Genomic DNA, 136,017 nt, shown 5'->3' with positions numbered 1-136,017 from the left:
CTTTAACTCTGTTTCTTTCCTCTCCAAAATTCTCTCTCTCATTTTTCACCTCTCCCATATTGTCTCTTTTTAATCACAAATAAGTCATTGATTTTGTGTGGGTGGTTGTGTGTGCATGTGCGTGTGTAATCTCTGTGTGACTGGCTGTGTTTATCTGTGCTGTCCACACCATGGGGCTGCTTCCTTTCAATCCTCTCCCCTTTTATGTTCCTGTTCCTCTCATCTCCCCTATCCCGTTCCCCCATCCTCTCAATTCCTATCTCCTTTCTTCTCTTGTCCCCCCATCCTCATCTATTGTCTTCTCTTCTAACATCCTTTCTCACCTTTCGCGGTATCCTCTCTTCTCGACCCTCCTCTTCTTCTCTAAATCCCTCACTCTTCCACCCCATCTCCTTCCTATCTCCCCTCTCCTCTCGTCCCCTCGCTACCCCATGTCCCCCTTTCCACCCTCCCTCCTTTGCCCCCTCCCTCCCCAGTCTGCAGTGTGTCTCAGTGTTTGGGGGATTGTAGTCTCAGAGGCTGTCCGTGTGGAGCCTGTCCTCAGAGATAAGGCTGGCAGAGAAGAGGACTGGAGAGGAGAGGAGAGAAGAGGAGAGGAGAGGAGAGGAGGAGAGGGGGAGGAGGGGAGTGGATGAGTGGTTTTGAGAAAAGAGTCGATGCAGGAATGTTTTGCTAAATTCCTTGTGATTTTACTGTCTTTAAAAAAAATCAATGTGGGTGACCCAAATGTTAAAGGTTTAGTGCAAGGGGCGGCAAAATTTGTTCTACCCGGTCGGAAAACAGTGTTGAACATAACATGCAGCACTCCTTCTATGGGCATGTGGGGGAGGGTTCTTGAAATGTAACAAGAATTACAAATTTAGCTGCTGGAAGCCAGCGGATCATTCCAGTCGCTTCAGCTAATACATCATTCTCCAGACCTCCAAAGAAGGTGTGACAACAACGTGTTTTCAAGGTATGGCTACGCAAGACTACGTGCTGACTAACTGTGGCCTACCACACTTACCTACCTACTGGTCTTAGGCCTGCTGTGGTCTGACAGTGCATTGACATCTTGATGAAGCTAGAAACAAACCCCCCCCCCCCCCCCCCCCCCCCCCCCCCCACCACTGAAGTCTCCATCAGCTACTGTCTCACAGAGATGACATCAGAGATATATTTGGCCCCTGCCGCTGCCTGCACCAAGGAAAAGTGGCAGCCATTTTGATTTGATGCCATCTTGGCCATGTGTCCTATGTGATGTGTGCCAAACGGCATTGGGGTTCTGGTGTCTTGGTGTCTCTGTCTGTTTTTCGGTCTGTCCGTTCGTCTGTCTGTCTGTCTGCATGTCTGAGAATCTGGTTTAGGTTGGCTGTGCTGTAACTTCAACTAAATTCACATTGCAGTTTATCTTTGTTCAAGATGTTGAAGCCAAAGAGCCGGAGAAAATGTTTATATTTTAGGGAAATGTAACCCGCAATCATGTTTCCTTTTCGATATTGACTTTAAGTATATGTGAAAGTGAGAAATATTTAACGTTGGAGATAATATTGAAGATAAGAGTACTTCCTAACGCTGATAGATGATGCTTTGATGCAACTATTAACTCAGAAGCTGTTTTTGACCTTTACTTTCTAGGTTTGAAATGCCGTGCTATGAGCGCAGTTCCATGTTTTTCTACCCATGGTAGGTAGGCTAGTTGAGAACAAGTTCTCATTTGCAACTGCAACATACAACCACACAGAGTTACACATGGAATAAACAAAACATAGTCAATAATACAGTAGAACAAAAGAAAACAAAAAGTCTATACACAGTGTGTGCAAATGAGGTAAGATAAGGGAGTTAAGGCAATAAATAGACCATGGTGGCGAAGTAATTACAATATGGTCACGAATCCCGCCGAAGATGGTGCCTCTTCCTGTTCGGGCGGCGCTCGGCGGTCGTCGTCGCCGGCCTACTAGCTGCCACCGATCCCCTTTTCTGTTTAATTTAGTTTTGTCTGATTAGTTGCACCTGTTTCTTGTTTAGGTTTTGGTTTTGGGCTATTTAAACCCGGTAGGCCCGCCGGCTTTTGTGCGGGCTTGTTTTATGTTATTTGATGTGTGTGATTTCTGTGGAAGTATTTTGTTCTCGAACCGTTTCGTCCTGTTGTTTTGGACTGGGTCTTATTGCTCCAGTGTGTGTGGCGTTGACCGACACTGTGGTTTTGGGAATAAACATTCCACATATCAACTTCACTGCTCTCTGTGCCTGACTCCTCCACCCACTACTTCTAGAAGTACATGACAAATATAGCAATTAAACACTGGAATGGTAGATGTGCAGAAGATGAATGTGCAAGTAGAGATACTGGGGTGCAAAGGAACAAGATAAAGAAATAAATTCTGAATGGGGATGAGGTAGGTAGTGTTACAGGAATTATATTCCTCTATGCTTTAATACCCAATTAAAATTAAACACTGTCAATTCCTAAGAATTTGTAAGACTCTTATTTGCATAAAATGGACAGAGACCAGTCTCAAAAATCAACCAGCAGCGTTTATTCTCGAGAGTACTGAACATGATACAGTTTACCACAGATTATAAACTGAAAATGACGTCATTAGTTTTCGTACTATCCCGTCTCATCAACCAGCAGTACAATGGCTGTATAGTTCTCAAGCCTTCCCACATCGTCTCTCCCTACTAAGATAATTTACGACCCAAGCCAAGGTCTGCCTGTGTAGATTAGCATTCTAGCCAGTCTGGCTATAAGTTCATTCATTTCTACCAAGGAACAGACAGTCATTGTTCTAATTCTTAATTATATTTACACACATTATATTCAGTACTAAGGTTAAAAGAAAATTCATACATCTATACAGTAACATAATAGTTTTCTGATTAGTCAGTCCTGATTGAAATGTATAAATAATTAGTCATTATTGATAAAAAAAATCCCTTAACAGGTAGATAGATGGGCTGTTTACAGATGGGCTATGTACAGGTGCAGTGATCTGTGAGCTGCTCTGACAGCTGGTGCTTAAAGCTAGTGAGGGAGATATGAGTCTCCAGCTTCAGAGATTTTTGCAGTTCGTTCCATTGGCAGCAGAGAACTGGAAGGAAAGACGACCAAAGGAGGAATTGGCTTTGGGGGTGACCAATGAGATATACCTGCTGGAGCACGTGCTACGAGTGGGTGCTGCTATTGTGACCAGTGAGCTGAGATAAGGCGGGGCTTTACCTAGCAGAGACTTGTAGATAACCTGTAGCCAGTGGGTTTGGCGACGAGTATGAAGCGAGGGCCAACCAACGAGAGCGTACAGGTCGCAATGGTGGGTAGTGTATGGAGCTTTGGTGACAAAACGGATGGCACTGTGATAGACTGCATCCAGTTTGTTGAGTAGATTGTTGCAGGCTATTTTATAGATGACATCACCGAAGTCGAGGATCGGTAGGATGGTCAGTTTTACGAGGGTATGTTTGGCAGCATGAGTGAAGGATGCTTTTTTGTGATATAGGAAGCCGATTCTAGATTTAATTTTGGATTGGAGATGCTTAATGTGAGTCTGGAAGGAGAGTTTACAGTCTAACCAGACACCTAGGTATTTGTAGTTGTCCACGTATTCTAAGCTCTCAGAAGGTGTGTACATTTGTCTTGTGTGTGAGTTGCTCTTAGTGCCACCCAGAACCACTGAACTCTGAGATTGGGCTCAGAAGGGGAGACAATCTTTTGTTTGGTGTCTTAGTGAATGCCTCAGTTATTCTTCCCCAGTCGGAACAATAACATCAGGGTAGACTCTCTACAGCGAGGCAGACAGGACAAGGCTGAACATACTGTTAGTGCTGTTGTAGGTTAGTTCTAATTCAGACACACACACGCACACACACAAACAGACAGACAGGCACACACACACACACACACCCACACTCATAAACTTGATTTCTATTACAGGATGTGAGCAAAAGTCAACTCAGCACCGCTTCACACGGATACAAATGATATAGATACATTTCCATGTCCTGCAAATTGGAGACACAGTGCTGCTGTTTAAAAACAAAAGTACACTGTGATAGCGGCAACCAGTCCGTGTTAGCCTGGCCATCCGCAACTCTCCATTGCTTTTCACCTGTAAGACCTTGACATTTAATTTCCCTGTGAATGGAGAAACTCTGCCAGCGAGCTGGCATGAGGAATTAGACCGCAGGCGGCCGCAGACAGACCAGTTGCAGTATAGCTCTGAAACAAGTCAACTGTATTAAAAGGAGAGGGGAAAATAAGTTTGTTCACACAGACCAGCGACTAGAAGTGTGACTGTGGGTTGACATTACAGTGGGTGGCCTTCTTAACCTATCAGTCTCTGTCTCTTCTCAGAAGATGGAAATAGGCTCTATACAGGGCCGACGCAGCACACACTTTGCACCTTAAATAATTCCAATAATTATTTTCTCTGAAATGTGTCTAGGACATTCATATCTTATGTTCTGAGAACATGGCAACCATGTCCTGTGTATGTCTGGTGGGACGTTGATGGAATAGTCTCCTAACCCTCAGAAAAATGGACACATGAATGTTCTTGCAATGTACCATGAAATGTGTTTAGAAAATGAATATTGTATATTATGAGAACATGTTAAGCATGCTCTGGGTATGCTCTGTTTGACATTGAGGTAACTCTAACACCAAAACATGCTAAAAAGGTTTTCAGAAGGTTTTTGCTAACATAGATAGATGCTCCCCTAACTAATAGAAAACTGTTCACAAACATTAGGGGAACATTACATTTAACATTACAAAAACGTTCTCTCTCCCTAGAATTGTTAGCTGGGCTGCTGCTGTTGGTTGTTATGGTGATGGCGGGATTGGCTAGTGGCGAAGTGGCGAGGAGTGTTGTAACGGCAAGGCCTCTCGGTGAGTTGATTACACCCCATTATGTCATTTCACTCCCGCTTTGTTTTTAATCGTCCTGTCCCCGTTACCATGGTCACCGATGGAGCACTGCTAGCTGCTCTTTTCAGACTGCCTGTGTTGGCTAACAGCCGTGCTCTTGACTGACAGACAGGTAGTCTCGGTGTGTGTTTTTAGGTCATCTCTTGTGTCAGTCATAAAGTGGGTAACAGTTTCTTAGTTTACAAATGGCCTTTAACTCCGAGTGAAAACAATGTTTCCTTCACCTTGTATTAGCTTAAGGCCGGTCAGGAGTTTTGTTAGTTATAGATTGTGGCCTTGTTATAGACCATAACTACTAGGACATAATATATTTCCTGGTCAGGTCACATGGTCAAGACAAACTTCTGGGTTTAAACTATAAAGTTACCCCTCTGTATCGGTTTCTCCCTTTTTATTCAGAGGGTAGAAGCTGAAAGAAACTGGCGTCCATCTTGTTTCCTAGCCCGTAGAACAGAACCAGGGGCAGGTTGGTTCCTAGTCTCCTCACCTCCTCACCGTGACAGTTGAGTTTCTATCCCAGAGAGTTTGCCTGAGGGGGACAGAAGAGTGAAAGGACTTTTGTTTACATTTAACATAATCTCCTTGTGTGAGCGAGAGCTGGAGAATGCTGGCACTGTGCCTCTCTATCCCTTTCTCTCTCTCTCTCTCTCTCTCTCTCTCTCTCTCTCTCTCTCTCTCTCTCTCTCTCTCTCTCTCTCTCTCTCTCTCTTTCTCTCTCTCTCTCTCTCCATTTCTCTCTCTGTCCATTCCTCAATCCCGCTCTGTCTCTCTCTCTTCTTTTGGCAGCCTGTAATTTTTTTCTCTTTCAATCACGTCGGCTTCCATGGTAACTATCTGCTGAGAGGCCAGAGAGAGTCTGTGAAATGGTTCCAGGGCCCAGCTGTAATTGGTAGCAGGTTAGATGGAGAGAAAAATACCCTGCGCTCCATCTGTGTTCCCATGCATTATCACAATACAGAGACCTTTGTGTACATGAGCAGGTGTTATTGGCTGTGTGATGCAGCTAGGCCTAGCTGCATATACTGGTGGGAAAAATATGTAATGACGCATGTATTACTAGGCTTCTGCTACAAACTATGCATATCACTAAGCAACATGGCTTCAATTGATCAAAGTTAGGTATTTTATCTATAGCTACAAATCCGATGATCCCACCTGCATTGGAAAACGAATGAAAATAGCTTGGCGATAGATATTTCAGTTGTTGTTCGTCTTCTGTTAGATAATTGTTTGCCAGTAGTTATGCCCAGCTAAAGCCCTGGTAATTCCGGGATGCCTTTATCTGTGTAGTGTATACTGTGAGTGACTTGACCAGCTTGCTGTTGTGTTATAAATGGTGTAATCCCAGCTCTGAAGGAAGCCTGTGGTCCATGCTAAATCAACAGTAATCAACTCCCAGGTACCTGGAAGGCGTTGCAGTGCAATAGTGACACCTGTAGGCCAGAGGCGGCAGCGCAGTGGTGCTCTATAACAGCAGGTGCATCTGGTAGTCGTGTATACTTTAGGTTAGAGAGAATAGAATGGCTATATCTTTAGAGGTGTTGATCACATGTTCTTTAACGGTATGGGTAAGATTTAACATGGTTGAAAGTGTATTTACATTTAAAAACTGCTCTTCATCCATCTTTTCATAGTGGTAGTATTAAGCGACGGACGAGTGCATCTGGCTAAACGAAATGGGAGCGTAGTGCCCTGAGGAGGATTATAGAGCAGGCCCAGTCACGTCTAGGTCTTGGAAGGTGATACCAGTACACACACAAAGGAATACTCTGTGTACAGGCTAGGCTGCCTCTGGCTGTCATACTCTGAGGAATGGAATCTGTGAGTGGATTCTTGTGACTGAGAGTGATGCCAGAGAAAAGCAATGAGTAGTAGCATATATGGCCCACCGGGGGATGACCACTATGAAAACAAATACTGTATGAGGACACGTATCAAGTGTTTATTTTTGACTTATTCGTCAAATAGAGTCATCCATTTATTTTCCCTAATGCGTTTGTCCATCACCATCACAAGTCACATTTTTTTTGAGAAACTGCATAACCTTTATAAGGACTTCGGACATTCATACACACATAGGCTACTTTACACATTACACAGACATGCAGGTAGTCTAGCGGTTAGAGAGGCGACTGGTTGCCAGTTTGAATCCCGGGACTGACTGGAAAAATCTGTTGGGAAGTGAGCTGGCTCAAATGTCAAAAATAATTAAAACAAAAACACTACAGTACTACAGTAATGTCTGCAAAAACAACACAGAATTTATACCATATACTATTTATATCATATACTATGATGTTTTTTAATGTGGATGAAACCGGAGAGTTGCTGGTATCAAATCCTAGATGCCATTTCCTGTCGTTGTGCCCTTGAGCAAAGCACTTTACCCTACACAATAACTGCTCCATGGGTGCCCAGTGTGGCAGCCCCCTGCTCCAACCTACCCAACCTGTATGGGTGTCTTTTGGAGGGGTTGGGATAAAGCGGAAGTCAAATTTCAGTTGGACTTTGTGTACAATTGACGAATAAAGTGTTTTTTTTATTTTACCCCCTTTTCATGGTATCCAATTGTTTGTAGTTACTATCTTGTCTCATCTCTACAACTCCCGTACGGGCTCGGGAGAGACGAAGGTCGAAAGCCATGCGTCCTCCAAAACACAACCCATCCAAGCCGCACTGCTTCTTAACACAGCGCACATCCAATCCGGAAGCACCAATGTATCGGAGGAAACACCGTGCACCTGGGTGCACTGCACACTGTGCCCAGACTGCCACAGGAGTCACTAGAGCACGATGAGACAAGGATATCCCTATCGGCCAAACCCTCCCTAACCCAGATGATGCTAGGCCAATTGTGCGTCGCCCCATGGACCTCCCGGTTGCGGCAGAGCCTGGTGTCTCTGGTGGCACAGCTAGCACTTCGATGCATTGCCATAGACCACTGCGCCAAAGTGATTTTAATCTTAATATATATGTTCACATTTATTATACCAAAAGAGCAAATTGTTTTAGAGCTGATAGTTTATAAGTCAATAGTCAATCACGTGCATGAATGCATTCAGTTGTGCAACTTTCCCTTTCCCTTTTGTTTGGTAGCGGTGCCATTGTTTTTCCCTTGGCTAAGAACATTGCATAGAAAACGGCATGATTCCCACTGTGATATAAAAGCTAGGGATTGTGTAGTCGAACCCCCCATCTACGGGCTGTGATAGGCTGTTTTCTGGGGGCACTCCCCTCTTCTTCTCTCCTGTCTGTTCCGGGTGGTGAGAGTTACCCCTTGCAGTGTAATGGGTTTTCCTGAGCCTGGCTGCCTTGAAATGTAGGAGTCCTTTTGTGGTGCCATGTGCAATGCCTCAGAGAAGAGCAGGAGGGGGAGAGGGGAGGTGCAGGGGGAGAGATAAGGAGAGGGCTGCGTGTGCGGAATGCTCATCCTCCCTCTGTCTCTCTCTTTCATGCTCTTTCTCTCTCTCTCCCCCCTCTCTCTCTTTCTCTCCCTCACATGTCTACCCACTCTGTCTCACCACATCCAACTGTTTATCTACTACTACAGGGCTTTTCTCTCTCTCACTCTCACTCTCTCTCTCTCTCTCTCTCTCTCTCTCTCTCTCTCTCTCTCTCTCTCTTTCTCTCTCTCTCTCTCTCAATCTCTTTCTTTCTTTCTCTCTCTCTCTCTCTCTCTCTCTCTCTCTCTCTCTCTCTCTCTCTCTCTCTCTCTCTCTCTCTCTCTCTCTCTTCACACACATCTGTCAATCGCGTGGGCAGTAATGGAAACCTAAAAAAGATTACATCTGATAATGAAGGCTACTGGGGGGACAACTCTGAGTTCTTGGTTGATGGTTTCAGATGCCAATAAATCCATAGGTATAAGAAACCCTAACCCGTACCACCTACTCCGCTCACAGCATAAGTGTTGGGGTGTACTTTAAGCACTAACCAGCAGTGTAGGTGTTGGGTTGTGAGGTGTGGTGGTGGTGGTGGGGAGAGGCAAAGGCGTCATTGGATGAGTTATTGAGCTATTACAGTACCGCCAGACCGCTAACTGGGGTGATGAACCTCTCAGACTGACCACAGGTAGCTGGTGTCTGGTCACACGTGACAAGAGACATGGGGCAAGGGAAGATTAACACACCTGTTCAGTGTAATGTATCAGTGTGTGTACCACAGCAGCCATCGACACTGCAGAAAAAAACGTAAGACAAAAAATGGCTACCGTATCGCTCTGTCTCTCACTTCGCTAAATATTGTTATGTTACTTCCTCTATCTTTCTTTCTTTCTCTCTCTCTCTCTCTCTATATATATATATATCTCTTTATTGCTCTCTTTTTCTCTCCCTCTTTCTCCTTCCCTCCGTCTCTCTCTGCCAGCGGCTAACAGGAATCCAGGCAGGGGAGGAGAGAGAAACAGATTTGGTTCCCTCCCTTCCTCTCTCTCTCTCTCCCCTCCCCCTCTCACCAAACCTGTTTTATTCCCATCATCTCCTCGCCTCTTATCGGCCTCTTCCAGGCGCATGGCGGGCGAGAGCCTCCATAATGAGGTGGCGAGATCTCAGACTCCGATCACTTTGCCGCCTTATCGGCGCTGACACCAATCTCCTTGAATGACATTCCGCCCAAACCGTTATATAAACCAGCAGAGCCCAGATCAGTGGAGGAAAGTCAATGCTGCAAAGGAGAGCGAGAAGGAGAAGAAGGATGGAAAAAAGGGAGAAGATTTAGAGCTGCCGTTGCGAATGATAAGGGGCAACTGTTTTTTTCCTTTTTTCCTTTCCCTTTCTTTCTCTTTTTGTGTGTGTTTTTACTATCACTTATTTAATTAAAATCGGAGTTGCTTTGCTAAGAAAAGAAGAAGGGAGATAAAGGGGATTGTTTTTGAAATGGCGTGGCTTAAGATCGTTAGCCTGTCTGGATGCTGAAGTGGGATGGGAATCATGTGACGCAGTCAAGTAATAGCACAGATCTGGGTATGCTCTAAAGGCGCATTTTCCTTATCTTTGATCTGGGTTTGAATTGACCCCTGAGCATAAGCAAATATTAACATAGTAATCCCCATCATCAAAATGTTAACCTTGGTTCTGCCCACCATTTCAGAGCATCCCCTAGAGTAAATCTGTGTATACATGCGTGCATGTGTGTGTCTATGTTTGTGTGTGCGTATGTGCGTGTGTGTGTGTGTGTGTGTGTGTGTGTGTGTGTGTGTGTGTGTGTGTGTGTGTGTGTGTGTGTGGGTGTGTGTGTGTGTGTGTGTGTGTGTGTGTGTGTGTGTGTGTGTGTGTGGATGAAGGTTCTACCCTGTCTTTGATGGAGAAGGGAGGGGAAGTGGGGGGCGCTATCTCCACTCTAATAGCAGTGCTCACAAGTAGGAAGTAAACACCACACTTATAGATCTATAGAACATTGTTACCCATGATAGCGTTAGCTAACCTACAGTAAGCCTTGATATTAGATATAAACCACAATATGCTGTGGTTGCCCTGCCAGGAGATATGGTGCATAGTACATTAACGCAGCGATAGATATGCTATTCTAGGGAGCAGTGGCCTGGAATAGAAACCATTAAGAGCCCAAATAGGAAAGAAAAAATGGCAGCAATCATTTAACACATGGAAAGTAAAACACGGGTCCTTATCTTTCCTGAACAGGAGTGTGTTGTTTTCTCCTCATGTGCCTCAGTCCAGCAAGCTCACCATGACAATGAGAACAATTTCATTAAAAATACAGGCCTGAGGGGGGAAGTGTGTGTGTGTGTGTGTGTGTGTGTGTGTGTGTGTGTGTGTGTGTGTGTGTGTGTGTGTGTGTGTGTGTGTGTGTGTGTGTGTGTGTGTGTGTGTGTGTGTGTGTGTAGGGGGGGGCACATTTCAAAGGCAAATCTATGCATAGTAGTTTGACCGTGGGTCACCCTATATGATGTGAAATAGGAATTAGAGGTCAGTGTGTGTGATATTCTATCATCCTCTAACATGGGGTATTGTCAGTCTCTCTGAAACAGTATGAGAGAGACAGTAGGAGAGAGAGAGAGAGAGAGAGAGAGAGAGAGAGAGAGAGAGAGAGAGAGAGAGAGAGACGTGAGGAAGCCTCTCCATATAGATGATGTTAGAGAGACACCATCAGGCATACAGTGCTCACTTCACCTTATGGCTGGGTATGTTTGAAATCACAAAATAATTAGAATATTGCTCTAATTGAGCCTAGGTTATGATAACGTATACTGTCCCTATACCTTGCAGACAGTTCAACCAAAGTACAGGAAATGAAGAGTAAACTCGATCTATGGGGAAAAAGGTAGGTTCAAGAATGCTGTTTCTTTATAAACTACCTCAGTATGAGTCATAGTACCCATAAAACCTAGCGGTCAAACAAGGAAATGGTTCAAATCATCATTTTTCCCGTAAGGGGTTTTAGAAAATGTTTAATAAGGGCTATGTTTTGTGTAAAACACATGATGTTTTGATAACTGTGGAAATCTGCCGAGGACAAGGTGACTTTTATATTTATCACAATACCTGTGTCACACTCTGACCAGAGTTTGCGTTGTTTGTTTCTATGTTTTGTTTGGTCAGGGTGTGATATGAGTGGGCATTCTATGTTGTATGTCTAGTTTGTCTGTTTCGATGTGTTTGGCCTGATATGGTTCTCAATCAGAGGCAGGTGTTAGTCGTTGTCTCTGATTGGGAACCATATTTAGGTAGCCTGTTTTGTATTGTGGGGTGTGGGTGATTGTTCCTGTTTGCAGTGTTTGTGTTCACGTTATGGGACTGTTTTGTCTTTGTTCATTTTGTCGGTTTGTTGTTTTTGTTTGTTGTTAAAGTATTCTATTAAAATGGATAATCATCACGCTGCATTTTGGTCCTCCTCTCTTTCGCCCGACGAAGATCGTTACAACCTGTTAGCAAAGGCGTCAGCTAGAGATGACGTGCAGGAGCTTGCAGGGATTTGTAGTCTTGCATGATGTCTACTTTGATGCTAATTAGCATTTTCAAATCTGAGAGTAAATAGAGAGGAATATCTTGATAAAAGTCACCTTGTCCGAGACAGCTTTATATTGTTATAAAAACGTATAAAAAATGAATGGTGGAAAAACTATTTGAACCATTTCCTTGTTTGACCGCAAGGTTTTATGGGTATTATGACACCTCCACTGTGGGGCTCTGTAGTTATGAAATGCTCTAAGGAATGCATGGCACTCTGCCAGAATGAATGTTATTCAAAGTACGCATCTAGGCCTACATTTTCCCACGAGATAAGTGTTTCCATCCAATTGACTTGTTTTGGATAAAAGGCTGTGCGTGATGACGTAGTGCACATAAAAATTACTTTTACATTTAAATGCCCATGTACCGAATATTTTTTTTTACAAATAAATGGGTTTGCATAGCATTTTCAACTCTACTGATGGTTTTGTCACAAACATTTTTGTGTTGTATAGCGAATTGTGTCTACTCTGGTATTGGCACATGCGCTCTCGCCAACAGCTCGCAGATACAGTGCATAAAAAGGCTGGATGAAAACTTGATCCTATTTTGGCAGTTACCTGTATAGACGTGTGTGTGTGTGTGTGTGTGTGTGTGTGTGTGTGTGTGTGTGTGTGTGTGTGTGTGTGTGTGTGTGTGTGTGTGTGTGTGTGTGTGTGTGTGTGTGTGTGTGTGTGTGTGTGTGTGTGTGTGTGTGTGTGTGTGTGTGTGTGTGTGTGTGTGTTGTGTGTGCGTGTGTATCTGTGTCCTCCCCAAAGGTCAGCACTCCTCACAGGCCTCCTAGTGGAGGATGCGGTTGGCATTGCTCTCACAGCTGCTGTGGATGAAGGGTCTGCAGGCCTGGACATGGCTGTTAAAATACCAGTGCAGAATAAACTTCCCACAGCTGCCCTCCTCCCGGGACAACACACACGGTTCTACTGGAGCTGGAATACATCACACACAGTGAGTGAGTGAGTGAGTGAGTGAGTGAGGCCAAAAATCTGGAATCAGAACAGAGGTAAAGCCACAGTGAGCCGTTAAAGCTCCGAAATTTTGTGACGTTAGTATTCATTTTACTGTACAGGAGCTTAACATTTTGTGATGATCATTAAATAAGTGATCATACAATTGAAGAGTTTATTTGTTTCACATTTGTGTTTTTTCTTCAGAAAATAATGCAATACCTTTATGTGTCTGTGAAATATTACTGTCCTCAGATTTTCAATTCATATTTTTTACAATTGGTTTTGTTGCAAAACACTATATATCCATTGTTTAGCTTGAATTGAATTTTTGTATCCTGCATTTAAAAAATACAAATAAAAACCTGGTCCAACCTTTTTATGCAAGTACAGTACATGTTGGATAAAAAAAATGTCATGCTCAGGCCTGATGAAAACATCACATTTGTAAACTTTGCAAATATCGAACAAAATATAATGTGTTAGACAAGGTGGGATCTTTTTGTGTCTGTAAAATGAATTATGTGAGAAATGGTGGTGGAAACTCCTTTATGCGCAAATATTGATAAAATAACCATCATATTGAAGTAAACTTGGAGTCAAGCGATGGTAGGTTGGGTGGTCCTCCCGCCTACGACTTCTCAGGAGACTTCTCAGGAGAGCACGCAGTTTATTAGGCTACAGATTAAATACATTATGATGAACGTCACAGGGTGGTGAAAGTGCAAGGTGATGAGCTTGATACTCCTTTCCAATACATAGAGGGTCTTATTATGGTGACAAGATGATGGATGCTTGGCAGCCATTTAACAAATACAAATAATATTGCTCTTATCCATAATGAAAATGTTGGTAGCCTACCCGCACTGTATCTGCAAGCTGTTTGCTAGAGCACATCTGCCAAGACCAGAGTATTTGTATTTGTTAGGGATCTCCATTAGCTGCTGCCAAGAGAGGGCACATTCGCTATATAACGCAACATTTGTCGTGACAAAACCATCAGTAGAGTTGAAAATGAAATGGAAACCCATTTAACTTGTATTTTTATTGGGTACATCAGAATTTAACAGCAAATGTCAGTTATGCGCACTAAGTCATTACGCACAATTTTTTTATCCGCAACAAGTCAATTTGATGGAAACATATATCTCTGGTGGGAAAATGCGCATATTGTTTTTATGCGGCTTGAAGAATATTTGCATGATAATCTGTCGCCAATAGGATGGAAACCTAACTATTGACACCCACTATGTTAACAATTATGTTTAGTGTGTCATCAATTTGCAAAGCAACCACTCAGAATTTGACAAGAATATCTGATTTCAAGCTCTTGGTCAATTTCAAATTGCGGGTAACACGTAATTTAGCACACCGTGGGAACAGGTGAGACCTATGTCACATGTCAGAGAGCCCAAACAGTAGAGGCTACTACAGTTCATTTCCACTACAGAGGACCACTCCCTTTTCTTATCTGAAGGCTCGTAAACCGCACCCATTCCTGAATGCCGCAATACCATAGGCTGACGCTAGTTGCTAGGGGCGTTTATTTCCGGTATTGCAGCGGCTGGAATTTCAGGGGTTGCATTCAGTTCATCTCAACGATTGCTACGTTGCGTGATGGTTTATACTGAACAAGACGTTTCCCCAAAACGGTGCGTACCGTCCTTCAACATCATTTGAGGTACGTCTGCTACTCTTTGGTGGGTGTGGCCTGATCAATACGGGGGATACCATTTGAAATCGCAAAACTCGTTCAGCAAGTTACAGTTATAGCCGTTATGTTGAATCAAAGGTTGAACATCGTGCTGTCTTACTGAACACACCCCTTGTGTCCGCGTTGTGGATTTTTGGGTGGGTTTGCGAGCGCACAACCCGGACAAGCACCAAAAACGAGTTCCCCATTCTGTGCTAGCCAGATACATGCAAGTTACTGTAGCCTCCACAATCATAGGCAAGGATGACCGAAAGCTCCGCGAACAAGCCGGCCAATGGACAAGTTTGTCACCGAGTAAAGAACGGAGTTAAACCGGGCAGAAACGGTTTCATAAAAAACCATCACCATTACCATCATCAGCAGCCGATGTACTGCTATCCCGAGGACAAGGTGAGGCCCAAGCGCACTGTATGGATGGAGAATGGATGGATGGTGTGGAAGTGGTGAGGCTTATCTGAATAACCGAAAACACCAAGCTGAAAATCAGTATTGTTAGCAATGTAGCTAGCTAACGTTATGTATATTTAGCTTGATGTGTTTTGAAATGTAGCTAAACGATTTTGTTAGCTGTAACGTTACTGACACCTATTTGAATTTGCTAAACAACTGCCCGCAAGCTGAAGCCAACGTTGCTGAGTCTACTAGCTCAGTAAGTTGGACATATGACAGTTGTTGCCAACTATTTCAGTTGGTTTATTAACTAACGTTATCTATTCATCAAAGTAGATTTGTAATAATGGAACGTTAGCATTATGTAACGTTCAGTGGAGGCTGGTGGGAGGCGCTATAGGAGGACGGGCTCATTCTAATGCTGGAATGGAATTAATGGAATCAAACATGGGGTCTCCATGTGTGTGATGTCTTTGATATCGCTCCATTCATTCCAATCCAGCCATTGCAATGAGCCCGTCCTCCTATAGCTCCTCCCATCAGCCTTCATTGGTAACGTTAGTGTTAGCTAATTATATCTGCAGTGTAGCCAGTTAGCTAGCTACAATGTCAACAATCATTTAATTAATCACTGATGCCATTAGCCCAAAGGCCAGCAGATGGCGCAATTCAGTTGTTTCATTTACCGTCCAAAGGGAATCACAGCTATACACTCGTATCCGCTGTGAACCGGTTCGTACATAACACTTTCCATTCAGGCTGCAAAATCATTGATTTCCTCCTTAACTCCATTTAATGGTGAGAAAGCAAAAAAATATGCATACTTTCTTTATGAAACACCATTTTCCACCACCATGCTAGAGTAATTAATACTAGTCCCGGATGTTGCGTAACTAATTCACTTTTTGGTCCACCAGCTACGATTTAAAAATATTTTTTTAAATCTACCAGCCACTCAGATCTTTTACCAGCCAAAATAAAATAAAAATGTTGCCATAATTACACACACACACAAAGAACGAAAATGCTTTCTGTTTTTCTAAAACAAAACATGTATTACTTGTAAGAAGTAATGGGGTATATTGCATAATTTCATTTTTATGACCTGTCTTTCAACCAATGTTTGTTAAAATAAATCATTTAGATACAATAGTAAAAAGAGATGAACAGGTATAGAACTGAATCAACGAAGGCTGAGTATGGCTTATTTAGTTCATTTAGTTATTTAGTATTATAGTTCAATACTTTATTTTGACATTTTTTACAAGCAGTTCATGATTTGCTCCTAAGAAGAAATGTAACACACAAATACATCTAAGAGAATACATATGAGTGTTTTAATAATAAGAAATTACTAAAAGTTCATTAATAAAATATTTTAGGATGGATCCATGCTCAATCAAGCACAATCATTAGACAAATGTTCAGCTGTCCCTTTAAGGGATGGCTCATTACCATAGCAACTTAGGCACTTGCTTGTCTGTGCTGGAAAAAAATCTTACCGCAAATGTCTTCCTAGCAGCAGACTGTTGCAGCAAACTGAAAGTAACATTGAAAAACAACCTAGTGTGTGTGAACAAAATTATATAACGGGCCAAGAAACACAAGGACAAAGTCACAGTCAGTGGTGTAAAATATCTAAGTAAATACTTTATAATACTACTTAAGCCATTTTTTGGTGGTATCTGTACATTACTTTACTATTTATATATTTTTGAAAACTTTTACTTCACTACATTACTATAGAAAATAATTTACTTTACTCCATACTTTCCCTGACACACACAAGTACTCATTACATTTTGAATGCTTAGCAGGACAGAAAAATGATCAAATTCATGCACTTAGCAAGAAAACATCCCTTGTCATCCCTACTGCCTCTGATCTGGCAGACTTACTAAACACAAATGCTTCAATTGTAAATGAAGTCTGAGTGTTGGAGTGTGCCCCTGGCTAGCCATAAATAAATAAAAACACATTGTACCCTCTGGTTTGCTTAATATAAGGAATTTTACATTATTTTTTACTTTTGATACTTAAGCATATTTGAGAAATTCCATTTACTTTTAATACTTAAGTATATTTAAAACCAAATACTTTTAGACTTTTACTCAAGTAGTATTTTACTGGGTAACTTAACTTGAGTAAATTCTATTAAGGTACAATATCTATACTTTTACTCAAGAATGACAATTGGGTACATACATGTTAGCATTGGCGAATGGGAATATGATGCTCAAAGTGGCTCAGACTCATTGTGATGAATCTATAAAACGGAACTAGCTAGCTACATAAACGTATTTTTGGGAATTCGAAAATGTATTGGAATAAATAACCAAACTATAAAGCTAGCTAGCCAGCTATGGTGCGGGAGGTAGCCTAGCGGTTAAGGGCATTAGGCCAGTAACCAAAAGGTAGCTGGTTCGAATCCCAGAGACAGCTCGGTGAAAAATCTATCTATGGCTTTAAGCAAGGCACTTAACCCTAAATGTTCCTCTACGTCGCTCTGGAATAGAGCATCTACTAAATGAATAAAATGTAAATGTCTGTAGCTAGCTACCTGACAAGAGTGCTATGTTAGCTTGCTAGGTAGATAAATAGCTTTAGGTCGGTTGCTTTCCACCAAGGACGTTGCCTATCCCTCACTTGGCCATGGGAATTTGAAGGTAAACTTGGATGTGACTATGTAAAACTTAATTTATGGGTTGAGGGGTGAGGGCTGTCTACTTCGCATTTGTCCGCAGCCCTGAACTGAAAGTTTCTAAATAAAAGAATGCTGAAACCTGATTGGCTGAATGTGATACGCTAATTTCGGGACGAGCATTAACTGCTCTAGCATGGTGGTGGAAAATGGTGTTTCATAAAGAAAGTACGCATATTTTCCCTGTTTTCTTTCACGCCTTCTCATCATAAAATAGAATTAAGTAGGAAATTGATGCCTTTGCAGCCTTAATGGAGAATGTTTTATGTACAAACTGGCCCACGGGGGATACGAGTGAATAGCAAGCTGCATACATTCCCTTTGGACGGTAAGATGAAACGACTCAATATTGCCATCTGCTGGCCTTTGGGGTATGACGTCATCAGTGTTCTCTCTAGAAGATGTTGAGTGTAATCTTAAATAATCTTAACTGGGTGTAGCCCTGCTGCTGCCTGATGGTGCTGCTATTCCTCACGTCTTTTGTCATTTGTCATTGGTGTCCTGCATTAAGCTGCACAGACCGGCGACAAACCGGCGACAAACTTGTATATCCTCCATTCAGGCTCCAAAGGCATCTGAAAAAAAAATGGGGAAAATATGCGTACTATCTTTAAAAAAAAAATGTTTTCCACCACTAGTTTTGGATTTTCTGACAACTTCCAGATGTTGCACACCACATTCAGCCAATCAGGTTGCAGCAGTCTGTTGCTTACCCCTGGCTGAATGCGATGCACAACGACAGGAAGTAGCATTATCCACTCTAACATGGTTTGTTGGAAGTTGTGTTTTATTAAGACGGTACGCATATTTTCCCAGTTTGTTTTTTGGGGCGGCATGCCATTAAAGCTAGTTAAGGAGGAAACCGATGCATCTACAGCCTAAATGGCGGATGTTTTATAGACCAGCTGGTTACTAGGGGACAGGAGTGTACAGTGCCTTCAGAAAGTATTCAGACCCCTTGACTTTTTTCACATTTTGTTACGTTACACCATTCTAAAAATGTACCTCATCAATCTACACACTATACCCCATAATGATAAAGCAAAACCAGGTTTTTAGAAATGTTTGCAAATGGTGCCAGGTTTCCTTTAGACGTGACGCTTGGCATTCAGGCCAAAGAATTCAATCATGGTTTTGGTGCCCTTCCCCAAATCTGTGCCTCGACACAATCCTGTCTCGGCGCTCTATGTACAATTCCTTTGGTTTAATGGCTAGGTTTTTGCTCTGACATGCACTGTCAACTGTGTGGGCTTTTATAGACAGGTGTGTGCCTTCCCAAATCATGTCCAATCAATTGAATTTACCACAGGTGGACTCCAATCAAGTTGTAGAAACATCTCAAGCATGGTCAATGGAAACAGGATGCGCCTGGGCTCAATTTCGAGTCTCATAGCAAAGGGTCTGAATAGTTATGTACTTATGTTTTTAATTTTTAATACGTTTGCAAAGATGTCTAAACCTGTTTTCCCTTTTTCATTATGGGGTATTGTGTGTAGATTGATGAGGGAAAACATGCATTTATTCCATTTTAGAATAAGGCTGTGACGTAACAAAACGTGGAAAAAGTCAAAGGGTCTGAATACCAAATCCACTATACTGAACAAAAATATATATGCAATAATTTCAAAGATTTGACTGAGATACAGTTCATATTAGGAAATCAGTCAATTGAAATACATTCATTAGGCCCTAATCTATGGATTTCACATGACTGGGAATACGCAGATATGCATCTGTTAGTCACAGATACAGTGCCTTGCGAAAGTATTCGGCCCCCTTGAACTTTGCGACCTTTTGCCACATTTCAGGCTTCAAACATAAAGATATAAAACTGTATTTTTTTGTGAAGAATCAACAACAAGTGGGACACAATCATGAAGTGGAACGACATTTATTGGATATTTCAAACTTTTTTAACAAATCAAAAACTGAAAAATTGGGCGTGCAAAATTATTCAGCCCCCTTAAGTTAATACTTTGTAGCGCCACCTTTTGCTGCGATTACAGCTGTAAGTCGCTTGGGGTATGTTTTGCACATCGAGACTGACATTTTTTCCCATTCCTCCTTGCAAAACAGCTCGAGCTCAGTGAGGTTGGATGGAGAGCATTTGTGAACAGCAGTTTTCAGTTCTTTCCACAGATTCTCGATTGGATTCAGGTCTGGACTTTGACTTGGCCATTCTAACACCTGGATATGTTTATTTTTGAACCATTCCATTGTAGATTTTGCTTTATGTTTTGGATCATTGTCTTGTTGGAAGACAAATCTCCGTCCCAGTCTCAGGTCTTTTGCAGACTCCATCAGGTTTTCTTCCAGAATGGTTCTGTATTTGGCTCCATCTATCTTCCCATCAATTTTAACCATCTTCCCTGTCCCTGCTGAAGAAAAGCAGGCCCAAACCATGATGCTGCCACCACCATGTTTGACAGTGGGGATGGTGTGTTCAGCTGTGTTGCTTTTACGCCAAACATAACGTTTTGCATTGTTGCCAAAAAGTTCAATTTTGGTTTCATCTGACCAGAGCACCTTCTTCCACATGTTTGGTGTGTCTCCCAGGTGGCTTGTGGCAAACTTTAAACAACACTTTTTATGGATATCTTTAAGAAATGGCTTTCTTCTTGCCACTCTTCCATAAAGGCCAGACTTGTGCAATATACGACTGATTGTTGTCCTATGGACAGAGTCTCCCACCTCAGCTGTAGATCTCTGCAGTTCATCCAGAGTGATCATGGGCCTCTTGGTTGCATCTCTGATCAGTCTTCTCCTTGTATGAGCTGAAAGTTTAGAGGGACGGCCAGGTCTTGGTAGATTTGCAGTGGTCTGATACTCCTTCCATTTCAATATTATCGCTTGCACAGTGCTCCTTGGGATGTTTAAAGCTTGGGAAATCTTTTTGTATCCAAATCCGGCTTTAAACTTCTTCACAACAGTATCTCGGACCTGCCTGGTGTGTTCCTTGTTCTTCATGATGCTCTCTGCGCTTTTAACGGACCTCTGAGACTATCACAGTGCAGGTGCATTTATACGGAGACTTGATTACATGTATTTATCATCATTAGTCATTTAGGTCAACATTGGATCATTCAGAGATCCTCACTGAACTTCTGGAGAGAGTTTGCTGCACTGAAAGTAAAGGGGCTGAATAATTTTGCACGCCCAATTTTTCAGTTTTTGATTTGTTAAAAAAGTTTGAAATATCCAATAAATGTCGTTCCACTTCATGATTGTGTCCCACTTGTTGTTGATTCTTCACAAAAAAATACAGTTTTATATCTTCATGTTTGAAGTCTGAAATGTGGCAAAAGGTCGCAAAGTTCAAGGGGGCCGAATACTTTCGCAAGGCACTGTACCTTAATAAAAACAAAGGTAGGGGTGTGGATCAGAAAACCCGTCAGTATCTGTTCGGACCTCCATTTGTCTCATGCAGCGAATGACGTTCCTGCATTCAGCATGTCAATTGCTCGCTCCCTCAACTTGAGACATCTGTGGCATCGTGTTGTGACACAACTGCACATTTTAGTGGCCTTTTTATTTTCCCCAGCACAAGGTGCACCCGTGTAATGATCATGCTGTTTAATCAGCTTCTTGATATGCCACACCTGTTAGGTGGATGGATTATCTTGGCAAAAGAGAAATGCACACTAACAGGGATGTAAACATTTGTGGCAAAACTCTTTGAGATATAAGCTCTTTGTGCATATGGAACATTTCTGGTATCTTTTATTTCAGCTCATGAAACATGGGACCAACACTTGACATGTTGCACTTTATTATTTTTTTCAGTGTAGATTTAAGACTCAGGTCACAAAAAAATGAAATGAAATTGAGCAATATACCACATTACTTCTTACTAATACATTTCTTGTTTTAGAAACATTACAAAGCACGGTCATCCGTTTTGTGTTTTTTTAAATGTAATTATGTCAAAAATATTTTAACAAAATTATTGTTCAATTAACCTTAACCCCTTTCCTAACCTTAAACTAATTATCTTAACCTGTTATGATAATTCTCCTAACCTACTGCGTAAATTCTCCTAACCTGATATGAAATGTCAAATCTGACATTAATTAGTCAAAAGCTGGATTCCTTCTAGTGAAATTCTCACAGGCATATGTGATGACCTGAGTGGCCCCGTTACCAAGGTAACCTTAAAGGGGCAGCTGAAAAATGTTTGTCACGGAATATTAAATTTAAGTCTTACTAGTAATACATTATTTATTTTTTTAACATTACTGAACATGCTCATCTGTTTTTGTGTGTGTAATTATAGTGGGGAAAACATTTGGCTGGGAAAAGATCAGAGTGGCTGGTAGATATTTAAAAAAAAAAAAAAAAGAGAGAGAGATTCTACCTGCCACAGTGTCTGGTATACAAAAAAGTTAGTTTTAGTCCCTGGTCACAACCCTATACCTGTACTCCCCGACTCCCTAACTCCCCATCTATAGAGGAAACGCAGAGGAACAGGGCGCTGTTCATTAATTTTCCACCCCTTGATCCAGGCTTAATTTTAATTAGTCTAGTGTATTGCAAATTCGATAACATCTCTTTCATGAGTCAACAACATATCTTTAAGATGGCTCTAAATTAAAATTCTCAGAGACAATTCTATCAAGTTGGCTATATCAATGTCTTGCCCTATATAGCCACTTTTATCCAAAGCGATTTAGTCATGCGTGCATACATTGGCTCCAGCGGGAATCAAACTCACGACCTTTGGCGTTACAAGCGCCATGCTCAACCGACTGTGTGATCTTCTAGGTAGAGCATTTTTAGTTTAGTTTATTAATTCGACCACTTAAGCACACATAAAACTTAAAAGCCATATATGCACATGAATAAAATCATCAAGGATAACACACAATAAAGTCTGGGACTTATTTCCATTTTGGTCCTCTTGAGACAAGATGGCTAGACAAGATCGAACACAGTGTGGCAGTGAAATAATAAAACCTAAACATAAAAGAAGAACATCGATCTCATCATTCCAGTTACATCATTGCATTGGAAGTCAAACACTGGGGCCCAGATACTGATGTCTTGTCAACTAGGGTATGACAATTCAATAAGGCATTGCCGAGACATCACAAACAGATCTTAGATACAAGGAAATGAATCAAGGATTTAGCCTAGGCCTACTTGTTGTAGCTACACTAGCTCCTTTTCCCAGGCGTAAGGCGGAGAGTGGGAGGGACGGGAATGCATGGTCTGGTAATTGACTCCAAGCTGATTTTTTAAAAATGTATTTCACCTTTATTTAACTAGGTAGGCTAGTTGAGAACAAGTTCTCATTTGCAACTGCGACCTGGCCAAGATAAAGCATAGCAGTGTGAACAGACAACAACACAGAGTTACACATGGAGTAAACAAACAATAAACAAGTCAATAACATAGTAGAAAAAAAAATCTATATACATTGTGTGCAAAAGGCATGAGGAGGTAGGCAATAAATTGGCCATAGGTGATTAATTACAATTTAGCAGATTAACACTGGAGTGATAAATGATCAGGTGAACATGTGCAGGTAGAGACACTGGTGTGCAAAAGAGCAGAAAAGTAAATAAAATAAAAACAGTATGGGGATGAGGTAGGTAAATTGGGTGGGCTATATACCGATGGACTATGTACAGCTGCAGCGATCGGTTAGCTGCTCAGATAGCAGATGTTTAAAGTTGGTGAGGGAGATAAGTCTCCAACTTCAGAGATTTTTGCAATTCGTTCCAGTCACAGGCAGCAGATAACTTGAAGGAAAGGCGGCCAAATGAGGTTGGCTTTAGAAATGATCAGTGAGATACACCTGCTGGAGCGCGTGCTACGGGTGAGTGTTGCCATTGTGACCAGTGAACTGAGATAAGGGCGGAGCTTTACCTAGCATAGACTTGTAGATGACCTGGAGCCAGTGGGTCTGGCGACGAACATGTAGGGAGGGCCAGCCGACTAGAGCATACAGGTCGCAGTGGTGGGTGGTATAAGGTGCTTTAGTAACAAAACGGATGGCACTTTGATAAACTGCATCTAGTTTAATGAGTAGAGTATTGGAAGCTATTTTGTAGATGACGTCGCCGAAGTCGAGGATCGGTAGGATAGTCAGTTTTACTAGGGTAGGTTTTGCAGCGTGAGTGAAGGAGGCTTTGTTGCGAAATAGAAAGCCGACTCTAGATTTGATTTTGGATTGGAGATGTTTGATATGAGTCTGGAAGGAGAGTTTGCAGTCTAGCCAGACACCTAGGTACTTATAGATGTCCACATATTCTAGGTCGGAACCATCCAGGGTGGTGATGCTAGTCGGGCGTGCGGGTGCAGGCAGCGAACGGTTGAAAAGCATGCATTTGGTTTTACAAGCACCTCTGCGTAGAGGTGGATCAGGGAATCGCCCGCAGCAAGAGCAACATCAATGATATATACAGAGAAAAGAGTCGGCCCGAGAATTGAACCCTGTGGTACCCGCATAGAGACTGCCAGAGGACTGGACAACATGCCCTCCAATTTGACACACTGAACTCTGTCTGCAAAGTAGTTGGTGAACCAGGCAAGGCAGTCATTAGAAAAACCGAGGCTACTGAGTCTGCCGATAAGAATATGGTGATTGACAGAGTCGAAAGCCTTGGCCAGGTCGATGAAGACGGCTGCACAGTACTGTCTTTTATCGATGGCGGTTATGATATCGTTTACTACTTTGAGCGTGGCTGAGGTGCACCCGTGACCGGCTCGGAAACCGGATTGCACAGCGGACAAGGTACGGTGGGATTCAAGATGGTCAGTGATCTGTTTGTTGACTTGGCTTTCGAAGACCTTAGATAGGCAGGGCAGGATGGATATAGGTCTGTAACAGTTTGGGTCCAGGGTGTTTCCCCTTTGAAGAGGGGGAAGACCACGGCAGCTTTCCAATCCTTGGGGATCTCAGATGATACGAAGGAGAGGTTGAACAGGCTGGTAATAGGGGTTGCGACAATGGCGGCGGACAGTTTCAGAAATAGAGGATCCAGATTGTCAAGCCCAGCTGATTTGTATGGGTCCAGGTTTTGCAACTCTTTCAGAACATCTGCTATCTGGATTTGGGTAAAGGAGAAGCTGGGGAGGCGTGGGCGAGTAGCTGCGGGTGGGGGGGCGTAGCTGTTGGCCGCGGTTGGAGTAGCCAGGAGGAAGGCATGGCCAGCCGGTTGTAGTGCATGTCACTGTTGCTAGCCTCTGAGGTATGGGAGAGAGAAGCATGACTAGTCACATGTGGTTGCAAAGCAGTGTGGGGCTTGATTTTTCAATGGAACGACTCAAAGGCCACTCCTGTATGTCAAACCTCAGTATTGCAGTGTGTGTAAAAATGTCTCTCACATATTAACCTATCCTACCAATAAACTTTTATTTGATTATCTGTATGGGCCAGCTGGCCCTAATTACATTAATGGTCGGGGTCCATGACAGTTATTTATAAGTTGTACACTACAAATTGACCGCAGCAATTTCAAACAGATATACACTGAACAAAAATATATATGCAACATGTTTCATGAGATGAAATAACAAGAGGTAATAAGACAAGAGGTAATAGCCTAAAGGTAGGCTAGTGCTGTCTTTAAGGCCCGGTTTCCCTGACACAGTTTAAGCCTAGCCCTGAATTAAAAAGTATGCTTAATGGAGAATCTCATTTGAAATGGCTTTTAGTTCAGGACTTGGCTTAAACTAGCAATTTGTGTCCGGGAGACTGGCCCTCATCTTTGGATGGAAAAGTTGACTGTTGTATATCAATCACATACAGTTGAAGTCGGAAGTTTACATTCACCTTAGCCAAATACATTAAAACTTTAAGACATTTAATCCTCGTAAAAATTCCCTGGCTTAAATCAGTTAGGATCACCACTTTATTTTAAGAATGTGAAATGTCAGAATAATGGTAGAGAATTAATTATTTCAGCGTTTATTCCTTTCATCACATTCTCAGTGGGTCAGAAGTTTACATCCACTCAATTATTATTTGGTAGCATTGCCTTAAACAATTTAAACTTGGGTCAAACGTTTCGGGTAGCCTTCCACAAGCTTCCCACAATAAGTTGGGTGCATTTTGGCCCATTCCTCCTGACAGAGCTGGTGTAACTGAGTCAGGTTTGTAGGCCTCCTTGCTCGCACACGCTTTTTCAGTTCTGCCCACAAATCTTCTATAGGACTGAGGTCAGGGCTTTATGATGGCCACTCTAATACCTTGACTTTGTTGTCTTTAGGCTGTTTTGCCACAACTTTAGAAGTATACTTGGGGTCATTGTCCATTTGGAAGACCTATTTGCGACCAAGATTTAACTTCCTGACTGATGTATTGAGATGTTGCTTCAATATATCCACATCATTTTCCTCCCTCATGATGCCATCTATTTTGTGAAGTGCACCAGTCCCTCCTGCAGCAAAGCACTCCCACAACATGATGCTGCCACCCCTGTGCTTCATGGTTGGGATGGTGTTCTTTGGCTTGCAAGCCACCCCCTTTTTCCTCCAAACATAAAGATGATCATTATGACCAAACAGTTCTATTTTTGTTTCATCAGACCTGAGGACATTTCTCCAAAAAGTACGATCTTTATCCCCATGTGCAGTTGCAAACCGTAGTCTGGCTTTTTTATGGCGGTTTTGGAGCAGAACGGCCTTTCAGGTTATGTCAATCTTTTTACTCTGGATATAGATACTTTTGTACCTGTTTCCTCCAGCATCTTCACAAGGTCCTTTGCTGTTGTTCTGGGATTGATTTGCACTTTTCGCACCAACATATGTTCATCTCTAGGAGACAGAACACGTCTCCTTCCTGAGCGGTATGACGGCTGTGTGGTTCCATGGTGTTTATACTTGTGTACTATTGTTCGTACAGATGAAGGTGGTACCTTCAGGTGTTTGGAAATTGCTCCCAAGGATGAACCAGACTTGTAGAGGTCTACCATTTTTTTCTGAGGTCTTGCCTGATTTCTTTTGATTTTCCCATGATGTCAAGCAAAGAGCTACTGAGTTTGAAGTTGGGCCTTGAAATACATCCACAGGTACACCTCCAATTGACTCAAATTATGTTAATTAGCCTCTAAAGCCATGACAACATTTTATGGAATTTTCTAAACTGTTTAAAGGCACAGTCAACTTAGTGTTTGTAAACTTCTGACCCACTGGAATTGTGATGCAGTGAATTATAAGTGAAATAATCTGTCTGTAAACAAACAGTTCTAACTGACTTGCCAATACTATAGTTAACAGTGGTTGAAAAACAAGTTTTAATGACACCAACCTAAGTGAATGTAAACTTCCCGACTTCAACTGTAGTTTGTTTATTAAAAAGAGGAGCGTAGCAGAATACAGGCCTAATAATCATAAGCTGTTTAGCAGATGCTCTTATCCAAAGCGATAAAAGCGTCCGTCATGCATGCATACATTTGACCTACGGTTGGCCCTGGGAATGCCGAATGCATGCCTACTTGTTTTAATAATCCAGGCGTAGATCAGTGGCAGCATTTCGTTGTTTTGATTTATTTCATTGGCAAGATGTTTGATTCATGTGAGTTTGTTAGGAGTGTCGTATCTGCTTGGAGAGTGCTCAAAAACAACACCCTCAGTCATGGAGCAGCCCCTCCCTTTATTTGACTCACAAATCCGATAGCCAGAGCAACAGTGCTTTACATATGGTCAGTGTAAAAACATAGCTAGCCCATAGTATCCTTCTGTAGGCTATTTTGAATATCTCACTTCCTCTTCCCCCACAGTGCTATCACTGTAATAATATTCACCGACCACATAGACTAGTCACCACTTACTGAACGAAAATTCTGTTCGGTGATGATGGGAACACACAGAAATTGTCATATGAATGACCAGGAATTAGGTTATGCAGACACCTCGGCGCCAGCTGCCAGACAAGTATTCATTTACATTTTTGCGTACGTTAAAGACATCAGATGGTGGCAAGTGCTTTGAAAAGTGTATGTCCCGTGTATGTGAGACCTTAGGAGAGCTATGTAAGCCATGCCTTCTATGTTTTTATACAAAACATGCAACAGCTTGTTATTACTATGATCCAAGTGGCTTTGAAATACGTGTATTACCCGGACTTGTGAGACTTTCACATTTCCAGATCATGAAACTCATGTCATTTACAGTGTCAATGGGCCTGTACGATATCAAAAAGCAAACCAAACTCTTTGCAAATATGTATGAAACGTTTTGTTAAAGTCAGCAGGGGTATGGGACAAAAAGTGATTCAAAAGAAAAAAATCAAAAGGAAAGACCCTTTACAGTATGTTTTTTTTTGTTGTTGTTGACATTACCCCTTAGGGATGAGTAAAGGTAATTTAACTGAATTGACATTTTCTCCATCCCAACCACCTCATCTCACCATCACCCAAAAACCCAGAATAACACTAACACTTGCACTGGCTGTGCTGATAACTAGCCTACTTTATTGAGAGAACCAGGTTACTATAACCAGCTTTCCATCTAACCTTTTAGATCAAGTACACGTATGCTAAAGAATGTCACGACAGGCCTGATGGAAATAGCCAAATTGTTGGTAAACTTTCCAAATGTCGACGAAACAAAATATGCTAGACAAGGTGGGATCTTTTTGTGTCTGTAAAATTAAAGATGTGAGAAATGGCAGTGGAAACACTATTATGCAAATATTGATATATAATAAGCATTATATCGACGTAAACTTGGAGTCACGTGATGGTATGTTGTGTGGTCCTCCCGCCTACGACTTCTCAGGAGAGCACGCAGTTTATTAGGCTACAGATTAGATACATTATGATGAACGCCACAGGGTGGTGAAAGTGCAAGGTGATGAGCTTGATGCTCCCTTCCAATACATAGAGGGTCTAATTCTGGTTACATGAGGATGGAAGTTTGGCTGCTGTTTGCCAAAATAAAACTGTTCTTGCTCTTATGTCCATAATAATCTCATCATGTAGTCGGCTACCTGTCCTGCACAGTATCTGCGAGCTGTTGGTTGGAGCACACGTGCCAAGCCCAGAGTGGGCACATTTCGCTATATGACGCAACATTTTTCTTATGACAAAACCATTAGTAGAGTTGAAAATGCGATGGAAACTCATTTAACTTACATTTGAATTCGGTACATGAGAATTTAACCACAACTGTTATTTTGATGTGCATTATGTCACCACGCACAGCCTTTGACCCGCAACAAGTCAATTTGATGGAAACACATCTGGTGGTAAAATGTGCATATTGTTTTTGTGCAGATTTTTGAATATTTGCCTGAAAATCTGTCGACAATTGGATGGAAACCTAGCTACTGATATGTGGCGGTCTTACCTAGTTGTCTTAATATGAATGCACTTAACTGTAAGTGGCTCTGGATAACGCCGTGCTAAATGACTAAAATGTTAATGTAAATCACCTTGCCCCCCCCCCCCCCCCCCAGGTGCAGCACACCGCGTGTAATGGCAGCAACGGCCTGGGCCTGTACAGTCGTCCCTTCATCGAGTCTTTTGAGGAAACGCCCATGCTGGTGGCGGTCCTCACCTACATGGGCTACGGCATCCTCACCATCTTCGGATACCTCCGAGACTTCCTCCGGGACTGGAAGATCGAGAGGTGTCACGTTGCCCGCGAGAGGGAGGAGCAGAGGGTACGATTATGACCACCTCACCTGGCTTTGTCCTCAGTTTGTTTGATAAATGTTATTAATTGTCATTTCCATTAATCTCATCTTGTTCATCAACACCATTATTTGTTAAGGGGATTCAAAATGAATGAATGAAGTTGTCAGATGTTTTCATATTTCAAAAGTGACATTTTGTGTTATATGTTCAACTTATTTACTTTTGAGGTAAGAAAAGGAGGTTACCTTCGACATTGAAATTTTACACTTGGAAGCATTCACTGTAACACTTTATTTTGGCACTGAAGTCCAATTTTGGGGAGGATATCAAACAACTCTTCAGATCTCAGATGGAATGTTTGTGAAAAAGGAAGGAAAGCTTTTTTTTACCAATTAAAACCACTTCGGGCAACAGTCATTCATTGTGACATACACTAGTAAACAGGAAGTAGGAGTGTGAGAAGGAGGTTGTTATGTCCTAATGTACGACACAGACTTTCACTCACTCACCGCACGTAAAATAACAGTTTCAGGACATTGTTTTGGCACTCTGTTACCTCTGGAGGAGGAAAGGAGCTAACTTTATCGCCTGAAGGATATCCTACTCTTGTCGCCTCAGACACTGTTGGGTTTGAAGAAAGTGAAAACACTTTCAAGGAAATAAGCTGAATGTCTGTGGGGCTTTTTCAGTCATGTGCAAACTTTAAGTTTACCTCTGCGTATAGGGAGAGATTAAGACTAATTAGAACAGTACATGTTGACTATACTTTGACTGTGAGCTCAGCCTATATGCTTAGTGTAATATGGATGAATGTGGCATAGTACACAGAATATGGCTGGCGTGATGTCGGAGTGGGGCATAACGGGTCACTTAACAGAGAGCGGTATGTGTGTGTGTGGTCTATACTAGGAAATGGGAATAATACTTGTTTTATTTTTCCTCATCCGGTCCCCCCTCTCCCTCTCCCATATGTTCCGTCTTCAGGACTTTGTCCCACTTTACCAGGACTTTGAGAACTTTTACACCAGGAACTTATACATGCGCATCCGTGACAGCTGGAACCGACCCATCTGCAGTGTCCCGGGGGCCAAGGTGGACCTAGTGGAACGTGTGTCACCTGACTACAACTGGACCTTTGAGTGAGTGTCATAATTACAGGGGGAAAAAACAAGACAAACCAACTCTGGCCTTGTGATTCGTGTCCGGCCCTGAGATTTGGAAGGTAGGGAGTTCGATCCCTGGCCGAGTCATGCCATACTGTACAAATGGAACTTGGCTTGGCACTCAACATTTTAAGGAAATAGATTGGGGGTAAGGCCCTGCAATAGACTAGTGTCCTGTCCAGGGGGTGTACTTGTACACCAAGCTGCCTCACGCTACAGAAACGGGCTCGCACAAGCCAAGGCTACTTACAGTCACTGGATGTGTCCCAAATTCCACCCTATTCCCTACATAGTGCACTACTTTTGACCAAAGCCCTATAGAGTTGCTAAAATAAGGTCCTAACCACTGATCCAGGGCCAGATGAGAACATTAGCCGTCTAATGTTTAGCATTAGGAATCAGGTTAGGGTAATCTGGTCTGAGATCAGTGGTTAGATAGGGCACCACCATGCCTGGTGAATAGGGTTTTGTTCCAGCCCAGTAAAAATACACCAGATTAGGCCTAAATAATCAACTAATCATGTCTTTCAGTTTGCACTACGATTAGGACGTGTGACATTGTTAGGAATGTGTTATAAACAGGGTGTCCCATAAAGTGTTAACTTGAGTGGTATCAGGTGAGGTAGAGCTGTTTGGAACAAAAGCCTGCCTTACACACACTGCCCACTTCCACGCCTTAGTGTCACCCCCAGCCCTGTTACCAGAGGGGAAGTCACTCTGCAGTGCATTTACAGGCCCTGAAAGAGCCTGTCTGTGTTGTACTAAGATAGCAACACTAATCTACAGCAAAGGTCAGAAAAGCGGTCGTTCCTTATAGTGAAGGATGTATTAAAAGCCTTAGATGGGCAGGAGAGAGAGGAGGAAGAGAGAACAAGGAGATGTTCTTCTAGACTAACCGCAAAACGTGAGGCCTCTTGTCAAGATTTATTGGATTGGATTGGAACTGTCAACTAAACGGTTGTATTCTGATTTGGTGCTGTGTGTGTGATTAGCATCATGTCATTATAGTGTCTGGCTGATAAACATGCAGTCAAGAGACTGTTGAAGGTCAACTATGTGTGTTGACTTGCTTAGCTGAACAGAGTAAAGGTTAAATACATTTGGCACCCCTTTTAGTCCCAGCTATACAGAGTAATGGGCCTTATCTGTTTCTCTCTCTCTCTCTCTCTCTCTCTCTCTGTTTTTTTTCTCTCTCTCTCGCTCTGTTTTTCTCTCTCTCGCTCTGTTTTTCTCTCTCTCGCTCTGTTTTTCTCTCTCTCGCTCTGTTTTTCTCTCTCTCGCTCTGTTTTTCTCTCTCTCGCTCTGGTTCCCCCCTCTTTCTCTCTCTCGCTCTGGTTCCCCCCTCTTTCTCTCTCTCGCTCTGGTTCCCCCCTCTTTCTCTCTCTCGGGTTCCCCCCTCTTTCTCTCTCTCGGGTTCCCCCCTCTTTCTCTCTCTCGGGTTCCCCCCTCTTTCTCTCTCTCGGGTTCCCCCCTCTTTCTCTCTCTCGGGTTCCCCCCTCTTTCTCTCTCTCTCTCTCGGTTTCTTCCTCTCTCTCTCGGTTTCTTCCTCTCTCTCTCTCTCTCTCTCTCTCTCTCTCTCTCTCTCTCTCTCTCTCTGTTTCCCTCTCTCTCTCTCTGTTTCCCTCTCTCTCTCTCTCTCTCTCTCTCTGTTTCCCTCTCTCTCTCTCTCTCTCTCTCTCTGTTTCCCTCTGTTTCTCTCTCTGTTTCCCTCTATCCCTCTCTCTCTCTGTTTCCCTCTCTCTCTCTTTCTCTCTGTTTCCCTCTCTCTCTCTCTCTCTGTTTCCCTCTGTTTCTCTCTCTGTTTCCCTCTATCCCTCTCTCTCTCTCTCTGTTTCCCTCTCTCTCTCTCTCTCTCTCTCTATTTCCCCCTATCTCTCTGTTTCCCTCTATCTCTCTCTCTCTCTCTCTGTTTCCCCCCTTCTTTCTCTCTCTCTCTCTCTCAGCTACACAGGCAAAGTGGTTGAAGGTGTAATAAACATGGGTTCCTATAACTACCTGGGCTTTGCTGAGAACACGGGTTACTGTGCTGACGCGTCCGCTGAGGTCACCATGAAGTACGGGGTGGGCGTGGCCAGCACCAGGCAGGAGATGGGTATGGCCCGGTAACACATGCATGCACACACACACCGCGTAAATACACTCTCCACAGTTTAATTCATATCACTGTCCAACATGGCCAATATGTTGACCCAAACAAGACACAAAGAGCAGTGAAAGCACTGATTTTCACAATCCTCATTTTTCTGTAAAAGTTGAGTGTTTACAAATAAATACAATGTAAGCATTTTTTTCTCACTTTCACACCCTCAAGTTATTTGTGTTTCACAGTAGAGTCCTTCCATGTCATTTCAGCAAGCCATGCCACCCACCATCAGATTGTTCAGAAATGGTTTATGTAGTTAGAAACAAGATTGGCATTCCTGAAACATTTAATTGACTTTTTTTTTTCTCTGAGAAATTAAGCTAATTGATTGCATCCAAATTGGCAATTTTAATGAATAGGATTCAGATAATATTCCGTAAATAGAGTACCCAACATCAGATTTGGAACATTTCTTCCTACCAATGAGTAAGACATGAGGAATCCCCCCCAAAATGAAAGATGCTGCTCTTCTTGCTATACCGCCACACTCTTATCAATTTTGCTGGTTTCTTGTGTTTAGTAAATAGATCACAGCATTTATTTTGCAACTTTGGGTAGAAAACCAATAGATTTGGCTCATGATGAAAATAAATGTTTCCTTCTTTTTACACGTAATCTATGTCCAGGAAACCCTTTTGTGTGGTTTATTCCCCTCAAAAAAGGTCTGGTGTAGTTACTGTTAGACCAATGGTAAACAGGCAAACTATTAGGCTAAGGCAGTTCTAATGGTTTCAGTGTTATGGTCTCTAATGGTCTTCAATGGTAAAAGTCCCAAACACACACTGTATAGTGTTTTGGTACTGGGTTATCTTAATGTTTAATGTTACTAATCACAATACATAAAGAGCCATTTCCTCATCATTTTATTAAAAAACATAAGACTGCCACACATTAAAACATTTTTTTTTAGCGTTGCCACATTTGATTTACCTAGCCCATTTATCCATCAAAGTTTTGGGCTTGTAGGAAAAGTCTTAATATGAGAATTGCGTAGGGATAGTCCTCTCAGAGAGCGGCCACGTGTTGGACAATTCGAAGATAGTTGGGTTGAAGGTGGAGGTCGACCGATTTATGATTTTTCAACACCAATACCGATTTATTGGAGCACCAAAAAAAGCCTATACCGATTTAATCGACCGATTTAAAAATAATTGAAAAAAAAATGTTTAAATTATTTTTATTTTCTTATTTGTAATAATGACAATTACAACAATACTGAGTGAACACTTATTTTAACTTAATATAATACATCAATAAAATCAATTTAGCCTCAAGTAAATAATGAAACATGTTCAATTTGGTTTAAATGATGCAAAAACAAAGTGTTGGAGAAGAAAGTAAAAGTGCAATATGTGCCATTTAAAAAAGCTAACATTTAAGTTCCTTGCTCAGAACATATGAAAGCTGGTGGTTCCTTTTAACACGATACTTCAATATTCCCAGGTAAGAAGTTTTAGGTTGTAGTTATTATAGGAATTATAGGACTATTTCTCTCTATACCATTTGTATTTCATATACCTATTGGATGTTCTTATAGGCACTTTAGTATTGCCAGTGTAACAGTATAACTTCCGTCCCTCTCCTCGGCCCTACCTGGGCTCGAACCAGGAACACATCGACAACAGCCACCCTCGAAGCATCGTTACCCATCGCTCCACAAAAGCTGTGGCCCTTGCAGAGCAAGGGGAACAAGTACTTCAAGGTCTCAGAGCGAGTTACGTCACCGATTGAAACGCTATTATTAACCATTTCACATCGGTTACACCAGCCTAATCTCGCAACTTCATAGGCTTGAAGTCATAAACAGCTCAATGCTTTTGAAGCACAGCGAAGAGCTGCTGGCAAATGCACAAAAGTGCTGTTTGAATGAATGCTTACGAGCCTGCGGCTGCCTACCACAGCTCAGTCAGACTGCTCTATCAAATATCAAAACATAGACTTAATTATAACATAATAACACACAATAATACGAGCCTTTGGTCATTAATATGGTCAAATCCGGAAGCTATCATTTCGAAAATAAAACGTTTATTCTTTCAGTGAAATACGGAACCGTTCCTTATTTTATCTAACGGGTGGCATCCCTAAGTCTAAATATTGCTGTTACATTGTACAACCGTCAATGTTATGTCATAATTATGTACAATTCTGGCAAATTAATTACATTCTTTGTTCTTTGGTCTTCACACAGTTCGCAACGAGCCAGGTGGCCCAAACTGCTGCATATACCCTGACTGCTTGCACGGAATGCAAGAGAAGTGACACAATTTCCCTAGTTAAAATATAGTCATGTTAGCAAGCAATATTAACTAAATATGCAGGTTTAAAAATATATACTTGTGTATTGATTTTAAAGAAAGGTGATGATGTTTATGGTTAGGTACACATTGGTGCAACAACGGTGCTTTTTTCACAAATGCGCTTGTTAAATCACCACCCGTTTGGAGAAGTAGGCTGTGATTCGATGAGAAATGAACATGCACCGCATCGATTATATGCAACGCAGGACACGCTAGATAAACTAGTATCACATCAACCAACATCAACCATGTGTAGTTAACTAGTGATTATGTTAAGATTGATTGTTTTTTATAAGATAACTAGCTAGCAACTTACCTTGGCTTCTTACTGCACTCGCGTAACAGGTAGTCAGCCTGCACGCAGGCTCCTCGTGGAGTGCAATGTAAGGCAGGTGGTTTGAATCCCGAGCTGACAAAGTAAAAATCTGTCGTTCTGCCGTTGAACAAGACAGTTAACCCACCGTTCCTAGGCCATCATTGAAAATAAGAATGTGTTCTTAACTGACTTGCTTAGTTAAATAAAGGTAAACAAATATATATATATATATATAATAAATAACAAATTGGCCACAATCTGTGTCCTAAAATGGCGATTACTGATTGTTATGAAAACTTGACATCGGCCCTAATTAATTGGCCATTCCGATTAATCGGTCGACCTCTAGTTGAAGATTAGGTTGCTAAGAGAAGGATAAACTGAATTGCTTTCATGGAGGACTTGCTTGATTTGTGAGGATTACCACACAATTGATTTCTATAATGAGCCAAATCTATTGGTTTAGAACCCAAAATTGCAAACGAAATGATCGACTTAATAAACACAAGAGACCAGCAAAATGGATAAAACTGTGGCATTATAGCAAGAACAGCGGCATCTAGTGATTAAAACATGTTACTTTCTTACTACTTTATGGTAAATATTGCAAGCGACTTCCATTACAAAATTCACCAGTAATTCCCTGACATAGTATGGAGAAGCAATTCTCCAAGCCACAGCTTCATACTACTTATTGGTAGGAAGATGTTTGGTCCAAAACGGATGTTGAGTACTGCATTTATTGAATATGATCTGAATCTTATAAATGAAAAGGGCAAATGTGGGTTTAATCAATTAACTTCATTTCATAGAGATCAAATTATGTTTAAACAAAATAATATTTCAGGAATGCTAATTGTATCTGTTGACAACTACAGAAACAATCTGAGATGGTGGATGTCAATCCTCTTTCTTGTGCTTTTTGAGGTGGAATGACCCAGTAGTGAGTGGTAGGATTAATCCTCAGGCTCTGAGACGAACTATATCAGATTTTATTTTGGTTCATATTAATTTATTGCTGTAAAGTAAACGCATATCCATTTGTTTATAAAAACGAATTTAGTCGCCACACCCTCGGGCTTTATAACTCAGTTTTGGCTGGTAGATGAATGCAGAGGCTCCGACTCAGCCCTAAAGCCATCTGTATCATACAACTGTTTTCTAATGAATAACACACAGTTATTCTTCTGAATCTTATCAGTAGGTAGGTATGTGTCTATGGGAGTTTTGATGTATCTCCTAAATTCCCTTAGGTAACTTAGACAGACATGAGGAGATGGAGGAGCTGGTTGCTAAATTCCTGGGCGTGGAGTCGGCCATGGCTTTCGGGATGGGCTTCGCTACCAATTCGATGAACATCCCTGCCCTTACTGGCAAGGTAGTAGGACATGCTACCGAAACATCAGGGGTTTTCAGTCTGTTTCTATGTTCTAGCCTCTGGCCTCTGGTTCACTGTCTTTGCATCTGTCTCTCTCTTGCTCGCTCTTGCTCTCTCTCTCTGTGTCTCTCTCTTAATTCAATAAATGCTTTATTGGCATGAATGGCTGATTGCCACTGTTGCCAAAGTAATGTATGTGAAGTATTACATACGTTAACAATATTTTTGCGCAACTAATAATATATATCAACCAAAACAATTATACATGGAAAATAATACACACAAAAAATAAAATAAACAGCAACAGTTGAGAAATGTAATCTACAAGGGCTCATGTGTATGACATGGCAGTAGCTATTGTCTCTCTTATATTATTATACTGTCTCAACGTGTTCTAACAACATTTCTGATTTTCTCCTCAACGGGCAGTTCAAGAAATCCTGCAACGTTTCCTTACAATTTCAGGAGATCAATATCTCTGGAGTCATATTTAGAGCAGTGGAGTCGGAAGCGACCCACAGTGCTTACATAGTCTTTCTTCAACTGACCTTCCATGTTTTTCTATGGCATCCTGTCTCTATTGCCAGGCTATGGTCACTGAGTCTGCACATTGTTAATGTCTTCCTTTGTTTGAGTTCTTTGATTTTGGCATGGTGTTGTCTCCCAAGTTCTGCCCTACAGGCTAGGTTTGGGGCATTTCTGTGCACACCTAGAATATATATTTTTTACAAGTGTAACATTTCTGTGGGGCTTTTATCCCATGATATATATTGTAAATTGGTGGGTTAAATAAATCGCCCTGATAAACTTCTAGTCAGACCAAGGTTAGTTTAGTTGGTGGTGTATTTAAGGGTTATTTATCCTAGGATGAAATGGTATTGTCTTTCCTGGGATCTGGACTTTTTCTGAAAGATCATTACTTTGTTTGTTTTCTATATTAATGGATAGTGCCCAGTCCTTACAATAATGTTCTAGCAAGGACGGACTTTGTTGTAGCCTCTGTTCTGCTGGTGACAAGATTACTATAAGCCATAGGCATATAAAATACACTTTATTTCTTTGTCTTCTAGGGTGATGTAGATTGTTTTAATATGGTAGCCAGTTAATTTATATAAATAATGAGTAAAGTTGGACTAATATTGCGACCTTGTCTTACCCCTTTGTCCTGACTAAAGAATTGTGTGTCAGCCAGAAGAGGACCGGCCACCCCTCATAGCCTGGTTCCTCTCTAGGTTTCTTCCTAGGTTTTGGCCTTTCTAGGGAGTTTTTCCTAGCCACCGTGCTTCTACACCTGCATTGCTTGCTGTTTGGGGTTTTAGGGTGGGTTTCTGTACAGCACTTTGAGATATCAGCTGATGTACGAAGGGCTATATAAATACATCCGATTTGATTTGTGTTCACTTAGGAAGGCCTGAATTCTGGCATTCATTATTCTACTAAAAACTTTTCCTGAGTTACTACGAACATAGATGCCTCTGTCTGTCTCTCGCTCTCCTCTAGAGACATCTTTCTTCCTTCTTTTATTCAGTTAGTTTCACCCGCTCTCTGTTCATTACACTTTCCCTGGCGCTCACTCATTGCCTCTCTACTTTTCTTTCCCTCTCGCCGTGGCACTGTGTGCTCTGTCGGTCTGTTGTGTTGCCCTCTCAGTACTGCCTGCACCACACCTTGGAACATCATCATTTTCAGGATCACAGCTGCCAAAGGTGTGTGTGTGTGTTAAGAGTTTGAGAGGAAGAGGGTGTGTTTGTATTGAAATAGGGGGAGAATCCATGTTAGTATATTTAATACCAGCGTGGTGTTGTCATAATGTTCAGAGGACAGCCTGTTCCATATCTCCATAACAACAACATTCTGGGAGGTTGTGTGTGTCATCATGGCGCCAGCAGGTGACCTCCAGACCTGGGTGGTGCGTACGCACGCCACGGGAGAGTCTCGATAACACAACATATTATCAACGGGAAGTGTTTCCTGCCGCCAGGAGCACATCACAGCTCCACTTTCTGTCAGGACAAAGGTCATCGCCAGGGCAGCCAGAGGTCAACTCTGTTGTGTTGCTGTGAGAGCGGATGCAGTGTGAGGTTTCTTTTCTCTTTCTTCCTTGTGAGGATTGCGAAACGCGAGATGGTGAGGTTAGGGTTTACTACTTATTGATCAAGCATAAAAATAGTGTTAGTAGACAAGCTCTTCTGTCTCTCTCTCTGTGTAGGGCTGTCTAATCCTAAGTGATGAGCTGAACCATGCCTCTCTGGTCCTGGGAGCCAGGCTGTCTGGGTCCACCATCCGTGTCTTCAAACACAACAGTAAGTCCGCCCCCCCCCCGCAATCCCCTATCCCTTTCCCCCCTGCAACACTGGGTCCGTCCCCTATCGCTGTCCCCACTGCAAAACCGTGTCCGTCCTCTATCGCTGTCCCCACAGCAATATCGGGTTCGACCCTTATCTTTATCCCCTCCATACTTTGTTCATGTTCAACCAAAATGGTGGGGCTTATACATCCCTTATATCTGTCCCACATGCTACAATGGGTCTGTCCTTTATCTCTGTCCCCCCCCTGTTTCTACAGTGTACAGATCACCACCCTAAGGCTCTATAGCTAGTCCATGAGGGGCATACACTACTTAGAAAAGTTTTGGAACAACTGCACTGGTCTAAACCTTTTAGTCCCAGCAGTGGTGTGTGTGTGTGTGTGTGTGTGTGTGTGTGTGTGTGTGTGTGTGTGTGTGTGTGTGTGTGTAGAAGTTTGGCAGTACATCAGCAGTTTTTCACTTATGTCAGTCACTGACACACTCAATTAGTATGTCAGCTAATCATTTTTAGATTGGTAAATTAGTCTAGCCTGCTATATAAACTTGTAGTAATCATGGCCGAATACCGACCGGATATGCAGGGCAGGTAGGTGCCTAGTGTCCCTGACCTTCAAGTGGCCCCCATTGTTTTAGCTTTAGAACTGCAAAGATTTATCTCCATCCCATGGCAAAATGGGTAGAATTGCAGAAAATGGGAACAACTGGCGTTGTTAGCATCCCTGCCTTTCATTTCATATGGATTGATTTGAGACTGGTTCAGCCAGCAACCAGACAAATCTCGCTCAGGCCCCCAAAAGGCTAAGGCTGGCCATTGTCTCCTGACAGATGTTCATGGTGATTGTTCTGCTGTGGAAACTGTGTAACTGTGTGCTCCTGGTGTGTCTTGTCAGACATGCAAAGTCTGGAGAAGATGTTGAGAGACGCCATAGTCCACGGCCAGCCCAGAACACACAGGCCGTGGAAGAAGATCCTCATACTGGTGGAGGGTATATACAGGTAGTCTTTTACATGCTATTTCAACTTTACTTCTGACGGTACAGCTCTATGTGAGCTTAAGTCAATCTGTTTACATTTTTATAGAAGTACAGACTCAGAGCTTCAAAATGGTTTATCATACACTGTAGTTGGATAAACATGGAAAGCTATACTGCTTTGAAAGTTGATAAACTTGAAAGATTTTGCTGTTATTTGTTTACGACTATTCAGCATCTTTCACACACTCTTAAGCTTTAGTCCCACCCATCTCCTTTAAAAATTCTGATGTACAGTGGCTTGCGAAAGTATTCACACCCCTTGACTTTTTTCCTATTTTATTGCCTTACAACCTGGAATTAAAATAGATTTTTGGGGGGTTTGTATCATTTGATTTACACAACACGCCTAACATTTTGAAGATGCAAAATATTTTTTATTGTGACACAAACTAGAAATAAGACTACAAAACGGACCAAAAAACGAACTTGTGCGTGTGTAACTATTCACCCCCCCAAAGTCGATACTTTATCGAGCCACTTTTGCAGCAATTACAGCTGCAAGTCTCTTGGTGTATGTCTATAAGCTTGGCACATCTAGCCACTGGGATTTTTGCCCATTCTTCAAGGCAAATCTTCTCTAGCTCCTTCAAGTTGTATTGGTTCCACTGGTGTACAGAAATCTTTAAGTCATACCACAGATTCTCAATTGGATGGAGGTCTGGGCTTTGACTAGGCCATTCCAAGACATTGAAATGTTTCCCCTTAAACCACTCAAGTGTTGCTTTAGCAGTATGCTTAGGGTTATTGTCCTGCTGGAAGATGAACCTCCGTCCCAGTCTCAAATCTCTGGAAGATTGAAACAGGTTTCCCTCAAGACTTTCCCTGTATTTAGCGCCATCCATCATTCCTTAAATTCTGACCAGTTTCCCCGTCCCTGCTGATGGAAAAACATCCCCACAGCATGATGCTGCCACCACCATGCTTCACTGTGGGGATGGTGTTCTCTGGGTGATGAGAGGTATTGGGTTTGTGCCAGACATAGCGTTTTCGTTGATGGACAAAAGCTCAATTTTAGTCTCATCTGACCAGAGTACCTTCTTCCATATGTTTGGGGGGTTTCCCACATGCCTTTTAGCAAACACCAAACTTATTTTCTTATTTTTTTCTTGAAGCAATGTTTTTTTTCTGTCCACTCTTCTGTAAAGCCCAACTCTGTGGAGTGTATGGCTTAAAGTGGTCATATGGACAGATACTCCAATCTCCACTGTGGAGCTTTGCAGCTCATTCGGGGTTGTCTTTGGTCTCTTTGTTGCCTCTCTGATTAATTCCCACCTTGCCTGGTCCGTGAGTTTTGGTGGGCGGCCCTCTCTTGCCAGGTTTGTTATGGTGCCATATTCTTTCAATTTTTTAATAATGGATTTAATGGTGTTCCGTGGGATGTTTAAAGTTTCAGATATTTTTTTATAACCCAACCCTGATCTGTATTCTCTACAACTTTGTCCCTGACCTGTTTGGAGAGCTCCTTGGTCTTCATGGTGCCGCTTGCTTGGTGGTGCCGCTTACTTGGTGGTGCCGCTTGCTCAGTGGTGTTGCAAACTCTGGGGCCTTTCAGAACAGGTGTGTATATATATACACTGAGATCATGTGACAGATCATGTGACACTTAGCACACAGGTGGACTTTATTTAACTCATTATGTGACTTCTGAAGGTAATTGGTTGCACCAGATCTTATTTAGGGGCTTCATAACAAAGGGGGTGAATACATGTGCACGCACCACTTTTTCGTTTTTATTTAAAACAAATTTTTAAACAAGTTATTTCTTTTCACTTCACCAACTTCGACTATTTTATGTGACCATTACATGAAATCCCCCAAAAAATCAATTTAAAATACAGGTTGTAATGCAACAAAATAGGAAAATCACCAAGGGGGATGATATAGTATTCATACGAGTCAGCATGGCATTGTCCTCCAAAAAGCAGTCTCTACTTAAACTTTCCCCTTCTGTGCTTTGCTGCTAGCAACAGATACATTCAGGGCAGCAATGTTGTTGAGAGCTGTGGCAACACTTTTGCTGCTACACATAGCTAGCTATATCTTTCCAAATATCTGCAGTAGCAAAGATGATCTATATACTGACCAGTGAAGCCCCCATTCTGTGATAGATGGAAGCCTGTGACGTGACACACCAATCAGGACTCATCTCTCGGCATGTACAGCCCCACCATTATCTCAGCCAATCATGGCAGTCCAGGAAGGATCCTGTCTCTCTCCCTAGCTGTCTCCTAGGCTGAACTAGGCTCGTAACTAAAAATGTTTACAGATCACATACGAGTTTGTTATTAAGGCACATGAAAGTTTACATGTTCAAGAAGGCCTGCTGGCAGCAGAACATTATACATATACTTCAGAGGCAGCAGCTTAGACTGCTAGACCACCCCAGGCTACATGCTGTTTAAACTTTATACTGTAAAGAAGGAATCGACAGGAACTCCCAACACTGGTGCTCTCTCTCTCATTAGTCAAATGTACACTATGTGATGTGATGGCTGAAAATGTCCCCTGAAGTGAAGATGGGATACTTCCTCCATCTTTTGTCCCTCTTGTCACCCCCACCCACCCACCTTCCTACCCCTCTCTTTCTGTCCCCAGTATGGAAGGCAGTATAGTACGTCTACCTGAAGTCATAGCTCTGAAGAAGCGCTACAGGGCCTATCTGTACCTGGACGAGGCCCACAGTATTGGGGCTCTGGGGCCAGGGGGCCGAGGTGTGGTCGACTACTTTGGTCTGGACCCCCGAGACGTGGACGTCATGATGGGGACGTTCACCAAGAGCTTTGGTGCCGCTGGGGGCTACATCGGAGGCAGGAAGGTGAGGAGGATAACGTTGTTGTAATGGACAAGTTCACTTTTTTTTTAAAACCAAATCTGTATTTTGTATGTAAATGGCATGTTATAGAAGTTATAGATGTCCTGACACTTTTGTTGCGATTTCACCTGGATTTGAAAAGCGTACCCCGCCAGCGATAGACTTCCTCATGCTCATTCAGCTGTTGCAGGGGCACAGATAAAACATGAACCAACGGCTCCAAAAACACCCAAATACATCCTTTTCAAAACGGCAACGCTCTCAGGATAGTGATGCAGGTCTTTTGATGTTGTACACATGAAATTGTCTCATTCTGAACTTTTTCTGCAATGTTATGTTCCATTTTGTGCCACTCGTGTTATTGCCCGTGCATGCGCACAAGGAAAAGTATAGCTTGAGTCGCACGCGTTTAGAATCGCACAACGTCCTTTACTGTTACTAAAACGTTTCAATCACGTTACAAATAAACCTTTCAGATCCTGTAAATGTACCATATCAATATAAAAACATGACATATTAACAACACAGCAACATTTGAGAGAGGAGGGTGAAGAGCAACGGCGCACAATGTAGATATCTACTTTTATGCCAAGTGTGAAATCAGAAATGTATACTTTTAGTGTTGCAAATATACTAACCTCAGAATCGACAATAACATTCTATTCTGTTCTATTTTAGGAGTTGTTGGAGTACCTGCGCTCCCACTCTCACAGTGCGGTGTACGCCGCGTCCATGTCACCTCCTGTCGTGGAGCAGATCATCGCTTCTATGAAGTGCATTATGGGGGAGGACGGGACGACGCTTGGTGAGTAGAAACGCAGTGGATAGAGTGAAAAGCTGCTATTTCCCCCACACACACTGATGCAATGAAATGCCATTTTGAAGACATTGCACTGAGCTGTAAAAGGTGTTAGAGGAAGTTTTTGCTCTGTGGTTGGTACTGAGGTGTTTTCTGTTGACCCATACCATGCTACCACATAAGGGGGCGGCAGAAGCTTGTTTAAGACGAGCATGGCAGAATGCTCTGAACAGACAAACTTAGTTTCTGGACAGACACAGAGTAGGGTTCTGATTTACTGACTGTGTGTGAGGTAATCAGTGTTTTATATTGGTGGAAACGTACTGTACTTGCTATAACCAAGCTTGGGTAAACATTGACTATATAGTAGGCTATTTATCAGGTTTTAACTACAGTACCATCAAATCAAGTGTATTGGTCGTGTACACAGATTTGCAGGTTATCGCAGGTGCAGCGAAATGCTTGTGTTTCTAGCTCCAACAGTGCAGTAATACCAAGCAATAATATATTTAAAAATACACACACAATCCAGAAAATATCAATAGTAATAAGGAAATTAGTAAATATCAGAATGATGTCAGGGACCGGAATATGTGTGTGTGTGTGTGTCTCAAACGTTTCGGGTAGCCTTCCACCACCTTCCCACAATAAGTTGGATGAATTTGGCCAATTCCTCCTGACAGAGCTGGTAAAATATATATATATATACAGTGCCTTGCGAAAGTATTCGGCCCCCTTGAACTTTGCGACCTTTTGCCACATTTCAGGCTTCAAACATAAAGATATAAAACTGTATTTTTTTGTGAAGAATCAACAACAAGTGGGACACAATCATGAAGTGGAACGACATTTATTGGATATTTCAAACTTTTTTAACAAATCAAAAACTGAAAAATTGGGCGTGCAAAATTATTCAGCCCCCTTAAGTTAATACTTTGTAGCGCCACCTTTTGCTGCGATTACAGCTGTAAGTCGCTTGGGGTATGTCTCTATCAGTTTTGCACATCGAGAGACTGACATTTTTTCCCATTCCTCCTTGCAAAACAGCTCGAGCTCAGTGAGGTTGGATGGAGAGCATTTGTGAACAGCAGTTTTCAGTTCTTTACACAGATTCTCGATTGGATTCAGGTCTGGACTTTGACTTGGCCATTCTAACACCTGGATATGTTTATTTTTGAACCATTCCATTGTAGATTTTGCTTTATGTTTTGGATCATTGTCTTGTTGGAAGACAAATCTCCGTCCCAGTCTCAGGTCTTTTGCAGACTCCATCAGGTTTTCTTCCAGAATGGTCCTGTATTTGGCTCCATCCATCTTCCCATCAATTTTAACCATCTTCCCTGTCCCTGCTGAAGAAAAGCAGGCCCAAACCATGATGCTGCCACCACCATGTTTGACAGTGGGGATGGTGTGTTCAGGGTGATGAGCTGTGTTGCTTTTACGCCAAACATAACGTTTTGCATTGTTGCCAAAAAGTAAAATTTTGGTTTCATCTGACCAGAGCACCTTCTTCCACATGTTTGGTGTGTCTCCCAGGTGGCTTGTGGCAAACTTTAAACAACACTTTTTATGGATATCTTTAAGAAATGGCTTTCTTCTTGCCATTCTTCCATAAAGGCCAGATTTGTGCAATATACGACTGATTGTTGTCCTATGGACAGAGTCTCCCACCTCAGCTGTAGATCTCTGCAGTTCATCCAGAGTGATCATGGGCCTCTTGGCTGCATCTCTGATCAGTCTTCTCCTTGTATGAGCTGAAAGTTTAGAGGGACGGCCAGGTCTTGGTAGATTTGCAGTGGTCTGATACTCCTTCCATTTCAATATTATCGCTTGCACAGTGCTCCTTGGGATGTTTAAAGCTTGGGAAATCTTTTTGTATCCAAATCCGGCTTTAAACTTCTTCACAACAGTATCTCGGACCTGCCTGGTGTGTTCCTTGTTCTTCATGATGCTCTCTGCGCTTTTAACGGACCTTTGAGACTATCACAGTGCAGGTGCATTTATACGGAGACTTGATTACACACAGGTGGATTGTATTTATCATCATTAGTCATTTAGGTCAACATTGGATCATTCAGAGATCCTCACTGAACTTCTGGAGAGAGTTTGCTGCACTGAAAGTAAAGGGGCTGAATAATTTTGCACGCCCAATTTTTCAGTTTTTGATTTGTTAAAAAAGTTTGAAATATCCAATAAATGTCGTTCCACTTCATGATTGTGTCCCACTTGTTGTTGATTCTTCACAAAAAAATACAGTTTTATATCTTTATGTTTGAAGCATGAAATATGGCAAAAGGTTGCAAAGTTCAAGGGGGCCGAATACTTTCGCAAGGCACTGTATATATATGTAAATGTTGGTGTATGTAAACCTAAGTGTATGTAAATTTCCGACTTCAACTGAAATATATTTATTTATTTATTTATTTCAGTTGAAGTCGGAAATTTACACACACTTAGGTTGGAGTCATTAAAACTAATTTTTTAACCACTCCACAAATTTCTTGTTCACAAACTATAGTTTTGGCAAGTCTGTTAGGACATCTACTTTTGTGCATGACACACGTCATTTTTCCAACAGTTGTACAGACATATTATATCTGTACAGACAGATTATTTCACTTATAATTCACTGTATCACAATTCCTGTGGGTCAGAAGTTTATATACACTAAGTTGACTGTGCCTTTAAACAACTTGGAAAATTCCAGAAAATGATGTCATGGCTTTAGAAGCTTCTGATAGGCTAATTGACATAATTTTAGTCAATTTGAGGTGTACCTGTGGATGTATTTCAAGGCCTAACTTCAGACTCAGTGCGTCTTTGCTTGACATCATTGGAAAATCCAAACACATCAGCCAAGACCTCAGAAAGAAATTGTAGACCTCCACAAGTCTGGTTCATCCTTGGGAGCAATTTCCAAACACCTGAAGGTACCACCTTCATCTGTACAAACAATAGTACGCAAGTATAAACATCATGGGACTACGCAGCTGTCATACCACTCAGGAAGGAGACGCGTTCTGTCTCCTAGAGATGAACGTACTTTGGTGTGAAAAGTGCAAATCAATCCCAGAACAACAGCAAAGGACCTTCTGAAGATGCTGGAGGAAACGGGTACAAAAGTGTCTATATCCACAGTAAAATGAGTCCTATGTCGATATAACCTGAAAGGCTCAGCAAGGAAGAAGCCTCTTTTTCAAAACCTCCATTAAAAAAGCCAGACTACGGTTTGCAACTGTACATGGGGATGAAGATCGTACTTTTTGGAGAAATGTCCTCTGGTCTGATGATACAAAAATTTAACTGTTTGACCATAATGATCATCTTTGTTTGGAGGAAAAGGGGGAGGCTTGCAAGCCGAAGAACACCATCCCAACCGTGAAGCATGGGGGTGGCAGCATCATGTTGTGGGGGTGCTTTGCTGCAGGAGGGACTGGTGCACTTCACAAAATAGATGGCATCGTGGGGATGGAAAATGATGTGGATATATTGAAGCAACATCAATCAGGAAGTTAAAGCTTGGTCACAAATGGGTCTTCCAAATGGACATTGACCCCAAGCATACTTCCAAAGTTGTGGCAAAATGGCTTAAGGACAACAAAATCAAGTTATTTCAGTGGCCATCACAAAGCCCTGACCTCAATTCTATGGAAAATTTGTGGGCAGAACTGAAAAAGTGTGTGTGATCAAGGCCTACAAATCTGACAAGGCCTACAAAATTTACCTTATTGTGGGAAGCTTGTGGAAGGCTACCCAAAACGTTTGACCCAAGTTAAACAGTTTTAAGGCAATGCTACCAAATACTAATTGAGTATTTCTGACTCACTGGGAATGTGATGAAAGAAATAAGACTGAAAACAATAATTCTCTCTACTGTTATTCTGACATGTCACATTCTTAAAATAAAGTGGTGATCCTAACTGACCTAAGGAGAATTTTTACTTGATTAAATGTCAGGAATTGGGACAAACTGAGTTTAAATGTATTTGGCTAAGGTATATGTAAACTTCAGACTTCAACTGTGTGTGTGTGTGTGTGTGTGTGTGTGTGTGTGTGTACACTCACATTACTACTGTCCCCCACCCACTCAGCAACGATGGTTGTTAATGCCGTTTTAGTTTCTCTGCTCTGTGCCTCCTCCATGTTCTTAATTGTCAGTAGTTCCTGGGACTTCATGTCCCACTTCTCATTAACGTGATGGGTCGTTGCAGTGATGTATGACAGTGTGTTCATTGACGTCCAACAATCTGTTCAAATTTTATTGGTCACATACACAGAATTATCAGAAGTTCTTGCGGGTGTAGTGAAATGCATGTGTTCCTAGCTCCAACAGTGCAGTAATATCTAGCAATGCACAACAATACACAAATCTAAAAAGTAAAAGAATGGAATTTAGAAATATATAAATATTAGGTTCTTGTTGTTCGAGAGCTGGCGCTTTTGTAGGCCTACTTGCAGAGTAATCATTGCACAATTTCTCCATCAGTTTTTCGACATGGCATCTTGTAGTCTGGTTCTAGACATGCCAACAGGGCAACATTGAAGCCGACATCTTCTACCGTTGACAATGGCTGCAAATCAACTGCAATCATTTCTGTAATCAGCGCTGTGATTTTCTCACCCCCGCCGTCCCTTATCGCACTGCTGCCAGGAACGGGTTGGGTCTCACGGTGCCTCCCTTTTCAGCATTGCACCTGTGCTGCCACTGTAGCTCAATTCCACCTTGCAGAGTTTGCATTTCACAACCTCCTCATTTAACTTCTCTAAGTAATTGCCATACAGGACTTCACTGCTGTCTCTACCCTATCTCACTCTGTCTCACTCGCTGGCATTTTTATATATATATATTTTTTACTGTTAACGAGGATGACGTGCGGAGCGCTTTATATCCGGGGCAAATCATTTGAAAGATGCAGATCTACTAACGTTCAGCATGGTTGCGTTTAGGCATTTGTTTAAAGTTTATTTTACGCTTGATGATGATGATGATTGGGGCCTGTTAGTGGTAGTTTTGTGATAATTGCACTGTTTTTCAGTTAGGGATTTCTTTCTAAACTTTGTCGATCCCAATTTTGTTTAAACGTCACACCCCTAATGTATATAAATATAATGCAGTGTATAGACAGTATGGACAGTAAATGAATAGAAAAGGGTGTTTACAGCAGTAGTTATATAGGATGAGCCATAACTAGTCTAGATTACAGTATATACGTATAAAGTGGGTGAAACGGTATGTAAACATAAGTAACTAGTGACTAGTGTTCAATGACTCTACATAGGGCAGCAGTCTCTTTGGTGCAGGGTAGTGTACCTGGTGGTAGCCAGCTAGAACAGTGACTAAGGTTCACGGCAGGGTACTGGGCAGAGGCTGGATAGTGGTGACTGTTTGATAATGGCCTGGAGATAAACTCTTTCTCAGTCTCTCGGTCCCAGCTTTTATGCAACTGTAGTGTCTCCACCTTCTAAATGTTAGCGGGGTGAACAGGCTGTGGCTCCGGTGGCTGAGGTTCTTAATGATTTTCTTGGCCTTCCTGTGGCACAGGGTGCTGTAGATGTCCTAGAGGACAGGCAGTGTGCCCCCGATGATGTGTTGGACTGATTGCACCACGGTCTGGAAAGCCCTGTGGTTGCAGATGGTGCAATTGCATCCCGACAGGATGCTCTCAATAGTGCATCTGGAGAAATGAGGGCCACACCGGATTTCTTCAGCCTCCTTGAGGTTGTTGTGCATTCTTCACCATGCTGCCTGTGTGAAGGGACCATTTCAGGTTGTCAGTGATGTGCACGCCAAGGAATTTGAAGCTTTTGACCCTCTCCACTACGGCCCTGTCGATGTGGATGATGGTGTGCTCCGCCAGGGCTCTCACCTCCTCCCTGTAGGCTGTCTCATCGTTGTTTGTACTCAGCCTTCAACTGTTGTCGTCAGCAAACTTGCTTATAGAGTTGGAGGCGTGAAAAGGGGGGAGGGGGCTGAGCACGCACCTCCTCTGGGGCCCCCATGTTGAGGATCAGCATGGCGGAGTTGTTGTTGCCTGCCTTCACCACTTGGGGTTGGCCCTTCAGGAAGTCCAGGTGCCAGTTGCAAAGGGAAGGGTCCAGTTCCATGCCTTGAGCTTTGTGATGAGCTTGGAGGGCACTATGGTATTGAAGGCTGAGCTGTAGTTGATGAACAGCATTCTTACCTAGGTACAGTGCATTCGGAAAGTATTCAGACCCCTTTACTTTTCCCACATTTTGTTAAGGTAGTTTTTATTCTAAAATGGATTCAATAAAAAAATCTCAATCTACACACACTACCCCCTAATGACAAAGCGAAAACAGGTTTTTAGAAATGTTTGCAAATTTATAAAACAAAATTAAGTATTCAGACCCTTTGCTATGAGACTCGAAATGTAGCTCAGGGGCATCCTATTTCTATTGATCATCCTTGAGATGTTTCTACATCTTGATTGGAGTCCACCTGTGGTAAATTCAATTGATTTGGAAAGGCACACACCTGTCCATATAAGGTCCCACAGTTGACACTGCAAAAACCAAGCCATGAGGTTAAAATAATTGTCCGTAGAGCTCCGAGACAGGATTGTGTCGAGGCACAGATCTGCGGAAGGGTACATAAACATTAATACAGCATTGAAGGTCCCCAAGAACACAGTGGCCTCCGTCATTCTTATTGGAAGAAGTTTGGAACCACCAAGACCCTTCCTAGAGCTGGCTGCCCGTCCAAACTGAGCAATCGGGGGAGAAGGGCTTGGTCAGGGAGGTGACCAAGAACCTTCCAGAAAAACAAACAGAAGCTACTCCTCAGTAAAAGGCACATGACAGCCCGCTTGGAGTTTGCCAAAAGGCACCTAAAGGCCTCAGACCATGAGAAACAAGATTTTCTGGTCTGATAAAACCAAGATTGAATGATATGGCGTGAATGCCAAGCGTCATGTCTGGAGGAAATCTGGCACCATCCCTACGGTGAATCATGGTGGTGGCAGCATCATGCTGTGGTTTTCAACGGCAGGGACTGGTAGACTAGTCAGGATAGAGGGAAACATGAACAGAAAAAAGTACAGAGCACTCAGACTGGGGCGAAGGTTCACCTTCCAACAGGACAACGACCTTAAGCACACAGCCAACACAACGCAGGAGTGGTTTCGGGACAAGTCTCTGAATGTCCTTGAGTGGCCCAGACTTTAACCTGATCGAATTGTATGTAATGTATGTATGTATGTATGTATGTATGTATGTATGTATGTATGTATGTATGTATGTATGTATGTATGTATGTATGTATGTATGTATGTATGTATGTATGTATGTATGTATGTATGTATGTATGTATGTATGTATGTATGTATGTATGTATGTATGTATGTATGTATGTATGTATGTATGTATGTATGTATGTATGTATGTATGTATGTATGTATGTATGTATGTATGTATGTATGTATGTATGTATGTATGTATGTATGTATGTATGTATGTATGTATACTGCTCAAACAAATAAAGGGAACACTTAAACAACACAATATAACTCCAAGTCAATCACACTTCTGTGAAATCCAACTGTCCACTTAGGAAGCAACACGGATTGACAATACATTTCACATGCTGTTGTGCAAATGGAATAGACAACAGGTGGAAATCATAGGCAATTAGCAAGACACCCCCAATAAAGGAGTGGTTCTGCAGGTGGTGACCACAGACACTTCAGTTCCTATGCTTCCTGGCTGATGTTTTGGTCACTTTTGAATGCTGGCGGTGCTTTCACTCTAGTGGTAGCATGAGATGGAGTCTACAACCCACACAAGTGGCTCAGGTAGTGCAGCTCATCCAGAATGGCACATCAATGCGAGCTGTGGCAAGAAGGTTTGCTGTGTCTGTCAGCGTAGTGTCCAGAGCATGGAGGCGCTACCAGGAGACAGGCCAATACATCAGGAGACGTGGAGGAGGCCGTAGGAGGGCAACAACCCAGCAGCAGGACCGCTACCTCCGCCTTTGTGCAAGGAGGAGCAGGAGGACCACAAAACGCCCTGCAAAATGACCTCCAGCTGGCCACAAATGTGCATGTGTCTGCTCAAACGGTCAGAAACAGACTCCATGAGGGTGGTATATGATGGCCCGACGTCCACAGGTGGAGGTTGTGCTTACAGCCCAACACCGTGCAGGACGTTTGGCATTTGCCAGAGAACACCAAGATTGGCAAATTCGCCACTGGCATTTCTTCACAGATGAAAGCAGGTTCACACTGAGCACGTGACAGACGTGACAGAGTCTGGAGACGCCGTGGAGAACGTTCTGCTGCCTGCAACATCCTCCAGCATGACTGGTTTGACGGTGGGTCAGTCATGGTGTGGGGTGGAATTTCTTTGGGGGGCCGCACATCCCTCCATGTGCTCGCCAGAGGTAGCCTGAATGCCATTAGATACCGAGATGAGATCCTCAGACCCCTTGTGAGACCATATGCTGGTGCGGTTGGCCCTGGGTTCCTCCTAATGCAAGACAATGCATGTGGCTGGAGTGTGTAGGAGTTGGCGGATGCTTTAGTCCAGGTCTGGGAGGAGATCCCTCAGGAAACCATCCGCCACCTCATCAGGAGCATGTCCAGGCGTTGTAGGGAGGTCATACAGGCACGTGGAGGCCACACACACTACTGAGCCTCATTTTGACTTGTTTTAAGGACATTACATCAAAGTTTGATCAGCCTGTAGTGTGGTTTTCCACTTTCATTTTGAGTATTTTGAGACTCCAAATCCAGACCTCAATGTGTTGATAAATTTGATTTTCATTGATGATTTTTGTGTGATTTGGTTGTCAGCACATTCAAGTATGTAAAGAAAAAAGTATTTAATAAGAATATTTCATTCATTCAGATCTAGGATGTGTTATTTTACTGTTCCCTTTTATTTTTTTGAGCAGTGTATGTATGTGTATATATATATATATATATATATATATATATATATATATATATATATATATCACACACACACACACACACACACACACACACACACACACACACTGCTCAAAAAAACTTTCAGCTTTGAAAAACATTTCACATGCTGTCAGAAGTCACCGTTTACTCTTTTGGAATATATATATATATATATACAGTGCCTTGCGAAAGTATTCGGCCCCCTTGAACTTTGCGACCTTTTGCCACATTTCAGGCTTCAAACATAAAGATATAAAACTGTATTTTTTTGTGAAGAATCAACAACAAGTGGGACACAATCATGAAGTGGAACGACATTTATTGGATATTTCAAACTTTTTTAACAAATCAAAAACTGAAAAATTGGGCGTGCAAAATTATTCAGCCCCTTTACTTTCAGTGCAGCAAACTCTCTCCAGAAGTTCAGTGAGGATCTCTGAATGATCCAATGTTGACCTAAATGACTAATGATGATACATACAATCCACCTGTGTGTAATCAAGTCTCCGTATAAATGCACCTGCACTGTGATAGTATCAGAGGTCCGTTAAAAGCGCAGAGAGCATCATGAAGAACAAGGAACACACCAGGCAGGTCCGAGATACTGTTGTGAAGTTTAAAGCCGGATTTGGATACAAAAAGATTTCCCAAGCTTTAAACATCCCAAGGAGCACTGTGCAAGCAATAATATTGAAATGGAAGGAGTATCAGACCACTGCAAATCTACCAAGACCTGGCCGTCCCTCTAAACTTTCAGCTCATACAAGGAGAAGACTGATCAGAGATGCAGCCAAGAGGCCCATGATCACTCTGGATGAAATGCAGAGATCTACAGCTGAGGTGGGAGACTCTGTCCATAGGACAACAATCAGTCGTATATTGCACAAATCTGGTCTTTATGGAAGAGTGGCAAGAAGAAAGCCATTTCTTAAAGATATCCATAAAAAGTGTTGTTTAAAGTTTGCAATCGGAAATCGGTATTTTTGGGTGCCGATTTCCGATTTATAAAAAAAATGTTTTATTTTTATTTATTTAACTAGGCAAGTCAGTTAAGAACCCATACTTATTTTCAATGACCGCCTAGGAACTGTGGGTTTACTGCCTTGTGCAGGGGCAGAACGACAGATTTTCACCTTGTCAGCTCAGGGGTTCCAATCTTGCAACCGCACAGTTAACTAGTCCAACGCTCTAACCATTGCACTCCACGAGGAGCCTGCCTGTTACGCGAACGCAGTAGAAGCCAAGGTAAATTGCTAGCTAGCATTAAGCTTATCTTATAAAAAAACAATCAATCATAATCACTAGTTATAATTACTAAATCAGTTTAGCAGGCAATATTAACCAGGTGAAATTGTGTCATTTCTCTTGCGTTCATTGCACTCAGAGTCAGGGTATATGCAACAGTTTGGGCTGCCTGGCTCATTGCGAACTAATTTGCCAGACTTTTACGTAATTATGACATACATTGAAGGTTGTGCAATGTAACAAGAATATTTTAAAAATACCGAACGGTTCCGTATTTCACTAAAATAATAAACGTTTTGTTTTCGAAATGATAGTTTCCGGATTTGATCATATTAATGACCAAAGGCTCGTATTTCTATGTGTTATTATGTAACGATGCTTCGAGTGTGGCTGTTGTCGATGTGTTCCTGGTTCAAGCCCAGGTAGGGGCGAGGAGGGGGACGGAAGCTATACTGTTACACTGGCAATACTATAGTGCCTATAAGAACATCCAATAGTCAAAGGTATATGAAATACAAATGGTATAGAGAGAAATAGTCCTATAAATACTATATTAACTACAACCTAAAACCTCTTACCTTGGAATATTAAAGTCTCATGTTAAATAAAAGGAACCACCAACTTTCATATGTTCTCATCTTCTGAGCAAGGAACTTAAATGTTAGCTTTATTACATGGCACACATTTCTATATGGCACATATTACTTTATTCTCCAACACTTTGGTTTTGCATTATTTAAACTAAATTGAACATGTTTCATTATTTATTTTTTGGCTAAATTGATTTTATTGATGTTTTATTTTATGTTAAAATAAGTGTTAATTCAGTATTGTTGTACTTGTCATTATTACAAATAAAAAATATGGTCCTTTGGTCCTCCTCCAATAATCGGTATCAGCGTTGAAAAATCATAATCGGTCGACCTCTAATACAGTACCAGTCAAAAGTTTGGACACACCTACTAATTCCAGTTTTTTATTTTTTTAATATTTTTTTATTTTCTACATTGTAGAATAATAGTGAAGACATCAACACTATGAAATGACACATGGAATAATTTAGTTACCAAAAAAGTGTTAAACAAATTAAAATATATTTGAGATTTTTCAAAGTAGCCACCCTTTGCCTTGATGACAGCTTTGCACACTCTTGGCATTTTCTCAACCAGCTTCATGAGGTAGTCACCTGGAATTATTTTTATTTATTTTATTTAACCTTTTATTTAACCAGGAAGGGCTCATTGAGATTAAAATTACTTTTTCAAGAGCGCCCTGGCCAAGATAGGCAGCACCAAGTCATTACAAAAAAATTACAGACAGACAACATGAAAAACTACAAGTAATCTAGTAAAAACCATTGAATTCACAAGTATAAAACAGCAAATTAAAAACATTGACAGGTCAGGGAATCAGCCTCAAAATCCTTTGTCAGTAATTTAAAAGTTCTTCCAGTGTAAAAGTATTTTGGAAGGTGTTCCAAGACGATGGCGCAGATTACATAAAAGCCCTTTTACAAAATTCAGTTTGAACATTTGGAACAGTTAGCAGGATAAAGTCCAGCGAACGAAGAGAGTACCCACCACATTTCTGAACAATAAAAATGCCCAAATAAAAAGGTAGTAAACCCAAAATGGCTTTGTAAATAAAAGTATATCCCGTGACTGAGCCTACGAGTGACTAGAGAAGGCCAGCCAACCCTGGTATACAAAGTGCAGTGATGCATAAGGGTTTTGCTGTTATATAAATAAATAAATAAATCTCTGTGCGCCATGGTAAAGGGTGTCAATTGATCTCAAACACTGAGCGGAAGCATTCATATATAAAATATCCCCATAGTCTAGAAAAGTCATAATGTAGCTGACACTAGCCTCCTTCTGGCTTCAAAAGAAAAACAGGCCTTATTCCTAAAATAAAATCCAATTTTCAGCTTCAAGTTGTTGAATATGCAATTTAAAAGAGGCTGTCATCAACTAAAATTCCAAGATATTTATGAGGTTACAACCTCAAGCTCCTTGCCCTGACAGGTAGTAATAGGTGAAAGGTTTTATTTCTTGCATTAGAAAACACCGTTAGTTTAGTTTTGTCAGTATTGAGGATAAGCTTCAATTGACACAAGGTATGTTGAACAGTATAAAAAGCAGTTTGCATGTTCTGGAAAGCTTTTGTAAGAGACGAGACACAACAGTAAATAACAGAATCATCAGCATAAAAATTAAGTTAAGTTAAATTAAGTTAAATTAAGTTAAAAATTAAGTTGTGCATTTTGGATATTTTTGTCTAAATCATTTATATAAATAGTGAATAAGAGAGGACCAAGTACAGAGCCTTGGGGCACACCATTCAAGACAGACAATTTAACAGACATAAGCCCATCAAATTGAGTGCACTGAGTTCTATCAGAGAGATAGTTAGCAAACCATGCAACTGCATGCTCCGAAAGACCTACACTCGACAATCTCTGCCTTAGTATAGCATGATCAACTGTATCAAAAGCCTTAGAGAGATCAATAAAAAGTGAGACACAGTGCTGTTTTTTGTCAATGGCTTCAGTGATATCATTTAAAACCTTCATGGCTGCTGTAATTGTGCTATGCTTCTTCCTGAAGCCCGATTTGGTACATTGATAAAATAGAGTTAGTAAATGAACTCTGCATTTCAATTAACAGCTGTGCCTTGTTAAAAGTGAATTTGTGGAATTTCTTTCCTCCTTAATGCTTTTGAGCCAATCAGCTGTGTTGTGACAAGGTGGGCTTTATATATCGACGATAGTCCTATTTGGTAAAAGTCCATGTTATGGCAAGAACAGCTCACATAAGCAAAGAGAAATGACAGCCAATCATTACTTTAAGACATGAAGGTCAGTCAATCCGGAAATTTTCAATAACTTTTAAATATTCTTCAAGTGCAGTCTCAAAAACCATCAAGCTCTCATGAGGACCGCCACAGGAAAGGAAGGCCCAGAATTACCTCTGCTGCAGAGGATAAGTTCATTAGAGTTACCAGCCTCAGAAATCGGCAGTTAACTGCACCTCAGATTGCATCCCAAATAATTGCTTCACAAATTTCAAGTAACAGGAGTGAATCTGGCCTTCATGATTGATGCAAAGAAACCACTACTGAAGGACACGAGAGACTTGCTTGGGCCAAGAAACACGAGCAATGGATATTAGACCGGTGGAAATCTGTCCTTTGGTCTGATGAGTCCAAATTAGAGGTTTTTGGTTTCAACCGCTGTGTCTTTGTGAGATGCAAAGTAGGTGAACGGATGATTTCTGTATGTGTGATTCCCACCGTGAAGCATGGAGGAGGAGGTGTGATGGTGTTGAGGTGCTTTGCTGGTGACACTGTCAATGATTTACTTAAAATTCAAGCCACACTTAACCCACATGGCTACCACAGCACTCTGCAGCGATACGCCATCCCATCTGGTTTGGGCTTTTGTTTTTCAACAGGACAATGACCCAACACACCTCCTGGCTGTGTAAGGGCTATTTGACCAAGAAGAAGAGTGAGGGAGTGCTGCATCAGATGACCTGGCCTCCACAATCACCCAACCTCAACCCAATTGAGATGGTTTGGGATGAGTTGGACCGCAGATTGCAGGAAAAGCAGCCAACAAGTGCTCAGCAAGTGCTCAGCATATGTGGGAACTCCTTTGAGACTGTTGGTAAAGCATTCAAGGTGAAGCTGGTTGAGAGAATGCCAAGAGTATGCAAAGCTGTAATCAAGTCCATGTGTGGCTACTTTGAAGAATCTCAAATATAAAATGTATTTTGATTAACACACATGATTCCATATGTGTTATTTCATAGTTTTGATGTCTTCACTATTATTCTACAATGTATAAATAGTACAAATAAAGGAAACACTTGAATGAGTAGGTGTCCAAACTTTTGACTGTGTGTGTGTGTGTGTGTGTGTGTGTGTGTGTGTGTGTGTGTACAATTATTTATTTTTAAGGGTAAGCTTAAAATAGGCATGGTCCGATTTGATTCCACAATCTAAGTTTAGCTTTTTTTAATATTCCAGAAAATCTATAGTTATTTCTGGTTGCTTATCAAAGGCATCTGGCTTTGTAGTATATAACCCTCTGCAGTACTGACCATGGCTACAGACACACACCCACACACTCACTTGCTTACTTTATTCCTGTCACTGTCCCTGCTTAGTGTTGCATAATTTTAATTTAAACATATTGTGGATAAACAACAGTCATCACATACTTTTTCCACTCTCTGTACAATACATTCTGTATGGTCAACCCTAACCTTGAATCATCACTATTGTTTCACTTTCATGCTTTTGATGGAGGGAATGTCATGTGGGAGGTTTTTAATTTCTGCCCTCTTCTGTTTTTCACCACTCATTAAATAAGAGTGATGGCTTCCACAGATGCACAGAGTCTTTCCAGGTACAATATCTAACCCAGAACCCCAACCAACCCCTCCAATATGGCAACAATTACCCAGCAGGCCACACTGATAGGCCCTTTGGTGAGGCCCTCTCAACCAACTCTCTCACACACACACTTTTGTACACGTGCAAGAACAAGGGCATTTACGCACACTTTCATACACACACATGCCACTTAATCACGGCAGGACAACGACAACAAACAGTTGCTCTTGCCCTGTCTGCCCCAGGTGAAGTGTATGTGTGTGTGTGTGTGTGTGTGTGTGTGTGTGTGTGTGTCCGGGTTTCCGCTAGGAAAATGTGGAGCCGGACAACATGACAGGAAGATTTTAAATTTAGCGTCCATTTGAGATATGTAGTGGACCCATATGTATTGGGTGCATAACCCATTAGGGTGTCCACGGTGCTCAGAATGATAAAAAATATCACATTTAGATTATGGTAATACACCTGAACAGAACAGGCAACTCATGTAATGAAGAAGCCAATAAAACGTCATTTTCAAACATTTACAGAGAGGCAATTTGCGGAAAAAATACATTCTAAACAGAGCACCTGGGAAAGCGCCATTCTAAACAGAGCACCTGGGAAAGCGCCATTCTAAACAGAGCACCTGGGAAAGCGCCATTCTAAACAGAGCACCTGTGAAACCGCCATTCTAAACAGAGCACCTGGGAAACCGCCATTCTAAACAGAGCACCTGGGAAACCGCCATTCTAAACAGAGCACCTGGGAAACCGCCATTCTAAACAGAGCACCTGGGAAACCGCCATTCTAAACAGAGCACCTGATAACGGTTCCCTATGTGACAGATGGAAATACATTTGGATATATTTCTATAATTACTCCTGTTTATACAAAAATAAATAATATCATTCAAAATAAGTCCCCAGAAAGCATGTCTTCGCCACAGAGGACTCTTCTTATTCAAGAAAATTCTGTGGATTGTTTCAAATCACAAGCCGTCAGTGAAAAGCATCTAAAATATGTCTGAAGATCATGTGTCTTGAGTATAATTTCAAATGTTGAGAAATGAAGAAGGGGAGGGGTGTTTCGCAAAGGTATGCAATGCTTTCGGAAAGTATTCAAACCCCTTGACTTTTTCCACATTTTGTTATGTTATAGCATTTTGTTATGTTATTCTAAAATATACACACAATACCCCATAATGCCAAATCAATAATAGGTTTTAGACATTTTTGCAAATTTTATAAAAAATAAAATCAGAAATATTACATTTGCTTAAGTTTTCAGACCCTTTACTCGGTACTTTGTTGAAGCACCATTGACATTACAGATCAGGTCTTATTAGGTATGATGCTACAAGCTTGGCACACTTGTAATTGAGGAGTTTCTCCCATTCTTCTCTGCAGATCCTCTCAAGCTCTGTCAGGTTGGATGGGGAGTATCCCTGCACAGGTATTTTCAGGTCTCTCCAGAGATATTTGATTGGGTTCAAGTGGGGGCTCTGGCTGGGCAACTCAAGGACATACAGAAACTTGTCCCGAAGCCACTCCTGCGTTGTCTTGGCTGTGTGCTTAGGGTCGTTGTCTTGTTGGAAATTGAACCTTTGCCCCAGTCTTGAGGTCCTGAGTGCTCTGGAGCAGGTTTTCATCAAGGATCTCTATGTACTTTGGTCCGTTTCCCTCGATCCTGACTAGTCTCACAGTCCCTGCTGCTGAATAATATCCCCACAGTAGGGATAGTGCCAGGTTTCCTCCAGACTTGACGCTTGGCATTCAGGCCAAAGAATTCAATCTTGGTTTCATCAGACTAGAGAAACTTATTTCTCATGGTCTGAGAGTCTTTAGGTGCCTTTTGGCAAACTCCAAGAGGGCTGTCATGAGTCTTTTTACTGAAGAGTGGCTTTGTCTGGCCACTCTACCATAAAGGCCTGATTGGCAGAGTGCTTCAGAGACAGTTGGCTTTCTGGAAGGTTCTCCCATCTCCACAGAGGAACTCTGGAGCTCTGTCAGAGTGACCATCCGGTTCTTGGTCACCACCCTGACCAAGGCCCTTCTCCCCCGATTACTCAGTTTGGCTGGGCGGCCAGCTCTAGGAAGAGTCTTGGTTGTTCCAAACTTTTTCCATTTAAGAATGGAGGCCACTGTGTTGTTGGAAATCTTCAATGCTGCAGAAATGTTTTGGTACCCTTCCTCAGATCTGTGCCTCGACACAATCCTGTCTCGGAACTCTACAGACAATTCCTTCAACCTCATGGCTTGGTTTTTGCTCTGACATGCACTGTCAACTGTGGGACCTTATATAGACAGGCGTGTGCCTTTCCAAATCATGTTCAATCAATTGAATTTACTACAGGTGGACTCCAATCAAGTTGTAGAAACATCTCAAGGATGATCAATGGAAACAGGATGCACCTGTGGTCAATTTCAAGTCTCATAGCAAAGGGTCTGAATACCTATGTAAATAAGGTATTTCTGTTTTTTTTAATTGTTTATACATTTGCAAAAATGTCTAAACATCCGTATTGATTTAAAAAATACTCAATCCATTTTAGAATAAGGCTGAAACGTAACAAAATGTGGAGAAAGTCAAGTGGTCTGAATACTTTCCGAATGCACTGTAGACGAGTCTCTCTCCAGAATGGCTCAGCTGTCTCCTGCCAATTCTTGCGCATTCATTGTTTCCTTGTGTGAATTGTTTGCCCTTTGATTATTATTTTTTTTAATCAAATCCCCATTACGAATGTCACCAGTAGTAAATGTACCGTTAACCCCTGTCATTTGGTTACATTTAATTTATTTGAATGCATGTATTAATTACAGTCATTTACTGTTCTCATTCTCAGAGTGGAAACGTAGTTTGCAGAGTAACCATCTATGAAGTTTTGTAAATTTGTTCATTGTCTTTTGTTTGGAGTGCTCCATGTGAACATTGAGCATGGGTCTGGTTTCTCTGTCCTGATAATGCTGAAGGAGTGAGCCTGAGCGCGCATAGAAGTAAGCACCTAGCCTGCTGCTCAGAAATGTTGAAAGGTGTTTTTTTTTTGTTTTTTTACATCCATTGTGAATGATAATATATTAAAACTATAGTTTCTCACAGTAAACTGTTGCACATATGAAAATCATAAATGGCACCCAAAACAGTAGAAATGGTGAGATAAATTGTAAGCTTACCCAAACTTTGAACTTACCCGCAGCCTATGAAGTCTTTTTAAAGTAATTGTCTCCACGTTTCCATGGTCAGATTTTGCCTATAGGCTACTTTGAACCAAGGTGAGGCATACCTCATGATATGAGGTAAAACATACAGGTTTCAAACAATTAAGTATATTTTCAAAATGCATACTGCCTGCAGCTCACGTTGTAAAGTGGTGGGTGACGCGCTGATAGCCTGTTGCCTGCACTTGAATGGGGAGGAACACTTCAATTACAAGTTGAGAAATAAACATGGTGGCTATTTTTTGTCGTTCACCAAAACAGTTCGTAACACGCGATTGCATTTAGAATCGTTGCTCATTGAATGAATGGTCTTCTTAACCAGGGAAAATGCAGAGTGCCAAATTCAAATAAATTACTATAAAAATCAAACTTTCATTAAATCACACATGTCCCATAAACATCACAAATGGTCCTTTTGTTCGGTTAATTCCGTCTATATATATACAAAATTTCCATTTATTTGGCGCGTTTGATCCAGAAAAATACCGGTTCCAACTTGTGCAATGTGACTACAAAATAAAAGTTACCTGTAAACTTTGCCAAAACATTTCAAACTACTTTTGTAATTCAACTTTAGTTTTTTTTTTTACGTAAATAATCGATCAAATTGAAGACGGGATGATCTGTGTTCAATACAGGATGAAAACAAACTGTAGCTAGCTTTCTGGTCACTCCTCTATCTAACAGTAGACTACAAGTGACCCTCGTTCTGAACAGGGCAAGTTTTAGAAACTTCAGAGTGTTTTCTATCCAAATCTAATAATATGCATATCTTATCTTCTGGGGATGAGTAGCAGGCAGTTGAATTTGGGCATTTCATCCGGACGTGAAAATACTGCCCCGTCACCAAGAAGTTAAAGCACATGTTTTACTCCAGCTGCAACCAGCTGAGGAGCAGCAGGTGAAATCCCACTCAAATAGTCTGTATGCTGTGCACGTGTAGTTGTTAGATAAATAAGATGCATGACGACTAACAAAAATACAAAAACCAGGCCAATTTCATTTAAATTATGCAAAAGTTCCTATCGACCGATAAACATGACGGTCAAATTTATTTCCATCGACTGGTATTTCCATCAATTAATTAATTAACTTTTGCAGTGGGATTTATTTTATTATATTTTATATTTTATTATATTTTGTGTGTGTGTGTGTGTGTGTATGCGCATGCACATTCAAGCGTACGTTCAGTGACTGTTTCTGTAACATAGCCTTGCTCAAGGTTGTCCACATCTCACCACATCTGATCTGATACACATATACTCCTGCCAGACAAAGACATTGTTCCTGCAGGCAATCCTACCATTACTGCAGCCTCAGGAGGTTGACTACTGATCCTAGATCTGATACACATGTACTCCTGCTAGACAAAGACATTGTTCCTGCAGGCAATCCTACCATTACTGCAGCCTCAGGAGGTTGACTACTGATCCTAGATCTGATACACATGTACTCCTGCTAGACAAAGACATTGTTCCTGCAGGCAATCCTACCATTACTGCAGCCTCAGGAGGTCGACTACTGATCCTAGATCCTTTCTCCTCCTTCTTTTCCACCCTTCATTCACTGTATATAGAGCGCTGCTCCAAATATGTCAAACAACTGTTGAAGGACACATTGGCATACCTGGCTCTTTTCCTCGCCTCTCACTTTGATTGACAGCAGATATGACCAAACTTGGCCTTCTTCCCTGCCTTTCCCTGTGTGTCAGAGCTAAGCTGTCCGTACCTGGCCCTCCTCCCCATCTCTCCCTTTGAGTGACAGCAGAGCTGTCCATACTTTGCTCTCCTCCCCGCCTTTCCCTTTGATTGACCACTGAACTGACCCATACCTTGAATCTGTCATTGACATCAGTGTATGTTGCGGAATTGTGATGTTGTGGCCACAGTGTTTAGCATAGTGGCGTGCTAATTGGCATTTTTAATGATCGCTGTGTGTGTGAACTGGGTCATGACTGGAAAAGCAATCAAATTGGGGGAGGGGTCAATGTGTGTGTGTGCATGCCTGCACGAGTGTGTGCATTTATATAATGGTCTGTGTGTGCGTGCGGGATGCACAATGTACTTTTTTTTTCTTCAGTTGGAGGTCGTATATAGGTGGCCGGATATCCTGTGGTTCCCCAGGGGGACCGACACCCTCTAAACTCCCATCAGGGTGGTCCTTCAATGGGCTAGAGGGGGGACGTTTGCCCCCTCCCCCTTGATGTCACCACAGATGCACTCTTAGAGCAGAATCTGAAATAGGGAGGTGTGCGTGTAACTTGACTTTTCACAGAAATGATCATGCTTTGATAAGTGTAGGATTTGCGTGACAATTAGTCTCACATGTATCTCAAGTTAGGATGTGGCAATGTTCGTTCACAGGGCATATGAATGGATGTCACAGATGACCACGTAGTCTCACCACCCGTGTGTCAGCCTCAACGTTCTCCTCTTCTCGTGCTCTGTGTTGTTTTTCAGACTGCATCTTGGCCTTTTAGAGGTGATGTTAAAACCATCCATGCTTGGTTCTCACTCAACCTTACAGTGTCCACAGATAAAACACTGAGAGGAAGTTCATGGGAAAACCATCAAAAGACCTTCACAACACGTCTCTCTCCTCTGTGCACCACAGATAATTAATCCTACACTATGTGGGAACGGGGCTTTTTTAAACACACACACACACCCACACACACATATGGTGTGATTTGGTTCTATTCATCCAGTGTAATTTATACAGCGTGCCTAGCCAGGCAGTAGTACAGTAGAGCTATAACCCCTGGAGTTACAGGCCTGTAAAGTGGCCTTTAAATGTGGTGTAAAAACACCCTCTCAGATCTATGGGCCAAACCCAGTCATTCTTCACGGATAGCCCAGGCCTTATCAGGACCACAGACCAGGGCAGTGTTCATTAGGACATGGTGTAGCAGAATAGTTTTAAACAGAAAAAAATCAACAACATGTGTTTCTTATTGTTCCAAAAGCTATGTATTTGTCGAACCTTCAGAATACCCTACAGTTGGACGCATCTGTGCCTTTCGGGTAGTTCATATTGTTGTAGGACCTGTTCACCAACGAAACCACTTTTATAATAGTGTTTTTGTATTGTCCGTGCTCCTGCCTTGATTGAAGCATTAGTTGTCTAACTTTTTAATGTGCCATTTCTGCTGGTCACGCAGGGCTCTCTTGCAAAAGAGGCAGTTGTCTCAATGGGACTCGCTGCCTAAATAAAGGTTAAATAGCCATGTGAAGCTACTGTGACCTACAAAACAAGTGGATATGATGTTACTGAAAGAGAGACATGCATCTGTGTTACTAGACCCTCATCAGTACAAGAAGCAGAGGTGGAGCCATCACTGCAAAGCACCAGCCAGCAAGCCTCACACCCAGATAGACTAATTATAATAATCTATTCAACTTCTACAGACAATACTATAAAGATGTATTGTATATCACTTGTGCAAAGCTGCTGTGATGGATCCAAGTTAGCTCCACAGGTGAATAAGATTTGAAGTGAAAAGGCAAGACGTGGTTGAGTTAATGTGTTATTATTCTTCGGAGTGGTTTACAAAGCCGTTGTCACAGGATGATTAGTAAACCGTAATCCTAAAAACATGTTGAAGGGATAAATATTATCTCTGGAGCCCAGGAGAAAGTCTTTGGAACAATCCCTGTTTCCACTCAGGGAAAACTCCCATTCCCTGATATTTACGGTTTTCCCGGTGAGTTTGGGAAGTTGGGAGGTCTCCGTCACGCCTGGGAGCATGTGGGTCTCATCTGGAGTGACGGCTACGGCAGACAAGAAATGGGATGGAGATGCAGGAAGTGCGACGGATAGAAGGGAAATGGTACTCTAGTGGTTCCCCCCGCCCCCACCCCCCATCTTCAGTTGGGTACATGTCAGGGAGGCATGTATTTCTGGACAAGGCCAACAATTCCGTGCCTTGATGAACATTGTGCCACTGCTCTACCAAAGACTGAACATGGCCAACAAGCGTGTCTCCTATTTACAGAATCTTTTGTTCAATTCATTTGTTTTGATTCAAAATCTGTCTTCCAGATTCCATCTGAATCCAGTTGGATGATTGAATGGATTAAGGCTGGATGGATCCGGGCTAGAAACAGGTTTTGCATGATATCTGGTTGACATTGAGATGGGCCATACCAACTCCAGCCCATCCGTCTCAGAGTGAGGGTGTTGACTTCCCCTGACTCCTGAGAAAGGCGGGGTTCAGAGTTTGTGATGTCAGACGTCCCATTGTCTCTTCAGGACATTGAACTTTACATTAGATTGGAGAAGTTTGGTCTCTGAACGGTCTTGAGTTTAGAAGTGATTAACTCACTCTCCTTGCCTCGTTCTGTCTCTACCTTGCATTTGTCTTTTACTTTGCATGGTTTAGATACAGAATCTAGAGTCTTCTAAAGCTGTTGATCTTTCCATGGCTGTGTGTAAGTTTTGTGTGTGTGTGTGTGTGAGTGAAACCCCGATTTTGCATGGACATTGCCATATAGAGCTTCCACCCCAGCTTCTTATTCTACTGCTACTCAGAGATGTGTGTGTGTGTGTTAAGTTTTATTAGTCGTATGTACTGGAGTACAGGATACACATGGTATACATCGTCCATCGAAATGATTACGTGTGTGTGTGTTCTGACCATCTCTGCTTGTCAGAAGCCCTTGAACTGAAGCTGGTGTAGAAACCTCCAAAGCGCTGTGGGTGTTTTGTACTTATCCCTCCTCCTCCCCCCATTCTCAGATGAGAAGGAAGTGAGGAGGAACTTTCATCTGAAAGGGAAACAGCCCCTACATCTGGAAGCTCTTTCGCCCCTCCATCCCCCTCAATCCCTCTCCTTTTCCCCCTCCACCCCTCCCCCTTCCTTCATCTCTTCACCCCCTCCCCCCATCTTTCACTCCAGATCCCTTTGCCCCGTGTCTGGAAGGAGTTAAGTGTGTATGTGTATGTGCCCGTGCCACTGCGTACGTGTGTGTGTGTTGTGAAACTAGCTGTTGAAAGGGTAACCCAGAAAGATTTTCTTTGGAGAGCCCTGCACCCCATCCCCCTGGAGAGAGAACACTCTGACTGAAGAGCTTGAAGTCAGCGACCACTCCACACACACACACACAGACACACTGCTCCCCCTGTAAGGCCTTATTGCTTTCAGATGGCCAGCCCTGCTCTGGGTCTTAATACATTTGTTCTCCTCACAGTTTATGTAGCTGATCACAGCTCTGGAGGGGAAAGGCTGGGATCATTAGGGAAATGGCTGGAGAACATGGCAACGAGTATGTGCTTGTGTGAGGGTGAACGTGAGTAAGAGAGAAATTGTGTTATTTTTCTCCCATTCTCTCTCCCTCTCCTCCTCCCTCTCGCCCCCCCTCTCTCTCCCACTCTCCTCCTTCTCCCTCCCCTCCTTTCTCTCGCTTTCTTTCTCTCTCTCCCCTCCGTCTATACTCTCTCCCTCAGCAGTGGCAGTAGTCTTGTGTATTGGTGGGCAGTGCCAAGTGTCCCGTATCAGTTGAACACAACACACAGCTCCATTTGGAAGATGAGAGGATAGTGACTCAGAACCAGACCAAGCAGCCTGCTGCCATTTGTTTTCATCAAGGTCATTATCGATTTGGGACAGCCCTAAGTGATTCTCTCTGTCCAGTGTGCAAGTCATCTCTGGCATGCATGGGCTGACTGACCATGATAATACTGTGCTGTCAGTCCTGCGCCGTCGGGTATATACTTTCCCACAGTGTGTGTGAGCAGCCGGAGGAGAGGGAGAGAGAGGGGGGATGGAGTCGAAAGGGTGGGAATATGTTTTCAGGGGGGTTGTGTGCAGAGTTATCTATCCAAAACTGAGATGTATGGTTAACCCACTTCTCCAAACAAACATCCAAAAAATGTACATGATCAAATGCAAATCTTAGAATAATCTATTAAAGACTACCAGAACCCACTGGATCCTCCAATTACATTGAATGAACTACAGGACAATATACAAACCCTCCAACCCAAAAAGGCCTGTGGTGTTGATGGTATCCTCAATGAAATTATAAAATATACAGACCACAAATTCCAATTGGCTATACTTAAACTCTTTAACATCATCCTTCACTCTGGCATCTTCCCAAATATTTGGAACCAAGGACTGATCACCCCAATCCACAAACGTGGAGACAAATTTGACCCCAATAACTACCTTGGGATATGCATCAACAGCAACCTTGGAAAAATCCTCTGCATTATCATTAACAGCAGACTCGTTCATTTCCTCATTGAAAACAATGTACTGAGCAAATGTCAAATTGGCTTTTTACCAAATTACTGTAACGTATTCACCCTGCACACCCTAATTGACAAACAAACAAAACAAGGGCAAAGTCTTCTCATGCTTTTGACTCAATTTGACATTAGGGTCTGCTATACAAATTGAATGAAAGTGGTGTTGGGGGGATACGACATTATAAAATACATGTATACAAACAACAAGTGTGTGGTTAAAATGGGCAAAATAACATTTCTTTCCACAGGGCCATGGGGTGAGACGAGGATGCAGCTTAACCCTCTTCAACATATATATCAAGGAATTGGCGAGGGCACTAAAACAGTCTGCAGCACCCAGCCTCACCCTACTAGAATCTGAAGTCAAATGTCTACTGTTTGCTGATGATCGGGTGCTTCTGTCACCAACCAAGGGCCTACAGCAGCACCTAGATCTTCTGCACATATGCTGTCAGACCTGGGCCCTTGACAGTAAATCTCAGTAAGACAAGAAATAATGGTATTCCAAAAACACTGTTGCCCTAGAGCACGCACACAAACTATATATACTTCGGCCTAAACATCAGTGCCACAGGTAACTTCCACAAAGCTGTGAACGAGCTGAGAGACAAGGCAAGAAGGGCCTTCTATGCCATTCAAAGGAACATAACATTTGACATACCAATTAGGATCTGGCTAAAAATACTTGAATCAGTTATAGAACCCATTGCCCTTTTATGGTTGTGAGGTCTGGGGTCCGCTCACCAACCAAGAATTCACAAAATGGGACAAACACCAAATTAAGAGACTGCTTGCAGAATTCTGCAAAAATATCCTCAGTGTACAACGTAGAACACAAAATAATGCATGCAGAGCAGAATTAGGCCGATACCCACTAATTATCAAAATCCAGAAAAGAGCTGTTAAATTCTACAACCACCTAAAAGGAAGCGACTCCCAAACCTTCCATAACAAAGCCATCACCTACAGAGAGATGAACCTGGAGAAGAGTCCCCTAAGCAAGCTGGTCCTGGGGCTCTGATCACAAACAGACCCCACAGAGACCCAGGACAGCAGCACAATTAGACCCCAAAAAATCATGAGAAAATACAAATGTTATTACTTGAGACATTGGAAAGAATTAACAAAAAAACAGCAAACTAGAATGCTATTTGGCCCTAAACAGAGAGGACACAGTGGCAGAATACCTGACCACTGTGACTGACCCAAACTTATAGAAAGCTTTGACTATGTACAGACTCAGTGAGCATAGCCTTGCTATTGATAAAGGCCACCGTAGGCAGACCTGGCTCTCAAGAGAAGACAGGCTATGTACACACTGCCCACAAAATGAGGTGGAAACTGAGCTGCACTTCCTAACCTCTTGCCAAATGTATGACCAAATTAGAGACACAGTTTTCCCTCAGATTACAGAGATCCACAAAGAATTAAAAAACAAACCCAATCAACCAGTGAGTCACTTGATTTGGCAATGTTAACATATGTTTCCGGGGGGGGGGGGGGGGGGGGGGGGGGGGGGGGGGGGCTATGCACCTTAATCAGCCAATCAAGTCAACTTTCATATATGTTATACACACGTCAAGTCCAATGATCCCCTGTCACGTTCCCACACTTGTTGCTTTCCCTCTTCTCCTCTCGCTCAAGTGATTGCTGCTCCCCCCCGTTTCATCAAAAACGTCAGCATTCCATAAACCAATCCTGACGTGTGTGTGTCACTCTCTAATGTGTAGCTCTCAATTGGGGATGATGTGTTTTGTTCAGCCTGGCACCCGAGGCAGGAATGTGCCACTGCAAAGTGACTTGAAGGCGTCACTTAGTGCATCTGGCCAACGGTGGCGGAGGGGCGACTAGCAGGGGGGAATCGTCAGGGAAGGGGAAATTCCTGGGCCCGAGTCCTTAGCATGCGCAGAATATTTGACAAGTGAGAACCGAGGCGTGCAGAAATGCAAGCTGGCCCTCCGAAACTGTTCCGTCCGCCTCATAGCCAATAAAGGAACAGGCGGAATTCTGCTCTCCCTCAATATTACTGCGAGGAGCTTGGTGAGAAAGTGTGTTGACCTCCTTTCAAAGGCTGATGTGTATGTACAAGTTGTAATCAATTGGCTCGTAATACTTTCAGCCCTTGAAGCACACACAGACCCTTTCACATACACACACATAGGCTTGCGTAGACAGAAAGACAGACAACCTGCATCCCCAATGCTGTGTAGGAATAGATAGAGATCTGCAGTATGTGCCTGGGGCATGAGGGTCTGTCTTGAGCTCTACCAGTCTGATAAAGGCTACAGCCAGATGGTAACAGAGAGACAGACGTGGTTAACATCAGCTGTCTGTCTGGACAGAGGACAAACCACTGTAGGGTGTTACTGTGTCATCTTAGAAAGAGTTTTAACCAACATTGAGTAGGTTCAGGCTTTAGCTACTCATTTTTAAATCCTTCAAAATTCACGTGTGTGTGTGTGTGTGTGTGTGTGTGTGTGTGTGTGTGTGTGTGTGTGTGTGTGTGTGTGTGTGTGTCCAGGTCGTGATCGCGTGCAGCAGTTGGCAGAGAACACTTTGTATTTCCGTAGGAGACTGACAGAGATGGGCTTTATCATCTACGGAAACAACGACTCGCCCGTAGTTCCCATGATGCTCTACATGCCGGCCAAGATAGGGTGAGTTAGCCCTGGCATCCACAGTTTAATCTATGAATATGAGAGGTTGCCTTTCCCCAGCCCCATTCCTCAACTTTATAGTAAACCAAGTGGCTTGAATGCAGTTTTGTTTTTCAAATTAGGCTCAAAACTTTAAATACATATTTGGCTGTGCACCTACTCACAAACTACTCCTCTAAAGTTGTTGTTCGATGCCCTCTCTTGCTTTCTCTCTCGCTCTCTCTTTCTCTCAGGGCGTTTGGTAGAGAGATGCTGAAGAGGAACATCGGGGTGGTGGTGGTGGGCTTTCCAGCCACACCCATCATTGAGTCCAGAGCACGATTCTGTATCTCTGCCGCTCACACCAAAGACATGCTCGACACGGTAACTATCCCCCCATGCTTGGCACAAAATGGCTGCCTTTTTCACATCAAAGACATAAAGAGCGTACACTTATGGTCCTGTGTCCTTCCGTTCTTTCTTCCATTCTATTGCTTCCACTTCCTAGTGCAGCGTTTCCCAAACTTGGGTACAGGACCCCATGTGGGGTCACCAAATTGAAAAATGGTGTGGATAGAGAAAATAAAACTTACCTTGGTAGGTTACCCCCCCCATCCCCCTTAGTGGTGGGTGTATGTAAGTGTGACCTCCCCTCCCCTCATTGCTGGCATTAGATCTAACAGCCTCTCTTAATCTCTCTCTCCCCCAGGACTCCCCATTTAACTCTGCTGAAAAGCACACTCCCTCTGCCTCCACCTCTTTTTTTTATCCTCTTTTAACTACTTCTCTCTTTCACAAAGGCCTGTACCCCCTCTCTCCTCCCTCTCCTCCCCCTAGAACTCAAACCGCCCTTTGATGTGACGCTATCTGTTTTCACATTGAGTCTAGGGCTGGGCGGTATACCATATTTTATGATATACCGGTATTGATGCAGGGACCGGTTTAGGTTTTTACTTAACCTTCTGTACCCATATTTGAATGTTTGGTTTGTTAAATGCGATACGCCATGTGTAATGTCCATTTTTTATAGTTTACTTCGCTACTTGAGTCATCTCTCTCCGCTCTTTCTCTCCGTGCCACTTTCCACACAAAACTAGCCATGCCCTCTGTAACTCAAGGAGCACAATTGATGTTCCTCAACCATGAGACACTTGCGTTCAGTCTGCTTGGTCAATGCAGCACATGCAATAATGTTGACAACAACAATGCTGTTTTCACTTTGCTTCTTAATATAAATCCACTAGCGTTCTTTAATGACACTATTCATTTGTGTTTCTCACATCAGCAAACAGCTAGTGTGTCTTTTCTTAGCAAGTTGCCCTAAATCTTGTGAGATGCTAATTGTTAGCTGCTAATGCTAATAGCTAGCTAATAAATGTACTGCTTAAGAGCAAACGTAGCTAGCTAATACAGCCTGATACAGTGATGGTGTAGACTTAAATCAGCATGTTGTTTGTGCAACAGTATCTTCTAAATCAAAGAGGAATATGCAAAGCAAGAATTTTACCACTTATGACATTTAATCCTAGTAAAAAATCCCTGTCTTAGGTCAGTTAGGATCACCACTTTATTTTAAGAATGTGAAATGTCAGAATAGTAGTAGAAATAATTATTTATTTCAGCTTTTATTTATTTCATCACATTCCCAGTCGGTCAGAAGTTTACATACACTCAATTAGTATTCAGTAGCATTGCCTTTAAATTGTTTAACTTGGGTCAAACATTTCAGGTAGCCTTCCACAAGCTTCCCACAATAAGTTGGGTACATTTTGGCCCATTCCTCCTGACAGAGCTGGTGTAACTGAGTCAGGTTTGTAGGCCTCCTTGCTCGCACACGCTTTTTCAGTTCTGCCCACAAATTTTCTATAGGATTGAGGTCAGAGCTTTGTGATGGCCACTCCAGTACCTTGACTTTGTTGTCCTTAAGCCATTTTGCCACAACTTTGGAAGTATGCTTGGGGTCATTGTCCATATGGAAGACCCATTTGTGACTGATGTCTTGAGATGTTGCTTCAATATGTCCACATAATTTTCCTTTCTCATGATGCCATCTTTTTTGTGAAGTACACCAGTCCCTCCTGCAGCAAAACTGCAACATGATGTTGCCACCCCCTTGCTTCACAGTTGGGATGCTGTTCTTTGGTTTGCAAGCCTCCCCCTTTTTCCTCCAAACATTACGATGGTTATTATGGCCAAACAGTTCTATTTTAATTTCTCCAAAAAGTACCATATTTGTCCCCATGTGCAATTGCAAACTGTAGTCTGGCTTTTTTATGGCAGTTTTGGAGCAGTGGCTTCTGCCTTGCTGTTCGGCCTTTCGGGTTATGTCGATAACCCTCGTTTTACTGTGGATATAGATGCTTTTGTACCTGTTTCCTCCAGCATCTTCACAAGGTCCTTTGCTGTTGTTCTGGGATTGATTTGCACTTTTCGCACCAAAGTACGTTCATCTGTAGGAGACAGAATGCGTCTCCTTCCTGAGCAGTATGACGGCTGCGTGATCCCATGGTGTTTATACTTGCGTACTATTGTTTGTACAGATGAAGGTGGAACCTTCTGGCATTTGGAAATTGCTCCCAATGATGGACCAGACTTGTGGAGGTCTTTTTTCTGAGGTCTTGCCTGATTTCTTTTTATTTTCCCATGATGTCAAGCAAAAGAGGCACTGAGTTTGAAGTTAGGCCTTGAAATACATCCACAGGTACACCTCCAATTGACTCAAATGATGTCAATTAGCCTATCAGAAGCTTCTAAAGCCATTACATCATTTTCTGGAAGCTGTTTCTCAGTCTCAGTCAACTAAGTGTATGTAAACTTCTGACCCACTGGAATTGTGATACAGTGAATAAGTTAAATAATCTGACAGTAAGCAATTGTTGGAAAAATGACTTGTCATGCACAAAGTAGATGTCCTAACCGACTTGCCAAAACTATAGTTTGTCAACAAGATATTTGTGGAGTTGTTGAAAAACAAGTTAATGACTCCAACCTAAGTGTATGTAAACCTCTGACTTCAACTGTATCTGCTGTCTGCTATCTATTCTTTGGTGTCACATTGATTTCTGTATCACCTCTCTTCCCTCTCTTCTTCTCTTACATCACTGTGCCTCTTTAGTGCCTGCCCTATAGTGAGATTCTGCCATTATGGGTCTTGATGTGATAGTCATGTTGTAGATGAGTGAGTTATGTGAGATCCTCATGCTAGCTCTGCTCTCTCAAGTCCCAGTCTTCCCCCATCATAGATCCTACTGTACCATGTGTTAGTGATCTGGGAGGGCTTGCATCACTCTCAACTGACTAACATCCAATGGTAGCTTCAGACAGCTGTAGTCAGCCTGTGTTAGACGTAGACGTGAGTTTTGGCGTAAGTGTGTCTTCCATCGGTATACATGTAAAGCAAGACGGTGTGTGTTTGTTTTGTCAGGCTCTGAGTGTAATCAGTAATATGTGTCTCTGCAGGCATGACGTGTGTGTTGTGTGTTCGGGTTAGAGTGATCATTGACGTGCGTGTATGTGTGTCTTCATATCTGTGTGATAATGTAACATTTATGGTGTGTGTGTCTCTATGGTTAGGCCCTGAGTGTGATCAGTGAGGTAGGAGACCTGCTGCAGGTCAAGTACTCCAGACACAAGAGACTGCCCTCTCTGGACTGAGTCGTCGACCATAGCATCTACGACCAGATACAAGACTGAACTGGACCACAGTGGTCTAGACCGGATCGGACCAGATTGGACTGGCAGTCTTCCACACCCAGAACCAAAATGTGCTCGCCTTGATGTCACAGAACCACTTTATTCATCTAACACAAGGTTTTAACTTTCACACGCCTGCCTTATTTTACCAGCAAACTCACTGCATCATGGCGAAGAAGAAGAAAAAAACTCGGAAAACATTTATTTTTTCAAACGATTATTTCTTACCTCTGTTTTGTCTTAAATAATGAAATGTTGGGTCTGCATCTTAATTTGTGGCATTTTGTTTCTGGAGGATTAGTAGACTGAGGACTGCTTATGTGTGCTTGTAGCTGCTTTATGTCATGCCTATGTCATGTCATCTCTGACTGTGTGTGTTTGGGAGAAACGGTGTGATTTGTAAAGACCAACCTAAATGTAGCTTACGAAGCTTTCGGAAGTATTTAAACATTTTGGAGGAGAGATGGGGAGTTGAAGAAAAACAACAAGAATAATCAACACAAACAAACAAACTGATTTCTAAAGGTCATAAAACACACTGAGTTTCTGTTAGAAGTTTCCCTTAGGTACAGATCTAGGACCAGCTTACCCTCCACAAAACCTATCCTTACCCATTGGGGTTGAAATGTGTAACTGACCTTAGCACAGTGTCAAGGGGCAATGTTATCCTACTCTACTCAGTGATGGTATTGCTATGAAGTACAGTTTAGGAGTGCTTTGAGATGCATGTTTGGTGTAACCGACTCCTGGAGCTAAACTTTGCTGTTCTAACTTGCAGCCAGGAACCGTGTCTTACTTGAATCTCTAACTACGTTCTCTTTCCAAAGTATTTATGATTTTTATTTACAGATGACTATATCTCATAACAGGTCAGAGTGAGAGACGTTGTACCAAGGCCTTTACTTCCAGATGAGCTATGAGCACATCACTCCTCCTCGCTCGTATCCACTAGCCCTTGGTTCCAGGCTGTTTCAGCTGTAGATCCTAACCACAGATCTAGGATCAGATTATTCTATCCCGATCCTAACGTTATCATTAGGTGGATGAACAACTATATGACCCAGTAGCGGTGGTTTGGGGGAAAACTCCACCCACTCCAGTAGAAAAAGTCTGGTATCCAGGGAAATGGATCTATCAGATGGGGGGGGGAGCAGACTTAGTCAAGACAGACTTAGTCTTAACCAAACGTGTGTGTGACAGAGAGAGTTGTTTAATGTACAGATTTATTTATTCATTGTTTCCATGGTTTTTTTTTTTTTCAATTTGGAAAAAATGTAACATTTTATCACTGGCAGCTCTGAAGCCATGTCCTGCATGCACATACCTTTACACCTCTCTGACTGATCACATGCCCTCAGTGCAATCACTACTGATGTGTATTTTATCGTTTGGCACACCTTAGCGCTGCATGCACAGTATGACATAGTCACTGACGCTGCTAGTACACCATGAAACAAGGTGCTCAACTGTACACACTACCTACATACAACACTCCTTCCTGTGGCTTTGTTTTAGTTTTTAAATACAACCTGAACTCATTCCAAAATTACTGATTTTATTGTATGAAATTGATATATCTTTGAAGACAAGGACATGTTCTGTTTGTGTTAAAAAAATAAAAATAAAAATCTTTCTTTGAGAGTTTATTAATATAAGTGACCTGCAAAGAGCTGGAGGAGAGACATTTAAGATCATTGAAAATATTGAATATAGAGAACTAAATAGATTTTCATTCATTTTTCTTACTGTACAAAGAACTCTCACAATGACAAATGATTTGACTCATTCAGCTAGCTATTTTTTTGTTTCCTCAAAGGCAAAAAGTTAGAAGTAAATCTGCACTGGATGTGTGTAAAAATGTCTTTTGTATATTTCTATTTTTCTTGTTTGCACAAAGAGAAATACAACATGATACTGATGTGGTGTCAAAGTCTTAACGTCAAACTTCTTAAGATTTAAACACTGTCCTTATGCCTCATCTGTGGATGACCTGTCTCTTGGGTGAGATACAGGGTGTGAGTGGCCATTCAACTGCTTTAAAAAAAAAATACATGTATGTGTTCTAACATAACTTGGATGTGCTACAAATAGTGCATAATAATAGCTGTACTTTTTTTGGATCAAAGAAAAATGCAGTGTTTGCTACATATCAGTGGATGACCTATTTGTACCTGTTTCACTCATGTTACGGACATCAAAATGTCATTAAAATAATGTAACAACGTTTTTGTGTTTTATTACAAATCAAATGTTATTGACTTATTACACATCAGGGCCTGTGTTACGAAAGCGTCTCAGACTAGAAGTGCTGATCTCGGACCAGACCCCACCTCTTATTCATTATGATTTAAAATGCAAAAATGATCCTAGATCAGCACTCTTGAGTCGGTTTGTGAATGAGGCCAGATGACTAATTTTCTTCACGCGTTCCATTCAATTTTGCTTTAGCTACAGTGCCTTCAGAAAGTATTCATAACCCTTGACTTATATCTAATTTTCTTGTGTTACAGCCTGAATTCAAATTGGATTAAATATATTTGTTTCTCTCACCCAGCTACAACCAATACACCATTATGACAAAGTGGAAACATGTTTTTGAAATTTGTACAAATTTATTGAAAATGAAAAACATAAGTATTCACACCCCTGAGCCAATACTTTTTAAAAGCGCCTTTGGCAGTGATTACAGCTGTGAGTCTTTCTGGGTTAGTCTCTAAGAGCTGAGGCTCCCGAGTGGCGCAGTGCTCTAAGGCACTGGATCTCAGTGCTAGAGGTGTCATTACAGACCCTGGTTCGATTTCAGGCTGTATCACAACTGGCCGTGATTGGGAGTCCTATTGGGCGGCACACAATTGTCCCAGCGTCGTCCGGGTGAGGGTTTGGGCGAGGTAGGCCGTCATTGTACATAAGAATTTGTTCTTAATTGACTTGCCTAGTTAAATAAAATAAATTAAGAGATTCCCACACCTGGATTGTGCAACGTTTTTCCATTATTCTCAAAATTCTTCATTGTCAATTGGTTGTTGATCATTGCTAGACAACCATTTTCAGGTCTTGACATAGATTTTCAAGTAGATTTCAAAACTGTGGCTCGGCCTCTCCGGAACATTCACTGTCTTCTTGGTAAGCAACTCCCGTGTAGATTCGGCCTTGTGTTTTAGGTTATTGTCCTTTTGAAAGGTGAATTAATCTCCCAGTGTCTGGTGGAAAGCAGACTGAACCAGGTTTTCCTCTAGGATATTGCCTGTGCTTGGATCCATTACATTTATTTTTATCCTGAAAAACTCCCCAGTCCTTAACAATTATAAGCATACCCATAACACCACTATGCTTGAAAATATGGAGAGTGGTGCTCAGTAATGTATTGGATTGGCCCAAAATTCAACACTTTGTATTCAGGACATAAAGTTAATTTATTTGCTACTTTCTTAGCAGTATTACTTTAGTGCCTTGTTGCAAACAGAATGCATGTTTTGGAATATTTTTTTATTCTGTACAGGTTTCTTTTCGCTCTGTCAATTAGGTTAGTATTGTGGAATAACTACAATGTTGTTGATCCATCCTCAGTTTTCTCCTGTAACTGTTTTAAAGTCACCTTTGGCCACATGGTGAAGACCCTGAGTGGTTTCCTTCCTCTCCGGCAAGGAAGGACACCTGTTTCTTTGTAGTAACTGGGTTTATTGATGTACCATCGAAAGTGTAATTAATAACTTCATGCTCAAAGGGATATTAAATGTCTGCTTTTTTATTTTTATCCATTTACCAATAGGTCCCCTTCTTTGTGAGGCATTGGAAAGCGTCCCTGGAAAATCCCTGCTCGACTGAGGGACCTTCCAGATAATTGTATGTGTGGGGTACAGAGATGAGGTAGTCATGTTAAACACTATTATGGCACACAGAGTGAGTCCATGCGACTTATTATGTGACTTAAGTAAATTTTTACTCCTGAACTTATTTAGGCTTGCCATAACAAAGAGTTTGAATACTTAAGACATTTCAGCTTTATATTTTTTTATTACATTTGTAAAATAAATAAATAAAACATAATTCCACTTTGACATTATTGGGTATTGTGTGTAGGTCAGGTTTGTGAATACTTTCTGAACGCACTGGAATTGAACAGAGTGGTGCAGAAAAGAAACAAGCTAAAATCAAACCTGTAATAGGTGTTGAGAGCTGTTAACAGGATCACTTTGAATACTGTCTCTCTGTTTCCAGCACATCTTATACCTTGAGCTGAACAACAGCTCCTTCATCACTTGCTCTCTTAAAACACATCACCTTTTCCTTTTTCTTAGCAAGACCGAGATAACACGCAGAATCTCTCTCACTAACTCACTCTCATGCTCGCTCTCAATCACACACAGTATAATCCTGAAGAAGTAGGAGATTTCCAGATAACGTTATCCTTCTCGTGTGTCATAATTCAGAGCTGGTTCATCGGTTATCAAAGGGAGAGTTCGGTCTGAGGGCTAACATAAAATCAGATGTGGTTTTAATTCAACATGTTTATCGCAGAATAAACTCATACTGTAAATCGCTGGAAATCATGCCATGTCTTTGTCTTGCGTCTTTCGCTATCTCTGATTCCCTCTGTGGAGAGAAGTTCATCAGTTCTCCCTCTGTAGTTCACAAGGTCACCGCCGTCATCAGCTTCACATCATATGTGTCTTCAGTCTGGGAGAAAACCCAACACTCTAGTCCCTGGCTTCTGCAACATTTGGAGTCAAAACGGGGAATTCTGGCACATGGACAAGATGATAGCGAGATAAATGGGAACTCTGTGGGGAAAGTCATTTAATTAAGCTCATCCCCGAACAAAGAAAATGAATTACTCCATATTAATTTGCATTATTAAACCACACGCCCCTCTAATCCAACGGGGAGTGTCTAACCTTCAGACTTTATTCAAAAGGGAGCATTCTCTGTTTAGTCACCATCTTCGGCCTTATACCTCCTCTCTTTCATAATGTTATCCTTTCATTTTGCTCATATTTAAAATCACCCCCTTCACAAACCTTCATTCATTTCGGTCGCTCATTCATTCCCTGATTTCGCTCTTTTATTGTGCGCTCTTTCGTAAGACCCTCCCTCAGAACGTCACCCGTAAAGGGGAGATGGGGATCGAGCCCTCAGCCAATGAGGCCACTATACTATGAGTGGTGTCTGCGAAGGTGACTGGGACTGAACAGATGGTGACAGAGAGAGAGAAGCAGCGACGAATGTAGATGACAAACGATTATTCTCAAGCAGTCATAGAAGAGGTTCCTTATAACAGGCACAGCAGAGCGCATGCGAGCATATTTGAGTTAGCAGCATTTAAGGTTAGAGAAAGTTACTTATTAAAACTCGGGATAAACTCAAGTCCATTTATTTCAAAGGAGTATACCCACAAGGTTGTAATAGCAGGACCGAAGAAGCGTGTACGGAAGGAGACAAGAATAAGGAGACGAAGCGTCTGGACAGTGTAAAGTCAAGTGAGGATAGGTAGGCAACATAGCTACCAGCCGATAGCCTGATCTAGTTCTGAACGGTTTTGTTATAAGACTAAGACTGGATATTGGCGGGAGAAGAGCCAACGGGAATTAATGATCACAGTGCAAAATATTTTAAGTAACCTTTGAGCGTCAACGTTGGAAGTTACCTAATGGCGCATTTGGGGAGCAAAGAGCACAGATGAGACGCATCAAATTGGTTCAAAATTCAGCTCCAGCTCTGAAAACTGAGTTCACGTTCAAACAACATTGGATTAAGAATCGTATATCGCAAAGTCTTACATATTGATTTCGGATTTATATTGATTATATTTAGGCTATGGATCAGAGGCGAGGGTTCTGAAAACGTGTCCAGCACGCCGAGCGGCTTCTAAATATCTGCTGTTGCTTTCCACACCGACCACAGCATCGCAACACCAGCAAACACCGACGAAACCAACAGCTGTTGTCCCAACTTGGAAAAGACATGCAGAAGATGCACAGGAAGGTTAACCTGCTGTGGGTAGTCTTCTTGACGATGACTCAGGTGTCAATCAAGAGCTTCCCCACCAACAGTCACAAAAGTGCAGTCCCCAAGGACAGGAGCACTGCGACCACGGAGGTAAAAGCCTACTAACTTTTATTTTCTACTCACAGTTAGGGGGTTAGGCCATTTGCTAATTTTCCCTCAATGTCATATGATTGGGAAATATGTTTCACTCTGCTGAAACTTGACAGAGCGCATTTATGAATTGATGCGTAATGTTACCTTAACACCTGGCTTGACGTAACACGTTGTATGTTGTCCGAAATTACAACATTATTGTTTAGGAATTGGCATCATTCATCATGAAGTTAATCTATTTGGTTAAACTCTTTATTCTGAAAGCTCAATGGGCCAGAGACAGTGAGCAACAATGGCCGTGGTCCAAAGTGACTTCATTGCGCAATCATTTTGCTGAAATGAAAGCAGAGGTAGTCGGGAGCTGGGGAGGGCAATAGGCACCAGATCATGTGAAACGTTTGATTGTCTCCCCTTAATCCCCTTAACATGTGTAGACAATCTAAAAAAACATAAAATAATGTACAACAGGCAGTCCTGTTAGGCTGAGAGGAGTAGAGAGCCCTCTTTGGCTGGTGAGGAAATGATAATTTTCCAGTTGTGATGACACTCATACCTGATAACACCTCAAATATCCCCCTCAGGTATCATTGGAGCATCTGGCAGTTCATGTCCCTCAGTGTGTATGTATGCTATACTGCATAGACTTTCTACAGCTTATAGTGATGGGCTGTATTCAAATCTTTATAAAGATGAAGGCATTGCCCTTTCACATGGCTATAATACAGTAATGACCCAGTTACTAGTCATCATTTTCCAGGGTTCAGGTCAGAGGTAAAGGTTCAGAGATCAGACGTCTCAAAGGGTTATTAAGCAAATGTAGCCTCAGGCTTATACCCTTTCTGATAAAATATTAATGGAGAACTCTCCCTCTATCAGTCTGTCTGTCTGTCGACTCCATCACACGAATACAACAAATCTGCCCGTGATCTTACCCTGTTCTTACAAGGTACCACCTTCATACTTACTGGGTAGGTAAAATTAAGTGGTGTCTGTTTCCACATATATACAATAGAGTTACTTGTGAGCTACAATTACATTGGACGACTCCGTCCCATAAAGACAACAGCAAATCTGTCTGATCTTAACCTGTTGTTACATGGTACCACCAACTTCAGACTTACAGATTAGGTACTGTAGGATGTAAGAGGATGTAAAATGAAGTGGTGTCTATTACCACATAGATACAATGTAGTTATTTGTGAAGTACCACTACATTGGATGACTCCATTCCATGAAGACAAAAGCAAATCTGTCCATGATCTTACCATGTTGTTACAAGGTACCACCTTCACACTTACAGGATAGATATGAGGTAAGAGGGCTGTAAAATGACGCTGTTGCTAATACCATGTTAATACAATATACTTTCAAGTTTACTCCAGTACAATATAACAAAGTGATTTTTCACAATATAGACAAGCAAGCAATTCAGAGTGAAGTTAATTTAATGAAAATCAACCAAACAAACCTAAGTAGAAACACATTTGTTTTCACAATCATATCAAATAGCTAGCTAGCTTAACAAAAAAAGGAATTGCATACATTTCTATGTGAATGTGAAAATAATTTTAACATTAGCTACATACAAGTTGTATCTACAGTTCATGACATGAATATAATCACTGCATACAGAATTTATTATACAAGAGACAAAATTCACAAATTATACAGCACAACGGCAGAGTCATTTTTATTTTTTTTACCTTTATTTAACTAGGCAAATAAGAACAAATTCTTATTTTCAATGACTGCTAACTGCCTGTTCAGGGGAAGAACGACAGAACGACCTTGTCAGCTCAGGGGTTTGAACTTGCATCCTGCCAGTTACTAGTCCAACGCTCTAACCACTAGGCTACCCTGCCGCCACTCTAGACTCATGTCATCTCATCTCATGCAAAACTAATAATGACTCAATAGAGAACGCTAAAGTCCAGAAGAACTAGAAAGTTGGCTGTCAGAAGTATTACAATGTAAACGTACTTTATTCCGCCTGTCTGTGTATTTCCAGACATGGCATATTGGGGTGTAGTGAGATACCCTATCTCGAAAAAACGTATACTAAAAAAGTGGAAATAAAACAATCAAATAATACAATGGAAAAATCAAATGATTTATTTTTGAAATATTTAGTGGGCTACGGAGAGAAACTAAATGTTGCAGTTTCAGGCCATGTGGCGGAAAGTGATGTGGGTGCTGGATATGGGGGTGTGTGCTAGTCGGTTCGGGTAGGTGTGATGTAGTTGTTGTTTGTATGATGTTGTCATTTGCACCACTGGAGAGCCCCACTCAGGCACCCGAGTAGCGCAGCGGTCTAAGGCACTGCAAGGGTGACACTACAGTCCTTGGTTTGAATCCAGGCTGAATCACATCCGGCCGTGATTGAGAGTCCCATAGGGCGGCGCACAGTTGGCCCAGCATCGTCTGGGTTAGGCCGTCATTATGAATAATAATAAGTTAAATAAATGTTCAATAAAATAAAACATTTGTATGTGTATGTATATAAAATATTAAATAAATCTTACCCCCCTCCCCCCCCAAAAAATAATGACTGCATACATTCTAACCACAAGCTAACATAGAATATTGCTAGCCCAAGCAAATAGATAGATTCTGTACAACATGTAGCTAAATTACTACCCAATCGGGAGCTAGCATGCTAACACACAATGTAATATAGAATGTAGAATGTAGAATAAACATACAAAAAATGTAATTCCAACATAAAACACTGCTTGCGAAAGCAAGTCTTTAACTACATTTTCACAATATTACCCACAGACATATCTTTCCAAAGCGCAGTAAGGAATCAATTATTTATATTTACACTTGATGACTTATGTATGCAGTGTTTTGAAGCCACCACGCCTCCATCTTGGAACCCCCCCACCGTTCAAAAAAATATTTTGGAAGCTATAGAAATGCATTTATGAATGGCTATATTTGTTTTTGACGTGTTTATTCTATTACGTAAGCCTTATTACATACTTTAAAATTATATTATGTGAGCTAAACATAAAAGTGAAAAATGATATTAAAACATTTTCCTTAAAGTTCTAATGTTATTTTCCTCACTACAACAGAAAAAATAATTGTCTTTGAAACTAGGACTGCTTCATTCGGGGAGTGCCAATAGGCTTCAAAGCCTCTCATTGGCCAATACATAGTATCTGAAATTCAGGGTTTATATACTTTATTTGAAGGAACGTGATGTGAAGTGTCACTTCAGCAACCTGTGTCCAGGGACGGCATGCCTTAAAACGCTGTGTATGATATTAATTCAGTATTTTTTGCAGTTTTGCATAGTGCATGTTATAGGATGCAACACTATAACTACATTGGGAAAAACTACACTATATGTTTTTGACACTTTTCTACTATGACACGAGGGACTTTTATTTTCAAATGTTCCCAAATTCGTGACCTGGAAGTGACTCAGTGTTGCTAGTAGCTACTTTTCAATCTCACCCACGATATTCAAACTTGCCACTGTCTATTTGCCTGGCTACCCAGACTCCTTGCTCCGTTGTAACCTATTGTAGCAGGTGTAAAAGAAATGCCTGAAACTAGATCCCCTACATACTAGTCTTGATGAGAAGAAGAAAAACTGTAGGGGGAGGTTCTCTTCTACACCATTCAACCAAGCCAGTAAATGTAGAGGAGGAGTTAAAATGGAGTGTCTCCTTCTTAGTGTCCAGAATTGGAAGTTGTGTCACAGGCTATTTTTCAATTTCCCCTGAAAACCGGAATGTCTGGTTGTTGGGGACTCAGCAGGGGCTAGCTCCGTCCAAATGCTACACCACACCCACAGACGTTAGCTTCTTCTCTGCAATAAGTACCTCCCGTAAACACATTCGGAGCCGTCTGATTGGCCCAGAAACCGATGTGTTGGGCCAGAGCCAGAACACACGTGAGTAAAGCGGCGGTTTGAAAATGTCTTCTTGGCTTTGATACTCTGATAGGTTCGAGGCGATCCAATGGCTGAAGACTTTGTTTTGTACAACGCTCCTCATCATCACAAACAAGTTCCATGATGGCAGAGAGGAAGAAGAAAAGGGAGGCCCAACTTGGCAGAAAATCTGTCTCCCTCCAGCAGGTAGCGCTTTTTCGTTGTTTCCAAGCAAGGAGTTTTTGTGTGGACTCCAATGAGAGAGTGTCGTTTGGTCAACAAAAAACGTATACCTTATTTGCTACACAAGGTTTATTTGATCTAATAGAAGTCCCGTAATGCTTAAGTTGTTACGAGTGTACTGAGTGACATCCCAGCAACTTTGCGAAAAAAACCCGCTTCATATCGGAGTTGCCTCGGGATAGCTAAGGGTTCTTCAGCTGTCCCCATAAGGGAAGCATTTTGGATTACAGGTAAATCCTTTTGTGTTCCATGTATAACCCTCTGTAGAAAGGGTTCTAAATGGAAGCCAAACGTGTTCTACCTGGAAGCAAAAAGGGTTCTCGTATGGGGACAGGCGAAGAACCATTTCAGTTAGTTAGTTCTAGATAGAAAAAATCTGCAAAGAGTTTATGCATATCCATGGTATGAGGCTATTAGCATAGCATCTCTCTCCAGAGTTGACATCAACAACACTCATCGAATATTCAAAAAAGGATTACAACAATTTATACACCAATCCAAAGAATGGATAGCAGGGAGCTAGACTTCCCGCTGTTCCGCTCTGTGGACAACGACTCCCATTGTTAGGGCAGAGAGACATGTAACTTGTCAGTATATCCACAATCTTTGATGATGGCAGTCTCAGACTAAAGTACAGTGGGGAAAAAAAGTATTTAGTCAGCCACCAAGTGTGCAAGTTCTCCCACTTAAGAAGATGAGAGAGTAATTTTCATCATAGGTACACTTCAACTATGACAGACAAAATGAGAAAAGAAATTCCAGAAAATCACATTGTAGGATTTTTTATGAATTTATTTGCAAATTATGGTGGAAAATAAGTATTTGGTCACCTACAAACAAGCAAGATTTCTGGCTCTCACAGACCTGTACCTTCTTCTTTAAGAGGCTCCTCTGTCCTCCACTCGTTACCTGTATTAATGGCACCTGTTTGAACTTGTTATCAGTATAAAATACACCTGTCCACAACCTCAAACAGTCACACTCCAAACTCCACTATGGCCACTGTCTAACTGGCTAGCTTTAGGATATTTACTACCCCATACCAGTGACAAACTTGGATATGTTATCGATATATCTAGCTCACTTATTTTGCCTGCTAGAAAGAAACAGACACAAATTTATTCAGAAACAGAGGAAGAGGATAGCTAGTTATAGCAAGCTAACGTTAGCTGATGCCTCTTTAACAAGAAGCAACTGTGACATTGATTACTTTCCCATTTAACAAAATCCACAACCACCCCTCCATAGAAAGCGTGTCTCCAGGACTTCTCAATGACCCCAGATCTGCAATCAGATCCATGACCAAAGTGTCACATTTCAATTTAGCCTGCAGGCAGGCTCTATAGAAAACTCCCCCAATGCTAGACACCATCCAACGAGACAGCCAGCGGCTCCCAAAACACAACTTATGCGGGAAGCTCTAGAAATAAACGTTCCAATTGAACAAAATCCACCCCTCTAAAGAAAATCTGTTTCCTTTCTCTGAAATGCCACCAGATCCACGATCTAATACATGGCCAAAGCTTTGCATTTCGGTTTAGCTCGCTATCCACACACATAGACATACACACAGTTGGGGCCCCAGCCACAGGCTCTATACAGAAACATTGACCTCCATTGTGACCAAACTACACTTTTCCCATAGATTTGTACTATCTATAGTATGACAGTACCAGCAGTTAGCTAGCAACAGTTGGCAGTTGACATGTTAATTTGGCTACTTTAGCATTAATCAGTGTTATTTAGATGGAAGATGTGAGCTAAATACGGTAGCTCTAGAGCTAGCTAAGGTTAGCATAGAGGTAGTAAGTTAGCTCTTTCACTTTCCCGGTAAAGTCCTGATAATGCTTTGTCTCTGCTGGTGCTGCTGGCTGTTTGTGATACTTTATAGGCCACATTGTTGGTAAGGACAGCATCCATTTTGAAAAGCAACATTTTGCTGAGGCCCTCCTTCTATTGTTGATAGCCATGGAAGTTCTCAAGGACGAAATTTGCGAGTAGATGCCCAATTCGCCGACCTCATTCTCACAACTGTATCCCACTTTACACAGTGTTGCATTTACATGATAATAGAGGCATTCTCACATTTCGATAGCAAGTGTTGCCATCCCCTGCTACCACACAAAGCTTCTTGATGAATAAAAATACAATTGCTAGCTAGCTCCATACCACTGACCCACGCTTTTTGTTGTTGTTGTTGTTTTTTTACCCACAAGTATATGAAGAGTGAGCATGGAAACCAAACAAACCCAATTTAGAACAATATTAGATTATTATAAAAATTGATTTAAGAGTTTGTAATTTGGGAATGTTTTCTTGGGGTGCTCTAAGTTACAATTATACACGTTTTTGGCATTGAGAAATAGCTGAAATGGTCAGATAGCTAGCAATTTCTGCAAGTCATCTATGTTAGGTCATGATAGGGATATATGCAGTCATTCTGTTTAATCATATTTGTATATGATATATATTCATGTCATGTAGATACAAAATAGTTTTGTATGTACAGTAGCTAATGTAAAAATGATTTACACATATTGACATAGACATTTAAAAAAACATATTTTTTTATGCATTTCACTTTTGTTGTTATGCTAGGTCTTTGATATGGTTGTGAATACAAATGTGTTTCTACTTAGCTAGCTAGCTAGGTTTGTTTGGTTGACATTCATTAAACAAACTTTTTTGTGCTTGTCTCAATTGTATAAAAAAAAACACTGACAAACTGGATCACTTTGTTATATTGTACTGGAGTAAACTTGACAGTATCTGGTATTTACATGGTATTAGCAACAGCTTCATTTTACAGTCCTCTTAACTCATATCTACCCCGTAAGTGTGGTGGTGGTACAGGGTAGGATCACGGACAGATTTGCTGTTGTCTTCATGGAACGGAGTCATCCAACGTGCTGGTACTACATTGTATTTACCTGGAAACCACTTAATTTTACAGCCCTGTTACTACTACACACAGATTACTGCCAAAATAAAGGAAACACTTGAATAAATGAGGGATACAAAGTGTATTGAAAGCAGGTGCTTTCACACAGGTGTGGTTTAGGAATGAATTAAGCAATTAGCATCCCATCATGCTTAGGGTCATATATAAAAATGCCCAGTTACCCATTATTTTGGCTACCCATTATCTCATCATGGCAAGATGATGAGATCTCATTGACTTTGAAAGAGGTGTCTCATATGAGCATGGAGGTTTAAAAGGTGTGTGTGTGTGTGTGTGTGTGTGTGTGTGTGTGTGTGTGTGTGTGTGTGTGTGTGTGTGTGTGTGTGTGTGTGTGTGTGTGTGTGTGTGTTTGTGTCAAGATTATTATAGTAAACTAAAACTAAACAAAAAATATAGTCAAACTATTATCTTTGACTTCAAAACTAACTCAAAGTAATAAAAAAAAGTAGAAATGATGTTCACCTTTTGTATTTTTTTTTTTATCAAAGGAGGTTTAAAAAAAAATGTGTTGGGTTTTCGAACTTCTGATTCTTGCAGGTAAATGCATTGTTTCACCAGAGAAGAAAAGCGAAGAAAACTTATTTTTTATTAAACCTTTATTTAACTAGGCAACGTTATCAACTGTGTCATCAACTGACATATTTCTATAACATAGTGTGGTTAGGTGATTCGTAATACACCTACCTACCGTTGTAAGATCTGTCAGGCATCAGCAATGTCTAAGCTCTGGAACGAGGCCTAAAATGTATTTATAATGTAAACCTAACCAAACCTATGACCATCACCTTATGATTGCCTTCTGATCAGCATCAACTCACCATCAGTACGACCAAGAATATGTTTTTCGCGACGCGGATCCTGTGTTCTGCCTTACAAACAGGACAACGGAGTGGATCCTATGCAGCGACCCAAAAAAACGACTCCGAAAGAGAGGGAAACGAGGCGGTCTTCTGGTCAGACTCCGGAGACGGGCACAGCGCGCACCACTCCCTAGCATTCTTCTTGCCAATGTCCAGTCTCTTGACAACAAGGTTGATGAAATCCGAGCAAGGGTAGCATTCCAGAGGGACATCAGAGACTGTAACGTCCTTTGCTTCACTGAAACATGGCTCACTGGAGAGACGCTATCCGAAGCGGTGCAGCCAACGGGTTTCTCCACACATCGCGCAGACAGAAACAAACATCTTTCTGGTAAGAAGAGGGGCGGGGGCGTATGCCTCATGGCCAACGTGACATGGTGTGATGAAAGAAACATACAGGAACTCAAATCCTTCTGTTCACCTGATTTAGAATTCCTCACAATCAAATGTAGACCGCATTATCTACCAAGAGAATTCTCTTCGATTATAATCACAGCCGTATATATCCCCCCCCAAGCAGACACATCGATGGCTCTGAACAAACTTTATTTAACTCTCTGCAAACTGGAAACAATTTATCCGGAGGCTGCATTCATTGTAGCTGGGGATTTTAACAAGGCTAATCTGAAAACAAGACTCCCAAGATTTTATCAGCATATCGATTGCGCAACCAGGGGAGGAAAGACCTTGGACCATTGTTACTCTAACTTCCGCGACGCATATAAGGCCCTGCCCCGCCCCCCTTTCGGAAAAGCTGACCACGACTCCATTTTGTTGATCCCTGCCTACAGACAGAAACTAAAACAAGAGGCTCCCACGCTGAGGTCTGTCCAACGCTGGTCCGACCAAGCTGACTCCACACTCCAAGACTGCTTCCATCACGTGGACTGGGAGATGTTTCGTATTGCGTCAGATAACAACATTGACGAATACGCTGATTCGGTGTGCGAGTTCATTAGAACGTGCGTTGAAGATGTCGTTCCCATAGCAACGATTAAAACATTCCCTAACCAGAAACCGTGGATTGATGGCAGCATTCGTGTGAAACTGAAAGCGCGAACCACTGCTTTTAATCAGGGCAAGGTGTCTGGTAACATGACCGAATACAAACAGTGCAGCTATTCCCTCCGCAAGGCTATCAAACAAGCTAAGCGCCAGTACAGAGACAAAGTAGAATCTCAATTCAACGGCTCAGACACAAGAGGCATGTGGCAGGGTCTACAGTCAATCACGGACTACAGGAAGAAATCCAGCCCAGTCACGGACCAGGATGTCTTGCTCCCAGGCAGACTAAATAACTTTTTTGCCCGCTTTGAGGACAATACAGTGCCACTGACACGGCCTGCAACGAAAACATGCGGTCTCTCCTTCACTGCAGCCGAGGTGAGTAAGACATTTAAACGTGTTAACCCTCGCAAGGCTGCAGGCCCAGATGGCATCCCCAGCCGCGCCCTCAGAGCATGCGCAGACCAGCTGGCCGGTGTGTTTACGGACATATTCAATCAATCCCTATACCAGTCTGCATTTCCCACATGCTTCAAGAGGGCCACCATTGTTCCTGTTCCCAAGAAAGCTAAGGTAACTGAGCTAAATGACTACCGCCCCGTAGCACTCACATCCGTCATCATGAAGTGCTTTGAGAGACTAGTCAAGGACCATATCACCTCCACCCTACCTGACACCCTAGACCCACTCCAATTTGCTTACCGCCCAAATAGGTCCACAGACGATGCAATCTCAACCACACTGCACACTGCCCTAACCCATCTGGACAAGAGGAATACCTATGTGAGAATGCTGTTCATCGACTACAGCTCGGCATTCAACACCATAGTACCCTCCAAGCTCGTCATCAAGCTCGAGACCCTGGGTCTCGACCCCGCCCTGTGCAACTGGGTACTGGACTTCCTGACGGGCCGCCCCCAGGTGGTGAGGGTAGGCAACAACATCTCCTCCCCGCTGATCCTCAACACTGGGGCCCCACAAGGGTGCGTTCTGAGCCCTCTCCTGTACTCCCTGTTCACCCACGACTGCGTGGCCACGCACGCCTCCAATTCAATCATCAAGTTTGCGGACGACACAACAGTGGTAGGCTTGATTACCAACAACGATGAGACGGCCTACAGGGAGGAGGTGAGGGCCCTCGGAGTGTGGTGTCAGGAAAATAACCTCACACTCAACGTCAACAAAACTAAGGAGATGATTGTGGACTTCAGGAAACAGCAGAGGGAACACCCCCCTATCCACATCGATGGAACAGTAGTGGAGAGGGTAGCAAGTTTTAAGTTCCTCGGCATACACATCACAGACAAACTGAATTGGTCCACTCACACAGACAGCATCGTGAAGAAGGTGCAGCAGCGCCTCTTCAACCTCAGGAGGCTGAAGAAATTCGGCTTGTCACCAAAAGCACTCACAAACTTCTACAGATGCACAATCGAGAGCATCCTGGCGTGCTGTATCACCGCCTGGTATGGCAACTGCACCGCCCTCAACCGTAAGGCTCTCCAGAGGGTAGTGAGGTCTGCACAACGCATCACCGGGGGCAAACTACCTGCCCTCCAGGACACCTACACCACCCGATGTCACAGGAAGGCCATAAAGATCATCAAGGACATCAACCACCCGAGCCACTGCCTGTTCACCCCGCTATCATCCAGAAGGCGAGGTCAGTACAGGTGCATCAAAGCTGGGACCGAGAGACTGAAAAACAGCTTCTATCTCAAGGCCATCAGACTGTTAAACAGCCACCACTAACACTGAGTGGCTGCTGCCAACACACTGACACTGACTCAACTCCAGCCACTTTAATAATGGGAATTGATGGGAAATGATGTAAATATATCACTAGCCACTTTAAACAATGCTACCTTATATAAATGTTACTTACCCTACATTATTCATCTCATATGCATACGTATATACTGTACTCTATATCATCGACGGTATCCTTATGTAATACATGTATCACTAGCCACTTTATACTATACTATGCCACTTTGTTTACATACTCATCTCATTTGTACATACTGTACCCGATACCATCTACTGTATCTTGCCTATGCTGCTCTGTACCATCACTCATTCATATATCCTTATGTACATATTCTTTATCCCCTTACACTGTGTACAAGACAGTAGTTTTGGAATTGTTAGTTAGATTACTTGTTATTACTGCATTGTCGGAACTAGAAGCACAAGCATTTCGCTACACTCGCATTAACATCTGCTAACCATGTGTATGTGACAAATAAAATTTGATTTGATTTGATTTGGTAGCATGAAGTGACATCCCCCCCCCCCAAAAAAAAAAAAAACTAACTATAGGCTTTCAACACATACAGTTGAAGTCGGAAGTTTACATACACTTAGTTGACTGTGCCTTTAAACAGCTTGGAAATTCCAGAAAATGATGTCATGGCTTTAGAAGCTTCTGATAGGCTAATTGACATAATTTGAGTCAATTGGAGGTGTGCCTGTGGATGTATTTCAAGGCCTACCTTCAAACTCAGTGCCCCTTTGCTTGACATCATGGGAAAATCAAAAGAAATCAGGCAAGACCTCAGAAAATAAATTGTAGACCTCTACAAGTCTGGTTCATCCATGAGAGCAATTTCCATATGCCTGAAGGTACCACGTTCATCTGTACAAACAATAGTACGCAAGTATAAACACCATGGGACCACGCAGCCATCATATCGCTCAGGAAAGAGAGGCGTTCTGTCTCCTAGAGATGAACATACTTTGGTGCGAAAAGTGCAAATCAATCCCAGAACAACAGCAAAGGACCTTGTGATGATGCTGGAGGAAACGGGTACAAAAGTATCTATATCCACAGTAAAACAAGTCCTATATCGACATGACCTGAAAGGCCGCTCAGCAAGGAAGAAGCCACTGCTCCAAAACCGCCATAAAAAAGCCAGACTACGGTTTGCAACTGCACATGGGGACAAAGATCGTATTTTTTGGAGCAATGTCCTCTGGTCTGATGAAACAAAAATATAACTGTTTGGCCATAATGACCATCATTATGTTTGGAGGAAAAAGGTGGAGGCTTGCAAGCCGAAGAACACCACCCCAACCGTGAAGCACTGGGGGGGCAGCATCATGTTGTGGGGGTGCTTTGCTGCAGGACGGACTGGTGCACTTCACAAAATAGATGACTTCATGAGAAAGGAAAATTATGTGGATATATTGAAGCAACATCTCAAGACATCAGCCAGGAAGTTAAAGCTTGGTCGCAAAATGGGTCTTCCAAATGGACAATGACCACAAGCATACTTCCAAAGTTGTGGCAAAATGGCTTAAGGACAACAAAGTCAAGGTATTGGAGTTGCCATCACAAAGCCCTGACCTCAATCCTATAGACAATTTGGAGGAATAGGCCAAAATTCACCCAACTCACCCAAATTTCACCCAAATGTGTGACCCAAGTTAAACAATTGAAAGGCAATGCTACCAAATACTAATCGAGTATATGTAATCTTCTGACCCACTGGGAATGTGTTGAACAAAATAAAATCTGAAATAAATCGTTCTCTACTATTATTCTGACATTTCACATTCTTAAAATAAAGTGGTGATCCTAACTGACCTAATACAGGGAGTGGTAAGTGGTACAAGTGGTAAAAAAACTGAGTTTAAATGTATTTGACTAAGGTGTGTGTAAACTGTAAAAACTTCAACTGTAAATGGCTCCTTGCCCCCATGCATAGGGTACTCTCCTTTCTGTCCCTAACAGTAAAACTAAAACTAAATAATATAAAAATTAAATAGAAATGTTTTTATCAAACTGAAACTAAATAAAACATGTGTTAATGAAATCTGAGAACTCACTGAAACTAAACTTATTTTCAAATCTAAAAATGAATAGAAATAAAAACTAATATAAAATCAAAAAACTAGTATATCCTTGGTGTGTGTGTGTGTGTGTGTGTGTGTGTTTGTGTATGTAAACTCAGGAAAAAAAGAAACGTCCCTTTTTCAGGACCCTTCACAGATCTTAATTGTAAAGGGTTTAAACACTGTTTTCCATGCTTGTTCAATAAACCATAAACAATTAATGAACATGTACCTGTGGAACGGTCGTTAAGACACTAACATCTTACAGACGGTAGGCAGTTATGGTCACAGTTATGAAAATGTAGGACACTACAGAGGCCTTTCTACTGACTCTGAAAAACACCAAAAGAAAGATGCCCAGGGTCCCTCCTGTTTAAAGGCACTTCAATCTGTTGTCTTGCCCATCCAGGCTGCATCACATCCGGCCGTGATTGAGAGTTCCATAGGGTAGTGCACAATTGGCCAATGTTGTCCGGGTTTGGCTGGGATAGGCTGTCATTCTAAATAAGAATGTGTTCCTTACTGACCTGCCTATTTAAATAAAGGTTAAATAAATACAAATAAATCAAAATATTCACCCTCTGAATGGCACGCATACACAATCCATGTCTCAGAAAAGTATTATTTAACCTAACTCCTCCTGTTCATCTACACTGATTGAAGTGGATTTAACAATAAGGGATCATATCTTTCACCTGGATTCACCTGGTCAGTCTATGTCATGGAAAGAGTAGGTGTTCTTCATGTTTTGTTTACTCAGTGTATATGGTATTAGCAATGGTCTCATTTTACATCCCTCTTACCTCCTACCTACCCTGTAAGTGTGAAGGTGGGATCTTGTAAAAACGGGGTACAGTCACAAAGAAATGTACTCTTGTCTACATTGGATGGAGTCATCCAATGCAGTGGTACCTCACAAGTAACTACGTTGTTTAATGCTGAAACAGAGACCACTTCCTTTTACAGCCCTGTTACTATGAACATACACGCTAACTAAAGGTGAAGTACACAGAAACAAAACAGGAAGAGCACAAGAGGAGGACTTGAAGGTATTGATTTAGTAATTACGTGCGAATAAATGATAAATGACCATGTAAGTAATTGGTGTTTCTTAAGGACTTACCCTCTTTACCCTCTCTTTCGCTGTCCACACAGGTGCTTTGAGTTTATTTCGTCTCCTCTCTTTTTCTGATTCACCATACCTCATAACACATGAATAACATGGCGGAGATCTGCTGTATGAAGCTCAGCTGAGCTGCGGTGTATGTGGTTTGACTTAAGTTAGAGAGATGTAAATACCAGAGGGGGACATTACGATTGACGCTAGATCTACTGAGGGTTTTCTAAAGCTAGCCAGCTTCAGTTACTGTGGCTTCCCGTTGCAGCTCATGCTTCATCCATACTACGACGGTGGATATTGCTCTAATTTTGAACACGCACAAATATGTGCTTAATAAAATATTGAATCAGTCGTTTTCGTCAAATGAAGTGGATGATGATGCAATCGTTGCAAGGGGGAGGGAATCTGATTTCATTGGTCCTCTTATATTTCTACCTCTGGATGTATTGGGTGTTACCAGAACACAGAAACCCCATATCCTTCACCCTAGCACTGACTTCATTCTATCTGTCTCTTTGTCTGTTAACTCGAGAGTTTTGGTTAATGGCTCAGTCACAAGGGGCCATGCAGTTTCCTGGGTCCCAGTCCCGAGCCCTAGACTAAAAAGCACTTTCAATGAACATTCTACATTGAACATGAATCTTAGTACAGGAATAGGTGCAATCTGGGTCCAGGAAACCATCTCTAGATGATCTCATGACAAACAGCACCTCCTGATTATGGAAGCAGCGCCTTTGCACAAAGGTCCTGTTTCTCTTATAAAACTGATTTTATGTCTCCACTGTTTTCTTGTGGAAGATGAAGACTTTTGATTAGATGGCCAAGCTCTATAACAGTGTAACTGTGGAACTCCCCCATGCAGGCATCCATGTACTGAGCCTCACAGAAGATGCCTATAGATTACTAGATACAGCGGATGTCTCTCTCACCGTTGGCCCGGCAGGGGGCCAGAACATACCTTGCTTGCTGCCTTGAAGGTGAAAGAATGTTCTGGAGAATTTGACAATCTGGCGAAAAGTAGCACAGCGCCAGTTTAGAAAGCAACAATGGCAGGGTGGAATTGTGCGGAGTGTGAAAACATGCTCTTTCTCACTCGCTTTCTCACGCTCACTTCCTCTCGCACACAATCTCTCCCTATCCTGATTTTGCATTCTCTCCCCCTCTCTTCCCCCTCCATCTCTCTCTGTGACATGCTGGGGTATCTGGGATATTTTTATTAAAGTGAGCGAGCGGTTGGGTTGACATTGCTCAGAGGGAGCTGGCGAGGCTAAATGTTTGAGGGACGCAACATGAACCACCTGTTTTATACACAAACAACTACTTACTTATCCTAACTCTGGCCTGGAATGTATGCAACAGTATTGGATGTGACTCTCTTATGTGTGTATGTGTGAGCATGCATGTGTACATGCACACTAAGTATGCCAAATATTAGGAACATGTTCCTAATATCAAGTATCACCCCCCTTTTGCCCTCAGAACAGCTTCTATTCGTCGGGGCATGGACATTTCTACAAGGTGTCGAAAGTGTTCCAAAGGAATGCTGGCCAATGTGGACCAATGCTTCGTACAGTAGTCACAAGTTGGCTGGATGTCCTTTCGGTGGTGGACCATTCGTCATAGACACAGGAAACTGTTGAGCGTGAAAAATCCAGCAGTTCTTCACACAAATCGGTGCGCCTGGCACCTACTACCATACCACGTTCAAAGGCACTTAAATATTTTGTCTTGCCCATTCACCTTCTGAATGGCACACATACAAAATCCATGTCTCAGTGGTCTCAAGGCTTAAAAATCTTTCTTTAACCTGTTCATTCACCTGGATTCACCTGGTCAGTCTATGTCATGGAAAGAGCAGGTGTTCTTAATGTTTTTTATACTCAGTATATATGTCTGTGTGGGCATGCATGCGTGTGTGTGTGTGTGTGTGTGTGTTTGTGTGTGTGTGTGTGTGTGCGTGTGCGTGTATGCTTTCATGTGCATGTGTGTGTGGAGGCAGGGATGAGGGGTAGAATTGGGTTGAGAGGCTCTGGTAATTGTTAAACCAAATAATCCTGGAATGATCGGCTAGTTCCCCCTCTTAGAGGGGAGCTGATGCCCATGCCACATTCACGGAGAGTGCCAAATTCTTTGTCCCATACAGAAGTTCAAGTTGCTGTTCTATATGGTGGCAGGGGGTGACTGTGTGGAGTGGAATTGTCTGACGCCCTAATTGAGGTTAATTGAGGTTAAACTGAAACTGTATACCATAATCCAGGTATGAAACTACAGCCTGGTTGCGTATGCTTGTTGGTACACACTGCAATCTCAGCTTCAGGTTTTAATGAAGAAGAAACGTAAACTAACGCTTCAACGGAACTGCGTTAGTGTGTGGTGAGCTAAAGAACATACAGTGTGTGACGCACGCACACACACACACACACACACACACACACACACACACACACCCATATTCCATGAATACACATACATAGATCTGAAAGATTCATATGAAGCATAACAGCAAGACTTACAGTCTAACAGTCAACTCTAGTTCCTTTAGGGCACTGTACATTCTCCAGTCATGGAACTCCAATTAGTGCCTGTTTGGTACCATATCTCTCTAGAACTCTGTTAGGTCAGCAGAGCACTAGCGGTGGTTTGGTACCATATCTCTCTAGAACACTGTTAGGTCAGCAGGGCACTAGTGGTGGTTTGGTACCATATCTCTCTAGAACACTGTTAGGTCGGCAGAGCACTAGCGGTGGTTTGGTACCATATCTCTCAGTTTGGTACCATATCTCTCTAGAACACCGTTAGGTCAGCAGAGCACTAGCGGTGGTTTGGTACTGTGTCTCTCTAGAACACCGTTAGGTCAGCAGAGCACTAGCGGTGGTTTGGTACCGTGTCTCTCTAGAACACCGTTAGGTCAGCAGAGCACTAGCGGTGGTTTGGTACCATATCTCTCGGTTTGGTACCATATCTCTCTAGAACACTGTTAGGTCAGCAGGGCACTAGTGGTGGTTTGGTACCATATCTCTCGGTTTGGTACCATGTCTCTCTAGAACACCGTTAGGTCAGCAGAGCACTAGCGGTGGTTTGGTACTGTGTCTCTCTAGAACACCGTTAGGTCAGCAGAGCACTAGCGGTGGTTTGGTACTGTGTCTCTCTAGAACACCGTTAGGTCAGCAGAGCACTAGCGGTGGTTTGGTACCGTGTCTCTCTAGAACACCGTTAGGTCAGCAGAGCACTAGCGGTGGTTTGGTACTGTGTCTCTCTAGAACACCGTTAGGTCAGCAGAGCACTAGCGGTGGTTTGGTACCGTGTCTCTCTAGAACACTGTTAGGTCAGCAGAGCACTAGCGGTGGTTTGGTACCATGTCTCTCTAGAACACTGTTAGGTCAGCAGAGCACTAGCGGTGGTTTGGTACCATGTCTCTCTAGAACACCGTTAGGTCAGCAGAGCCCTAGCGGTGGTTTGGTAAAGTATCATGCTTCACTACATGTTATTGTTGGGCTGCTGTGGGTTTGTTTGGTAATTCAAGGTGTTATTTTTGGACTCTGGCTGCCTTTGTTAGCCATCTTTCCAGAGCTACCCATAGCTACAGTGAGTGTCTGCAATGAGAATGCACAAAGACTGCTTTATTGAAGAGATAGGATAAAACACGTTTGGCTATGCTAGTGATACTATCGGGAATGCCAACCAAATCAGATAGTTACACGCCGACGTGGTGCCAGAGAAGAAGAACAAATAAGTCCGACAATGAGACATTTCTCAGAGTTTCTGCCAGGTTCCGGGCAGGCGTCCAGCCATAGATACGCACACCCACCCACACACACACACACACACACACACACACACACACACACACACACACACACACACACACACACACACACACATACACACACACACACGCTGGCCTCCCTACCCCAGAGTGTGTCTCTGTTCTGGTGATTGTCTTCGTTGGTTTCCAGGGGATGTTTCTCCTGGCCAACTCTCTATGCCTCTTGTGGATCTCCAAGAATTCTCTGGTCGAGCTCCCTCTCTCTCTCTCTCTCTCTCGCTCTGTTTACTATGTGTGTCTGTGTTTGTGTGTTAAAGCAATGAATTCAGAGAGCCCTATCAATACCCTGTGCTCGGTTCTCCCAACTCTTTTCCCCAATTTACACTCCTTCACTCAGAGAGAAATATATATATTTTGTATTATCCGTGGAACAGGTTGCTTTGGTGATGTTAATGTTTATATGGAGGAGTGCTAGAAGAGTCACATCCCAATGGATTTGTCGTGTGCAGTTGAGCAGGACCATTTTGTTTTGCCTCTAACTTAGCTCTTCGGTTTCCTTCCAACCTGGGATAGGTGAATGGTCCAAAGAGAGTGGCGGAAGTCATGAAGGGGACCATCAGTCAGTCATACATTATGGCTGCGTTTACACAGGCAACCCAATTCTGATCTTGTTGCCACGAATTGGCCTTTTGACCAATCAGATCAGATTTGTTTGCCAATAAGGGCTTCCTGTGTAAACGTAGCTTATGCGACCTGTCATGATGTTATCAAGAGAGAAAGGAGTACTGGGGATAGACTACAGTGTAGCGCAGCCTCTTGGTAATGAGGTTTAATGTATGGATCTGTAAAAAAATATCTTCTCTTTTTTCATCTTGTCTTCTCCACCCCCCTTCCCCTCATTCTCTCCCTCTCTCTGTGTCATGTATCTGGATGGAAGTTGTTAAGACTGGAATAACTTTCCTTTCATTGTATCGTGTGCCTGGTGAATCTAGACCCACTCATGCACCACTAATAGTTATTCTTCCTGGCACAGAACGTTGCGTTCCTGGTATCCAACTCCATTCTTGACTCATTCAAAGGCAGGCTCCTCTGTTATGACTACTGGGATACATTTGTTTTAACACCCAACCTCAGCTAAAGTAAAGCCCCAACCCCAACCTGAACCTGTTCCATGAATGGCCTTCTCTGCTGCAGACCTCTGGTTTTTGGTCATGCTGAAATCTAGCTGAAGGTTGGAAGTGGAATGCATGTATGGGTGGTTTGTGGAGGGGATTGGGGAGAGGACATCTGTTTTGCGTGTGTTAGAGACACAGCCAGAGATGTGAGTCAAGACAGGATACACATGATCAGTGGATAGAAGGCTTTGATCAGAGGCAGAACACAGAGCTGAGCACAGCTCTGAGCCAAAAAAATGTTTATTTTTTAAAACAGCAACGAATATACCTTGATATAAGCTTGTAATATCTTATGTTTCACCGAGTTGTGGCTGAGCGACGACATGAATGACATACAGCTGGTAGGTTATACACTGTAGCGGCAGGATAGAACAGCAGCCTCTGGTAAGACAAGGGGTGGTGGTCTATGTGTGTTTGTAAACAACAGTTGGTGCACGATATCTAAGGAAGTTTCGAGGTTTTGCTCGCCTGAGGTAGAGTATCTCATGATAAGCTGTAGACCACACTATTTACCAAAAGAGTTTTCATCTATATTCTTTGTAGCTGTCTATTTACCACCACAAACCGATGCTGGCACTAAGACCGCACTCAATGAGCTGTATACGACCATAAGTAAACAGGAAAACGCTCATCCAGAGGCGTCGCTCCTAGTGGCCTGGGACTTTAATGCAGGGAAACTTAAATCCATTTTACCTAATTTATACCAGCATGTTAAATGTGCAACTAGAGGGAAACAAGCTCTAGACCACCTCTACTCCACACACAGAGTGGCATACAAAGCTCTCACTCGCCCTCCATTTGTCAAATTTTATCATAATTCTATCCGCCTGATTCCTGCTTACAGGCAAAAACTAAAGCAGGAAGCACCAGTGACTCGGTCAATAAAAAAGTGGTCAGATGAAGCAGATGCTAAGCTACAGGACTGTTTTGCTAACACAGACTGGAATATGTTCCGGGAGTCTTCCGGTGGCATTGAGGAGTACACCACATCTGTCACTGGCTTCATCAATAAGTGCATTGATGACGTCATCCCCACAGTGACTGTACGTACATACCCCAACCAGTAGCCGTGGATTACAGGCAACATCCACATCCAACATGAGCTAAAGGGTAGGCTGCCGCTTTGGGACTCTAACCCGGAAGCTTATAAAAAAATCCTGATATGCCCTCAGACGAACCATCAAACAGGCAAACTGTTACAGACTACTAAGGACTATTACAGACTGCACAACCGCGAGCTGCCCAGTGACACAAGTCTTCCAGATTAGCTAAATTACTTCTATGCTCGCTTCGAGGCAAGTAACACTGAAACATGCATGAGAGAATCAGCTGTTCCGGATGACTATGTGATCACGCTGTCCGTAGTCAATGTGAGTAAGACCTTTAAACATGTCAACATTCACAAGGCCACAGAGCCAGATGGATTACCAAGACGTGTACTCCCGAGCGTGCGCTGACCAACTGGCAAGTGTCTTCACTGACATTTTCAACCTCTCCCTGTCTGAGTCTGTAATACCAACATGTTTCAAGCAGACCACAATAGACCCTGTGCACAAGAACACTAAGATAACCTGCCTAAATGACTACAGACTGTAGCACTCACATCTGTAGCCATGAAGTGCTTTGAAAGGCTGGTCATGGCTCACATCAACGCCATTATCCCAGAAATCCTAGACCCACTCCAATTTGCGCACCGCCCAAACAGATCCACAGATGTTGCAATCTTTATTGCACTCCACACTGCCCTTTCCCACCTAGACAAAAGGAACACCTATGTGAGAATGCTATTCATTGACTACAGCTCAGTGTTCAACATTGTAGTGCCCTCAACGCTCATCACTAAGCTAAGGACCCTGGGACTAAACACCTCCCAACACTATCATTACGTTTGCCGATTACACAACAGTGGTAGGCCTGATCACCGACAACGATGAGACAGCCTATAGGGATTAGGTCAGAGACCTGGCCGTGTGGTGCCAGGTTAACAACCTCTCCCTCAACGTGATCAAAACAAAGGAGATGATTGTGGACTATTCCCCCACAAGAGACTGAAAAGATTTTGCATGGGTCCTCAGATCCTCAAAAGGTTCTACGGCTGCACCATCGAGAGCATCCTGGTTGCATCACTGCCTGGTATGGCAACTGCTTGGCCTCCGACCGCAAGGCACTTCAGAGGGTAGTGCGTACGGCCCAGTACATCACTGGGGCCAAGCTTTCAGAGGAAGGCCCTAAATATTGTCAAAGACTCCAGCCACCTTAGTCATAGACTGTTCTATCTGCTACCGCACATCAAGCAGTACCGGAGCACCAAGTCTAGGTCCAAGGCTTCTTAACACCTTCTACCCCCAAGCCATAAGACTCCTGAACATCTAATCAAATGGCTACCCAGACTATTTGCCTTGTCCCTCCTTTTATTCTGCTGCTACTCTCTGTTAATTATCTAGGCATAGTCACTTCAACTCTACCTACATGTTCATATTACCTCAATTACTAACCTGTGTCCCCGCACATTGACCCTGTACCGGGACCCCCTGTGTATAGCCTCACTACTGTTATCTTATTGCTGCCATTTCATTATTTGTTACTTTTATTTCTTATTTTTTCTTAACACTTATTTTACTTAACACTGTGTTGTTGGTTAAGGCTTGTAAGTAAGCAAATAAGATTTGATTTGATTAACCCGGAGTCAACACATGTTAGGAACACATTTGGCAGCGATGACAGCTGTGCCTCTTCTTGGGTAAGTCTCTAAGAACTTTGCAAGCCTTTGCCATAGATTTTCAAGCAGTGACAGAGGCGGCCACCACTACTCAGTGACGTGTTGGAACACAAGGCTTTGTAATTGAGGCCAAAAAGTGTATTCCTTTGCCATGCTTTTTTTGCAGTATTCCTTTAGTGCCTTGTTGCATACAGGATGCATGTTTTGGTATGTTTGTATTCTTCTTTTCACTCTCTCACTTAGGTCATTACAATGTTTGTCGATCCATCCTCAGTTTCCTCCCATCACAGCCATTGAACTACGTAGCTGTTTTAAAATCCCTTATATCCTCGGGGTGACATCTCTGAGCAGTTTCATTCCAGTCTTGTTTCATTCCAGTTCAGGACTGGAATGTATCATCAAACTGTATCTTTGATGTGTCTGGGTGGTTTAATACGTCATCCACAGCATAATTATTAACTTGACCATGCTCAAATTGATATTCAATGTCTGATTTGTAATTGTTGCCCATCTATCAATCTCTGCCCTTTTTATGAGGCTTTCGAAAAGCTCCCAGGTCTTTGTAATTGAATCTGTGCTTGAAATTCAATTCTTGACTGAGGGACTTTACAGATGCTATATGTATTGGGGACAGAGGAAGGGTTAGTCATTCAAAAAAGCCTATTATTTCACACAGAGTGCATGTAAATTATTATTTGATTTGTTAAGACACATTTCACTCCTGAACTTATTAAAGGGGGTGAATACTTATACAACAACTATATTTTATTAATTTATTTTTAAAATGTACTATAATTGTTTTTAATTTGTAAAAATGCGTTGATTTTATTTTGTGTAGATCAATGACACAAAAAAAAACACAATTAAATCTATTTCAAAACCCCTTTGTAATGTAACAAAATGTGAAGAAATCCAAGGGGGGTGAATACTTCTGATACCCACTGTATATCCATAAGAACAGTACAGTGTGATATCCTACCATGAAGAAAGACAGTGATGGGTTAGACAGACAGACGGACAGACAGACAGAGATGAGTTAGACAGACGGACAAAGCACAGTCAGTGTCAAGTGACTCAGCTGGGTTTGATGTTGTTGACTCAAGCGGCCTCTCTCTCGGCCCAGACTCACGGACTACATACTAAAGTGAACCAGATGATGGAGATTTATGTGTGTGTGCGTGCACACGTCCGTGCGTGTGTGTATGTGTACATGTGTGAATGTGTTTGTGTGTATGTGTGTGTGATATTCTACCTGCTTGTACCATCCCAGGCTTCACTCCAAACCTCTATCCCTGTAGACGGTATTACTGCTAACGCCAACCAGCTGTGATGTAGACTGACAGACTGACTAAATCTCTTCTCTGTAAAGAAGATACCTACATACCTTGTGGAGTAAAGCAGCTTTGACTTGAGTTGTGTTGTATGTACTTTGATTGACTGATTGATAAAGAATAATACATACTAAACAGTACATGCATTTTAAACATGACAGCACAAAAAAGTCAGATACTTATTTCCATTTGATTTATTTAACTCGGCAAGTCAGTTAAGAACACATTCTTACACTGGGACAATTGTGCATCGTCCTATGGGACTCCCAATCACGGCCGGTTGTGATACAGCACTGAAATGCAGTGCCTTAGACCACTGCTCCATTCGGGAGCCCATTTTGGTTATTAAAGTGCGTGGTGCAGAAACATCCATACTGTTAAGTGTTGTGTTTTGCTTTGTCTCAGAGCCCTATACTAGGAATCAGGTTTGAGCATTTACAGAGGTAACTTTGGTCAACTTTGAGTTCAACTCGGGATAACCGGTACCATGAAAGTGACTCACCTTTTAGCCAGTTTAATCTCTATGGGAATGAATCCTTCAGAACTAACCTGCTCCCAGGCAGGCTAACGCAAGGCTAACTCCATTTATCCTGAATGAACTGTCTGAGCTGGGAGTTGAGGAACAATGAAATCAGATTTCCTCCCTCATAAAGATTGCGTCATCCTTCCCCTTCATTTGAGGACGACTGATTAAATATTTTATTAATCAAAAGTTTTTTTGTGTGTTAAAAATAGTCATGTTAAAATACCGACCACATTACACATTTAGCAATGACAGAATGCATTTAAAACTTCACATAAAGTAAAACTTGTGTATACAATGACTTAATACAATTATTTTATCGAAAGAAGTGGGGAAAAAGGTGCTTGTGCATTGATAAGCACACCAAAGCACAACAAAGACGACATTAATGATAAGTAATAACATGAAGACAGCACTTGTAAAAGCTTATTTGACACAATAGCCTGCTGAAATGGCAAGATAACTTTTTTTCATTTTGATTTGAACATAAATGAAAATGGGGCACTGACTCGCCCATGGATTGATGTTTCAGCATTGTTTCAATAAAGAGTTCAGCGTTCGACTAGCCATGTGCAACATGCACCCGCAGTTACAAGCCTCCTAGAATTACTGCCAGGTGGACAAGTGATATCAAATCAAACTTTATTTGTCACATGCGCCGAATACAACAAGTGTAGACCTTACCGTGAAATGCTTACTTACAAGCCTTTAACCAACATTGCAGTTCAAGAAAATATTTACCAAATAAACTAAAGTAAAAATTATAAAAAGTAACACAATAAAATAACAATAACGAGGCTACATACAAGTTAGTGTGCGGGGGTACAGGCCAGTTGAGGTAATTTGTACATGTAGGTAGGTGTGACGTGATTATGCATAGATAATAAACAGCGAGTAGCAGCAGTGTACAAAACAAATGGGGGGGTCAATGTAAATAGTCCGGTGGACATTTGATTAGTTGTTCAGCAGTCTTATGACTTGGGGGTAGAAGCTGCTAAGGAGCCTTTTGGTCCTAGACTTGGTGCTCCAGTACCGCTTGCCGTGCGGTTGCAGAGAAAACAGTCTATGACTTGGGTGACTGGAGTCTCTAACAATTTTAAAGGCTTTCCTCTGACACCGCCTATTATATAGGTCCTGGATGGCAGGAAGCTTGGCCCTAGTGTTGTACTGGGCCGTACGCACTACCCTCTGTAGCGCCATATGGTCAGATGCCCAGAAGTTGCCATACCAGGCGGTGATGCAACCATGCTCTCAATGGTGCAGCTGTATAACTTTTTGAGGATCTGGGGACCCATGCCAAATCTTTTCAGTCTCCTGAGGGGGAAAAGGTGTTGTCGTGCCCTCTTCACGACTGTCTTGGTGGGTTTGGACCATGATAGTTTGTTGGTGATGTGGACACCAAGGATCTTGAAACTCTAGACCAGCTCCACTACAGCCCGTCAATGTTAATGGGGGCCTGTTTGGCCCACCTTTTTCTGTAGTCCACGATTGAGGGAGAGGCCAGTTCTCTGACCTCCTCCCTATAGGCTGTTTCATTGTTATCGGTGATCAGGCCTACCACTTGTATCATCAGCAAACTTAATAATGGTGTTGGAGTCGTGTTTGGCCATGCAGTCGTGGGTGAACAGGGAGTACAGGATGGGACTAAGTACACACCCCTGAGGGGCCCCAGTGTTGAGGATCAGCGTGTCAGACAAGTTATTGCCTACCCTTACCACCTGGGGGTGGCCCGTCAGGAAGTCCAGGATCCAGTTGCAGAGGGAGGTATTTAGTCCCAGGGTCCTTAGCTTAATGATGAGCTTCGTGGGCACTATGGTGTTGAACACTGAGCTGTAGTCAATGAACAGCATTCTCACATAGGTGTTCCTTTTGTCTAGCTGGGAAAGGGCAGTGTGGAGTGCGATTGAGATTGCATCATCTGTGCATCTGTTGGGGCGGTATGTGAATTGGAGTGGGTCTAGGGTATCCGGGAGGATGCTGTTGATGTGAGCCATGACCATCGTAGTATGGATGAAGCATGAGCTGGAATGTGAAGCTAACTGTAGCTGGCTGTCTTTAGAAAAGCCTGAGTAGATCTAGCTTACTTCATAGTATACACATCCGGTTAGGTCATGATGATGTGAAATTGAATTAGCTCATTTGTTGTTATCTTCATTCAGTCAGTCTTCAGCATGTTCATTCAGTCTTATCTAACTACGTGTGGAATGTTCTGTAATGCCACAGAAATGTCATCCTGTATCAACATTTATAAGATTATTGTCTCTGAACATTTCACAACATTTTAAAAACATTCTGAGAAAATGTTCTGATCCAAAATATAGTGTTGCAACAATAGGACAAAGCTGGTGCATGGGCCTGCATCAGGACTCTTGTTAAATAGATACCTACTCTCAGGGATCATCTCAATGCATGGATTATCTGTAATCTACTATCAACCTGTATGAGGTGATGCATGAAAAAATGAAATAATTGATCTCTTTTTTCTTTTGGTGATATCTCAGGCTAGCCCTGGTGGCGATGTGGGTGAGACTCTGGAGGACCTCCAGCAGCAGAACCAGCTCCAGAGCCTGGCATCATCCAACCCATCCTCTCAGAGACCCCGACGCCGTGGCTGGTCCCAGGGGGTTCTACCCAAACCAGAACCAGAGGAGGACCCAGAACCCTTCATCCTGGACCTCAGGAACTTCCCTGAGCTGGCCAACGCAGACCTGGGATCTCATAACCCTAATATACAGGTATGTTTTCACAACCCTAATGAATAGGCAGGTTTACACAACCCTAACGTACAGGTAGGAGAGGACACATAATGAAATATTACACTATGTATTATATAGTATACTACATGACCAAATGTATGTGGACACCTGCCCATCAAACATCTATTTTTAAAATCATGGGCATTAATATGAAGATGGTCCCCCCTTTGCTGCTATAACGGCCTCCACTCTTCTGGGAAGGCCTTCCACTAAATGTTGGAACATTGCTGCGGGGACTTGCTTCCATTCAGCCACAAGAGCATTAGTGAGGTTGGGCACTGATGTTGGGCGATTAGGCCTGACTCACATTCGGCGTTCCAATTCATCCCAAAGGTGTTTGATGGGGTTGAGTTCAGGGCTCTGAGCAGGCCAGTCAAGTTCTTCCACACCGATCTCGACAAATAATTTCAGTATGGACCTTGCTTTGTGCACAGGGGCATTGTCATGCTGAAAGCGGAAAGGGCCTTCCCCAAACTGTTGCCAAAAAGTTGAAGGCATAGAATCGTCTAGAATGTCATTGCATGCTGTGGCGTTAAGATTTCCCTTCACAGGAACTAAGGGGCCTAGCCTAAACCATGAAATACATCCCCAGACAATTATTCGTCCTCCACCAAACTGCTCCGGAGTCCAATGGCGGAAAGCTTTATAACGCATTGCGCATGGTGATCTTAGGCTTGTGTGTGGCTGCTCGGCCATGGAAACCCTTTTCATGAAGCTCCCAACGAACAGTTATTGTGCTGATGTTGCTTTCAGAGGCAGTTTGGAACTCGGTAGTGAGTGTTGCAACCGAGGACAGATTATTTTTCTACGCGCTACGTGCTTCAGCCCTCGGCGGTCCTGTTCTGTGAGCTTGTGTGGCCTACCACATCGTGGCTGAGCCGTTGGTTCACCTAGACGATTCCATATCACAATATCAGCACTTACAGTTGACCGGGGCAGCTCTAGCAGGGCAGAATTCTTACGAACTGACTTGTTGGAAAGGTGGCATCCTATGACGGTGCCACATTGAGTCACTGAGCTCTTCAGTAAGGCCATTCTACTGCCAATGTTTGTCTATGGAGATTGCATGACTGTGTGCTCAATTTTATACACTCAATTCGTCAACAATGGGTGTGGCTGAATAGCTGAATCCACTACGTTGAAGGGGTGTCCACATACTTTTGTAAATAGAGTGTATCTCTGGAGCTCTTCTGTTTAGTACATCAGAATATATCACACATGTTATGGTTGTATGGGCTTAGCAGAGTTTCCAGTATTGCTTACATCCATCCAACGTTCCTTTCAGATCTACCAGTAGTGTTATCGGATCTACTGTTAGTGTAGAGTGAAGAATTTAATAAAAGGAAGCTATTGAAGAGCAATGGGATGAAGTCTGTATCTTTATATTCATGATCAATTAGAAGGAAGCTTATTGTAATAATGTTTCTATCTAACCGTTGTCTCAATGACCCCAAAGCTTTATAGTACCCTATCGCTCTGGCGTAGGGAAGGACAACTGTCACAGCAAGAGATTTCTGGATGTTTGTAATGATACTATGTACAGGATTACCGTAAGCCTAACACACACACACACGCACACGCACACACACACACACACACACACACACACACACACACACACACACACACACACACACACACACACACACACACACACACACACACACACACACACACACGCGCACACACAGACACACACACACCACACACACACACACACACACACACACACACACACAGCGCTGCATATATGCATCATTGTTGTTGACAGCCAATTTATTCAGCGACAAACTTTTGCACCTGGTTTTGCAATCCAGTTTCTCTGTATAATGTGTGAGCCATGCCAAAGCCTGGTTGACAGCTAATTCTCACAGGGCTGCGTGTTAGAGTAATTTAGACGCATAATGACTTAAGGTTAACAGAAAACGACTGAGGTACCAGATTGCTGGATTGAGTGCTTTCAGTAAATGTTAGCTGATGGGTAACAATGGATGGTTGGAAAAGTGTTGATAGTATCAAACTCTGCCTGCCCTGGAGGCAACTAGCAGAACGTAGCTCATCAAATTATTGTATCCAAGGGATGGTACACTCTTAGAAAAAAAAGGGTTCCCAAAGGGTTCTTTGGCAGTCCCCATAGGAGAACCCTTTTTGGTTCCAGGTAGAATTTTCGGGGGGTTCCAGTTATAACTATTTTGGGTTCAATGTAGAACCCTCTCTGGAAAGGGTTATACATGTAACTCAAAAGGGTTCTTCAGAGGGTTCTCCTATGGGGACAGCCGAAGAACCCTTTTAGGTTCTAGATAGCACCTTTTTTTTCTAAGAGTGTACCATGTTTTGATCCGGCATGAAAAACACTTAATAACTCATGTTCTTCGTAACCGAGTAAGTTAAGAAGGCAACATTTACTGAGCGGGGCAAGGAAGTTACTTTCTTTAAAGTGGGCTGAATCCTGACTAGACACCCATGCACAGAACTCAGACTTCTGTGTACATCATGCATTGATGTCTATGAGGATTTGCACACAATTCAAGTTCCCTAGTTAGGCCTGGGTAAAAGGCAGTATTCAATAGGTTTAGAGACTGTATTCCTCTAGTGGTGTTTCATATCTGATCGCTGCTACTGTTCCAAACACACTGTGAACCACTGGCCAACAGTAGAGTTTACAAGACTCTCTGTTTTCCTTGCATTTCATTTAGTTGATCATTTATCCCTTGAATTTCTTTCTTGCTATTATTGTAAGAGGCTGCAGGGACTCCAGAATAAGAAGGGAGGTGGGGCGTTTGCTCTAAAGCTTATTGTATCACCCCAACACACACGTGAATGCACACACACGCAGGCACACACATGCATGTACACACACACACACACACACGCACGCACGCACGCACACACACACACCCACACATACATGCACACACGCACACACATACACTGACTCCCCTCCCATCTTTCTTCACAGCTGTTTTGAGTCGGAGCGGCCTCTTAAATTTCTCCATGTGAGACCTTTACAGTGGGGTGCTTCAAGTCTGCCATGATGCTCAAACATCTGCATGGGGTTTAGGGAGAGAGCAGAGAAAACAGCCAAATCTAAGGGGTGAGAGGTCACCGCATTATTTTATTATTTTAACAAGCACTTTTTAACGTGCTCTCCAAGCGCAGCAGATCTTGATTATCTCAAAAGTGCTTTTTTATACAGAAGTATGAAGAAAAAAACGTTCATTTTATTTTTAGTGTTATTGCAGAGGGTTTATGTGTGCAAGTGGATTTGAAAGGAAATTAAGTTAGACTTTGGGGAAAAACTGACACAAGAGAAGCCCAGGTATCCAGAAATTGAAAGAGCCTCGTTATTATAACAAGGAAAATGTGTTCTTGATCCAAGTGGGATTGGGCCATCCTTTAGTCTATAGGAACCAGACAAAGCTATTTGGTTTTATAAGTCTTTCTTTGGGAGCCAGCCGCTAATATCCTTGGTTGCTTTAGTGGGCTTTTTACCTTGTTATCACGTCGGCTGGAATTCATTGGTTTTGACTGTGGAGGGTCATAGCGTGACGAACTGAGTGAACCGTACCAAACTGTACTGGCACACTATGGGGAATAGAATACAACAATAGAGTAGATTTGAATAGAACCAAATGCGTCCGATATATAAATAATGGTGTTTAAAATATTTTTGTCTTACAATACACACGTGCACAAACACTCGTCCCTCTTGCTATCATCGTTGACAAATGACCAACAATCTGCATAGTACAATCTCCTGATTGACAATACACAGGAAATATTTTACTGGGAGTGGCTTAGTTCCCTATGGTTTGTCTGGGGCATTAATACTGGAAGTGCCTGTCCTTCAGATCCATGGTTATGTATGAGTCACAGCCTATAATGGGTCATAGTTAGGCCTAATACACTTCCTCCACTTACCTCTCAGACAGGGGGAAGGAAATAGAGCTCAGCTTCAATGTGCAGAGGTCTTATACAGTACAGTACACTACAGTCCAACTTCACCCCGCTGACAACTAGCAAGAGCCATACAGTGAGCTGGCTATGTCCTCTCTTTGCCCCTTGGAATCATGCAGGCTTGTAATGACGCCACAGTGTGTCATGTCCTACTAATTCGCTTATTGGTTTTTAAATCAAGCATGGTCATATTTTGATATATGAATCTTCCTGGACTTGTTGGTCTACTGACAATGATTGTCAGCAGAGAGCGAGGTAGAGACAGAGAGACACAGAGAGAGACAGAGAGAGAATGAGATGATGTTAAGGGTCTGACAGGCATAAGACTAGTAGCCATGACTCACCATCCTAATCTGTGTCTTTAGCCAGTGGGTTGTCTTTATAAACAGTTGTAGCAGCCATCAGATGGTAACTACTAGCAGAAGCATAAACAACCATGCCTTTGTCTGGACCTGCAGGCTCGTGGCAGTCTATCAGTCTATCCCCTATCCCTCTATCTTGCTCCCTCCATCTCTAGCTATCCCTCCCTCTCCACCACCACACACCCTTATCCCACACCTCACTCCTTCCACCACCCTACTTCACTTCGCTTCTCTATCCTGCTTTCTCCATATACACCTCCCTTTACAACCCCACTCTAAGTATCTCTCCCGTCATCCCTTTTCACTCTTCCACTCTGTTCTCTACCTCCCTTCATCACATACTACCCCAACCACCTTCCTTACATTCTCCCTTCATCACACATGCCTGGACACACTGTCTACAAACCTACCTACACACCCTCAGTACCCTGGTTGGTTCATCCCAAGAATCTAGTGGGTTCAGATAGGACATCAGACTGGCACCAAGACAGACCATGTTGTTTGACGGGGGTGGAAGGGGTTGTTTATTTTTCTTTCCAATGTTGCACGTCTGGGGCTGAGCCTGATGCTGTAAATGTTAGGTTGTTTACAGTAGAAGCAGTAATGTTAGTATATAGAATGGTAATGGACAGTGGTTGAGCAAGGAGTTTTCCCTGAACACGTAGCCTGACTATGGAAACATTTACATTTCAGCAGACGCTCTTATCCAGAGCGACTTACAGTAGTGAGGGGATACATTTCATACTGGTCCCCTGCGGGAATCAAACCCACAGCCCTGGTGTTGCAAGCGCCATGCTCTTCCAACTGAGCTACAGGGAAGTACCTCTGGTCTCTAGTTGTTATTGCTGGTATAACTAGGACCCAGAGTTTTTCCCGGTGAGGTCATGTCAGGAAAAACACCTGGTCCTAGTCATATTTTCACCAGGAAGTACATATCACATACAGTACTGGAAGGGTTTTTCCCCATATCCCCATAGTTTCTTTAACCTCATGTTGCATTCCCTTCCTACCGTTACTAGCCTGCCTTCGATTGCTGTGACTACAGTTACAGAAGCAGTTTTGTGGCCAGTGTATGTGTTATCAGTATTACTCTACAGTCATGGCTGTTTTACTATCATCTGGGAAAGTACTGTGTGTTCAATAATTGCTAGCCATCAATCGCACCAGAGTCTGTGACACCCTGGTTGCGACCCAAATGGCACCCTACTCCGTATATAGTGCATTACTATCAGTCCTGGTCAAAAGTAGTGCACTATATAGGGAATAGTGTGCCATTTAGGATGCAGCCTGTAAGACTCCATAAGATTACACAAGCAATTGTGTTGAATGTTACTCTTGGCAACAGCTTCGGTCCAGAGGCAATTTACTCTATGATTTTGTTGCACTTTGCTGAGGATAATTATGAAGTGTGAAATCACACCCTCAATTCCCAGTTGTAGAAAGGTTAACTTTTATAAAGGTTTCACATTATTCAGTTGTGATTACACAGAATGCAATATTCTATACATGAAAGGAGGACTGGAGACCTGGGAAAGATTTAGCTACTCGTATTATCACTTGAATTAGTATTTAATTAGTACACACATGTTGAGAAGGGTGCAGAAACCATGTGTGTTTGGCATTGGCATGTTGTTCAAGGCAATGAAAAAAGTATTTAATTTGAAACCTAAAAGCTCTCTCTCTCTCTCTCTCTCTCTCTCTGTATGTCTCTCTCTGTCTCTCGTTCTCTCTCGCCTCCCCCCTCTCCTCCAGGTGACCATTGAGGTGGTGGAGGACCCACAGACAGAGATGGAGATGGACCTGGCCAAGGAGGGTGGGGAGGGGGGCCGCAACGACTGGTCCCTGTCATCGGAGGAGTGGCTGGGCCACAAGAAGCTGTTCTGGCCTCTGTTCTGGGAGTACCCAGACCAGGCTGAGAGCGGGCCTGGCAGCAGGGCCAGCCTAGAGGAACAGGAGCAGCCCACAGAGGACTATAACTACAACCCTGAGGAGCAGGAACCTGTGCTTAGTGGGACCGGGGGGACTGGGGTGGGGACAGGCGTGGGGGTGGGGGGTGGCTGGGGCAGCCGCTGGAGCAGCAACAAGGGATGGGACTCCAAGGAGAACTACGGTATGTTTTTTTATGATTAAATGTTTTTGTTCTTGTAATTATCACAAAATGATAGATAAAGAAGGAACAATTCAGCAGAATCAAGTTACAATGGGTGTTTCTCAATATGCATATACTACCGTGCTCCACGCTCTCATGCATTCTACGAGGACGTTCCCTTGAGTATGTTCTTGTGAGGACGAGAGTGTGGAAAACGCATAAAACATTACATTTGACAAGCACTCGAACTCCCTGGACCCATATGGGCTTGCATCTGCACACACTACAGTGGGTATTGTAGGGAGGTAAACATGCCAAAATGAACGTATGAGATGTGAATGGGCAACATGTCATTCTGAAATCAGAGTTTATTTTCTCTCACTTCAGCTCAAACAATGGCCATTGATTTCAATAAATGGACGATGCACGTCAAATAACATCCTCTTAAAAAGACACCTTTTTAAAACGCCCCACAGGAAGCAGAAGTTTTGGCCCTTCAGTTTCTTCGACAATGATTAGATAAGGTTTCTAAGAGAATGTATGGCTTGTGTATTGTTACTGTACCTTTCTATTGTAGAAGAGGGTTCCTCCTGTTTGTTTGGTGTCCCTGATCTGATCACAGATCTGAGAGAGGGCTGGTGTTTGTGTATGGTTCGGGGGTCAGTGGTCAGGGCATGTATGTGGCGAACTGTCTGAGATGTTTTTGCCCTGACAGTTTCCTCCACGAGGCTCAGAGACAGCAATACTACGGGCCTCCGTCCCCCACTGTCTCTCCTTTTCTCCCCCCGCCTTACCCTCTGTTCCTCCGACATGATTTATGATTCGAGGCTGTTCGCTCAAGGTCCGCTACATAAACATGTCAACTCCCTCCCTCCCTCCCTCGCCCCCTCCCTCCCTCTCTCCCTCCCTCCCTGAGGCTCTCTTCCAAACCCTCCCTCCCTCCCTGAGGCTCTCTTCCAAACTCTCCCTCCCTCACCTCTATGATGCCTATCAGTTGTAAACAGCCAGCCAGGAAGAGGGAGGAACAGGACTTGGCCTGTTTCAGTGTACTGTGTTCACCTTGGATAAAGTCATGTTCATGGCATGAAAGATGATTGCATTGTTGGATGTTTAGGCCTACTGTCTACTGGGGAGACAATTAGAGGTGTTTGTTGACATCCTAGAGATTCAGCTTTACGTTCCAAGAACTTAAAGATTTAGAGATGACTTACTGTAAACTTGATATTGTATACTGTAAGGCCTGTAGGTTAGCCTCTTTAGAAATGCTGCTTTTGATGGTCATTATGTCCCATTATAAGACATCCAAGAAGGTTGATCTTTATAGTGAAAACTGCCCAAGACATGCTCTTACAGACTTGATGTCTGCTACTCTGTATAGCCTTTCCTTATCCTCTCCATTCCCTTCCAGGGATAACTGTATCTAACTATTTTAATATGTGGCTCATACTGAAATAAAATGGCCAAAATAGAATGATTACAGTAGTGAAGTCACAGGGCTGCATTCAATGAAGAAGGTAGGAACATTTTCGGGAAGACCTTAATTCGCCTCCGGTAGTTATAATCTGTCTGAACCTTGAACTCTCCTTGTCAACCCTCAAGCTCATTCATTAAGCCCTCTGGAAAGAGCTTCAGTTCTTGGCTCTGGCTCTGTGTTCCGTGTTTTTGGTTGGTTGTTTTAGTGTTCTCTCTCGCTCTCTGACAGTAGCAGTTAGCCACCAGACTAGCTAACAGCTCTCTAATGCTGTTAACCTGATCAGTAGGCAGTCACCTCTAAGTGAGACCAGTCAGCCCACAGTGCTACGGCTCTGCTTTGTCTGTAGCGCTCTGCCAAAAGAGCTCTGATAGATTATTACTATTACTATTCGCATAGGGGTGGGGTGGAGACATGTTGGCTAGTTGGGGGAATGGGATGGGATGGGAGGTTGGGGGTGGGGGTGGAGGCCCACATCTTTTTGGTTTTCTATTATTTATTATTCAACTTTATGTATTTCTTAATGTTATTTTGAGTGGTAGCCTACGGGTACAGGTTTTATAAACTTATAATTTGAAATGGATAGTAATGTACCCTAAGTAAAAAACGATAAAACAAAAAAATATCCCACAAAAAAATATTTAAAGACATGATTAAAGATATGGTAGAGTACAGGTCAGATAATAACAGGGGGAAAGATAAAGCTAGTGGGCTGGAGAGATCAAATTGAAAGGGGGAGAAAGAAAGAGATGGAGAGCATGAGGGCAGGCTCAGGGAGGAACTGAGAGAGCGAGCGCTCGACCGTCAGTCCATTGTGTGTGTCCTTTGAAGTGTGTGTCCTTTGAAGTTGACACTGGTTCTTGGGATAGAGCAGTCATTTGAACCTCTGCTGGGCTGAGTCTCAGGGTAACGGTGGCATGGTGTCTCCTCACAACCCCCTGGCCAAACAACTAATATTTATTTGTGATCATTTAGACTGAAGAGAGGGGGTGAGCACAGGCAATTAGGGGGGTGGAGGAGGGGGGGCAGGAGTTGTCAATTCAAATCCAATTTTATTGTTCACATTTTAATGCCAGGCTTAATTTACTCTTCCCTTCCCCAAAATCACTGAAATTAGACAATGGCACAGGAGAGAATGGCTGCCGTTTTACAGTCTCCTAATCAATTGTGCTATTGTGTGTGTTTTGTCGAGTTATTTCTAAATGATTGTGTACGTAATGTTTCTGCCGCCATCTCTTATGACCGAAAAGAGCTTCTAGAAATCAGGACAGCGATTACTCACCTCGTATTGAAAGACTGTTTTTTCTTTAACGAGTCGGGCGAGAGGGATTTAGTCCAGAAACCCGGCAAGGCCCTCATCCCCGTCTTTCGCAGGAGAAAGAGACAGAGATTTCGAGGACGAAGGTCAGGGTGCCTTGTAAGGATCTGGTGGTGAGTGGGTAATTTGCCTTTACCATCGGTCCTATTAGCCAACGTACATAATTGGATAATAAAATAGACTAACAACAAGCACGTATATCCTACCAACGGGACATTAAAAACTGTAATATCTTATGTTTCACTAAGTCGTGGTTGAACGGCGACATGAATGACGTACAGCTGGCGGGTTATACACTGTATCGGCAGGATAGAACAGCAGCCTCTGGTAAGACAAGGTGTGGCGGTCTATGTATATTTGTAAACAACAGTTGGTGAACGATATCTAAGGAAGTCTAGAGGTTTTTACGAGTATGGAAAATGCTCATCCAGAGGCGGCACTCCTAGTGGCCTGGGACTTTAATGCAGGGAAATTTACCAGCATGTTAAATGTGCATTTCTACAGGAATGTTAAATGTGCAACCAAAAAAAACTCTAGACCACCTTTACTCCACACACAAATATGACCATAATTTTATCCTCCTGATTCTTGCTTACAAGCAAAAACTAAAGTAGGAAGTACCGGTGACTCGGTCAATAAAAAGTGGTCAGAATTGAAGCTACAGGACTGTTTTGCTAGCACAGAGGGCCTTGTAGGGATTCCTCCAAGGGCATTGAGTACACCACCGATGGTATTGAGTACATCAGTCACTGGCTTCATCAATAAGTGCATCGATTGACGTCGTCCCCACAGTGACTGTGCGTACATACCCCAACCAGAAGGATTACAGGCAACATCCCCACTGAGCTAAAGGGTAGAGCTGCTGCTTTCAAGGAGGGGGACTCTAACCCGGAAGCTTATAAGAAATCCCGCTTTTCCCTCCAACGAAACATCAAACAGGCAACACATCAATACAGGACCAAGATCAAATTTTACTACACCAGCTCCGACACTCATTGGATGTGGCAGGGCTTGCAAACTATTACAGACTACTAAGGAAAGCACAGCCACGTGCCAGAGCTAAATTACTTCTATGCTCGCTTCGATGCAAGTAACACTGAAACATGCACGAGAGAATCAGCTGTTCCGGACGACTGTGTGATCACGCTCTCCATAGCCAATGTGAGTAAGACCTTTAAATAGGTCAACATTCACAAGGCTGCAGGGCCAGATGGATTACCAGGACGTTTACCAGGGGCTGTAGTGGAGCAGGTTGAGAGGTTCAAGTTCCTTGGTGTCCACATCACTAACAAACTATCATGGTCCAAACACACCAAGACAGTCGTGAGGAGTGCACGACAAAGCCTATTTCCCCTCAGGAGACTGAAAATATTTGGTATGGGTCCTCAGATGTTCAAAAGGTTCTACAGCTGCACCATTGAGAGCATCCTGACTGGTTGCATCACTGCCTGGTATGGCAGCTGCTCGGCCTCCCACTGCAAGGCACCACAGAGGGTGGTGCGTACGGCCCAGTACATCACCGGGGCCAAGCTCCCTGCCATGTATACCAGGCGGTGTCAGAGGAAGGCCCTAACCATTGTCAAAGGCTCCAGCCACCCTAGTCATAGACTGTTCTCTCTGCTACCGCACATCAAGCGGTACCAGAGCATCAAGTCTAGGTCCAAAAGACTTCTGAACAGCTAATCAAATGGCTACCCAGACTATTTGCGTTGCCCCCCCCTCTTTTACGCTGCTGCTATTCTCTGTTTATTATCTATGCATAGTCACTTTAACTCTACCTACATGCACATATTACATCAAATACCTCAACTAACCGGTGCCCCCGCACATTGACTCTGTACCTGTACCCCCTGTATTTATTTTTTACTTAACATGTATTTTCTTATAACTGCATTGTTGGTTATGGGCTTGTAAGTAAGTATTTCACTGTAAGGTCTTTTGTATTTGGCGCATGTGACCAATTCAATTTGATTTGATGTGTATCCTCCTCCCCCCAAAAAACATTATATTCCTCTCTCGCTCTGTTAACCCAGCATGCTTTGAGAGTGCTTGTGGTGTTGTTGTGTGGTCAGGTCTTCCAACTAGCCCGTAGCAAGTGATTACAGTCTTACCACTGCAATGATGTCAACACACACACATACACACACAAACGCATGCCGGCACGCATGCAAATACACACACACACACACACACACACACACACACACACACACACACACACACACACACACACACACACACACACTTCTAGATCTGTTAGATCACACCCACTTCCACCATCTTCATGTGGGCTCTGCTTATGCTAATAAGCTGCACATCAAACTGACTCCTAAATTACTTTATGTTGTGCAAGTCATGAAATGTCCATCTAAATGCGTACACAGTACTTAGTGCCAGTGGTGGAAAAAGACCCAATTCTCATACTTGAGTAAAAGTCAAGATACCTTAATAGAAAATGACTCAAGTAAAAGTGAAAGTTACCCAGTAAAATACTACTAGAGTAAAAGTCTAAAAGTATTTGATTTGCAATATACTTCAGTATCAAAAGTAAATGTAATTGCTAAAATATACTTAAGGATCAAAAGTAAAAGTACAAGTGTAAATCATTTTAAATTCCTTATATTAAGCAAACCAGACAGCATCATTTTCTTGTTTATTTTAATTTACGGACAGCCAGGGGCACGCTCTAACACTCAGACATCATTTACAAACGAAGCATGTGTTTAGTGAGTAAGTCAGATCAGAGGCAGTAGGGATAACCAGGGATGTTCTCTTGATAAGTGTGTGAATTTGCTCATTTTTCTGTCCTGCTTAGCATTCAAAATGTAACAAGTACTTTTGGGTGTCAAGAAAAATTGATGGAGTTAAAAGTATTTCATTTTCTTTAGGAATAAAAGTTTTAAAAAAATAAAAAAGTAAAAGTTTTTCCTTTATTACTTTCTAACCCTTCCACCCTTCCCCTAATTGGAGAAAAACTACTGAACAACAACTCTAAGGCTTCTACTTCCGGGTTATACATACTATATACATTTCACGGGCACAGTCTATTTTACAATAGTTAAAAATATATATATATATAATTCTCCTGTCCTTCCTCTAACCTCGACCTCTCGCATCTGTTTCTTTCACAAAAGTTCTGACCCTATATACATTTTACACATTATGTTTTACATTAGTTATCTTGTTGTTATTAGTTATTATTAGTAGTCCCACCCTTCAGCTCCATTCAACCCCTCCCGTCTATCTCTTAACACCATCCATATTGGATTTCTATTTGCCATATACTGTATTTTTCAACTGGGCTGTGATGTTTCATAAAAGTTTTGAACCTTTCTATTCTCATAATTTCTACAGATTTTTGATAAAAGTATTATTATTTTATTCATCGATTGACTATAGCTGTGTTTGAATACTTCATATTTTGGCCAATTTAGTACAACATCCGGGAACTTTTGGCATACTAACTTTATCCATACCATGACCAATAAGCGTATGGTTAGTGCGGTTGATGCGAGTATTCGAACACATTTTTATGACAGGTCACCCAGTAGTGCTATCTGCAGAGTTAGCTCCAGGTAAATGATGCAATTATTCAGCCATTCCTGGACCTGTGACCAAAAACAAGCTACATATGGACAGTACCAAAATAAATGATCTAATGTTTCTGTCTCTTCGCAGCAAAATCTGCAGAGCTGGGATGGTTGTATCCCCCATATATATAATATTCTATTGGTTGCAAGAATTTTGTGTAATAATTTAGATTGAATAATTCTATGTTTTGAATCGGACGTTGTTTTGCGTATCAGTTCGTAAACCATGTGCGATGGAATCGGTACTTTGAAAATCTCTTCCCAACTATTTTGCAATCTGTATGGCACAGCTGTCATTTTTTTGGTCCTTAAATTAAACTGGTATACTTATTTATTTATCACAATTTTCTTTAACCAATTATTGTCTTTAATGCAGGGCCGACAGACAAGTTCCCTACTTTTTCCCCCTTCCGTTTTCCTCTTCCATTTGTGCGATAATGCTGGAGTTAGATGGTTGTAATTTTGCGTTTCCATATATTTTTGTTAGCTGCATGTGTGACATAACTCCACCAGTCCTATTTATGATATAATTTACAAAGATTATACTTTTTTTTATTTTTTTAAATCTTTTTTTATATTTTTTTATCTATTAGTATATTTGAGTATAACCACAATATTAGTTGTATTATTTGTTCTGTTTTTTCTGGTGGATTAAATATAAATTGCAACCAACCTATGGCTTGTTTTAAAAATAGCAATATTTGGGAGATTATTTATTATAATCTCAATAAAGGGAAAAAGGGCATTCTTGAACATGGGGTGAGACATTGTTATTAATTTGCTAGAGAACCAGTTTGGATTTAAGTATGACTTTTGTATGACTGACGTCTTTAGTGATGGGTTTAGTGCTTTAATATTGAATCATTTCTATCCTCCAAATTCATGTTCATTTATCATTAGGAGACCTTATTTGTTTATATTTGGCACTGTACATTTAAGGAACCCATAATGTATGTTATGTGCTCAGTTTTGTCACACCCTTAGTATACAAATCCATCTTGTGTGTTGAGCAGAGGATGCATAAAAGAAAGAGAGCAAGAAAGGGAGAGTTGGAGGTGGGGTTTATTAAGAGAAAGAGACATGGAGAGAGGGATGACAAGGAGGAAGAGGGAGAAGGAAACAGAAGGAAGGAGGGAAGAAGACGGGAAGAGAGACAGTGTGTGTGTGTGTGTGTGTGTGTGTGTGTGTGTGTGTGTGTGTGTGTGTGTGTGTGTGTGTGTGTGGCTATAGAGACTACAGAGCATTCCAGGATTAGTGTTAGTGAGTGGAGGAGTGCAGCATGTCACCCACACCTCTGTGTTGTTTGACTTGGCCAGCCAACATGAGAATGCTCCTTCAAGACACACACACACACACACACACACACACACACAGACACACACACACACAGACACAGACACACACACACACACAGACACACACACACACACACTGTAGTCTGCCAGCAGGAGAAGGCTCCATCTCATTCAACACCAGGCCCAGAGCTCACAATTAGCCCCAAACTAGCAACCAACGGCAACTAGCCAAAAACATATTAACTGCCGGAGAGGCAGCAGGACGCTGGATGAACTAATCTCCTTTTCTTCTCTTCTCGTCTCTTCTCTTTTTTCTATGTTCTTCTCTCTCGCCTCCATCCCTTGATCACTTCGATGAGTATGTTCCTTGCTGGCTCTCCTTTTGCACGACCTCTCCCTTTGTCCTACCTAGCATGTGTCCCCATGTCCATCTTCTTCCACTTGCCCTTTCTCTTCAATTTTCACCCTCTCCCTCTCTATTTCTTCATCTTTTCCATTACTCTCCCTCACTTTTTAGTCGCTCTCTTTCCTACGTCTCTCCATCTTTTCTTTCTTCCTCTCTTCCTCCATCCCTCCCTCCACTGAGTCTGTAATCTTTTTAACATGGGGGAAAGAACTGATTGTTCATTAGAGAAACAGAAAACCTATTAGCTAGCCTAGTACAGGGCTAGCTGTCCTGGGGCACTGTTTGTCTTGGCTTTGTTCACTCCACTGTATGCTGCTGAATTTGCCATTGACATATTTATTACAACCAAGAGAAACACACACACACACACATACACAGTGGCACATGCATGAGCAGGCAAGCACACACACTTGCGGATACACAACCATCCACACGCGCATACACACGCACTGGTACATAGACATGCTCACACACACACACACACACACACACACACACACACACACACCCTAGCCTGCCAACTGGCCCCATTTCCTGATCATTAGCGAGATTATACTTTCCTGAAAAATATGCAATATTAATTCACGCGTCATTAACTTCTGTGTGGAAACTGAGGGAGCAGTTAAGCGTCTCTGGTGGTGGGATGAAGTCTCACTGAGACAGAGAGAAACAGATTCCAGATCAGTTTACAGCAGGTTGGTGTCTGTCTCTTTTAAGGAGATTAATTTTACCTGACAGGTCTTAGATCAGAATATAGCAGGTTGGTGTCTGTGTCTGTTAAGGATATTCACTTGCGCTTGACAGGTTCTACAGTAGATCAGAATACAGGAGGTACAGTGTCTGTTTTATTTTTGGCGATTGAGTCCTCAGCATACATAGACACACAGGCTTTACTCAGAGCCAGTGGCAGGTCATTAGTAAAGATTGAAAAAAGTATGTCTATAGCAGGTATGTTTTTCTCTGTTATAGACATCATACTGTGGAACGAGCTAAAGCAGGTACTGGATTAGTGTTTGTCAATCCTGGTCCTAGGGACCCTAGTTTTTCCCCCTAGCATTAATACACCTGATTCAAATAAGCAACTCATTATCAAGCCTTTGATTAGAATCAGGTGTGTTAATGCTAAGGCAAAAACTAGAAGTTAATGGCAGCCACTAGCTACACCACAAGTGAAGTTAATGGCAGCCACTAGCTACAGCCCTAGTGAATTTAATGGCAGCCACTAGCTACACCACAAGTGAAGTTAATGGCAGCCACTAGCTACAGCCCTAGTGAAGTTAATGGCAGCCACTAGCTACAGCCCTAGTGAAGATAATGGCAGCCACTAGCTACAGCCCTAGTGAAGTTAATGACAGCCACTAGCTACAGGCCTAGTGAAGTTAATGGCAGCCACTAGCTACAGCCCTAGTGAAGTTAATGACAGCCACCAGCTACGACCCCAATGAAGTTAATGACAGCCACCAGCTACGACCCCAATGAAGTTAATGACAGCCACCAGCTACAGCCTCATGAAAAAGACTCTCACTCCTTTCTGAAGCCTCCTTAGCTTTTTGAAGTGTGGTCTTTTGGTCCGCTCCAAGACACGGTTGTTCCTGGTGTCTACTTTGTTCTATGTTGTTCCTGAGATGCTAAGATACTCAGTTGTTCCTGCCACAACCAGCACATTGAAGAAGGTTTATGTATGCATGTTAGAGCTGACAGATGAACACTCTACTGTAGCTCCAAACATGTTTGGTCGTTGCTGCTTTATTGCAAAACGCTCTCACCAGCTGGGTCAGGAATTCACTTGGCTCACTTCAAAGACATACCGCACTCCTCTAATATAACCCTTTGTTCCCCCCCCCCCCCTTTCTCATCTCTCCGTCTCCCTCTTTCTCATCCCTCCATCTCAGAGTACGAGGAGGAGGAGTGGAGCGCCTGGTCACCATGCAGTGTCACCTGTGGCCACGGCAACCAGAAACGTATCCGTTCATGTGGTTACGCGTGCACGGCGACCGAGTCTCGGACCTGTGACCTGGACAGATGCCCAGGTGAGAGAGACACGGATGTAATGTCATCAACAATGGCCATGTTTCGTGGCTGTGTGATGTCATCAGACCTCGCCTGTCTCTGGTTGGGTCCCAGTAGTTCCAAATAGCATCCTCCGTGTGCCGCCTTTCCTTCATGATCACTGATTTCAAAGCACTTTATACGTGTTAAAGCAACAGGCTAAAACGTATCCAGCCTTTCACATATTAGTGATCAGTTCTACAGCGATCGTACCATTAGGCTTTTCCTAACAGGTCTGCCTGATGCTTCTAGAACAGGGCTATTTATATCCGTACAGTTTGGACTTGGACAAACGTGATGTTTATCCCTGTTAGTGTGTTTAGTAGTGTGCTGCCTGTTCTGTTGCCCCCCTGCAGAGTCCTGGTGTGTACACAGCTCCATGTCTGTTTTAAAACGCTCAATGAAGGCTCGTACTGCTACCCAGGAAGGTGTGTGTGGGTGTGTGTGCAAGTGTGAGTGCGTGCGCGTGTGTTATGTTGGGCATAGACAGTCCCCCTAGTCATATCAACAGCTACTCAGAAACCATTTTTTTCCTTTGACTACAGTATGAGGCTATCCATTCAGCAGGTTTCTTAACCAGTGTCTGTGTCCCCTCTCTCTGTAGATGACCTATTAGCAGTGACTGAGCTGATACCTCTGGAGACAACAAATGGCACTGACTCCCTTGACACAAGTATGTTTGTTGAAATGTGTATATGACAAGTTTGTGTGTGTGTTTGTGTGTGTGTGTGTGTGTGTGTGTGTGTGTGTGTGTGTGTGTGTGTGTGTGTGTGTGTGTGTGTGTGTGTGTGTGTGTGTGTGTGTGTGTGTGTGTGTGTGTGTGTGCGTGGCTGTGTATTAGCTGGTTGTCCCTTTTTCTGTAGCCAACAGTCCGTTCTAGTATTTGGGGGGCCTTAATGGTCTGTTCCGTTTAGGGAGGTTTAAACTGTTCTACTGGGGCTCCAATCATAGAGAGACTGCAGGAGTCCAGTTGGGGTAGTCAGGATTCTCCCTCCCTCCACCGAGATTGTTACAAAGCCCATGAAAAACCCAACTGTTCCTCCAAGAAATGTTTGAATGGCTTTTTAGTTTGTCTTTTATTGCTCTCCCTACGTCTGGCACAGGCCAGTGAAAGGGATAGATCTTTTCACTCTGGGCAAAAATAACAAAGAATATGCAACAGAAACATAACAAGATAAAGTGTCATAAGTATTATTTTTTTTTGCTCTTTCCCCAATCCACTACGGAACATAAATGTTTATAATGAATAGGTTCCAATTTGACCGCAGCCTTCAACATTTTACTCGCACCGACTATGGCTTTGTTTTTGAACCCATTCTCGTTCACTCTCCGTGGTCTTTGAGAGCTTTGCAGCCCCCCGGTTCAAAGTAATGGGTTTTAACGCTCTGAAATCACTCCTTTATGCTTGGAAAGTCTCTCTGGTTTCCTCAGAGTTACCAATGCTGTCTTAGCTTATAATCCTTCCCGAAAGTCATCTTTTTATTACGGCCAAAACCTGAGCTGTTGAAAGAGAGCGGTTGATTTCCGTGATTAGTATGCATTGTAGTATTTCATAGGTATATATACTGTATGTATTCTATGTTGTGGAAAATGTACTAAATATGGTCCGAATCCAGTTTTCTTTTATATACGCATTGAAAATGTGATGTTTCACACAAATCATGCATAGATGTCAATGGGTGATTTGTGCGAAAGTTCACGCTTTGTGTGTGCCTCAAGCTACGATTCAACTCTATATGTGTGCATCACTTACAGTAGCAGGTGCTTACAGTGTATGTTTCTGTGTTTATTGATAGTTAATTGAGTTCTGCTGATCCTTGATTGATCCTTGTCGATGACCTATTGACTGTTGTGGTATTGATTGATAGATTATTCATCATCTGTTGACTCCTGTATCATTTCTCTCCTCCCCAGACGTGGACAGCTGTGAGAAGTGGCTGAGCTGTAAGAACGACTTTCTCCAGAAGTACCTCCACCAGGTGCTGACCGAACTACCCAGCTGCCCCTGCTCCTACCCGTCCGAGGCCGTCTACAGTGCCGTCAACATCTTCGACAAGACTCTGCGTAAGACCTACCGCTGGCGTGACGCCTCCGGCCCCAAAGAACGGCTGGACATCTACAAGCCCTCCGCCCGCTTCTGCACACGCTCAATGCTCTCCTTCGACAGCACCACGCTGGCCGCGCAGCACTGTTGCTACGGTGACCACATGAAGCTGATCACACGGGGGAAAGGGGCGGGCGCGCCAAACCTCATCAGTACGGAGTTCTCACCGGAGCTGCATTACAAAGTGGACGTGCTGCCCTGGATCCTGTGTAAAGGGGACTGGAGCCGCTTCCACTCTGTGAGGCCGCCCAACAACGGGCTGCAGTGTGCCCACAACCCCACAGAAGACGTGTACCAGGCTGAGCTAGAGGAGGCCCGTGAGTACTGAGGGAGGAGAGGGGGAGGAGTACTGAGATCCTGAGTGGGGAGAGACACACGTGGTTCCAATGGCTCTATTGGATTTGGGCATGGGCCACATACTGAATATATTGTGTTAACTATCAGTTGCTTTGGATGAAAGGAAACCTGGACATCCCCTCCCCCTTATTCAATGTTTGGTCACATTGTGGCACAGAGTTTAGTGAACACCTACATTTTTCTAGTCAGGCTTAACCCATCCAAAATTGAGTCAAGTTGAATACTCTTTTTTCAATTTTTTTATTTATTTTTAAGTTGAATACTCTTATCTGGTGTGCGTGGGAAAACTCTATGATCGTCACGTCTTAATGGCGCGTTGTAATGACATCATCACCATCAAGCGTTTCCTCATTGGATGACTCATCGGAATCCACCTGCCAATTGGAATATGTTTTCCCGTGGATGACTTACTGTGGTGTTACGGGAAGAGAAAAAACAACTATTTTCTAACTGGTAATTTATTGCTTGTGAAAGTCCGAATTTTGGAGAGCGTTTTTTTTTGGGCTACACTCAAAAAACAAGAAGAAAAAAACACTGGTTTGTAAACATTGGGACATTTTAAAGAGGGAGAGACTGCAATGAGATTGTCCTAGTTCTCTCTGACACCCCTCAACCCACCACCCCATAGACTCACATGTGCTGCTGCTATTGAGAAAATGGATGGGGGGATGGGTACAGGGGGATGGGATGGCTCAGGGGTTGCCATGAGCTGTTCCAGAACCCCTGAGGGAACATGGAGGAACATGGATAGTGTATTTATTGGACTCATATTGGGCCTGTATTGTATTTACTCAAATACTCTGATGTCTCATGAAAGGAATTCCTGTCAAGCTGCTAAAATGGGGATGAATTCAACACAGAATGTTAGTTGTTGTTTGTCTTAGACTTGAAGCTCTCTCTCACAATCTCTGTCTTCTTTCTATCCACCTCTCTCTCCCTTCTCTCTCTCTCTCTCTCTCTCTCTCTCTCTCCTGGCCCCACTCCAGTCGGAAGAAAAAAAACAGACTGATCAAACACAGGCCCAAGATGCATTGTGCTTTTCTTACTTTCTTATTTCATGTCAAGCCACATATTTCTTTGGAGACGTTGACCCCTAGAACTCTATTGTGTTATTCATCCAGTCATATCCAGTATCAGAGGACCAGATACTCATCCTCCTGAGCCATTTGGCCGTAATGCTTCGTCAGATAAAGTTGCATGGGTCATGGTTAGCTAATCCTGGGGGAAACATAAAAAATACATTGTTGAAGGTCTCTCTGTTGTTCTCTCTCTCTTTCTCGCTCTCATCGACAGACGTACCGCTTGTTTTCCTCCTAAGGATTGCTCCATCGTTTAATCTGATCCATAATTGAATCGTATTGAGATGTTTTCCTTTTATCGCCTGTTAACAAGTCACGGTGTTGCATTCCTCGCAACCCGAGACACCCGGAGAGACAGTCGTAGATTTGCCGGTGGAGAGGGAGAGAGGAAAACCCTTGGTAGGGGGCCTTGAAAGGAGAGAGACACTAGGACTCTCCAGGGGTGAGGGGGAAGATGGAGTGAGGCTGGAGGTAGAAGTGAAGGTGCAGGAGAGGGCTGAGGGGAGGGGTGTCTGGGCTCAGTTGATGCATGGAGGTCCTTTCTCCAGAGAGGAGTGGGAGTTGAGCAGAGGGGAAGTGGAGAGACATCTCTGTAAACAGTGGAACCCTTTGAAGAGCTCTCCCCTTCACTGGTGTCCAAGACCTGCTGCCTCTCCCCCTCCACCCTGTCTTGAAGCCTGGTGTTGTTTTAAGGTCTTAATCCTAACCCTGGTTATCAGACTGAGTGCCATTGAGAGATGTTGAGGCTGAACACGTCCTGAAAGAATAGTGTTGATGGACAGCTCTCCCGCTCCACACTGCAATGACAACAGCAGAAACAACACACAACCTTTGGTGTTACACACTCGGTTTCTCTTTCTTATTTTTTTTAACATTTTAGTAATTTAGCAAATGCTCTTATCCAGAGCAACTTACAGTAGTGAGTGCATCCAATCGTTATACTTTTTCATACTGGTCCCCCGTAGGAAATGAATCCACAACCCTGGCATTGCAAGAGCCATGCTCTACCAACTGAGCCACACAGGCCTTATCCTATGCTTCCCTTTTTTTATACTCTAATTGCAGCCAGGTCACCCGTGATACAAGTCCATGTTCGATGTCCATCCACATCTGACGATGTCGGGAAATGATGTGTAAACCGGCCACTAGGAGCAATAGTGAGCACTGTTAGCAAAGTAGGTTTTTGGTTTTGCTATGGTGTTGTGTTGTGGACAGGGATTGGGTGTTGCACGTTTGCAAGTTCAGAACCAGCAATGGAAAGTCTTTTTGTTTTGAAGGGTATCCCAAACCTTCAAACTTACCTTAACCATTCAGAGTTACTGCTTAACCTAAGAATTTGGAGTTAATGCCTAAGCTTAACCTTAAACACACTGAAATTTGACATTTGGAACAACTTCTAAATTTGACGTTTAAGAAACATGGATGATGTCTAATTCTAAGTCTAATTCTGACGTGAGACTGTGGGAGCCGGTAGCTTGCTTGCTCCTTTTCTCCTTCCCTCCCTCTCTCTCTCCCTCGCCCTCATCCATGCCCATTCATAGCTGGCTCAAGTTGGCATAGGGGAATTCTCTGTAGGTTGTCATCGGGCCGTCACTAAAGACAAACACAGACACACACACACACACACACACACGCAGAGTCAGGCAGCCCTCCAGTATTCCCTCAACATCCTGCACTCTGCCATATCGAAGCCAGTTAAGCGAATAGCGTTTAGAAACTTCACAGAGATCCCAATTCATCAAGATGCCAATCACAATAAGAACACAGAGGGCTGTAGTAGTTGGACTCAGACACACTGACGAACATAATATGAGAAGAGCGTTACAGCCTCTGGTATGAACAACGTTTTTTTCCATAAAATTCTCTCAGATGAAACAGCAGTATGACATGCGTTCTCCTTCATCTGTTGAGACACGGTGCTGGTAACATTTGTCCACATTCTCTGATCAAAGCCTTGCCATTTTTCACCCTTTTTTTCCCCTTAACCCCCCCCCCTTCGGAGGACACAAATATATTTTTTGTTTTTTACAGCATTTCTGTTGTACATACAGTACATTGCACATATACATACATACATTGCACATATATATTTTACATACATGGTACTTTGATATATAGCAATCACATGACAATAATACATTACCGAACATGAGCTCTTTAATCCCACCCCTCAGCCACTCTCAGCCCATCCCACCTATCACTGCAGACCACCCTCGTTTAGTTTCCATGTGCCATATATTTTTCAATTGTGCTGTGATGTTTTACATGGATTTTGAAGATTTTAATCACATAGTATCCAAAGCCTTGTCATTGAATGTGATGTGTTCCTATGGACTCAAACTGCCTTGACCATCACATTGTTGCTTCATATCACCACCAAACACACAGTCAAGTGAACACAGACAAAGTAATGCAGTGATTCATATGAGGAGTGTACGTTGGGATATGACCAGTTAACCATCCACAGTCCCTGGAAGATATCCATTACTTCATGCCAGACACAGTCAGAATGGACTCAATTAAATAGGGAATTTGTCCCAAATGGCAGCCTAATGCCTATATAGTGCACAGTATTGGACCAGAACCCTATGGGCAGGGCCCTGGTCAAAAGTAGTGCGTTATAAAGGGAATAGGGTACTATTTGGGACGAAGTCCCTCTTTAATTGAGTCCATTCTGACTGTGTTTGGCATGGAGTAATGGATACCTTCACACTACACTGGGTTCATCTTCCATTGGGGCCCAGCTGTGAAAACCCCCTGAATCCTCATGGCATTAACAGCTCAGACTCACACTGCTGCATGGCTCTCCAGCCTGCCTGCTGCTGCCTCAGGTTTCACCATCACATTACACTACACTACACCCACTACACCCAGTGGAGGCTGCTGAGGGGAGGACTACTCGTAGTAATAATGGTTTTCATGTGTTTGATACCATTCCATTCACTCTATTCCAGCCATTACACTCCATTCCAGCCATTATTATGAGCTGTCCTCCCCTCAGCAGCCTCCACTGACCCTCACAGCATATCTCTCTGTCCTAGGAATGTACTCTGTGTTGTGTGTATGCACATGCAAGCGTGTATGTTTTTCAGAGGACCTCTAGGTTCTGAATGATTGTGTTTCTAATGCTATCTAGTCACGGTGTGTGTATTTCTAAAGGGCTAGATGGGCCTAGTCTATATTCAGTAGATCAGTGGCGGTTGGTGCCATTTAAGATTAGGGAGGACTTTTTTTTTATGCGCAATGGCCTTATTTCTATTAAAGCATATTGGATGACTGTCATTCATATTCCATTCAATGTAACATGAATAGGTTTAGGCTACATGATACTTGCATTTTCCCTATATCTATCATGAGGTTGCTACAACCTAGTCTATGAATGAAAGTTTCTAACAGATCGAGAGACAAATTGGAGTAATCAAGGTGACAGACAGTGACACATTCAATACCGCCTTGCACACTCTTGCCTGAATATAGCTAATCTAGGGTGTAATCATTAGTCCAAACAGCTGCAAACGAGAGTTTCTATTGGACGAATTCAGGTAGGTTTATCCCCGTTTCGTTCCGTTTATTTCCGTTTAAGAAACGTTTTTCAACAGAATCGTCGGAATGAATACCCCTGATCCCCCGCACACACAGTTCACTTTCATAGCAGCCACATACAAACAGAATCATCACTTTGCTCATTATATAATTCCTTCTCGCATCTACGTGCTATCCTCCCCTCACCTTTTCCCTTTCAGTGCACAACAGCTGTCTGTGGCCATGCGAAATTAAACTTTTCAAGCCAAACCTTCATACCATAATCGCTAACCACTACACACAGCCTACATCGTTGTCACCATATTAGCTAACGTCATAGTCAACATAGCTACTAGAACTAACGTGTTAGTAAACCCTCTACAATTGCGCAGTACAGTGTACATCAAGCAGTTTAGCAGTTACACCGGCGGGACTCGTGGCAATAAATTAATTAAACCGCTTACCTTGACTTGGAAGAGTTCCAGTATTGGATAGCCTTAGCCAGATAGCTAACATAAATAGCATGCTTCTGTTTGTGCCGGGTGTTTAAGTAGGCTAAATTAGCTAACTGAATTAGCTAGCTAAGTGAATGAAAGTAAAAAGAAAATGAAAAAAAGAAATACAGCTAGCTCTCGCTCTCGCTCTCTTTGCTGCTTCTCCTTAATTTTTGCACTCAACAAAAAAAAGGCAGTGAATGATTTCTTAAAGATCACTCTAATCCATTGTTCTAGGTTTTGTATTGAAGTCAATGTACCCAGAGGAGGACGGAAAATAGCTGTCCACACCATGGTGCTACCCCAGAGAGTGCTGTTGAGGCTACTGTAGACCTTCATTGCAAAACAGTGTGTTTTAATCAGTTATTTGGTGACATGTGAATATATTTAGTATAGTATCATCTTAAAAGGATAACCTTTAGAACTTTTCACTCTTTTCCATGAAATGACTGAGATGGATGGTCCTCCCCTCCTCTGAGGAGGAGCCTCCGCTGCAGTAGATAGATATCTGTGTATGTGTGTTCTGTAGGAGTGCTGAGTAAAGTATGGCTACAGAGGAAAAGGGAGAGAAGGAGAGAGACGAGGAAAAGAGAGAAGGATGGAAGGAAGGCTGGCTATCAGAACTGTTTCTTAGAAAGTATTGACATTGGCCTGATTCTCAAAGTTATTTTATTTTGAAAGCAAGCCAGGGCCACCTCTCCCTCTTGCCCTCTCTCTTTCTCTGTACAGTGTTTCTGTACAGTATGAAACGGACCATTTTTCAATGGCCACTGTTAAATCCACTCAGCACAGTATGAATTGCTTGACTCTTTTCCATGTACCTTACAGATTCTGTCTCATTGTTGGACCTTTTACCTATTTAGCAAAGGGAAATGTTAAGGTGATAGAGCTTGTGAGAAGGGAATAAAGTGCAACGATTATACAATGATTGTGTTTACTTTTCTTCCAAACCAATGGGGTGATGATGATGCAAAACCATCTGTTTTAAAGTTCATGGGTTTATGGGAGAAATGTTCCTAGTACACTGCAGTTGGCAACGTGTTTCATTGTGCTATTTATCATTGGCCAACTTCAATGCTGTTTCTCAATTCGAAACATTCTTTGTTGTTTTTGTCATGGAAAAAATACTTTAGTCTTTTTGGAGCTGTCTCGTCTTGGCCTTACATTTGAAAATTTACGTTGCAAACCTTTTTTTATCAGGAATATTTTCTTTTGAAAAGATAAGGTATCATTTTTGTAAACATGTTTTCTTTTAAGAAAGGCACTTTATTTAAAAGCATAAGTAAATAATATACATGTATATACAAACTCATAATTAAATATATACTGTATGTAATACACAGTGCAGTGTACCAACATTTTTGTAAATTGTTCCGTTTTTATAGCTAATTGTAAAGGGTATGTACTTTTTTCAGCATATGTCATGTTTTTTATCTCGGTCTTAGATACATTTTTTGTATAGTATTTATTGAAATTAATCGTATGAAGATGCACTATTGAGAGCATCCCCAATGTGGTCTTTGTTACATGAAAAGGGAATGTGTTCACTCTATACCAGTGTTTCTCCCATTGATATAGAACATTGATACACCCCTAGTATGTGGACTGTTACTGTTTCTAACCAGTCCCTCAGATGGTTAGCTAACAACTATTTAATCAGTTCTCAATTGCTAGTGTTAGGCCTAGATTCGCTAGATCTGTGTTAGCTCACTTTACATTTAAAGGTAATTTCTATTGAGACGACATCTGCAGCGTTTACCTTGATGCGATCTTCACTTAATCGGTAACATTGCCTTCAATAACAGCCGTAATCTCAGAGATCACATAAAAGGTTGAGAAACACTGCTCTCTAACACCACACCACACCATGTAAACCCTCAATCAAACAACTGCTCAGCATTCTTCTCTGTGACTTATAAATGTGCTGTGACAAAATATAATAAATTTAACTTTGCCACAAGTTGCTAGTCCAACTGGTGTTTATGTTCAGGTTTACAGGTTGTATACGATCATTAGGGTAGAGAAATGAAAGAAGATCATTTGGCATTCATGTTTACGATGAATGAGAGAGAGAGAGTGTGAGCGAGAGAGACTGAGTGAAGGGTAAACAAGAAAGCGAGAGACAAATGTAGAAGGAGAGAAAGAAAGCAACTTTGAATCCGAGAGAGAGAAAGAGAGTAAGAGAGAAATTGAGCTCAGACAGAAAAACTTTAATCAAGCTAAGAGAGAGATTTGAATAGGGCAGAGAAAGTGAGTGTAGCACACCAGAGTCTTGTAAGCTTATCACAGAATAGCTATCTGGCTGTGTAACTGCCATCTGGAGCTGTAATAATATAATTGCCTCCACATTAGGTGTTGCTAGGATGCTTGCCCCAGGAGGAGGGCTGACGCTACACCAGCCAAGTCAGGTGCTGCCTTGGCCCTGATCACTCCCCTAAATAATACCCCACCTCACCCCTCACATCATCCACCCTAGAACCACCCCTCTCTCTCTGCTCCCATATCATCCAAGATCGCATAGCAGTTCAGACGTCTTTTGTCCTCGTCTTGTCGTGTCCTGTATATATATATATTTACAACTTTTTTCACATACATTTTATTTTTATTTTCCATCAACTCATCTTCTAAACACTCTCCTGCAACCAGCCTCACCAATTTATATTTATAAAAAAGTATTATTTACCTCAGATCTGCAATCCTTCAGGAAGCTAGCCAGAAACTCCAGGAGGCTGGCCAGAAACTAGCCAGAAGCTAGCCAGGAGCTAGCCCAGAAGCTAATCAGAAGCTAACCACGGTTTGTGGTCATCGGCTGTCCTTTAGCTCGAAAATCTATCGAAAATCTATCGCCAGTTTTGTACGGCGCAGCGCGGCTCGGAACGGAACATACCGGACCAATTTTTCTCTCCATGTCCCTGGATTTCAACTGCTCTCTGGACATTCATACCCGGATCTCACAGCTAGCTAGCTGCTATCCGTGTGACAGTCGGCTTTCGTCGATTCCGGAGCAAACATCGATTGTTCCGGTGCTAGCCAGCTCCGTCAATCACGCCTGAGTTCCATCATTCACTCCTGGGCTGCAGTCACCTATCCGGACCCGTTTCACTGCCTACGCGGAGCCCCACCAGGCCTTCACAACCGGACTGCCGACGTTATCTACCTGAAGGAGATCCGGCTGGCTCCTCTGTCGCGACGTTACCGGAACGCCCATCTGCGGCCCGCTAACCGTTAGCTGTCTTTCCGGCTGCTATCTGAATAGACAATCGGACAATTTATTTATTTGAATTATTATGTTTTCTTCTCGGGCCTCTATAACTATATCTATTGTTCTTATTTTTGTTGTTGTTGTGTGATTTGGATTAATCCCCTCTACCACACGGAACCCCACTAATCTACTGACCGAACGCAAGAGGTGGCTAACAACAGACTCCATCCTATGCTAGCTTGCTACCGGTTGGCTTGGCTAGCTGTCTAAATCTGTCTAAATCGCCGTGACCCTAAACCAACCTCTCCACTCACTGGACCCTTTTGATCACTCGACTAAGCATGCCTCTCCTTAATGTCAATATGTCTTGTCCATTGCTGTTCTGGTTAGTGTTTATTGGCTTATTTCACTGTAGAGCCTCTAGTCCTGCTCACTATACCTTATCCAACCTATTAGTTCCACCACCCACACATGCAATGACATCTCCTGGTTTCAATGATGTTTCTAGAGACAATATCTCTCTCTTCATCACTCAATACCTAGGTTTACCTCCACTGTATTCACATCCTACCTTACCTTTGTCTGTACATTATACCTTGATGCTATTTTATCGCCCCCAGAAACCTCCTTTTACTCTCTGTTCCAGACGTTCTAGACGACCAATTCTTATTGCTTTTAGTCGCACCCTTATTCTACTCCTCCTATGTTCCTCTGGCGATGTAGAGGTGAATCCAGGCCCTGCAGTGCCTAGCTCCACTCCTATTCCCCAGGCGCTCTCTTTTGACGACTTCTGTAACCGTAATAGCCTTGGTTTCATGCATGTTAACATTAGAAGCCTCCTCCCTAAGTTTGTTCTATTCACTGCTTTAGCACACTCTGCCAACCCGGATGTTCTAGCTGTGTCTGAATCCTGGCTTAGGAAGACCACCAAAAATTCAGACATTTTAATTCCAAACTACAACATTTTCAGACAAGATAGAACTGCCAAAGGGGGCGGTGTTGCAATCTACTGCAAAGATAGCCTGCAGAGTTCTGTCCTACTATCCAGGTCTGTACCCAAACAATTTGAACTTCTACTTTTAAAAATCCACCTTTCTAAAAACAAGTCTCTCACCGTTGCCGCCTGCTATAGACCACCCTCTGCCCCCAGCTGTGCTCTGGACACCATATGTGAACTGATTGCCCCCCATCTATCTTCAGAGCTTGTGCTGCTAGGCGACCTAAACTGGAACATGCTTAACACCCCAGCCATCCTACAATCTAAACTTGATGCCCTCAATCTCACACAAATTATCAATGAACCTACCAGGTACCTCCCCAAAGCCTTAAACACGGGCACCCTCATAGATATCATCCTAACCAACTTCCCCTCTAAATACACCTCTGCTGTCTTCAACCAAGATCTCAGCGATCACTGCCTCATTGCCTGCATCCGTAATGGGTCAGCGGTCAAACGACCTCCTCTCATCACTGTAAAACGCTCCCTGAAACACTTCAGCGAGCAGGCCTTTCTAATCGACCTGGCCAGGGTATCCTGGAAGGATATTGACCTCATCCCGTCAGTAGAGGATGCCTGGATATTTTTTAAAAATGCCTTCCTAACCATCTTAAATAAACATGCCCCATTCAAGAAATTTAGAACCAGGAACAGATATAGCCCTTGGTTCTCCCCAGACCTGACTGCCCTTAATCAACACAAAAACGTCCTATGGCGTTCTGCATTAGCATCGAACAGCCCCGTGATATGCAGCTGTTCAGAGAAGCTAGAAACCATTATACACAGGCAGTTAGAAAAGCCAAGGCTAGCTTTTTCAAGCAGAAATTTGCTTCTTGCAACACTAACTCAAAAAAGTTCTGGGACACTGTAAAGTCCATGGAGAATAAGAACACCTCCTCCCAGCTGCCCACTGCACTGAAGATAGGAAACACTGTCACCACTGATAAATCCACCATAATTGAACATTTCAATAAGCATTTTTCTACTGCTGGCCATGCTTTCCACCTGGCTACTCCTACCCCTGTCAACAGCACTGCACCCCCAACAGCAACTCGCCCAAGCCTTCCCCATTTCTCCTTCTCCCAAATCCATTCAGCTGATGTTCTGAAAGAGCTGCAAAATCTGGACCCCTACAAATCAGCCGGGCTAGACAATCTGGACCCTTTCTTTCTAAAATTATCTGCCGAAATTGTTGCCACCCCTATTACTAGCCTGTTCAACCTCTCTTTCGTGTCATCTGAGATTCCCAAAGATTGGAAAGCAGCTGCGGTCATCCCCCTCTTCAAAGGGGGGGACACTCTTGACCCAAACTGCTACAGACCTATATCTATCCTACCATGCCTTTCTAAGGTCTTCGAAAGCCAAGTCAACAAACAGATTACCGACCATTTTGAATCTCACCATACCTTCTCTGCTATGCAATCTGGTTTCAGAGCTGGTCATGGGTGCACCTCAGCCACGCTCAAGGTCCTAAACGATATCTTAACCGCCATCGATAAGAAACATTACTGTGCAGCCGTATTCATTGATCTGGCCAAGGCTTTCGACTCTGTCAATCACCACATCCTCATCGGCAGACTCAACAGCCTTGGTTTCTCAAATGATTGCCTCGCCTGGTTCACCAA

The 136,017-nt window shown here is 42.6% G+C and overlaps 2 protein-coding genes across 2 annotated transcripts; both read left to right on the top strand.

Moving 5' to 3' along the window:
* Positions 1 to 14,398: 14,398 nt before the first annotated feature.
* sptlc2a (serine palmitoyltransferase, long chain base subunit 2a) lies at positions 14,399 to 76,042 on the top strand. Its single transcript, XM_036954482.1, has 12 exons — positions 14,399 to 14,928; positions 29,034 to 29,240; positions 30,199 to 30,353; positions 32,321 to 32,469; positions 36,390 to 36,514; positions 38,724 to 38,817; positions 39,713 to 39,818; positions 42,452 to 42,671; positions 43,347 to 43,473; positions 70,011 to 70,146; positions 70,380 to 70,509; positions 73,699 to 76,042. The coding sequence occupies exons 1-12, from the start codon at positions 14,782 to 14,784 to the stop codon at positions 73,777 to 73,779; spliced, it is 1,677 nt and encodes a 558-aa protein (XP_036810377.1). The 5' UTR covers positions 14,399 to 14,781; the 3' UTR covers positions 73,780 to 76,042.
* A 2,936-nt stretch (positions 76,043 to 78,978) lies between these two features.
* On the top strand, positions 78,979 to 131,118 carry LOC110497546 (isthmin-2). The gene is made up of 6 exons (XM_021573699.2): positions 78,979 to 79,914; positions 105,846 to 106,079; positions 112,172 to 112,529; positions 122,481 to 122,618; positions 123,242 to 123,310; positions 124,552 to 131,118. The coding sequence occupies exons 1-6, from the start codon at positions 79,780 to 79,782 to the stop codon at positions 125,067 to 125,069; spliced, it is 1,452 nt and encodes a 483-aa protein (XP_021429374.1). The 5' UTR covers positions 78,979 to 79,779; the 3' UTR covers positions 125,070 to 131,118.
* The last annotated feature ends 4,899 nt before the right edge of the window (positions 131,119 to 136,017 follow it).

This window comes from Oncorhynchus mykiss, chromosome 19 (genome assembly GCF_013265735.2).
Source record: "Oncorhynchus mykiss isolate Arlee chromosome 19, USDA_OmykA_1.1, whole genome shotgun sequence".
In the NCBI taxonomy this organism is placed as follows: domain Eukaryota; kingdom Metazoa; phylum Chordata; class Actinopteri; order Salmoniformes; family Salmonidae; genus Oncorhynchus; species Oncorhynchus mykiss.
Note: the sequence above shows the minus strand (reverse complement) of the source record. Positions and strands in the feature narration are given on the sequence as shown.

Excerpts from the sequence above, each read along its gene's own strand:
- sptlc2a (XM_036954482.1), top strand. The coding sequence starts at position 14,782 with ATGACCGAAAGCTCCGCGAACAAGCCGGCCAATGGACAAGTTTGTCAC. Across the intron at positions 39,819-42,451 it reads CTGGTGGAGGGTATATACAG|TATGGAAGGCAGTATAGTAC; the intron begins GTAGTCTTTTAC and ends TTCTGTCCCCAG. Across the intron at positions 70,147-70,379 it reads TACATGCCGGCCAAGATAGG|GGCGTTTGGTAGAGAGATGC; the intron begins GTGAGTTAGCCC and ends TCTTTCTCTCAG.
- LOC110497546 (XM_021573699.2), top strand. The coding sequence starts at position 79,780 with ATGCAGAAGATGCACAGGAAGGTTAACCTGCTGTGGGTAGTCTTCTTG. Across the intron at positions 122,619-123,241 it reads TGACCTGGACAGATGCCCAG|ATGACCTATTAGCAGTGACT; the intron begins GTGAGAGAGACA and ends CTCTCTCTGTAG. Across the intron at positions 123,311-124,551 it reads CACTGACTCCCTTGACACAA|ACGTGGACAGCTGTGAGAAG; the intron begins GTATGTTTGTTG and ends TCTCCTCCCCAG.